Source organism: Aulonocara sp. 'chitande type north' Nkhata Bay, linkage group LG5 (genome assembly GCF_057382095.1).
Source record: "Aulonocara sp. 'chitande type north' Nkhata Bay isolate Kocher_YH1m ecotype deep benthic linkage group LG5, A_spYH_male_GT1.1, whole genome shotgun sequence".
NCBI classification, from domain to species: Eukaryota; Metazoa; Chordata; class Actinopteri; order Cichliformes; family Cichlidae; genus Aulonocara; species Aulonocara sp. 'chitande type north' Nkhata Bay.
In genome coordinates this window covers 45,521,203-45,665,381 of record NC_141348.1, presented here as the reverse complement: position 1 = coordinate 45,665,381, position 144,179 = coordinate 45,521,203, and the positions used below count along the sequence as shown (strand labels likewise).

The 144,179-nt window shown below is 38.6% G+C and overlaps 2 protein-coding genes across 4 annotated transcripts; one reads left to right on the top strand and one right to left on the bottom strand.

The window, feature by feature from the left end:
* The first annotated feature begins 27,481 nt into the window (after positions 1 to 27,481).
* On the top strand, positions 27,482 to 112,995 carry tox2 (TOX high mobility group box family member 2). Of its 3 annotated transcripts, none has more exons than XM_086293829.1 (10): positions 27,482 to 28,018; positions 55,740 to 55,832; positions 71,613 to 71,672; positions 86,225 to 86,512; positions 99,468 to 99,734; positions 101,049 to 101,279; positions 106,694 to 106,774; positions 109,657 to 110,067; positions 110,150 to 110,298; positions 110,974 to 112,995. In XM_086293829.1, exons 1-10 carry the CDS (start codon positions 27,926 to 27,928, stop codon positions 111,014 to 111,016), a joined length of 1,716 nt encoding a protein of 571 aa, XP_086149955.1. In that variant the 5' UTR covers positions 27,482 to 27,925; the 3' UTR covers positions 111,017 to 112,995. The 3 variants fall into 3 exon arrangements, with proteins under 3 accessions (XP_086149955.1, XP_086149958.1, XP_086149957.1); XM_086293831.1 differs by lacking the exon at positions 27,482 to 28,018 and adding an exon at positions 28,423 to 28,449; XM_086293832.1 differs by lacking the exon at positions 99,468 to 99,734.
* Positions 112,996 to 125,624: 12,629 nt separating this feature from the next.
* LOC147331481 (alpha-1-syntrophin-like) lies at positions 125,625 to 130,918 on the bottom strand. The gene is made up of 6 exons (XM_086293828.1): positions 130,683 to 130,918; positions 130,216 to 130,405; positions 129,987 to 130,117; positions 129,400 to 129,596; positions 127,980 to 128,167; positions 125,625 to 127,591 (listed from the first exon to the last, which is right to left on the bottom strand). Exons 1-6 carry the CDS (start codon positions 130,859 to 130,861, stop codon positions 127,499 to 127,501), a joined length of 978 nt encoding a protein of 325 aa, XP_086149954.1. The 5' UTR covers positions 130,862 to 130,918; the 3' UTR covers positions 125,625 to 127,498.
* Positions 130,919 to 144,179: the final 13,261 nt, after the last annotated feature.

Below are 144,179 nucleotides of genomic sequence, written 5' to 3'. Positions count from 1 at the left end.
AACTGAAATGAAACAGCAATATGGAAACTGAAGTGAACACTTTGAATAATTCAAATTTACTAATGTCATTAACTAACAACCTCTGTTTAACAAGCATGACTGGTTGCTCTGGTTCTGTATATATATTTCTGAACTTTATCTTGTCTTTGTTGGGATTTTTGATCCGTTTGCCAAATTTATTAGCAGTACATCATCCCAGATCACAAGACAGCACTTTACCAAATCTGAAGACTAAACTCAGGTGCAGGACATGGAATAAAATGTGCGCTTGAACTGAGTCAAATAATTCAAATAAAGATTTAAAAGAGATGTTTTAAAGTGATGGTATTATTTTTGTTGTATTGACTCTGCTCTGTAAAATAACATTTTAAGGCTAACAGTCCAAAATGTGAAATGAACTTTGGATTCAAACTATCATTAGATTGTTGTATTATACCGGGCTGACCTTTATTAAAGTGCCAATTAATGTGACATTGTCTGTGGGCTGCAATAACTCCTCTGTTCTAGAAACAAAGAAGAAGGAAGACAGGAATTATTGGATTGCTAATAATATTTTCAAATTATATCTAGAGCTATATGAGCTTAAGTTAAGTCGCTATAGTTACATTAAAACCCAATCTTCTCTGACACTCCATTTCCAGCCCAGCGGACATGAGAAAAAAAGCATTACAATACTGGCGGAAAACAAAATACCAAATTGAACCACAGCTAGTTCCACTACTGTGTGCCTGACCTTTAGAGCAAAATGAGACAAGTTAGTGTCACGGGAAAAAAGACTGCTGATTAACACGGCTATTCCCCTGTTCCTGACGTCACTACAAATCAGCATTACCTGGCCACTGGTATTTGTGGTCGAAGCGTAAATCGGGCGTCAGGAACAACCAGATTCAGAAAGACAGCAGGAGGGAGAGTGGTTGCCTTTCATATTTGTGGGAGTCTTTTTTACTTGAAATTAAAATCTGGGGCACAGTAAAGATCACGCTCTTTAAGTTCAGTGATAAAATCTTTGTGAAGTGTGTGTGAACTTATTGTGCTTTGTTTTTTCTTCTCCTGCTTGCTGGCAATTGACATGTGCAGACCACAATGAAAAGCGTTCCTTCTTAAGATGTTGGCCATAAAGTAACAACACATTTTTGTGTTTGTTTTTTTAACTAAGATGTCTCTTATTAGCCAGTAGTGCAAGTATATGAATGAGAACTGTCAGTGTATTGCCAGTTAGTTTTAATTTTATGTCTGGACAAACCCCTAGAAAGACCTGATCATAATGAACATTGTAATTGTCCTAGAATGGTCTCTAGAACCTCCAATATAATGTGATCTCTGGTCACGACTGCTGACAATACTGATCAGATAAATTGAGCTTCATAAAGTTGATAGAGAACATATTCCTGTTCAAAAAAAAAAATCCATAGATTCTGCATTTGAAGTTTGAAGTGCACACTTTGTGGTTCACAGAAGCTGTGCATTTCTGAATTCTTTGCCATCTGTGTAAATGTGATACCTCTCCTTAGTACAATGAACTGGAAATGGAAGCTGTGTTTCATATAATCCCCAAATCCATCCAACTCTCACATCCTATCATGCAAATTTGGTGCAGTTTGAAGAGAATCCGGTCTCCCAACCATATGCCTGAGCTGCGTAAAAGATACAACAATTTATTATGCATGCATTGCACCAGGCTTATGGTAATAAGGTATTAAATTAGTGCTGGACATTATTGCTCTTCTACATCACTTGTGCTCAAAAGACTTTCATATAAGTCATAAAATACAGAGAAAGGAGGAGATTGAAAATCAGATTTCTGTACAATCAATACTTGGTTTGAATATGATTTGATCATCTAGATAAAATTTGCTGAAGGCTCCCAATTAGATAGTTGTCCACATATGCCAGTGTTTATTTTTTTTACGCAGTGATTTAGAAAAAACAAACCCAAAAATTTGCAGAAATGAGTCAGGAATGTAAGGAGTACTATATACTTTTTTCCATTCAGAGAATAAACTGTACGTGCACTAAACATATTTCATGCTTCTATAACATTAACTGAAGAAAGGCAAGACCAAATGACAGATAGTTGACCTGTTCAGGGTGTTCCCCTGCCCAAAGTCAGCTGGGATGGGCTCCAGCTTGCATTAGCTGCAACAACCTCATACAGTACTACAACGGAAATAAATAACGGAAACACATAAGGCCGCTCCCTCGCTAATGATGATTGAACAGAATATTAACTTCATTATGTTAAGCATCAGTAAAAACGAACAGATGCATATTAAAACACACAACAATCTTTGCCTTGAATAGTAATTAATGCCTGGATGTGTACTGATATAAAAAGTACAGTATAACGTAATAAAATATGAACAGAAAACCACCTTCATGACAGCTTCATGATGTCTGAAGAATGCTCACCCTCTTACTCTGAAACTGTGCTGATATGCTAATAATTGTGTTTTTCACTTTATCCGAAAATTTGAGTGAACTTTAAACAGCATTATTAACTTCATCTTTGAATGAGCTTGATGGGGCAAATTGCTTCACACTTAAAATTAGGAGAAGTCAGTTCTTTCTGTGCTCTTGTGGAAGGGAAGCTTCAAGGTATAGATTTACTGTAACTTGCAAAACCTTTGCAGATGCAATATGTTTAAACATATAGCATTGCACACACACGTTTTCCGTTACATACTGTAAATCTGCAAGCCAAATATCATCAAAACCTGTCAGTGTGGGAAAATATTTCCTCTGCCATATAGTAGAAAAGTGGCAAAAAAAAAACCTGTTGATATATTTGGGTTTAAGCCACCAAACATCCACAATACTGAAACTGTTATACCGTGTTTACTGAAGTGTGATTTTTCTAAGTTTCACAATTCGCCTCTAACTCTCAGTTTTTCATTGGGCTTGCTTATTGGGGTGTTTCCCCTGGAACAAAGCAACAAGCTCGTAACTCTTAAATCAGAGAGAGAGAAAGAATTGGGGGGGGGGGGGGGGGGGGGGGGTGTTTAGAAAGAAAAACATACACGAGATTAAAAAGCATTTTTTGAGCTACATCGAAAATATAGTCGCAAACCTTGATCTGCAACAGAGTGATATGGTGCTGTGATCAGCCCTGAACAACTATTTATACATGCGTGCCTGCAGATTTTTTTACAGGCCAAGGTGTTGCTCGATGTGAAGCCACTCTGTGTTATTTTATTGCATCAGTGTGCAAAATGTGAGGAAACACCCACACGCTCCTCACTGCCCATAACGTACCTGCTTGTTTTCTCATCAGCATAAACAACTGCCCTGCAGCTGTCATTTCCCATGGTTTACATAGCATGTGAAGTACTGTCACACAATGCTGTTATTACATATGCCATATACCATTATAAATGCTGCCACAGCTAAATCGCCATTAGTTGCTGGTGCTGCAACTGTTGGTACTGTTGTTGATTCTTTTATTGCAAATTTCTTTTCTTTTTTCTTTTCTTTTTCTAATGCATCATCTTCAGGCCATAAATCTTATACAGGATTACTGTGTATAAGTCGCTTGTATGGTCTTGACTCATCAATCAGAGTGGGAATGTTTGTGTTACAACTGCCACTTTGTATGACGGATGAAGATGGGTGTTTTCCAACAGTACAATAGCTTTGGTAAGAGACGGAGGTTGTCTGTGTGTGCATGTTTGAGCGAGCACAGCGTAAGCAGTGACATTCATTATTTCATCTGCAGCTAAGAGTGATTGAACACGCTACTTATTAACTGTCTTTTTCTCCTAATCCCATTGTGTTCTGCTAGATTAAATTTGAACACTAATAAACGTTTTTTATGACTAATTAATGTTTCGCACCTTGCCAAGAATCATCTTCTTCCTCTACTAATTCTAATTGGTCCAATTAATCATGCAAAAGGTAATTAGCATAGTTTGATGTGCAGTAAAGCCACTCCAGAGCCCATGGGGAGATTCGAAGAGCTTTTGTTTCTTGATACAAACAGAAAATTAGTCAAGGGTGGTATTCGCTTGATGCTGAAGCACAATGCAATACAACAATAATGAGTGTGTTTTATTGTGATGGTCTTCATGGGACTGACAGCCATATTCATACCAAAGGCAGATGTGTTTGAAAGTGAATGAAGACCACTGGCTGTGGCTGAGAGATCTATGCAATATGTTGAAGATTTATATTACGAAAGGACATTCTTAACACAGAGACGCATTAAAGAACACAGCTTATTTATGTATATGCAGATTTTTCAAAGGTCTCCTACTGTAGTATTCAATATAACAGACAAGTGGTGATCTAGCGTAGATATTCTTTCTAAATTCATAATGCTGTTCACTTAAAACCCTTTTCTGTGTTAGGAATTTCAGAACTGACTAACCTTTAGAAGATTTTAGAGATTTACTTTTATTATAAAGTACTGTGACAATATTATTTGCAGTAAAATGTTATGGGATGTTTTCATCTTTCTAAAAGCCTAAAAGTTTTTATAAATGAAGTGCACTTGACTGAAGTTGGGGGAAAAAAAGATCTGTGGTGCAGCAGATACTGTCATAGTGAGAGAAATTTTGGAATAATGCTACTAAAGAAACAACTTCCAAATGTGTCAACCTAACACCAAAACTCCAAACTCAAATCTGGAACCTAGTACCACTGCCAAACTGACTGACATTTTGTATACATAACAAATGTGCAAACTGGAACTGAAAGTGGTTCTTCACAGTGAAGCTTTTAAAAAAAAAAACACTTCAAAAAAGTGTCTGGGAGAATTTTAGTGATGTGAAAAATAAAGTTTTCACAGGGTTCTATGCAATTCTTGTAAAAAAACTAAGTACACACTTACTGCTTCCACAGGAATTAAAAGAGTATGTAGCAGCCAGATGCTGCTAATTGAAAACACAGGATTAAATGATCATCAGTATAGTGTGAGCGCCTCTATAAAAGCAAATGTTTTGGCACTTTGTTGGTCAGGAGTATTCAGGAGTGTATTAGCACAGTCTTCCTGGGAGTGAACATCACATCAAATGCACCCTAAGTTCAGGCCATGCATTGCCCAAAGAAATTGCAAAACATCTAAGGCCTACATCTCAGACTCCACAGGCCTCAGTTAGCATGTTAAAGGTCAAAGTTAGGAAGTTAGAAAAAAAGACTAAATGGGTATGGATTGTTTTTAAGGATTGCCAGGAGAAAACCTCTTTGCTTAAAAATAAACATGGCAGCATTGCGGTCTGCAACACTAAATCTGAACAAACTACAACACATCTGGAACAATGTCCTTTAGACAGAAAAGACCACAGCTGAGATGTTTGGAGGTAATTCACAGTGCCCCGTTTGATAAAAAACAAATCCAGCATATCAGATAAAAAAAACACCTCACAGCAACACAGACGTGGATTGGTGTTGATTGTGGTTCATTTTGCAGCCACATTGCAGTGAGTTGACCATAAACTTCTCTGTATACCAAAGTATTCTATAGTCAGATGTCAGGCCATCTGTCCGACGGCTAAAGTTTAGCTGAAATTGTTTTGTGCAACAACAACCAGATCTACAACAGAATAAAAAAGTATCAAGGTGTTGCAATGAAACAAAGCTCAGACCCTAACCAAACTGAAATGCTGTGGGGGGACCTTTAAAAAGCTCTGTATAAATGAATGATTGCAAAATTCAATGAACCAAAGTAACACTGTGTAGCAGAATGGACTAAAATCTTCCACAAAGAAATGGGACAGGTAAAGTCATACAAAAAATTATTACTTAAAGTTATCATAGCTAAAGATGCTACAGGCTAAAGAATCATGGGGTTGGTACTTAGGTTGCAAAGAGTCCAGTATATAAATATTGGTTAATAAAGAGGGAAGAAAGGGTGCAGTATATTATCTAAAATCTGAAATTTCTTTAAACAGCAAAACTCCCCCATAAACAAAGCATACAATTAAAAGTACAACTGATAAAAATAAACATTCTACAAACAGGTATGCATTCATGTAAATACATCCAGATGTGTATTGAAACATGTTGCATATGAAAATTAAATACATATAAAGAAACTCAATAACAGTCACAAAAATAACACCATCACAGAATTGCTTATAGTGGTCTCTGAACAGGGTATAAACATGGTGACCTACATTTTGAAAGGTCAGTTCAATGAAATCAAAGTTGTCGATGGCGTATGCCTATTTGCTTTTTGCATCTAGAACAAAGACAAAGTATTCATTCAAAGTAAGCAAAATCCTCAGGAATTAAAGAATTAACAAACCAAATGTTGGAGAAAGATATCTAGTAAATAATAAATCATGATAAATAACTTGGGAACAAGTTAATAATGAGTCGCTGTTAAATCAGAACAAAACTCATCAGGTTGACCTCCTTAATGTCCATAAATCTCCTTCTGCCCAATAGAAGACGCAATTAGCACCAACCAAAATCTAATTAGTTACTACTTACTTTGTCTCCTTAGGTTAATGGGTGCTTTATTCTGATGTGAATTCAAGAATCTCATTATTTCCGTAAGTTCACCATTTCCTTTTTGGGTATACTAAAAAAAATCAGGCCACTAGTCCACGTGTCATGTGACTAGTTACTGTAGTGGTGTACATAAATCAGATCCTGAGATAAAAGGGACTGCATGATGATGTTTTGGGTTTTTCTGATATGTCAGCCGCATGGCTTCGGGTAATTCTGAGAAATCAGTTCATCCTACAGTTCATCCTACAGCAATAAAAACAAAGTGAGAAATCATAAGCTGTACTTTACCTGCTATGATTTATTCATTTAAGTGCAGATTTGGTTTATAATAAGCCCCACTTAAAAAAAAAGAGACTGTTGCAGAAATCTAAAACCCTGTCACCTTCTTTGAAGCTTTCGATTCCCTTTTTGACATATGGCCAGTGAGACAGAAAACGTGGAGGTTTTAGCAAAGCAACCACATCTATTAAAAAGATCCACAGGAAGACCAAGACTTCTGTTGGTTCATTAACTTGAGTGGCTTTGTTGTGGTTGCATAATTATATTTTATAGGAGTATAAGAAGCATATCAACATGCTGAGACAACATTTATTTTAGAGCGATAACCTTCTTGACAACATCTGGATTCAATTTGGCCTTGGTTAATGGGCGCCCTTTCAAACTTTAGTAGGACTCAGCTGATGGTTTGATGACAACTTATTTTGTCAAGTCTTTTACTTGAGACACATATGCTTATGTAATGAAGTTCTTCACTATCACTCATTACCCAGGCATCAAGCTCGTAGCAGATATTTGTGAGTTCGAATCAAAAGCTTCATTCTTTATTTTTTCTTTATTGCAGAATCTACAGTTCAGTCGCTGCATAAATCGTATCATCTTCCTTATCATCTGCGCCAAAAAAAGAAAAAAGGAGCAAAAGTGTCAGCGAAAATAGCCAGGCTTATAATATCACTCTATAAGCTGAGGCTGATTATGATAGTGAAATTGGCAGTAGAGCGTGGCATATCCCTCCGGTGGTTTTCCAACTCCAACTCATTTCACGGGCCATCTCTGGGTCCCGATCTCTGGGACTGGGTTCACTTGGCTCTGGCCTCTGTGCTACCGATGTCTTGATTGCTGTTTCATAGACTTTCACGTGTCAGTGCAGCAGTGCCGAAAGGGACCTGTGAGAAGGAAGTGATGCAACCACAAAGATATGTAAGAGCGGCTTGAAAACACTAACACTGTGGTTCGCTGACCTCAAAGGAAGGAAAGAAACAAAGAGATAGAGAGAAAGGCAGAAACACGAGAGCAACTGTTTAATAGGTGGTCAGAGGGTCTAAATGTCAAGTGGTGACAGTTTAGAGCATGAATGTCAAACTAGCATTGAATATATCTTTGCACGTACGTAGTTTCGTTTCTCATGCATCTGTCACATAACAGTTTACACAATGCTCTACTTCCAGAGGATAAAGGGTTTTTTGTGTGTCTTTTTTAATGATTACAAACAAGATGAAGCTTTAATCAGATTAATGGCAGCTTAAAAATTCGAACCTAAACAGTGACAATCTAATTGCTGCTGCCAAAATGTTTGATTTTAAGTAAATTAGATGAGTGGCTAAAAAAACAGTCTTGTTTAATGGCGCTTTATCTGTAAGTCAGGGCCATTAGCAGCCCTAGTTTGAGTTGCCTTGGGCTCTGTAATTAACTCCGCTCAAGCGCAGCTAAACATTTTTGACATTTTTCCTAGTCCAAAATTAACTGTCACAGCAGAGGGAGAAAGTAACCATCTTGTCACATTGAGTTTATCTGAGGATTGTGGAACATTGTCCTCTTCTGTTTCCAACACTCTCTCTGTGCCTTTCTCCCCTCATGTCTCATTCACGTTTTCTCTCCTGCAACCTGGATCTTATTTCAGTATTGTTTCTTGATCAATGAGATGATGGAAAGTGTGACTGCACCTAATGTTTCTGAATGTTTGGGTGACACCATCCTCAGGTTACATTACACTGCTAATTATGAGGCAAAATGCATTCTTCTTACTTGAATATTTGCAAGACAGTTCTGGAGCTCATTTAGATGATGTTACATGACACAAATAAAAAAAAATTTATGGAAACGTTCTATAAACCTATAAACCGTTATATCTATAAACCACCACTAACTGGCTTTATATTGCCACGCGCACTCACACCCACACAAACACACACATGTGCGGTACAGAGGTTGTGTGGAGCAGCAGATCCACCTGATTGGTTTAGCTTAGAAACAGAGAAATGAGAGGGCTGATGCGAATGGAAAGGCCCAAAGTACCGTAAACATGTACCATGCAGTGTGTTAACTCCCAAGCCATCAAGGAACCGCCTGGTTTCCAGTAAATAATTATTTTTGTGTCGCCACAATGTGTTAGTGTTTCATCTACAGTTTATCATAAACAAGGCATTACTGTGGTGTAGTGAAGGTAATCCCACACACATAAAGTTCCGTAACATTTTGTTTATTTTAATTAACTAAGAAAAAAATAGGTAAGCACTTAATCTTATGCTTTACGCTTTAAAAAGAAGAAAACGGAAAAGATAAATATGAAAAAATATATATTTGTAGATATGAAGAACTTTGTAAATGTAAGTCTAATGTAAGCTATCAGAGAAAACATAAAATGTATTTTATTTTTAAATATGAGGCTTGCCTAAACTACCCTACCAATAAGTAAATAAATAAAATATATACTAGCCATTAATCAGTTGTCTTGTACTTTGTTCATTTAAATGCTCAAATTTAAATATTGGCCGTAAACTTTGCCACAAAAAAAGGTGTCATCAAATTTCGCGTCAAGCAGACGGTGAAATGAAAGTATCTATTCAAATAGCACGGTCGCATAAGTGGGTTTTCAGATTATTCAGGAGCTTTATGCTGATGGTCGAGCTAATCTCAGACATCACCCACACATCTTACTCATTTTTTCACATTATTTTTCACTCAGATTTCTGCTAAGTTTCACTTATTAAGAAGCCAAAGTTTTTCACCGTTCCAAAGTCTGAGATGAGTAGATGGGCGTTTAGGAAAGCCACACCGTAATGTCTGACTAGTCCAAATGAAATACCACCAAGGAAAGTCACAAGTCAATATGGTGCAAATTCCCCCTGATGAACACACATTAAACCAATCGCTACGCGTTAGCATTTCAGTCATCCTCAGACCATTACCGGAGCTGTAATTATACCACATATTCCATATATTACTTTGAATGAAAGAATGCCAATTACAGATCTTTCACTCTGTCTTTCAATGTGCTGCCTGATGCCTCCATAAAAGTCTGTGATTAAATTACTCAGGGGGAAAGCACTTACATTTTATATGACAACCCCTGACGCATCGCTCGGCTACAAATTCCCCAACCAGTAGCAAATCTTCTAAGAGGCTGTGATTGTGGACAGGTTGGTCCAGATGACTGAGAGAGACAGACAGACAAGTCCTTCCAGCTTTGCTCTTCATGCTATTATTCTCTGTCAGTTTCTATTGATGTTACACGCCATACATTTTAGAACATATGACAGGAACATTAGTAGGAGGATCACTTCATTTTTTGACCTGCCTTCACATCCTGCATTGTGTTTTTTCTTAGCTGTCAAAATGTTTAGAATGTCCGTACAGCGCTACATGTATGCCAGTGAAGCAGGAGTGCTAGCTCTGAATGTACTAGGGGCTCTCCAGACAAAATCATATCTAAACAGGGTTATTCAAAATCCTTTGTCTGAAGTTGTTTTAGTTTTACAAGTGTTGATACCCACCACCAACAGCCCTTCTTTCAATTCAAATACAGTCAAAGGCTTAAAATAAATATACAGTAAATACGTACTCCCACATGTTTCACTGGGGCTGAAAATTCCCTCATCTGAGACGATGACTGCAGTAGACTGTAGATGTTTGCTGCACTGATGAACAGTGGACATGCAATGTGAGAAAACCTGGTTCAAAGCAGACAAACAGCAGTGTGAGAACTTTAAATAAGACTTATTCATTATTCAATGTAAAGGCTTTTTTTAAGGTGTGAATAGAGTAGCTTCAGATTCACTTGTAGCTATTTCACAATGAAGAAATTTAGAAATTGTTCAAGTCACGGTGGAATGTGAAATGTGAGTTCTGGGAAGAAATGGGCAAGAGACAAACACAAAGGCCCTTCTGACGAGGAAGGAAACCTTAACTTGTCAATCACAGCACTTCTCTGTCATTAGCTGTTTAATCCTCTGCTGAAAGCTGGTAGGTGCTGGATCTATACACAGCCACGAGGTTAAAGGTGAGGTGAATGACACCCCTCCCACTGGAAGATCTTTTTCCATCACTGTTGCATAGTTGGCTGAAAGGTAAGAACTATAATCATTCATTGTTTTTTCACAAAACCAGACGTCTGTGATTTTAATATCAAAGCTGTAGCTCTGAGTGAGACAGTGATGCAGATAAAAGTGATACTGAGGGAAAATACAAAATGCCAGTTTTCAACTTTTGCAGATGGTATAAAATGGCTTTGACTGAGAGCAGATCCCTTACGCCTTACTAGCCATCCAGAAAAACAACAACAACAACAAAAAAGAGAAAAAAACATTCATTTTTAAGTGTATCTCTTTGCATTGCTGTGCCTGGCTGGAAAAGACAGAGACTGTTGAATCAATTTGCCATTATATGTGTGGGTATAAACAAATCATAATGAAATGAGCACAGTAAAGACAATACACTTGTATTGAACAAAAATACATTTGAGCTTATATAAGCCTCATCATCTCCATGACAACGACTTTGCTGGTAACAGGGAAGTGTATTATTTGTGTATAACCAGAGCAACATCTTCCAATCGAATTAAGCTGCACCTGTGCGCATTATAGATGGAAATAAAAGGCTGAAAGCATAGTTACAGTGAGCTTGTTGCTGACTAGATATGAGCATTAGACTTTAATTTGCTGTAATCACTATATATTTTTGTCTTATAGATGAGAGAAAAGATTCATTATTGTATAGTGATACAAGCTTACCTATCTGATTAACAAACAGTGTGTTATTTAACAATACGTAATGAAAAAAATCTTTCATATTTAAAATGCAACTGACTGTACTTACTTATCCTGTGCGATCCATTTGGCACATTTAAGTTCCTTTGTTTGGATATGTCAGTGAAATCCGAGGAAGCTTTCTTCTCGGTGTGCAATTTGAAATGCCAGATGAACCAAGTAAAAAATGCTCTCACACCTCGTCATACTGTGCCACAAATGTGAGCGGGTACATACATAAACAAAACACTGGACTTGTGGAAAAAGTATCAGAGCTGAAATAGAGCATACAGAGAATCATATCACAACCATTAGTAACACTTTAGATGTGGTAAAAAAGGGGCTTCTGGTTGCTCTGACTTTTAACAAGGTTTGCCAAAAGCATTTTCTAGGTGGCTAGCAGCTCGGTGGCAATAAATATTTATTCTTCAATGTGTTATTATTATATTTATTTATTTGACATACATTTAGGATGTTTCCTTATTTGACAACTAGTTTAAGTAGAATAAAGAAAAGTTTGAGAGGAAATCATACAGGATTATCTCCATAGTTACCATAAATGAGCTCCAACTTAGCACTATGTTTACTATGTTCAGATTTTGGACAAATCTATTAATCGTACTTTGTACTTCGTGTATCCAGTAATTCTTACAGATGTCCAGTTCACTACTGAGCCACAACAATGAACATGTACTGTATGTCATTCTGGGAGAATGTATTACTGATTCATGAGCCCCTTGTAAAGTTTAAAACAATACTCTGGTGTAGAAAGTGTTAAAATAGGATGTGTAGGTACAGACCTGTACTCTCAGCTAAAATATTAATGTAATTAGAGCTGAAGGCATTTTAAACATATCTGTGTTTTTTCTTTCAACAAAGACAAAATACTAAATGTTTACATACTTGCAACAAACATCTTTGTCTTATTTCAACAACAAGACTATAACAAGCACTGTGTCCTCTAATGTGTGCCTTTCTATTATGTGCCCTTTTCCTGTTTTGTATATACTCCTCTTGTCTGTTATTTATTCCAGCCGTCCTACTATTTAGATTTTTATTCCATGCACAGTTGGTGCAGAGCACCTGCAATTTTGTCGTACATGAATAATAACAATAAAATGCTATTCTATTCTAACATTGCAACAGTTATTGTTATAATTGCCATTTTCTGGAAGCAAACCAACCAGAAGTTGGTTTAAGGTCTATTGAAATAACCACATTTCTTTTGAAATAATGTCCTTACATGTCTTCTAGGCAGCCAATCACAGTGAGGAAGCATTTCTTTCGCCTCTGTGTATTTAAAGCATATGTCTGGTTTATCTTTATAATAACAGTTTAACTTTGCAGGACTTATGTTCACATTCATCAGTTAAAGTGTGCTATTCTAACCTGTGTATTCACTGGTGGCACAAGCTCGTTTGCAATGAGCTTTTAATGGAGACTTCCAATTTCAGTTTCCAAATCTGTATTTCAAGTATTTTCCTTATAATATAAACTTTTTAGTGAATGGGAAGTAAACAGATACAATTGTAATATAAATCCCTTAATTCCCAGTCCTTTGTCATTATCATCATATCAGATCATATTTTTTGTGCTCTGGTAATTGAATTATGTGGTTTTATATATAAAAACAATTGTATCTATTCATGTAAAATTTATACCTCGGTTCATCCGAAGACTTGATGACATCAGACTTTGAATCATACAGATCTCAAATCTTGCAAAAGGTATGAATATAGCATTAGTTTTTCCAAGAGCAAAAGATGTCTGTTTCATTTGAATCTTTTCAGTAAGTGAATTTGGACATTTTAACTCTCCTGCATTAAAGTACAATGTTTTCTCAACGATCACATCACCCTAACTTCTTCCCTACACAGCCTTTGTGGCCATAACTATAACTGTGGCTATCATTTCCTGTTTTGTGCTGGTCACTTCTTTGGGAACTATGAAATATAGGGAAACGCATAACATAAAAGACAACAGCTACAGTCAGAGAGTCCTACAATCGCTTTCAGTGTAAGGTAAAGAATCTTAAATCACATCCCAGAAAGTTGATTCTGTTTATTTGTATATAATGTTTTCAGTGGGAGAAACATTACATACAGTGCACCAGGAGTGCAAGTTGTAGAAGTTTCTCCCCAAACTTTTCTCGAACTGAAAACATCCAGATAGTTTCAGTAGGAAAAAAACCATAGAACTCTTTGTGATGAGTGATACAATGTTTCTCCCACTGAAAATGTTCCATACAGATAAACAGAATCTAGGATTTCTTTGCTTGTATGCCTGAGCATGCATCAAGACAGCATGTACACATTATAAAGGATAATACTATTATAGATATTGTACTTTGGTAATGTATAGATACATAGTTTTTGGAATAAACCTGTGATGAAGATGCATCTATAGTTATATATTATGACACAGCTTACACTGTAGAATATAGGATTACAGTTATGTGATCTTATGCAGAATAGATTCTGCACCTCTTTTCATTTAAATATGCCTAATCAATTTTCCCAGTTAGTAACAGGAAAAGTATGTTTCAATTTTTCTAAACCTTCCATTTTATTGCACATAATAATATCCATTGATTGCATGCACAGCCAAACGGGGTGTGTTTATTTTATTGTTATGTCAAGCTAGAACCGGTGTCAGACATTAGAAATGGGAAGAAACCCTCTGATCTTTGTAAATCTGACACGGGTGAATGCAATTTGTTTTGTTTGTCTTGTTGACAAAATGAAGTGCCCTAATACAGTTTACATTATAGCGCATAGGTTTAGTGTGTTTGTGGAGTGCGTATAGCATGTAGTGTATTAATCCAAATAGAAATGAGTTCTCATTGAGTTATTAGATGAGCTATTAGAAAACATGACCTTGGAATGTTATTCACACGGCTGCATCTGTCTTCAGTATAACTGCCATGTTCGTCATATGTGAAGCGCGATATACAAATTATCACATGCTGCAATGATTAACTGACAGTACTTAAACAGTTGTTTGGAATAATTAAGATGTATTGGTAAATGGTAGAGGAGGCGGGGGGTTTTTTTGCCTTTAACAGGAGGAAAAACTATCAATTCATGATCTAAGAGGGAAGGAGCTGGATACATCGAGGTGCGTGGCTGATGCGGTAACATAGCCAAGCAAGATAAAAGCAAAACCCTGTAATGCACCGTGACACAAGGTTCACATCAGTGCAGAGAAAAGAAATGGTAAAAATGTTCGTCTGATAAAAAAGCCATGTTTTCTGTCAAATATTAATGACTCGGTGAAAGGTTTTGCTCATAACAGCCACTATTCTGAATTTGTAAGCGGGCACGGTTACACACCATAGTGATAAATAACTTCTTCCAGCTCTTAAAACCACACCCCTTTCTCCTTTAGTAGATGGGTACAACACACAGCCAATCTGTCTGCGTCTCGCATAAACTTAACAGAAACATTGTGTGCACGTGTGCCTGTGCATGTGCGTGCTCTGTTTGTGCAGCTTTGACTTATTTTTCACTTTTCCCTTTAACTTCCTGTGAGTCATCAGCAGTGGGGGAAATACTTTACAGCTGTACCTTTATTTTTTTATGTGAAAACACAGCTTAATGCACACGGAGAACAAAAGCAGGAATCTGGTACAATGTTTTGCTTCACTTGTAAATTCCTGTGCACCTACTTAATTTGCTTTGCTATTCAATGGTAAAGTGCAGTTGTAGAGCTGTTACATAACCTTGCTTATTTAAGTATGTCATGAGCCTAGAGTGGCTTATGTAACTTTACAAGATGGTATAAATCTGTAGATCCTCTCCTCTTTTCACTTATCTAAAATTCAAGATACATCTTTTGTGCAGATGGAAATTGCTCTCAGAGAATCTGTGAGAAAGTATACTTGATTATGCTGCATGAGATTAGCTTTTCTAAAGTGATGGTGTCTCCACATTTAAGCTTATGTACTGCAGGTAGAAATGTTGCCTGTCGCAAGTAAGATGCAGAAAGAAATAAAGACATTCTTTATTTCAGATGTTCATAATTAATGTTTCCAAGTCACCACAAAAGGAATAAAAAGTCCTTTGATGACTTAAGAGCTTGATGGCTGTTTCATTTGTCACTCACAGAACTACAGGAAGCAATTAAATGTCTGCAGAATGTCAAATATTAATTTGAAAAACGCTTCCAAAAAAGCACCATTGAAATAAACTGCGGTACTTCACTAAGGCTGCCTGCGAATGCTTCGGTGGTTGAAATTATGTTTTGATTTTACATAACCAAAAGAAATTGACTTAGATACATGAAACTAAAAGTATGGTGGAAGGGGGATTTACCTCTCCCAGCACAGTCTGTGAGGTGAAATCTTTTTATCTCTCAGTTGCTTTTACAGACAGCACTGTTAATTATAGGTGAAAGTTTTTGACAGCTGTACATTTGTGGTCAGAGCCTGACTGCGGATAGAAGAAAAATGGCAGCACAACTCCTCACAGTTTCAGCTTTAGTCCTAAATGATGAATTTAGGGTGGTGATAATATTGGTGAGAAACGGCCGCATAACTGAACTTGAAAAGAGAAGGGGGAGAGAAAGCAATGAGTAAATGCCTCCCGTGTAGGTGTTTCAGATCAGTGTGAGGCTGTGTCTACTTCGATAAAATGAAACAGTGAAAAATTAGATTCTTTTCCTTGTCGACTTAAGGTGGATATTCTTTTTGTGGCCTGTAGTGACATATCTGTTTTGCCCCTGACTATTTTTCATTTTGTTGTTTTTTTTAGCAAAGTAAAGAAAAGAATATGTGAATGGATAACTACTAGAAGGTGTGGTTAACCAAGGTTAATGCCATGGTTATAGCTCTAAAAAATGAGCGACTGAACTGGAAAAACCATTCACAGCAACCTCTTGGTTGTAATTCAGAAGATGCGATAATGGGAATTTCTGTGGCCAACCCATTTCAAAAGAACTATTGAAATGTGTCAGTGTTGCTACAAAACCACTGCTGCTATCTAAATACAGTCCCAAATAAACAGTACACGCTACGTCCAGAGGAACAGTAAAAATGTAAAAAACGTAATATTTTGTAAGTTGCAAAAAATTGCATCAACAAAAAATATAATATTAGTTGAATTAAAATCCTACAAACCCAGTAAAATGAAAACTTGCAAGAGTCAATATTATAAATGGAGGGGGAGGGGGGGGGGGGGGACCCTTAAATTTACTGTGTTATTAGTAGATTTTTTTTTTTTTTTTGCTGTTTGCATCTCAATGCCTTAAAAAATCTTAAAATGTATTGACCTCAAATGTGAAATGTGCATAAAATAGTGTGTGTCATCTTATCCCATCATATCAAGTTGTAGGTACCAAAATACAAAATATGTTAGAAGCGTGCTAGGAAGCTGTACCCCAGCACCTTATACATCATAACAATATGAGGAAATGAATGTGCCAGCAACAAGTCCATTTTTATGTTATTGTTGGTTTTCTCTACCCCTAGGTACAATAAAATAAAATAACAATGCAACTGTAAATTGCCATGTTTTAAATTAAAGCAGTCATTGAAATTTCTGTACAAGCAGCAACTTTACCCTTTACAATATGCACTCTATAAGGTGTGCTAGCAGAGCTTATGTCTTTAGCTTTATGTACAAAATACTCATTTTAAATGCTATAAGATGGCTTTTTGGTTATGTTTGCCAGTTTGTAGGATGGCTCTTAAGTGTGAACAGCGTGCTATATAGGAAGTTAATGTTAACAGCAGTAACACTTGTTGCACTGATGGCATTTCTCGTTCCTCCTTCTATACGGCGATAAATAGTTTTCTTGCACTTCTAACTGAATATTTTTTCACATTCTATGTCTTAATTTTTTTCCTCATATTTCAGCCTCCCACCCCTGTTCCTCTCTAGCTGTCAGATCAAGCTACAGTCTGGGACGTTTTAAAATCTTTTTGTATCAGCCTTGCTTGGCTTGCTGCCTGACCCACAGGTCGACTAGCCACCAGGAAAACTCCAAGCTCTCCAGATGGCCAATCCGTTTATGAAAGCAAGTTACCAAGCCCTTCCGAACATCAGTGAATGCTGCAATTTCAAATCATATTTCTTAGGTTTAATATTCTGAACATTGGAAACTCAAAATATGCTACATGCAAGCTTCAGTACTGATGGCATTTTAATCAATCCATCTGTGCCTACCACTGTTCATCCTTAACACTTTTCATGAAATAATAAAAAAAAGATGAGACAAACAAAAGAGATATATTCAAGAAAGGCCTTTATGTCAAGGACAAGAGATACTGTTAAGCAGGAGGTCACAGGAGTCCTTTGCTTTCTCTAGTCTTCTGATTGTTATAATGGAAATTATGAAACCATCACCACACAGCTCCAGTCCGTCAGCATCTAGTCCACATAACCAGTACCATCCTATTGTAAAGATGTAAGATGAATGCAGCTTTCTTATTGTTTTTACATTGTTATATGTTGTATTTTCATTCTTTGTATTGTGAAGCATTTTGTGATTTTTGTCTGTGAAAAGTGCTACATAAATAATTTTACTTACTAACTTACTTCTTTTGCTCAAATTCAGACCAAACTAGTCCTCACTATCCTCACTTTATCACTGTAATATGCTATATTTACACTGTCTTTTGTTTCAGATTTTTATCACATTGTTACATGACCAGCACCAACAAACCTCCCACAAAATGTAAATAATGGAAACCCAACATAAACACCATGGTTTTTAAGAACAGTGTAGACATGATGAGCTATACCATAGAAGCTACAATTTACAATGGCCCAGTATTTGAGGGTTGTTTATAGCACCATCATAACTTCTCCAGTAAACTTTGCTTTGTGACTCTTACAGTCTTTGACAAGGCAACAGCAATAAGTAACTTAGAAATGCTTGGAATTTATGGGTCATTTGGACTGATGCTAACATGTTATTTGTGGATTAGCTGCAGATTTGACATGTGATCTTCAAAAATTGGGACGCAGCTCAAGAGTTTCTGAGGAGAAACTGAAGTTCTTCAATTTCATTTGGAGCAAAGGCTTTTACTATGGATGTTTAATGTCGTAGTACACGATGTTATTCTTTAATGAAAACCATTTGGTAGTTTTTCTGTTTTCTGCTATCACTGTCATTAATTCATAACATTATGACTTTCTCAGTGGTAATATTTGTGTGAGAGAAGAAAACTGTTTGGCATGCCCAATCTCAGAATGAAGTAGATGGATAATCAAAGAAAAATAAAAATAAAAAACAAAAGCGCTCACTTGGTGATTCGAATGAAGGGACTTGGAGTATGTCAAAAAGAGCATCTAATTTTTCAAAACAATTCCTCTGTTTTCAAACATGTAAATGCTTTAATATGAAAAATGGATTTGGATTAGATTTGTGGATTTGAAAGAAACGTTGCCTTTTACTAATGCGAAACCTCAATAAAATGAATTACTATGTTTTTAAGTTCAAATGTAATTTAAAAGCAATATAATATAAAAAAAATAATAATACCCAAGTAAAACTCAGTCCCAAGCTGACAGGCATTCTTTTCTGTGAGAGAAAGAAATAAATATAAATTCTTTGTGATTATAGTCAATGTGTTGATTTACATTTAAAGATCTAGAATTTACGTTAATACTAGATGATGTGTTAACATAGCTACAGATGTCTGGCTCTCATCAAACTTATTGTACAGTAATTTATTCTGAGTGAAAAGCAGCTGCTTGCATAAAGGGAAATAATTTTGTTTTGTTTGGTGACTACATGCATTCAGCGATGAGCAGAGTGATTGGCAGCTAAATAGCTGACTCCGTTTTCAGAAGGACATTTGAATTATAAAACTGAGCCTTAATTACACTGAACAGAATTCAATTGTACAGTTGTTATTGAGGAGTTTGTATTATTTAGTTTAAGGGGGGGAAAATACCGCAAATTATATTAAATTGCAATTTTTGTGATTCAGGAAGTCGAGCAGATGTAACAGAAGCTTGCATGATTAATAGGATTATAAAAATGCAACTGCAGAGCAGCATGCCTCATGTTCAACAACAGCGGAAGGACTGCTGAACTATGTATCTTTGCTTTCCTCTTGCTTCAACACCCTTAACATTCAAATGACCTCTGAAGGCAGCTCGGGGATTTGCCTGATAGATATTACAGTATTTTGTCTGTGTCTGCTATGTGCTAGACTTAACTTCCACCCTCCCCCAACCGTGGAAGCTGACCTTTCATATTTAATATACCATGTTGGGTAAAGGTCAGTACTGTTTTGGCTTCTCTCCACTGGTTTTGTTGTGTGATTGGAAATGCCTGTAGAGTCTTCGATATATAAATATTTTCATGTTGGTGTCAAAAACATGCAAAGGGCAAGTAATCATGGTATATTTTCATTCAGAGAGTTTTGAGATTCATACCTCAGCTTACACCTGAGCCTACAGAGCTATCATGTTATGAGTCTGTCCTCACATTAATTTCCATTACTTCTGTTCAGCCATGATCAGCTTTGTGTTCCCGTGGCCTCGGGTCGTGGGCATGGAAGGCTGGAAATTACTGTAAGGCTTTATGTATCATGTGTCAAAAATAAATACTGTTACTGGGGAAAACATCACCTATTCGAAGCACTAAATTATCAAGATATGAAAGTATATTTTCCTTCTTTACTTTAGATTTCATGTCAGTGACTTGTTTTTTTAAATTTTTTTTATCAGTCTTCACTTTCAATGAAAAGGCAGTGGATTTCTTACATTTGATTTTGCAATCATATAGAGTGCCTGCTGCTGCCCAGCTGGATGACAGGTGCAGAAACCTAAACAGCCTCTTTGAAAACTGAATACCTCGCTAAAAACACGTACATTATTTCATTACAAGGGGAGCTTATAGTATGGGGTAAGACACGACTATTTTTTTATCCCTCTACGTTCAGATTGAAACAACTTTGACCTTCAACATATTTTACTCATCTACTGGAATTTTACACTTTGTTTCATCACTCCGACTTTCATTCTGTCATCATCTCTCTTTGTGGTGGTTCTGTTTTAAGACTTGGGAATGTAAAAGGCTCCAGTTAAGCTTCAAATGCCCCCTGTCCCCCACCACAACCCCCCTCTTCTCAATGAGATGGAAACATTAATCAATTAGGTTGGCCCTTAAAGGATCTGAAGGAGATGAAGCTCTCCTCTCTCTGAAAATGAAATGCCACAGACTTTTAAATCCAGTCAAAGGGCATTTTCCCCAATCTTGCTCTCTTCTTGTTCCCCCCTCCCTTTCATTCCCCACTCCCTGTTTCATTCATCTTCCCTCCCATCCCCCTCTCATTTCTCATGTGCAACATAAGTAGAAGGTCGGGGAATGAGAGGATGATGAAGAAGAGGGTTTATTCAGAAGTGGAATGGGAGGATGAGGGGATGATTGAGCTGTAAAAACATGATTAAAAGTAATTTTTTGCAATTGTGCACAGATGTTTGGAGGAATCGTTTCCATTTTCTTGCATCAAAACAGAAAGAATTGCATGCACATTTCCTCACCTTATTTCAAAGCTAAATTTTAATTCTAGTAACAGTTTGACATTTTAAAATTCATTTCTTTTGGAAAAATACAACCAAATCACAATGCACCAGTTATATGTCAGACTTGAGAGTGGTGTATCAAATGATAATCTAATAAACTGCCATAGATATCCACATAAATAGTCAATATTGTACGTGGTTGCTTTGCATCTGGTAGAAATTCAACAGCAGCTAATTACTAGTATGAAAAAGGGTCACGCAGAGGGTGGAGCAAACTGCATGAATGGCAGTTGTTTCAATGGATGATTGTCCAAAGGAACAAGAGACAACATAGTCCCATTATTGAATGTCAGTGGCTAGAAAAGGTTAGCAAAGGTTCACCATTGAGCAGCCCTTTGTGCTGCGTATAATTGTTGTTATTCTGGAACTGACATACATAATAGTTTATTTGCACACTTTAATTCGCTTGAGCTCTGGCACAAAGTGTTTCTGAATTGGAAAAGTTTTTATGTGCTGCAGAAACACAGTCGGACAGGGAAGGAAATGAAAAGTACTGGTGGTCAAAACAACGTGCACATATGTTCTGAAGCAAAAATCTATTCCTTTGTAACATTGTGGTCAGTGTTTCAATTTTACACAACACGAAACTACTTGCTGTGTCTAGGAAGTCTAGCTGTAACCGTGCATCTGAGCAATAATGGTGCCTTGTTACCCAAAATGTCATGCCACCAAATCCTGTCATGTCATCATTTCCATTGTTTGTCTTGTTTCCTACTTGTCTGGATTTGCGTTGTCTTCTGTGTAAGATCAGAGTAGAACAGTTTTGAAGAGAAACAGGAATTCATTTTCGGTATATGGTTGAGTTAGAACAACCAAACTTACTGACCTAAAGGGTTTTTTATTTAGGTAGCTTGACTTTAGTGGAAATATGAAAGCAGAAAATTAAGTACCTCAGTACCAGTCTGATGTAGCTTAAATTGACATAAAGTGAAATTTATTGCATGAGAGGCAATGTCAAAGGCAAAGTCATTCATAAAGTCATTCATAAAGGCATTTACAAAGCATTTTCACAAGCTGCTCTATAACAAAGTGCTTCGCAGAACACAAATGACACAAATCAAAGCAAAGGTGAGTCTTTTTAGCATAATCAGTTTCCATGGGTTTGACTTTTTTTTCCTCCCCACACAAATATGCTGCTTCTGTGTAATAACTGCGAAAAACAGTGTTCTGTGTAGATTCAGGTCATTAATGAGTCATCTCTCTGCCTAATGGACCAACTGAACTCTTTCCTGTTTACCATTACTTTGCTGTTTGCTGTACTCTGGACAACCTTATATGGAATTGCTAACAGTGGACCAAGGCAATGTTGTTGCAATATTCACAAGGGTGCTAAATTAAATCAGGGAGGTAAGCAGCAACATTTAGGACTGCAAATTTTGGTTAAAAGCAATGTAAGTGGATGCAATGGGAAAAAAAATCATAAAATAACCTTGCTCTGCTCAGATGACAGCAAAGATAACACTTGACCTACAGAGGTCCTCGTGGTAATTCCTGAAACCAAAGCACTGGCCTCTGTTTTACAGAAGAATAAGCATTAATATTTTGCATAAAATGACCAACAGCAAAAGTCTTGTGGTGTCTGATGAAACTCCACCTTGACAGCTTCACTTCCCATAACTAGTGGGGAACTGAAGCTCTTATTATAGTGACATTAAATAACACTTGCATAACTCTGCTTATTTGTTACAGATGAAAGAGTAGGCTAATGTGTGTTCTCTTGTGTAGGAGGAGGAGAAGGCCACTTAAGAAATGGTGAATTTAATGTACGGTACAACCTCCGGAGGTACAGTGTCTAGAGGATTTTTTTGTTACAAACCAGGCATTTTTCATCTTATTCACTGATCTCCATCCATTATCGTTAGTTTGGGTTTCATTTTGATGCATTAGGAGCCATGTAGTTTGAAAAAAGGTTTATTATTCAAAGTAATTATCATCTTTGGGTTGAAAAGAGCTTGTGTAAAACACACTACAGTCCACACTGAAACAAAAGCACTAATCACTGAATGGGTTGGTGACACACTGAACTTTAGCACTGGAGAGTTTGTTTCCTGTTTTAAATTGTTTGTCAGCAATGGAAAATGTTTCTTTAAATGGTAAAAAGCAATGCGTCGATAACATTGTTACTCAAGGAAAATACCATTCCACTGGTTTATATACAGTTGATGTTGAGTAACACACATCCAGCAGATGAGAGAAAATGAACTTCAAAGTCAGCTGTGGTGAAACTGTAGCAAATGTTATCTGTCACTTATCTACGTCACTGTCTAACAAACGGGCACATTTTTGCCTAGAGACTAGTTTGGCATACCCTCAAACAGAGAATGAATGAACAGCTGCCTGCACTAAGTCCAGATAAGGCCAGCTGACTTGTTGTGGTTTTATTCCCCATTCTGTTAGCGAGAGGGTGAAAAGAGGTGATGCAGCAATGTACAGTATGAGAAGGTTTTTTTGGAAATTAAAGCATTTAAATTTCATCAAGTAGATTCTGAAAAGAGAAATTAGGGGCCTGCAAATACTTAAACAGTAAGAACGATGACCGAGGTACCCTAACCTTAACAAGGTGATTATTTTAACCCAAACCATTTCCTTTTGAGTGGTCTTGTGATTAAACCAGTCTATTTTTACATTGTAAATAAGTAAGGTATGTTTTTTGTTGTTGTTGTTTTCAGCAGTGACTTCTTTAATAGGCTTGAATGGTTTATGTGTAACATATTTCCCGTTGCTGCTAAGCTGCTATAAATGCAAATAACCTAGCATATAGTCATTTAGGTTGCAGTCACTGGATAATGCCAATAAATAGCAAAATTATGCATCCTTGTTAGAACATTTCTCACTGACACACTGTCAAATTCTCCCTGTAGTTACAGAATCTAGCAAATTGACTCACATTTGGAACTGATGAATCACCTTTTGTTTCTGTACTTTGTTGTCTTTGTCTTTTTGCTTTCTCTCATACTGACAGTCTTAGAATTCTAACCAGGTCATTTAAAATTCAGTCACTGTCTTTGCCGTTTGAATTTGCAACTGATCTTTAAACATCATCAAAGAATATAGGTGAATTGTTATTGGAAACCCCCACTTTTGATCACATTTTTTTTTGTAAGAATCCGCTTAGAACATGTCAGTCCAAAGTCAACAAATAACCCTGAAAAGCTGATGATGGTAAACATGTGCTGCATCAACATAACTGATAATTTGTTTTTTTAGAGGTTTAATATTGCACAAGGTAGAAAGTTGCTACTTTTTGTGATATTTTAGTAAGTCACAGTTAATTTTGAGTCCACTTTTTGTGTTCTTTAGGGAACCTTGTGATATATGTGAGTTAAACATTTACTTAAAAAACAGCAAAGCAGCAATTGTTGATAATCAGTGCACATTTCTATCTGGAAGAAAAATTAAAAGCTCACTTAAATGGAAGCGGAAGAAAGTGTTTTCGTCTTTGTCTTCTGCCTCTTATCAGTAAGTGCTTTATTTTTAAGTGAAATTGTACGTCAATTACCGAAAAACGAATGTTTTCTCTCCAAAGTTGATTGCTTGCGTTTAGCACGAAGCACTGCAAACATCAGTGAGGTCTTTTACTGCTTTATTTAAAAAGGAAAATTATTGAGGTCTTAAAGTCATTTTCATCTAAATGTTATATTTCTGCATTGAAAAGTTAGTTATCAATTTATGAAAAGTAAAATGACTACAGCTCAGATAAAGTTATTAAACCAGCGCTCCTGACATCATCGAAGTACAAGCAAGGTTATAACCCTTAATGGAAACTAATGTTTTATTTTTTCCTCTCATTTCCTGATGCTAGCAGGAGCTCTTACCGTGGCAATAAAAATGTTTGTGCCACTATTGTGCTGAATGGATGAATAGAGGGTAAGCTGGATGACACGATTTGCATTTTACACTGGAAAGTTTTTGTCCTTGAATGTTAAAGTTTTCCTGACTATGCCTCAGTTGTGTGTCATCTCCCTTTTATTTACATGTTACACCATTCTCTGTGCCCCTCCACCACACATTAATTTCTCCTCATCTCGATTTTTACCGGCATCCTTCGCTTGCACTTTTTTCCACTTACCCGATTTCTTCCACTACTTATTTTTTTAATCACCCATTTTCCTAATATATGGCATGAGTCCTTCACTGTTCTGTTTCACGTAAGGCTGTAATGCAAAAAAACTACACGCATTCTTTCCCAATGAAGGCATGAGTCCTCATGTGCCAGATAACCCTGTGTACTGTATCCTCTGCTGTAAAAGCAAGCGACTGAGCGAACGAGTAACGGTGAGAGAGAAAGTGAGAGACAGGCAGAGAGGAATCCAACACAGAGGTACAGAATTGGAAGAAATCAGTATCCTTGTGACAGTTAACCTTATGAGATTGGAGTCAGGACAGCCTGAGCTGGCAGCTGATGGCAGACTGCAACAGCAAGCCCATGGTGCAACCCATCTGTGCCTGGTATTAACGCAGGCTCAAACCCCAGGGCCAGAGCCACCATGCCGTGTGTTAGCAACATGGACATGGGCAGAGTCCTGAGGGGGCCAAAAAGTCACCCACTGGGATAACAATGGCAGCTTGGTTAACATAAACACACTCTCAAAGTGAGAGAAAAAATACACACTTTGCGCAAGAACGCAAGAATAAATTGCACATAGCCATAAGACTGAGCACACAACACCACTTCATCCCATTTGTAAAAATACACATTTGGCTGGGAGCAAGGTTATTTTTTCTTATCTGTACCTCGCTAAAGCTATGGTTGTTCTGTGTGTGCATCATGCTGTGTTGACTGCTGTGTGACCATGTTTTCTATTTGTCCAGCTGTGTGTGAATGTGATTATGTGTGTGAATTCAAGGGTCAAAATTAGAGCAACAATTTATATCGCCATAGTGAGAAAATCAGGTCAGGTGGAGGGGAAAACATTTATCCCTACACAATGCAACAGATGCCTGACACCAGTAAAATACCTTAAAGTGGCTAAAAATGTTAGGTTTTGCTGTGTCAGAGAATGATTTTAGCACTCTATCTCTGCATAGCCATGACTCCATAGTTAGCCAGCTACTATAGTTAGCTAAGGCATCAAAAACCAACTCACAGATTTCTGAATGATCTACATTCCACTGTAACACAACCTAAATACTGTCAAACTTTCAACAGCATTATTAAATTACAAAAACCAACACACCAGATAACCCTGGCATATTAAATGATCAGAAAACACAACAAGTGTCAAGATACAATAGTTTTCCAAGTCTCGATGATACCCAATGTCTTATGACCTCTATCAAATTTTGTCCCATAAAATGATTAATTTTACTGTTTGGTGGCTTATAAAGACAACAACAACAAAAAAACCAACATATTGTCCCATTTCCCAGCTAAGGTTTCCAATCCAGTAGATGGAAGCCTTTAAGCATTTATTTATTTTGCACCTTCAGACTATACAAAATCAGGTGAGAACTGTTTTCCCCTCAGCAAAGTTGGGACTTCTAGTCTTCTATTATCTGATGTGCCACATTAGTGGTGATCTGGTTTCTTCACAGAAGGGAGATTTGTGACATCATATGTGAGGTCAAGTATTTTCCCATTACCTAGCAATAGGTAGATGATAAATGAGACCACAATATGAGACCACTGACCATCCACATGGCTTCTGTGGTCCACTGAGATAAAACTCCCGAGTTTGAAATTGGACGGATGAACAGTTGTGAAATGCGAAGAAGATACACAGAGATACAGAGATTCCTTTATTTATAAGTGAGATGTATTCCACTGGCTGCCGACTCACTGAAATGCATCAAAATACATAACAATATTTTTTATTTATATGACAAAACTGCTGTAAACAACATTTAAATAATGAAGTGAAGTGAAAAAGTTAATGAGATTCACCGTGAACTTTATGGTCCAAATTATGGCAGCATTAGGCTGCACATCATACCAAGTACGTCATTTAAATTCAGGGTCATATCAGGAATCTCAAAGCATAAATTCATGTTTTCATGAAAATATAACATAAAGCTTTAAATTCCTATTGAATTGAATGCATTTGTATTTTCTGTGTCTGTCAGATATAGTGTTATTACACTAAAATTAATTAAATAGTAAAGATTAGATGTTTAGCCATTTTTTAAAAGATGAACAGAGCCTGTGTAAGAGCTGATTTGATCATTTCAATGAGATTTCACAAAAAAACTAAACATTTCTACAGCTCTTTGAATCAGCCAAATGCCCACACCCCAGTGTTAAATCAACTTGTGATGCTCTCACGACCACGCAGAGAGGCTGTCGTTGGCCCACTATCTGAGGGTCACTTAAACTCACTAATAAAGACTTATTCTTCACTATACCTCGTCAATCCTCCCAGCCCCACTGACCCTCTTCTCGCCTGTCCTCCTCTGACCGGTAGAGGTCGCAGCCTAGCAGTTGCTGAGTGGACGGGAACGCATGGATGGATCAGAGCGCTCCCACATGACAAAGCTACAGCGCGTCTGGAAACGAGGAACGGAGAGCGGGCGTTTTGGGAGAAACCGTAGACAAGATCATTTCTTCACCTGCAGCACGCCCGGCTTGTTTCGCTGTCAAACAACTACACTGTTTAGCTTCCTAGTTTCAGAGATTACTGAGGCGGGCATCTGTCTTTTCTTTCCCCCCTCTTTCCAAGTGAACTTTATAGGGATGTTATATATGAGAGCATCAGCGTGCAGTTAGGGCCGAAGTAACTGTAGGACGGATATAAAGACTGAACATCTTCTCGTACTACTTTTTTGTTCGGTTTGATACACAAAAGAAAAAAAAGAGAGGGAGAGAGACGTGTGTGAGTGAGTGTGTGTGAGTGTGTGTGTGTGCAGGAGAGAGAGAAGTCGCACAGGTTTTTTTTTTGGGAGCTACGTTTTCATGCCGTCAGTCTTGCGGACTCTGAGATGGACGTCAGATTTTATCCAGCTCCCCCTTCAAGCGTGGGTTCATGTACGCTACCGACTGACTCCGGTTTGGACTATTACCATTCCAACAAGGTAAACGTTTACGGTTACTTTAGTCGGTCAGATGTGCAGCCATAAGTTTCATGATGTATATTGAATACGCATGGTGGCAGACGGGTCGTATTTTTTCAGGCACGCTGTTTGAAGACCTCTAGTGACAAGTGCTGCACTTTTGGTTCCCTCGGGATCAGTGAGTGACAGGCTGCATTTCCCCGTCAACTTCGTTGTATTTCTTTAATGTATTTGGACTCATAAACTTTGCTAAAAAGGACACCTGCTTTGAGATCGTGCACGTGAGGTGGCGTTTAATTTCAAATCGCTTGTGTGTTAGTGTGAATAAACTGGGGCTGCGTTGTGCTGTGGATGTCCTGTGAGCAGAGTTGGAGCGCACCACTTTATCTGGCGCACCGGAGGAGCTGGTGATTGCTTTCAACAACCAAAACTGACAAATGGACAAAATGAACGTGTGCATTTTTTTCTTGTCTTCTAATATATATAGACCGCCAGAATGTTTTCTATATGATCTAAATGCTTCAGAATTAACTGCGGAAATACACTTTCCAGCTACTTTACAGGGCCAGTGCACTATTATTCCGAAATACAATTATCAGCATTGCGTTGAAATATGAGAGCATGCTATGCGTATTGGTTAAGACTATACTTCTACATGTTGCAGCGTGATTTGGCATTTTCGTCTGTTTTATTTTGCATTATTGCTCGGTAAGATACTTTCCATTAGTACTAATCACTACTATATTTTGGCATGCTTGGTTATCAACACCTGTATGGACAAAAATTCAACCACATCATTGTGCGCATAATAACTTTTTAGAAATGATTATTCGCCTTTGCCTTTAAAAGAAGCCTTCCGTGTTTGGTTAAAGTTTGATTATTATATTAGCTTTTGTGTTTACATTAACACTGATAAGAAGTGCTGGAAAAATTAACTGCGTTGTACGCACGATTCAGTAGTAAAAGAAGCGTTTATTGAACAACTTGAAGTGCTAACACCTGTCGTGGATTATCTATCTCTGAAAACAGGCTCTTTGAAAGAAAGGAAAGAAAAGGCTGCATCTGCAGTAGTGCGTTTTGGATTTTCCAATTCCTTCTTGAATTATGTGGTTATTGATATCCTGTTGATGTTGGGCCTACAGTAAAGAGAGAAGCTTTTTACTCTTGCACTCTGTCCATGGTGGACACCATTGCAGATTCTTTTCCTTGCAGAAAAATGTTTGGCATCTACAAGTGAGAAATGTACATACAGACCTACTTAATAGTCCAAGGTTACAAGTTGCAAGTAATGAGCCAAGTTTCTTTTACTGCGGTGGTCAAGGTAAAACTTGTGTAAACATTTACCAGTAACTATTGAGCAGAACTAGAAGAAGGCAGTATACCCCCAGCCATTCACATTGGTTTGCTTGCCTTAGCACCTGGAAGAAAGCCAGCAGGCAGTTAGCTTTTGCTGATGACAAAGTGAAACATTATAGCTCAGTACAATATTTGAATTGTTAATCTATCCTGTTCATGCACACAGTCACCTGTATGTATACATGTCCAACACATGCGGTTAGCTGCCTGTGGACACACTCTTCTACACCAACACTCACATACTTGGAGAGAGATTTGAATCACAATACGCGAATGGTTTACAAGGATTGCAGTTATTCCTCAACTCCTGACTCACTGGGACATCAACATCAGTCTTTAAAATCCAAATGAAGTGTTCATAGTTATAGCTCGATTTTGTTTTACACGTTAATTTAGTCTATCACTAGAAGCAGAATTCAGATAGAAGTACTTTTGTAATCTTTTTGTGATTTTGAAAAAGTTGTATAATTGTGTGTGTGTGCGGTTAGCTAAACACATACACTGTAGGCAGACAGAGTAGCTGCAGATGTGCTATCTACTGAAGATCACAGTAGGACCTTGTTGTTTCTGACTGAGGCTGCGTCCCAGCTCTTGTAGTATTAACACAATGAACTGTATTGGTTATCATGATTCAGCAAGCGTAGAGGCTGTTGGCCCGGTAAGGAGCAGGTTTGAGTTTCAAGGACAGAATCATATAACATTGTCATTACTAAAGTAACAGCTGTGACCATGATGTAAAGCGACACATTATCTGCACTGTACTCCTGCTTCTACACGTAACTGTTGAATAATGATACAGGATCTTTATAAGACATTTTTGGCAATAGTTCATCTTACTGGCGCCTTGAATTCACAAGTATGGAGTTGACCTGCTGGAGTGGCTCAGTATTAGAAGCACCGCAGCTGTTTAATGCCACTTCAATCAGCAAGTGAGGAAGCTGATTTCTTTTTTTCTTAAAGTCAGATTCACAAGACAGTTAGTCATTGCTGTTGATATTTTTTTTTTTTAATTTTTCCATGGTAAATTGCAAACATAATTCTAAGCAATGTTAAGAGCTGCATGTTTTCAAATAGGCACAAAACTCCCAAACGTGGCCTCCTGAAGACATTCACACCGATATATATATATATATATACAGCTTGTTTGACAATCACTCGTGTAATTATGCATTACAGTACAGTATTAAATACACCAACCAGGAAGTGCACATAATACAAAGTGGGACAGTTCACATATAAAAAAGTGTATGGCTTCCTGTTCTAGTGGTGTAAAGTCAAATCTATTTCTGAGGGTGACTGTTAAGCTTTGTGTGAATGACTGTAAATTGTGTGCACACACAATGATCAGATCTCTACTCTATTTTTCTACTTTTTTTTTAGAAATCAGAAGCAGAGGAAGGAAAGATTGTTAATGTAATGCTTTTATTCAGGGACAGGTTGTTAAAACAGATGCAATAAAACATTCTTGCAGCACAGATTGCCTTCAGGAAGGTTACAGTGCTCAGTTTTTGTTAAAATATGTTACATGAGCTAACTTCCAGGAACCTCATCATAGGTGTTTTCATTATTTGGCCTTTTCTTCTGTGTTATAAATGGGATGGGCAGAATACAGTGTAGTCAGTATATATAGCTAGCACTGCAACCTAAATACTGTAGTCACTGTGTTAAATCAACACCTCTTTAAAACAACTGTAAGAACTAAAACTGAGCACTGTAATCTGAAGGTAGGATTTATTGCATGACTGATGACTACATTAATGCTAACAAACTGACAAGAGAATGTAAGCATCACCCAAATATTTAATCAGAAGGTTATGCTTTAGTTTTGTTTTTCAGTCAAGTTCACGCTCAAAAACCAAAAGGATAAAGATATTCTTTAAAACCGTTATGATGATTCTCTGCAATTCATTGTAAAAACAACCTGTGCGCCCGTATTTCAGAACAATGCAAAGAACAACACATGAGAAAAGCATCGATTTGTGTTTTGTTAAGAACCCCACGGCTCTGTTGCTCTTCTCAACTCCATCCAACTTGCATTGTCCTGCACTTGCACAATCACTGTGAGTCATCTTTACTTTTCGCCCAAGATTTCTCCTAATCTTTTTGAAGCCTCTCTGTATCTTTCCTCGCTGAGTGGGAGGCTTGTTTGTTCAGCGTACACTCAGCTGTGTATACCAGCGCTGAAGGCCACTTCTTCGCAAATGCCTGTTTTAGTGGGAGACTATTTGTCAAATGCATTATGACTTGTGCATACCCCGAGGCAGAATCACTCCGGTGAAATGAAGTTGGATAGATTACTGTAGATGTTCCACTTTCCCCTCATCCCTTTTCCCTCTAACAACACAGTGCCCAAGAGGGAGCCTCTCGTGTAATTATACTGTAGTTATACTGTAGGTTTATAATTCGATGGTTTGCAGATGTTACTCTTTACATAGTTGCAGTCTGTTCCAACTCACTATCAGTTATTTAGAGATTTTATTTAGGGCTAAATGCGTGCACGTGTGCGTATATTTGCATGCGTGCAAAGTGCAAATCTAATTGCTAAAACACTTTGAGGTGAGCTGTATGTATGAAACAGGTTTTAAGGTATACCTCATTTATACATTTATCTTATGTTTAATCTTATGCCCTATTTTACATCACTACACGAATACACATTACCATTAGCTGACATTCATCCACTCGAAAAGCAATGAGGCCAGCTTTTGCAGAGCACGTACCACCCCTTTTTAAGTGGTTCGTTCCATTTCCAGTGCTATCCAAATCACTGTATTAGTCACAGGATACTTCAAAGTATGGACAGGCAAAAATATTTTCCATTTGAATTCTCAGAATGTGATTTTTTTCCCCCTCTTGAAAACATGACAGTAATAGAAACAGAAATAAGAAGAGTTATTTCAGCAGTACCTCATTCTGTACACAGAGCGAAGTTAATTACATGGAGGCAAGCATTCTTGGGTCGACAGCATGGACTTGGGGTTTTTCATTGTGCCCATTCATAACATTCTGCTGACTGGCCAGTCCGAGTTGCAATATCCCAACTATTCTCACTGGGAAAATGTTAACCCATGCATGGCTCGCATGCACACCAGAGGGAAAAATGCAGTCTGTGTTGCTGGAACTACAAGTGGCGAGTTTGCTGTTATAATGCAGTTACTGGCAGTCGGCACATGGAATTAAGGCTATGTTTTGGATTTAAAAATCACTAAACTGTCTTTATTGTAAAGTTCTCTTGTTTTATTTTTTAATTTTTTATTTTTTGGTCTAACCACTTCCTGGCTGTATTCATAATGAAGTCTTTCTGTCTCCCCACATCCCCACCCCCACCCCCCTCGCTGTGTCTAACTTCTTCTCTCATTTACCTTCCCAGCAGCAATGTCAAAAGGTTATGGAGGGAAGCTGGATCGCCTGGGGCTGATTGTGTCTTTGAGTTAATCATAAGTAGCTACAGTGTTATTCTCTGGAGCAGTGGGGCTTAGATTGTGTTGTGTGCATGGACTGTTACAGTAGGAGTGTGATGGTTTTGTTTTGAAACACAATAAAGCGAAATAGAGGTACGACTGCATTTTTCATCTGAGTTAAATCCAAAAGTGTGTTACACGCAGAACCCAAGCTTCCTCGTTTGGCTTCATGTCTGTTTAGCTATGTTTCTATGTTACAGTATAGTTGCATCACAAGAAAAAGCCCCAATCTCGCCACATCAGTGATACTGTAGTTTCTATTCTATAGCTGTATCTGCCTTGGATTTCATGGGGTATTTTAAGGACAGCTATTGTCTGTACAGAGAGCAAATAAGGGGATACAGCTATCCATTACAGGGATTTACCACGATGGACTCGAGTTTAACCTACAAGATAGAGAAGTCAACCAGACTCACAGCACTCCAGTGCTCTGTACTTTATAATCTAGACCAGACATGACTCAGAGCTACTAGAGGTGTTAAGAGGGTCATAAGTCATGTATGGCTGAAAATAGATTCTATAGTTTATCCTGCCTCGTTATCTACTTAATCACCGAGGTCCATAGAAACAGGCTATTTATGTTGATGATTGATTATATTACCAAGAATTGAATCATGACAGTGTATTTTTTAAACTCCTCCCAATATACTTTAGAGATATACTATTGCATTTCGAGTAATTTCTGCGCTGTTATCAGCCTGTAATCTATCATTCAGTAAGTTTATCAGCAGACTGCTTTTAGAGTGAGGCTGATATTAAGTTTTCAGCCTGGGTGACGTGCATGACAAGCTGTAAGTTACTGCGAAACACAGCCGCATCATAAGGTGTCAGAGTAATTTCAATCTTGACGTTGATTACGAAGTGAATCGGCCGAGCCCCGGTTCAACTCATGCCCCTCATTAAATCACATTAACCCTAATTATCGTCACAGCCCCTTGAAACCAAAATACAACAGTCAGGCTTGACTCTTGGCTCCTCAGCTGGCTGTTGGGTGTGTGCATCATGCACTTGTGACTTGTGTAAAGTCAAGTCCAGTGTGGCAAGGCATTTTAAACTGTCTTCACCTCAGGAGGCCACTGGTTTCTCAGTAGCAATTGCCTTGACTGGCTGTCTCTCCCCCCCTATCACCTCCCTCCTGCAGCCCAGTTTCCTTGTGCTGCTTTATATTCACTTCTTGATTGGTTGGGGGATGGGTGGTGGAATAGCATTTGAGAGGTTAGCTGGTTAGTGAAGGGAGGGGGGAAGAAGGTTGGTGTGTGCATAAAGAAAGAGAAGGGTCTGTAGGTGGAGGGAAACTGGAGAGAGATTTTTAGGGGTACTTTATTTTTCAGCTCGCCATTGAGTCTGTAATGTCATTCAACGATGTGGAAACCAAAATGAGCCTTGCCACCAGATGTGTTCCAGTCCAGATAGCGACTTGAAAGACAGACGTTTATTGTTTTAGTGCATTTGGTGTGGTTCAAACCCAAACTGCATGAAATGCTGATTGATGGATTTCACTAAAGAATGTCTGTGCGTGTGTGTGTGAGAGGGAAGCAAAAAGAGGGAGAAAGATCTCCTTTATCTGATTTATTTAACTATTTCTGTGCCCTGTTCTTTGCTCACTGTGCTGACGGGAAGGGAAAGCTGACAGTATTTCAGTGTGCTACAGTAGCATTTCAGAGCAGATTCATCTGCTTTCCATCAGCACTGCAGAAAAAGAAATACAACCCTTGATTCATTCTTTGTTGAACTTGAAGGCTCATTCTTTAAGTCGAGTTGCACTTTTATGTCTGTTGAGTGAGGTCTCTGTATTTCTGTAGACAAAACAAATGTAACATGCTTCAGCAGAGATAAGTATGGCAAACATAGTAGTGAGTGTCATAAAAGCTGTTGCGTAGAAGGCTTTTTATTATAAAAATGAGCCATTAGTAACTTTTGATCTCTTGCTGTGCAAATGTATGTTTTTGGTTCGCCAATAGCAACAGCCAAACTTGTTGCTGACATTTAGCAGCATCCACATGCATGTGGTTTAGACTTCAGGTCAGGAAGTGCGTAGTTCAGTTTTTCGTTGCTACAGTTTTAGAATCCCAACTGTGAATAGCATGTTCCTAATTATCATACAATAAAATTTGGGTTGTTCCCATTGTTTTATGATTAAGGAATCAGCATGCCAACATGGATGCAACAAAGACAAAACATTTTCATTGTGCTGAAATTCTACAATTCCCCCAGCAAGAAAGCTGATCTTCATTAGGATAATTGCTTCATAAACAAATAGACCACAAAGTGATTATTCTAGATGCTGGAGATTATGAGCACAGTTATTGGACTTGGCAGATTTGTGTAAAGCAGGCTTTGGTACATAAATTAGCGTAACCATTGTACGAGAAAACCATATCAACATTTCAAATAAGCACAGACGGATCTCATCATCTCTCACTTTCACACTCGCCACTCTCCAAACGTCTTAGAGTTCATCCACTAATTTGTTTTTCATTTCATCTCTATAGGAATGTTGTGTTATAGCATATGTTTTGGTACTGTCGTGACTTTTTTGCCAGTAAAGGCTGTAGCTGAAATGGTGGAAGACTAAGGCTGATGGGCAGGAAATGAAACACCAAGGAGAAGAAAGAGTAAAAGGAGAATGGGTAAGAGCGATTTGGGGGATCTTGAGAGGTCAGAGCGTGCAAATTATGACAGAACAGGTCTAGATGTGGTGTTTCTAACATCCTTAGTTTAGTCTGTTAAGGCTCCAAATCGCTATTTAATGGAATGATTCGATTTTTTTTCTTGCTTTTTTGTTAGATGGTAAATTATCACTGTTGACTCAGTGCTGGTTGTAATAAAGATTTGTTGTGTTAATGGAGACAGGAACAGGAAAGTCAGGAAGAATGTACTTGTTAGAGTTGGCCAATGATTTATTCGTTGGCGTTATAGTCCTCCTTTCTCCTTCTGATGGGTGTTTCTTTAGAAAAGGTCAGCAAGAATGGCATGATCCAACAGATTCCATAGGCTAAATGTATAAAAACACTTATAAACAGAGTGTCAAAGAATGCAGCTGTCGGGTTCGCAAGCCTGGGCAAACACGAACAGTTGTCTTAGCTTCCTGAGGCATGTCCTGTGCAAACAGAACTAGAGACGGCTGGTTCAGGTCCACACTCAAAGACCACAGGACCACTGAGAGACACTCAAAGACATACACTCTCTTGCAAGTAGACGTTCTTGCATGCAGTCACATCACACAAATAAACACAAGTGCAAATGTGAGCTCATAGACCACAGAAATGTGTTGTTATGTAGCAACATTTCAAGCCACAGATCACTGTAACTGATACTATGAGCAGCTTAGCATTAGCAGCTGATGTGCGATCACTGTTATTATATTAAAATGATTTGTAGTAAAATGTATCCAAAAGACAGTCTTTTAAATTTGTTTTTAAAAACCTTTGACTTGTCAGTAAATCATTACTGAGTCACTTATGGGTTGCACCGGAAGTTAGTCAGCTGGTTAGACCACCAGCGATTGGTCGTCCACCATGTGCCATTTGTTTCTGTGCCTCCCTGAGCCAAGTGTGTGTGAGATTCCCCTCCCTATCACTACAAACCCACAGTGCCCCCAAGGCCTCTTTTTGCCTCTGTCTTGTAAACCACCTCTGGCACTGTTGGGCTTTGTTCATAATGTTTTCATTGTAGTATTGCCTCACTTTCCAGGAATTATATTCTCTGTGTGTTGATAGCCTGACTTTGCTACCCAATCATTTTCAGTGACAATTTTATGTAGTAAAAACACTTAATCTTACACAGGAGCCACCCTGTAGTAAAATGCAGATGCAAATGCATTTCTCAAGTAGTGCCAAGTCTTATTTGGCATTGCTTATACACTTGCTTTTAATATATGTACTATATAATAGATTAAATAAATAGATAACAGATTTACATTTATGAAAGTTTTTTAACCTTAGCTTATTTTTGATCTACAGTAGCTGTTTATGTCTGAGTACTCTGATGTGTTGGTGCAGCTGAGACTGAGTGTGTTCACAGTGCAAACGCGGCATTGCTGGCACTCCTGGTTTCACTTAATCTTTGACACAAAGGCACTTGCTTGTGGCTGGGATCTCAGACAGATTTAGTGACAGAGAAAGCGAGCTAAGGAGAGAGAGACCTCTGGTTAAGTGAGCGTAGATATCATTAAAAAAAAATTGCTTAAATTACTTTATATTTATTATTTGAGTATCTCCATTCACAGCAAATGGAAAATATGTTTCTATTTGTTATTTATGTAATTCTTGAAGATTGCTGGCAATTATTTGACAAACTAAGGAAAACATAGCATAGCAGGTCTGATACCATGCCAGGTACTTTGGTCACCTCAGGACCTTTTTCTCAGTTGTAGAGTACACAGACATCCGCAGATACCGCCAGTGTGATGATTTATTTGCCTGCCATTTTGTAATTACCCAGGGGGTAGAATAGAAAACATCTCTGAGATTATAGTTTCTCTAAGCATTCAAAAAAATAAAAAAAACATGATAATAATAAAAAAATAATTCCCAAGAGACTTTAAATAATTTGCCAGTAAGCTCTTTTAAGGCATCTTTTGATGTTTAATCAAGGGCTGAAACATTAATTGGAAATGTTTTCAGCATCGCTGCAGTGATGAAAATAAAAAACAAAAACTATCTGAAACATTTTTAAAAGAAAAAAATATCTGAATCCAAATTGTCTTGTTATCTCGAGTTGTATTTGTAATTACTGTTGTTGTGTTGGTTTTTTTGTTGTTTAACTTTACCTCTTGGCACCGTAGGCTGTTGTTTACAAAGACTTGCATCCTTAGATGCAGAATTATTGCATTCTGATAAGTAATTAATGAAAAAAGAGTCTTTTTGAATCTGGCTGGAGGAATTTATCCAAAATGGAAATAGCCACCTCCCATCGTACTTTCCCCAGGATATGCTGACACCATTCATGGGTTAATCACCGTATTTTTGGCAGGAGGAAGGTATCAGTTCTTTTAGGTATACACCATCTAGTGTTCTTTTAATTGACTTCAGGAGAAACTGTATCAAGACGTGCTGATGAAGTTACAAATTGGCTAAAGCGTCTCGTTCTGAGCGCCAGATCTCCTTGTTCCTTTTGGTTTGGTTTGTTGTACTTTCTGCTGCTCAGCATAATGACGAGGGTGGAAGAGTGGAAGATTTCAATTACTCCAAGAAAGTCAAGGAGGCTGTTGAAGTTTGAAAAATACAACATGAGCTGGTTGCTCTGTGGAGATTGTGCCCATTTGGAATGTAATTAAATTGGTTTGGCTGCTTGCCAGTGAAAAAATACATTTCTTTTTTTTTTCTCTTTGCAAATGAAAATGTATAGAGTGTTTTGCTGAAAAATACCTGGAGGGAACAGTAAGCTGTTGAATATTTGTAATACAGCTTGCATTGTGCAGTTGAAATGAGTTTTGAGATGAGTTATCCGTTGTGGTTTCCCCTTTGACATTTCAAAGGTATGCAGCTTTTGAACCATGGATTTACTGTAATCTATTTTTTTCTATTATTGATGTGTGGTTGAGTTATAAAGTGTAGATTGGCTTCTCTGCCATTTCACTAGCTTTGCCATATCAGAAACCACAAGGCCACTGAGCAGCAGCAGACTTTGTAATAATGTTATATACATGGTGACATGTGAAGCAGAGTTGTTGGTCCCAGTCAACACAGGACACTGTGCAAAACTGGTGTTTACTTTACACAAACACTCCTAGTAGGCTTCACAAAGTAATCAGTCTGTGGTGAAAGAGATATTTCCGAATTGCATAATTTGAACATGATAAGCACATAAATATGCTGTGAAATTGAGGAACTGCAATTTTTGGCAAATATAATAAACCATAAATGTCATGGTAGCAAATGTTCTCACATAATTTACCGCCCCAGTTTACACTAGACATTACTCCGTTTCTGAAAAACAAGTTTTTAGGTTTTAATAATTTGAATCTTTAACGAGTAACTGAGTGAAAAAGAGAAACTGTGATAACCGTGTTATCATTTCTTCTCCTTTAGTTACGAAGAGCAAAAGCAATTGACATTTGAGATTGTTTTAGCACTCACGGTGTGCAACATGATCTTCCACCTCTTCAAATGACCGCAAAAGCAGCATAAACCTCAAAGATAAAAATAAAAAGATTATTGGTACGTGCACTGTTAACTTTCAAGAGGAAAAGAGAGAGAGGAAGGGAGGGAGGGTCAGAGTGAAGAACCACAAGGAGAGTGTGAGCTGTTAGGTTTGTTAGGTTGTTGTGTGTTTGTTGTGGAGTATTATAAAAATCCAGCCGCTTCTGATCCACTGTTCCCTGATCTGCAAATGGATCGAGCTGCCCAGCGGAGCCATTCTTACAAAATCAGCCTGACATGGCGTTATAATAGCTTTTTCTTGTACGTGTTCTGTCAAATCAACTTAGCTTCTTTGGGTGCTATTTTAGTGGTCACAGAGTCGATTTTTTTTGTCTGTGTTGCAGCTTATCCCCAGAGAGCCCATGGAAATATACTCATATGTCCAATGCCATAATGCCATCGTTTTAGCACTATGACACTTTTGGAAAGTGTACTTTGAAACCAGATCTGTGAAGCGAGGCAGAGAGGTGCTGAGCTGATGAGCTAATTAGTGGGGTCTACCACTGTTGTGCTAATGGCTCTTGCTCATGCATGTGTGTATGTGCTCAGGCTGTTTTTTTAAGGCTTAATCCAGCATGCACACGACAAAGCCTGCTAAGTGAATCAAACGGCTGGGTATCAGTGGAAACAAGGCTCCTCAATGGAACTGCAAAGATAGAGCAAACGGGCACAGATATGCCAATACACCTTTAGGGCATTGACTCTTTGCCATAATGCTTTCATATGCCTCTGAATGCAAAGGCTTTTTGTTGTTGTTGTCTTAGATACATTTCTGGGAAAACATGTATTTGTGTGTGTGTGTGTGTGTATTTGAGAAAATCTGGACTCAGGAACATACTGTAAAGCTATAAAAAGTAGGTTTCTACTGTTGCAGCCCTGCGATTGTGCAATCAACTACAAAACAAACACGTTCTAGAGAGAAGAAGCGATTGAAAGATAAATCTTTATCTGGCAGGCAGAGAAAAAAAGAGCTTGTTGAGCAATTTTGTAAACTTACACTGAATAAAAATAATAAAATAAGTGGACCTGGACAGCACATTGTCACTGTTCCATATAAACATGCGAGCAAGATGAGGCAGTTCCTTTTCCCAAGCATGCACGTGCTGACATGACACCAGCTCTCACTTTCATTTGTGCTTATGCACCTGCTGACACTCACTGTTATTTTCATTATAGTCGTTGTTCTACATGTTCTTACCACAGTGTGATTGCACACTAGGCAACATGTTTCTAAAACTATATAGAAAAGTACTTGTCAAGACAGCTCAGAGTGAGAATTTCTGGGGATTTGTATGCTTTTCAAACACTAAAATTCACTTTGTTAAAAGGAAAAGCTGCAGGTAAAGTTGTTATTTATGTTACTGCATTGTTCAATACTCAAAGCTGGACAATGGATTGGAGACCACACAGCATCTGTAGCTATAAATACATTTGTTTTATATAACTAAAAGGAAACTAAAGATAGCCCTAGCAAAACAAAACCAACAGAGGCCAGGAAGGCTGACTGCCACCAAGTAATGTCGTGCAGTTCAACTGAGTGAACTCCACCCACCACCTTGCTTAAGCAATTGCACAATCAACAGATAACAAACGGCTAATATTTTTGATGACTGAGTAGTAGTTAGATTGCTGGATTTATCCTCTCAAATCTGAGGTTTTGGTGATTTTCTTAGTTATCTCACTGTTTTAGTTTCCCAAAACCAAAAGTAAAAGTACAAATGAGCATTTTAATATAAAACAATAAATCAATAACAAAGTTAATTAAGTGTAATGTTGTATTGTTGATATGGTTATATAATATTGGTGCATTTAATATAATCTTTTATAAATAAAATCCCTCTTGCAAAGGTTTCTAACTGAATGAAAAAGACAACTGAATTGCACTGGAAGCAGGATGAGAACCACATGCAAAAAATTCACAAACTATCCAGTAATCTGTCAGAAACACTATATTCAAGCCTGCTTGTGTGCTGTTTGCATTTAGATGATCCCCCCATTCCTGACATCCTTTCATAATTAAATGAAATTTTCCGTAGTCCTTCAGCTTTATTTAGTGTATTTGGCAACTACAGTCATTAAGCTGCACAAACATACCAAAGCAACAAAGCAACACGAAGAGTAAGCAGGTCTCATGTATGGCATAGAGGCGACAAATAAGCTAATTGGGGATTAACGGTTAATGACTGAACGAGGGAAGACAAGTGCCGAACCCCGTTTTGTGCCAAAGTCTGCAGTGATGTTTTTTTTCTTCCTGGCTCTGTTCACCTCACCTGCCATGCTTTTGTTCCTATTCCTCTGCATTATCATCCTCTCAGTCCCACTTAGCCGGATTTCTTTTCTCTCCACTCTCTCATTTTGGTCTCTCTCTGTCTCTCTCGAGCTGATTCTCATCCTGTATTAGTTGCAAATGCAGAACTAAGTAGCTGTGACAACATTCTCAGATGCTCCAGCTGTCACAGATTTATTGAGTTATTAAAGTAATGTACTGTGATTAAAAATGCTAATTTTCCCTGAATCGTATGCCAGCTTACATATTTTTTTTCAATAGCTGATTTAATTACATGGAAAATGAAACAAGGGTTGATGATTCAATCTTTGCAGCCAATTGCCTCGCCATACAAAAATGAATTACCTCATGATACAGAATTATTGTTTGAGCTACAAAAAGTGAAATGACAGTGGAATTGTATAAATAATCAGAGCTTTTTTGGCGTTGCGTTGTGCAAGCTGTGGCGAGCAAATGCTCATATTATGCTCATATTTGAACCATCAAATATATTAGGTTAGTTAGCATTTTGCTTATACAGTATATAATCTCAGCAATCTTACCTCAGGCCACAATATGAAAGCAAAGCTTTGAAATGAGTAAAAAAACCTGATCCATTAAAATCCTTATCTCAATGCTCAAGTGCGCTCAGAGCATGTAGGATAGTTCTGGTTTTTATATTTAAAGCATGGATTTTAAATAACGAGAGAAAAAAGTTTCTCCGACCAATATTGTTTGAATTGTGTCCTCGTCTATTCGGAATAATTTCCTTTCCCCTGGGGGATTTGTTCAGAGTGCTTTCCTTGGCTCATTTTGGCCTCTCATTATGCATTCATGTATTCGTTTATATAATGCGGCACGCTGCAGCTTCATTGGACAAATCTCAGTTGTTTTGGACACCATTGTGTATGATACACGAATAGTAACATTTCTTTTTAACTGGGTGTTCTTTAGTTTTACTTCCCACAGTCTATTTCTCCTGCTTAAGTGATTTTGCAAATTATGCAAGACCTCTTTTAAACATCACCAGATTGAATCAGCTACTGAAAAAGTAATTTTCATTTAAATAATGAGATAGAACTTCTCCCTTGATCGCTTGATCTTTGCAGAAAACTTTTGCTGAGCAGCGGATCACACTGTGCCCTTATTCCAGTCTTGTAAAATCTTTGCAAGATGGGCCAAACAGCATCATACATTTTTTTTGAATCGCTTCCAAATTTTCAGGGTTCCGTAACAGATTGAATAGTACCTACTGTATAGGTGAGCTTGTCAAATATCCATGATCATGTCACATATCTTTTCCACTCTGGAAAGGATTGGGTTGTATATGGAGTTCAGTGGAGTGAGTGGCTCCAGCCCTCCAGATGTCCTAGACATAACAGAAGCTTGTCAGCTCTGTAGCTGGGCTCTAAATGGGTCACTCTCCTTGATATCACACAGCTACTTCACAATGACCCCACTGTTCGCCTGATATTACAGCACACCAGGTGGCTCACTACGAAAGTCATGGCTAGACAAATATGGACTGCATATGCTTGTAAAAAAAATCCTAATATCTGACTGCTGATTTCAGAATTAAGGTATGAACATGACCTTTATTCTTGCACCAACTTCAGATGATAGAAACCTCTATGCATGTTTCGTTTCATTTCCCCTCTTCCAGCATTGTGTGCATGGCTGTATATAAGATGACATACAGGGAGCTCTGCAGAGCAGAGGAGGCAGTAACTAAACTGAGGGTGAAAGGGAGAGGGTTGGGTGCATGGCAGTTCAGTGATTTCTGATTTATGGTTTGATTACAGTCTTTCCATCCTGCTGAAGACTGGCTGTATTTGCCTGCATCACGTGAACTTTTTCCTCACATGGCCTAGTCATGCAGCAAGCTCTGGCTCATTCTGCTTCTTGTCAAAATGAAACATACATATGCACGTATAGACTTACATCTGTGGGATGGCATTAAGCCACACACAGACGCACACGCACGCACATTCACACACAATGATGGCGAGATAAAATGGAGAATTGCTCTTTTAGTCAGCTGAGCAGTCTTCTCTCCTGCAGCCTGGCAACCATTCAATACAATTTATCTCTTACTGGGATATAATATTGGTATTCACAAATGCAGCCAGTAAAGGGACAAAAAACAAGCAGTACAATAAGACGGTGTGATTTGAGCACAGGTGTCCACCGTCTTGGATTCATGATATCCCACTCAACTGAATGAAAATCAGCATATTTATTGCTGCAGATATGAATGAGGAGCCAAACTCTCTTCATCTAGAATGTCAGCGCCACTGTTTGCAAGAAGAGTAGCCTTGAAAATCAGACAATGGGCCTTTTTTTCACCTGTAGCTGGCTGGATATTCTTTACTGAGAGCTGCATTCCATTAATAGTAGTGATCAGACCTTGGTGAGAAAGAAACACAGTAGCTAAGTGTTCTCCCTTTATGTGCCATTAGTGTTTTTAACCAGCATCGATCCACCTGCATTTCCACTATGTTGGTGTATGAATAGGATGAAAGCTCCTGTGAAAGAGCCAGCCACTGATATCATGTCTCCCCGGGCATTCATTAAACTGCCATTCATTCTTGTATTTTAGGCCTCTTACTTTGAATTCTCTTCCACTTCGCATTTTGTTCCATGGGCTGAAGTAGACCGTTTGACTTCATCTTGTCACGGTTATGAAACACTTCAATAAAGTGGGGAGCCAGTATAAAATCTGTCTTGATTTATAGCTTTGGCAGGACAGTTTGATCTGTCAAAATGTAGCATTGTCGTAGTGAAAGGTTAATAGCTGATCAGAGTTTCAATAAATAAGTTCTTTCGATAAAAGAGTCAGGAGAATGTGGAAATTTGCTGTGCACTTTTATGTTATTGCAAAGAACAGATAGTCTCACCTTATCTGGTCTGTAGGGGTTTTTTTCTGTCTTATTGTAGGGTCTATACTTTACAGTATAAAGTGCCTTGAGGCAACTATTGTTGGGATTTGGCACTAAAATCGAATTGAACTGAACTGAATTGAATCGAGAGACAACAGTTTGACTTTATTTATCAAAAGTCTAAAGCACCAAAGCTCCTGTGCGTTCACCTTGGTATGCTACAGACAGCCTGACAGCAGAGTGGAACTGATTGTCTCTGGCAGCACTCAGAAAGATGTGAAATTAACACCTACTTAAAACAGGAAAAAAAAGACCTATCAGAATGATGGTTGAGCGTGCAGCAGCTCTGGCTTCAGCAGGTACATTTGAATATGAACATCCCTGAATGAAAGGTTATGACCCATAAAGAGGGGGAACGATTTGAGCGAAGCGTGCTGAGGGGAGAAATGTCAGAGTGAGAATGGCAGGAAATATGTTAGTGACAAGGAAAAAGCTGCCCCTGGTATTCTAGAGCCCCAATGAGTAAAAATAGGGCATTGGGCAAGAAGGCAGGAAACCAGCAGAGCGAGGCCTCTAGTTGGAATTTCTTCTGGGGAGGAGAGATAAGAGACTTAACTCCCTCCTGTCTGGGCTGGCTGACTTTAACATGCGACATTTGATCACTGATTACTTATGTAGAGATGGACAGAGGAAGAAGAGATTGAAGAATTGAATAAATGATTTGAGCACTGAGAGTGCTGTGAGCACTGTTTCGGTGCGCTTTCTGATGACTTGTCAGTTATTGAGCATTGACATGACATTTTAATTAGGTCAAGACTCGTGATGGAAACCAAAGACCACGCTCACACTTTCATGAGAGCTCTCTCACGCAAATGCACATTTATGTGTGCATATATACTTCACACACTCTCCTGCGCTCATAAACACACTTTGAGGTAATGGCTGAGGGGTGGAAAGTACCCTGTGTGAGAGTCTTGGGTTCCTCAGGTTGGAGAGTGGAAGTTAGACAATAAACAGTGGCCTTATCGTGCTTCGGGCAGAGCTTCCAACCTGATAGTTCCACATATGACTTCCAGCTATTAGAAACAAATATGACCTCTATACCACTTGTCTCAGCCCACTCACTCCCATGAATAAGCAATTATTTTAGGACCCTCGGTGGTAACTTTGTCTCAGCGTTGAGATTTTAGACTGCCGCGTGCATTAGCCTCGGCCCTGTGCTTCTTCACTGTCACTTTACCACACTGATCAGGCTGTTTTATTAGATTTCCCTGTAGTTACGTGACATCACTGACACAAGATTTATTAGGGTTTTTTACAAATCAAATTTCCAGGCCTAGTGGAATGTGAGATTGATGGCCCAGAAAAGGCGAGACAACAAGGTCATTATCATATCATTGATTACAGTAATTTGTACATGGTGTGGCAGTTGTTCATCTGATAGGGCGTTCACTGACAGCTACACAGTTGACAATGTGGCCACTTCTTATAAACTGTGGGTGGTTCAGGAGTTCCTGATCTCGTGCAGAAAGAAAAAAAGTCAGAACGTGGCAGGCATCTACGCAGAAACTAATTATAGTGTACAACAGCTCAACACTTAACATCAACAATGGAGGTCGTCTACATTTATTATTTGCTTTCGACTGTTTTATTCCTGTTCTGAGAGCAAAGAAACATAATTCTGGATAGAAGTGATCAACCTTGCATTGCTTATTTCCTCATGAAGTGTGTCTATTGAATTTGTATCTGTGAGGAGAAAAGACAAATACATTTATCGAGCGTTTGATTTTCTCCCAGCCAACTGCTTTGAGACTCTTATTTTAGCTACTGATTTAAAAAAAATTGAAATACTCATTGAGGATATTAATTCCCTTTGAAGAGATGCGGCCGGAAATCCCGACCTTTAAGATGGTGGGAAAACAGAAGAATAGTCGCTCTGTTTGAAACACGGCGTGGCATAATTAGAGTTTAAAGACACAAGTGGTTTCATGTAAAAGAGAAAATGTGTTACATATGCGCCCTTATGTGTCCTTGTTGTGTCCAGTTACTGTCATATTGAGGACACAGCCTTCCTCCCAGCATGACTGCAGTGTGAGACAATAACCTAAATACCTGGCGGATTTCAGACTTTCATTCTTTCTCTTTTTCTTTACTTCACTCTATCTTTGTGATCCCTTTTTATTCTCCCCCCACCTCCATCTCTCTCTCCTTCTCTCTCGCTGTCTGTCTCGCTCTTCCTCCTTTTTTTTATGCACCCGCTTACCCACACTCCCTCATGGTCACTCTCTTAAGTGATTGCTACATTTCATCTCATGGTAAATCGGCCATCAGCCCAGTGAGCTATCATTATGCAAATGATGGGCAATTCAATTTCAGCTGGTCGGAGGGGGAATTTCTAATTAGGGTGAGGCACAGCACTCAAGATAGAGAGAAAGATGTAAAAGCAGAGGGAGACAGTAAGGTGGAGAGGTGCTGTAAATGGATCTCATAGGTAAAGTGAGAGGTAGAAGAGAAAACCTAGAAATGAAGGAGCATCCATCCACAAAATTAACGTCTGCATTGCACATATAATCTTTAGTCAGCTATTAGTTGCTAGCATCTTTCTCCTCCTATTGTTTTTCCCCTTTCTTTGATCATTTCTCACCAGTTAATTTTAAAGTACTGGCTTATCAGGTTAGAACATGTTTTCACTGTGGGATCCTCTCCAAACCTCATAATTTAAAAAACATGATCTCTTAAATTTAGTTTAATCGCACTGATACTAAACTTTTTACGATTTCACATGGCGAAAGGGGGAGGACAGTTAGTGCAAACTATAAATACTTATATTGACTGACTCATTTGCCACTTAGGTCATTGTAGTTGTCTCATACCTCATTTGTAGTCACACTTACAAAGCATTTAAGAGGTTTTTATACTCTAAAATATGAATCATGTTCCCTTCCCTGATACATTACAAGAATTTCTTCTCGTTGTGTGAAGTCAGGTTTCAAGTTCTGTCAGTGTGTGGTGTCGCCTCATGTGACTGATGCAGACACTCATTCAGTTGAGAGTGGGGGCGGGAGTGGGGGCAACCCTGCACTGCAATTAACAGATGTGAACTCTGTCTGTAACATCACATTCAGACTATCAGTAGATGTGACAGTTTACTCAAATGCTTCACATGCAGACTGTTGGTTGACGTTACAACAAATGTATGTTTCCTAATCGACTAAAATGCAGGCTTTTGGTAGAGATTGCAATTTTCCAGTGTAGTAGTTCTGAAAGCAAAACACAAAACAAAGCCTTGACAACTCTTCCGAAGCAAGTTCAGACTGAATACTATATTTCATTTAAATGCGAACTGGATGAGACAAACAGTTGTCAAGAAAAGCACAGAAAACACAAAAAGATGTACAGAGATTCTTTGATGCATTAGTGAGTAATATGACTTAGGTATCTCCAGACTTAACGTGATGACGACAATTAATGTATCTGCAGCATCTGCAACTTCGTTTGTTACATTTGACGAATAATGTTTCTTGATGTTGTGCTGCTGTCAGAGTGGACTGGTATTGTGCAGCGGATTTATTTTGATGGAGTGTCTCTTTTCTTCCTATTGTTGTAATGAAGCATTGGGCTTGTCTGTTTTTGTTATTTATTCAGCAGCCCAGAGGGACAGCATGTTTCCTGCAGGGAGAAGAAGAGAGAGAGGAAGAAACAGCTGGTCAAACTTTTTCATCACGATTAATTGAATGTGCTCAATTTACCTGCGTATGAGAGATGTTTGCATTCTTTAGTAGTTTGTGTTTGTGTGTTAGAGCTAAGCAAACTGTCACTTCTGATTTGATAAATCTGTCGGATCAGTTTCTGTTTTTGCGCGTCAACATATATCTGAACATGTGTAGGTGTGTGCATGTGTTGGTTATGACACACACGCTCGCGCACACAGACGCACACAGACGCACACACACAGAACAGAGGATTCAGCTGAGATCAGCAGCTCACCCCGGGCTGTCAAATATTCTGTCAGCACAGCCCAAGAATCACAATTGGACTCTTTGGGAGGCATTAATTCAAAGCACCGTAACAATGCTCTCTGAAACCAAATCAACTGCCTGTAGTCAGCATATCAACTCCCAACTAACTCTCTCTCTGTATCTCTCTATCTCCATCTCCCTCTCTTCTGGCTTCCGTTGCACTAACTTTCCCAGCTCTGTCTTTACAGCAATGCCTGTTTTACCCCCAACCCTGCCCCAGTCGTTCTAAGATGTGTGATTGAACTTCTAAATATGTTTTGGAAACCGAGTTTCCTACCACAGATATTGTACTGTAACTACCTCTTGAGCTCAGACCATGTGAAAATGATGTTTCTAGACAAGAATGAGCAAAAATAAACCAAAACACTAATTAATTAAAAACTCTGTGTCTTAAGCTTTCTATCATTTCGAGCAGTGCTCCGCACTGAGGTCATGGTTTGGAATAAACACATGTCGTTGTTGCTTTAGCCAGGTCAGTTACCACTCAACAAGGGCTTACTATGTTTACATACATGAGAACAAAGTATGATGCAAATAAAAGACTGCAAGGTCTGACTACAGTAGTATTAACTACGAATGCTTTTAGTGTTTGAAGGGTGAAAAGGACAGTTAGAGTAAGTAGAATTTAAAGTGTTTTTTGCATAAAATCCCAAAATATTCCTTTTAAAATTATATTATGCAAGTCACCCTACATTTGAGAAGCTGGAACTTTGAGATTTTCTTTAAAAGAAACAGGTTTAAGAATTGTTTAAAGATTTTTTGAGCCAGTGCCACAGAGTTCAGTATTTATAGCCATAACTAACATAATATAGTTGGAAAATTATTGTGGGTTACACGTATTTCTTACAGTCTAATTGTTTAATCATATCAGCACTACCTTTCATGACTTATTACAGCTATTGTAACAACACGCAGTATGTTTATAGTGCCAGTGCTGACAGCTCAGTATTGTTAATGGAAACTTTTTACAGTATATCACAGTTTTTGCCTTTGAGTTTAGTGACCTATAAAGCCTGAGATTCGGGAGTATTTGCTCTCCTCAGCAATCCTAATTTATTAAAGAATCATTCTGCCCAGTGTCTGTTTGTACTAAAGTAATCCAACCTTTGCATGTTTCATTTGTAGAAAAAAAAAGAAATGACAAAATCCCTGTTTTTGTATTAGCTAAAGCTTCTCCCAGCCATCTGTTTTCTGCCTGTAACACACTAGTTGTGTCCAGTGCACAGCAGAGGTGCTGGTTCTGCTTGTCATCTGTTGGTTGTAACTTGTATCGTTGTAACACTGTGTTTTTTTGTCCTCAGGAAACAGCCTTATAAAGATGAAGGGTTTTGAAAATAATCAAAAACAGAGGATAAAGGAAAATGAAAAGTTCCTTTTCTTCTCTCTGAATCAGAGAGGGCAAGGGCTCTGACTGCACTTTATTAATGCACTCCATCTCGCTCACTTCTGTGTCAGGCATAATACAAAGGGCAGGTGTGTGCGTGTGTGTGCGCACGTGTGTGTGTGTGTGTGCGATACCGTGAGAGACAAAATGACGGTCGAGAGAGTGAGCTAATTTTTCTATCATTAAGACTTATTGCAGTAGTTATCCTTTGCAAAGGGTGTAGTGTTATAACGTTCCTTGTGGCATCTTTGTAATTGCCTTTGATGTAAATGATATATATATATATATATATATATATATATATATATATATATATATATATATATATATATATATATATATATATATATATATATATATATATATATATATGTGTGTGTGTGTGTAGTTTAATGATGGCTTGTCCTGTGCATTCATTTTTACTGTAAAAGCCTGATTACCTTCACTTTAATTTTGAATGTAAGCTTTTTAGATGATCCTTAACAAAAAGAAAACCCCAAAAAACAATTCTTGATCTCTGACTGAAGACTAAATTCTAAAACTTTTATTTCTGCTGTGTGAAGAGTTAACTATGGCTTTAATCCACTCTGTAATCCTGTCAGTGGACTGTATGCAGTATCTAAGCTTGGGTACAATTTTAGATGCCTCTGTTGTATCTCCTATCTCACTTGAAAACATGCAGCCAAGCTCTACATTGTTGTTTCAGTAGATACAGAATCTACTTTCTGTCACGGCCCTCTATGCCTTAAGGTAGACACAAGAAGTCAGGAAAGCATGAGAAATGCGAACAGAAAAAACAATACAAGAAAGAAACACAGTGTCATAAAAGTTTGAGAGAAGAGGGAAAAGCCAAATGCATAACCACAACTTTCGCAATTAGTTATAGTTCTCGCAACATTTTCAACTGTTCACCGGGTGAAACAGCGTGGCTGCAGTCACTCTGATTAAGGCCCAGGTTGGATTACAGTGAATTACCACGTTATTGAGAAACCGTGTGATTTCTGTCACCAGCAGCAGACGGCATCTTGGCTTGAGCGTAGCTAGAAAACAGATACAAACATTACCTCCTCATTGTCACTTTGCGCTAAACTTTTTCCGTGTTTAAAATCAGGAGCGTGCAGTTGCAAATTAACACGCCATGTTAATTTCGTAAAATGCTTGCAAACTGACTTGAAAATCAATGAAAGGAACATGGAGAGCTAAACGAATATACAGATTAATAGAGACTGGAGAGATACACACACACAAACACACACGCACACACACTACTACCCGTAAATTATGATCTGTGTTGACTAGTGGAACAAAAACTATTGGAGAAACGTAAACACAAGATGAGGCAACAAGACAAGACAAAGGGTGGAGGCAAAGTGAGGGGTGTAGGAGATCGGAAAGTACAAAGCTATACTATCTATACTTGGCTTTTACTGGAAAGTACAAAGCAAGTATAGATATAATATGAAGGAAAAACTGTGTTAATTTTACTTATAATAATTATTTGGTCGAATTGTTATAATGGCATTTCTTCCCAGTGCAGCCTTAATCATACAAACTGACATGTTTACAGTAGGAATGAACATGTAGTCGCTGGAAAAGCTGCGGTCAGCTATAAACAGCCACAGCTTAAATGCTGCCGTTGGCTGGATATTCCCAATGGTGTGATCAGTAGTTTGAGAGGCAGTGCTGGCCTGAGGCAAGTAGCCCCTGGCTTCATGTCCTGGTTATGGTCGAGCTGTTTAAGCTTTAGTTGACATTAAAACATAAATGTCTTTCTGAGCGCAGTTCTTGGAAAGATATAACAGTACTTAAATACAGCTAAATGGAGTTCAGTGTTTACTGAAATATCTAAACCAAATTTATATTACACGTTTATTAAATTTGAAACGGCTTTAAACACAAGAAACATATTAATGCATTTTCTTTCAGCACATCATTATTATTATTATTATTTTTGATATAGTTTTGTACACCCTTCTCTTTGAAATAAACAGCACTTACATGTCAGTGTTTTCAAGGTCTGCAGGCTGGAACTCACAGATGGTAGCAGAGAGACTGTGGATAAATTAACATCAAAAGATGTCAGTTAATCCTTTTCAAGTTCCCTGCAAAGAAAACTTAGTTACATAAAGTTGAGGAGTGGAAAAAAAAATCAAAGCAAGCTGTAATAATATTCTAGTAGGATTACAGAACATACAACCCCTCCAAATATAGATGTACTTTCAGCTTTTCCTTAAAAATGTAACACAAACACTAGTAAGTGTTAGAATCACAGATCACAAACAAATGAGAAAAACCTGTAACATCTGTCCTCAAAGTTATATCACATACTGTGAAAAGTGTATGAAAGAAAATGATTCATCACAATGCAATATGCAAACTGATGTTGTATCCTGCAGCTGGTTTTCTCTCAGACTCTTAAAAAAACCACTGAAAAAGTGATTCATACTCTGTTACTGAGTGTTAGACCACCACATCTATAAATCCGACTGATATTATGTTTATGCAACACAGCTGACAAGTTTTTAGTAGAGCATAAGAAATAGCCATTTTAAGGGTGTAAAGACTGATTGACTGTTTTGAATGAGTGTAATGTTTTGTATTATTGATCTTCTGATGTCAGTGTGCACCCATTGTTGAGTGCTTACTATACAAAGTGCTGTGTACAAGATATATCAGTAGAGAATGTGTGTACAGGCATGACAGTGTGTGTGTGTCTGTATGTGTGTGTGTGTGCACACATACATTGCAAGTATTTTAAACCATAGACGAGTGATAGTGTTTCCTCATAAGCCTGTCTCGGCCTTGCATTCCTCTCATTGGTAGAGTCTGGTGTGTGCCGGCTTTCAACTAATCTGGGAAGAATGTCGGTTTCAGATGCACATGTGTTCCATTAAGTCCAGATCTGCGTAAATAATATAACATGCAACAGCTAGCATTACAGGTAACCATACCCCCACAGCTGCTCCTTCGGCTTTACAGTCCCCCAGTGGTGCAGCCTATAAAAAGGGAAGGCCAGTGTTGATTTCTAATGAGAAAATCTATTGCAGTGCTCACTGTGTTTTAAACAAGCTAATATCGCTTTGCAAAAAAAGAGAGATTATTTGGCAGTTCAAAAATATGACTCGAGAAATTAAATTGTATTGGATAAAAATTGGATACCTCTATATTAGATAAGAAAACTTGGAAAATGTGCATTGATGGTGCATTAATATATGTTAAATGGTACGCTGACAGATATTTGAATTACTCACCTTGACATGCATCAGAATAAAACAAATCTTTATGTAAATCAAAATGAAGACATGAATGTTTGTTGCATGGCTGGAGTCTTGCAACCATGCATGCTTCCCAAGTTATTAATGATTCTATATGCAGACCACTGCCATTAGACCTTTGTGTTTATTGTCAGCCTGCTCTGCTTGTAGTGATTGGCTTGGCCCTGCCAAGTGGCAGGCCAGTGTTTGCTTGTGCTGTCTGCCTGGGGAAACCCCTTTTGTCCCCAAACAGACACTGTATATAATACAAAGTTCAGAGGATGCCAGCGTCTTCCTGGTGTGGTGCAGCGTCTTCCTGTGGCAAATAAACAAAGTTAGTTAGAAGTTCCGAGTCATTTATTTAGTTATGTATTCATTTATGTTCCTTTTACTTTTTCGGCAAAGATTACAATAGCATGAACAAACAAGTGAATCTTGCCTGCTCTATTTTGGTCAGCAGTAGAGAGTGGGTGGGCAGGATTTAAAAAAAAAAAATAGAGAGAGAGAATAAGAGGTTAGATTCAACCCGAGGTCAAGTAGACATGGTACGGCATCTGGTTTGGCAAAAAATATCACAGAAACCCAAACCTGACCAAAAAAGTCAAAGAGAGAAGTGAGAGCCTCTGAAGTGAGTAGAAAACAAAAGAAAGGTGTCAGAGAACAAGTGTAAAGAACAATGCTTCTTGCACTTGCAAACTGTTGTGAGCCAGCAAGGAAATGTGAGGAGTTTGGCTTTTGCTGTTCTGGGTGCCAGCACTCCTAATGAGTCTGTCAGGGCCAGTTAGCACAGCCAGGCCTGCTTGTGTCCCCTCCAGGCCATAGACAGCTGTTATTAGCCCCGTAATGGCATGCCACAGGGCCAGATTAGCCTGGCACAGTGGAGAAATATCAAACATTCACTTACTGTGGCTCCTTCGCTGGCTAAAGAAGCTGTTTGGCAAGGAATTCATTTAGCTGTGATGCTGGCAAGCTACCTAACAAGCCCCAAAAGAAAAAAGGTCTTCAGTGAGAGATGGAGTTAGTGTACAGTAGCTCCTCTGGAAGAAAATGTTTTAGTTCAAGCAGATCGGGTCAGATTTCTGATCCCTATTAAGAAACACGAGTCACATCTCACATGGAATCATGCTTTTGCTTTATGATTAAGTAGACATGGTTTGCTGTTTTCTTTTTGCCCGGTGATGATTGGCAAAACAGCACATTCTTATCTTTACTAATGCTGTATCATCATTATGCAAACCTCATCGACAAGATGGCCACTGCTGTCTATTCATCTGTTTTTACCTTTCATAATGAGCACAGGAAATCAAAACCTTACACAGCAAGTACTCTCACTCTGCCTTGGGGGATAGTGTGCACTATGCACTGTCTGTGATCAGCCCACAACATCTGATCAGCATACTGGTAACAGTTACTGATCTATAAAGTACGCATCTTACATAGTATACTGTAAATCATACTCTTGTTTCGAGTCTGCTGTTTTCTGCATATGAATATGCAAGCTTTTGCATATCTGGCTTTGCAGCTTGCATCTCATGGCAATCACTCTGCATTTAGATCCATAAACACAATATACTAAAGTGTGTTTAGGGTGTTTTCCAATAAGAGCTGGGGCCGAGTGACTATTTTACACCTATATGTGTTTTCCTGTCTATAAGCTCTTACACATGTTTTCCTTGAAGTAAAAGGCCAGCTGTGGTTAGTTCATGCCATTTAAAAAAAATATTGTTAAGCACTGCATGTCTCACTGCAAAACACTCTCAGGCTAATGCCCTTGAATGTATTTATGTCTTTCTGGGTGTTCTACATATGCACCCTGTCTGCGTGTTAAAGGAAGAAGAAAAGTGATCTGAGGGAAAGATAATGTGATATTTATTAATTACTGCATTGTGTGTTTTCTTTCAACAATTTGCATCATATCCTCATTAGCAGACCATATGGATTGAGTGTGGCAAAGTCATTATGTACTATACAAAGCAAGCAGCTGCTGTAGTTATTTCCAAATATAAAACTATGTCTTGTCCTCTTGTTTATGAGGGGGCAGTTTTCTACATCACTGATGGCAGCTTTTATTTTCACAACAGGCAGAATACAAAGCTAAAAGCGGGTCGAGAGAGAAAAAATAGACGTAGCCCACTTTATCAATGAACACGCACAAAACACGCGTTCTCACTATTCTAAAAATCAGATGACTGAAACAACACAAAACCTATTGAACACATGTTACTGAAGAGTGATGCTAATGTGCAAACAACAGAATATCGAGAGAATAACAGATACGCAGTGCTGTGCGTACTAGCTGAGAGTGAAGTGAGGAGATTGATAAAGACAAAGAGATTAAGAGCATTAGATTTGAAGTAAATCCTGTGAGGTACCCATGCTGTGGCTGTGGGCCACAGTGTGAACCCCACTGAGCTACACTCTCTCTTTCCCTGGCAGAGATCACTTTGTGCGAATCATTAGCTTCCCAAGTACTGAGGGCTTTTCCGCAACTCTCGTAGGTGCGTCTGAAATCCACACGGGGCAGTACGGGGAGGAGCTGGCAGGCTTAAGACCCAGTACCTACACTCCGATTATCAGTTGTGTAATGTACAAAAAGATGGAGCCAGTAGTAAACCAGTGCATAGGAACACTGGCTACCAAACACAACAGCTTAGCACCATTAGTGCTGCTCCATGAGCCAATTTTATCCAGTTATTATGTGTAATACATCACCATGAAGTGATGTGATTAACTTGGCAGCCAATGTGCAGGTTTGCGACTTGGTAGAAATTTATGGAACTAACACTGGTAAACAAAAGGAGAACCATCAAAAAAACGTGTTTATTGACTGAATGATCTCTGTACTTTGGCTGAGACAGTAAAAGTAGAGAAACTTTGAAACTAAATTACTTTAAAGTTAATTTTATTAAAATGTGTATATTTTCATTACCGTTTAAAAAAAAAAGTACTGAATGTCTTTCTGTTTCTCTCCCCCCTCCAGAGCAGATACGGTGCTCCAGATCGAGGTGTAAGGCTCTACAGTTCCCTGCCCATGCGCCCAAACCCTGACGGCAAGAGACTGCCCTCTACTGGGGTAAGACTCCTCTCTCCCAGCCTCCCCTCCACCCACACACCCAATGGTCTCACCCACACCTATATGTCACTTTTAAACCATAGAGCAAGCCTCTGAACTTCCCTTAGTTGCACAACAAGAGTACCTAGACATCAGATGAGAAAGACGTATCGAGTTTTTGCCGAGTCCTACAAGTATTGATAATATAAAAGAATCTGCATGAAAATAACTGAAATATGCAGTCAGCAATGTCTGGACTGAAATCACTTCCAGGAAACAACTTAACCGAACAATTAACAATTCCTCACACTTTATTCCTAACATAAACCTCTTCCTCATTCTTTGACTATGCGTTGCACCCTCCACCCCTGACTAATACCAAGCCTATAATTTTTCCCACACTCACTCTAATAGTGATAGTAAGAGTCTCCTATCCCCACCCCATTATTGACCAAAAAATAGCACCCATCCGGCATGGTGGTTGGTGTGGTATTTCTTTGGTAGCTTCTCAAAGTAGCGTAGGTTGTGCAAATGATCGGTCAACCAATCGACTCCTACTGCATTTGTTTTGACACAGAACGAAAGCCAAGTTGTGCCTTTCTGGAAATAATACTTCTACCTGTTTCACGTGAAAAAGAATAATCTGATTATGTATGAAAATTAAACATTTTTCCCTTTTTCTTTATATTTTGCTGTGTTTGGACATCAAAGTCTCATTCTTTCTGTTATTTTATTATACAAATGTTCATGGGCATGGTTGGGAAAACAAAACAAAAAAAAAAGATTACGTTTATTGAAGTTAAGTGATGGAACACCTCCAGTACTTTGACTTTGACAAAGTGCTGGAACAGTCAGTCTACTTTGTTTGTGAAACCATTCTTTCATTTTTTTAATAAAACATCTTTTTGCGGAAATCATAATTAGAATCTAGCTTGCCTTGCTTTAATGCATTTATGTAACAAAGGAGAGAAAATGAAAGAACAATAGAGCAAAAAGAGAGAATTTAATTTCATATGTCTCCCTTTTTCATGTTTCACTCCATGCAAGTGCTTTTTGAATTATCTCTTCACTGCTCCAGGGCTCAATGGGAGGAAAAGTGAGGGAGTGAGGGAGAGGAAGAGAAGAGACAGGCAGACAAAGCGAAAGCTGTGTAATATTGTTGGTGCGCACCTTTTTTAATTACAACAGAGATTGTATTGATGTCTCAGGCCACATGTCCTAAATCATTTATCAAGGGGGAGAGTGCTAACAAAGCATTTCTAAGAAACCCATCCTCTCCCAGGGCCCAGAATCATATGTTATCTAAAGTGAATATTGTTAATGCTTTTCAGTGGAGAGACCCACTTACAAATCATGGGAATGAGTTCCTTGTCAGGACATCCGTGAGGTGGTAAAGATATATATCCACCTTCATCTAATCCGCTGTTGTGCAAATTAAATTGCACCTAAATCTCGATGTGGAAGCTGTTTGTAAAATAAAGACGCTCAAAGTTATGGATAAATGTTCAGCAGTGGAAAGAAGATTTGTATGTTGTCTAGTTGTTGTGTTCAGATTACACGTGTGCAAATTAGAATAGAACAAAAAAAAACAACGCAAAAACCACAACACACATATACACACAGACATTATAAAAAGAGAAAATGTGTGCTATTTTTCTCCCCAACTCTCTCTTTCTTACTCACCTTTGGTTTTGTATGTCATTTCCTTTTGTCTGTTATTACCTGGGTACAGCGTCAGTACAGTAGCATACTGTAGCTACAGGCTGCATGGAGAGGAGGAGAATATAAACCACTTAACATGCAGGAGGAAACCAGACGTTTTTCCATTGCACTTATCAGGTGCTGCGGTGAGAGCAAGTGTAAAGGTGTAGTAGGTCCCTGCCCCCCCTCACCCCAGCTCCTTCCTCCCCTCTTACTTCCCTTGCACACCCCTTTTATTTTCCCCTGATCTTTATCTCTGTCCCCCACCACACCACCACTCACCACCCTCAGTTCAGTTAAAAGTGGGCTTGGCACTTCCTCCCCCCCCCCCCCCCCCCCCCCCACCCAAAAAGAGAAAGAAAAAGCATACACACACACACACACACACACACACACACACACACACACATTCCTTACCACCACCACCACTTCTTTTCTCTCTGTCAAACTAACCTCCAACTCCTGCTCTTCACCTCTATGTTTCCTGTCAAGGTGCACTGCCCACCCCCCTCCCCTCCCTCCAACCACCAACTCTGCCCCCGCAACCTTTTCTTTTTCTTTTTAATTCTTTCAACATCTATTACAGCTCTAAGTGCGTATGGTTCATTTTTATAAAAGTGTTCAGTGTAGAGGGCGGGATCTGCGTTGCTCTGCGGTAATCTTCTCATACCCAGATGTAGATGTGAAATATAGACGCGAGCTTTTGTTGTATTAGTTGACTTAAATGGAATCTCACTAGTAAAACAAAATAAAACTGTATTGAAGTATTCTCAAATTTATACATAATCATCTGAAAATTTGATGAACATAGGCATCTAATCTAAACTCACTCAAGTCAACTAGGTTTGGGGATCTACGCCAGAGATTGATCCTGTTTTCTCCCTGGTGGCTGCTGAGCACCCATACTATAGCGAACAATGATTAAAAAAGCTATTGAGTGTCAAGTTGTGACATTGAACTGGCTGAAAACACTTTATCGAGTTCTAAGCCACCCTTCATTTCTTTATAATTTGCTATGAAACCCTGAAATAGGTGTAGAAATGTACCAGCATACATGGAAATACAGTAGACATACATACAGCAAGCACAGTACATGAGGGAAAAACAGAGCTTGAAGTATATTTGGTATGACTACTTCTGCTCTTCAACACAATCTGAACTCTCTTAGGCAAGCTTTCTTTTAATTTTTAAAGGAATAGTTCTCCAGTCTTCTTGAAGGACATTCGAAGCTCTTCTTTGGATGTTGGCTGTCATTTATTCCATTCTCTGACGTACTGCTTCAGTTAACTTGAGGTCTGGCATCTGGGAAGGCCAACCTATAACTGATACTGTTTCATTGTGTGCTTTTATATCCAGGTATGCCTTTACTGCACTGGCAGTGTGTTTGGGATTGTTGTCATACTTATAAAAAAGTCGTTGCCAATCAGACACTTTCCACATGGTGCTGCATGATGGATCAAAATCTGATGTTACGGTTCTACGTTCATAATTCCATCAGTGTGAGCCACTGTGGCTAAAGCACTAAGTAATGTTACAGATTCAGAGAGGAATGTGGTCCTTTTGATTTTGTTCTGAAGCCATGATTATGGAAGCTGATGTATGGATGTGATAGAGAAAGAGTGATGGTATTTACAGTCTTACAATATGCTGTAGGACTCAGTTGCTTACAGTGCAACTTACTGTTGCATAGCTTAGCTAACAATGCAGTGACGTGGATGCCGATGTTACATTCTTAGTTTTAGGGAAATGTGTTAAGATCGTAGGTGCTGATGTTATCCTACTGTCCATCTTGCAAGTTGTACTTGATGTGTAGTGAAAATGCTGTTTTCTAGATTTTTGATGTTCATGTGTAAATGAAAATACAAGTTTGAATATCTATATTTCTCACTGAAATGTTGCATATCAGCGAGGTTAAAAAAAAATCCATTATACGTATTTTCTTCATCAAAAGACATTCGTGAATCTAATTCTTTTGAGTACACCCATGCATACTAGCTTTCAGGCTTCTATTGCGCTGCGTTTGTTGGCACATTGCTGTGAATCTTGGCGCATTGCCACCACGTATAGATTACTGGGATTGTGTGAAACCATTGGCGGGAATGTGTATTGCATCAGCCGTATGCTTGTGGATGGGCTTGCATGTGTTTATGTGCACACATAAGAACTGATAAAAGGAGAACCCACTCACACAAATGTTCCTGCTATAGTGCCAATTGCAGTAACTTAAATTTGTGCAAATCAACTTATTCAACATTGTTTGAAAATGTTATAGATTTAAATACATGCCTTATATTTCTTGTACAACTGTTTGAATGGAACAAACTTTTGTGGGCCTGACCCATTGGCACATCACTCAAGCTTAAGAGGTAACCTTACGTATGCTGAATGCATGATTGATCTAATTTAGCTCCAGTTCAAGTTTTATTTTCTATAATGGAACTAGAGTAATTGCATTTACTGAGAATGATACAATGAAATAATTAAAAATTGAGTGTTTAAAGTCATGCACAACGACTCTCAAATATGCTTCAGTGGAGGGTTGTTTAGCTCAGGTTGAATTAACATCAGTGTATCCTTTGCAGGGAGTCACACTGTTTGAGCTATCGTGTAGATGTTGTTATTGTTGTTGTTGTTTTAGCGCCTCTGCCTTGACAGTGATACATAGGGTGAAGGTTCAGAATCTGCTGCAACGCAAAGATGACAGGTTCGTTTCAGGACTCAGGACTTTGTTTTTTCACCACATCCCCCTTTCTCTCGCTCCCTCTCTCCTGCTCTCTTCCTTGCTTTGTGTCTCTCTGTGTCTTTTTCCAAGCTGATTTGGAGCCTTGCATAGTCAATTATGTAGAGAGTGAGAGAAGGAGTGGGGGCTCCAGCTTCCATATTTTGGTGTGTTATTAATATTGCATGAGCACTATTCTGTAGCGAATATCTAAGAGACTGCCTATTAAGGCAGCAGCAGGAGAAGAATGTGACAGACGTACGCACACACACACACATATATGCACACACTGTACATACACAGACCGAAAGCCAGAGAGCAAGGGTGAATCAGTCAGGATCAGGCACAGGTTGTTATAATTAGTGTTTTCCTGATTTATTACGCTGGGATAATAAGAGTGACTCATTTTCCTGTTTAATAAGTCATGTTTGTTTATCTTGACATGGCTCGCATCACACTGTACAGTCAGTGTGTTTGATGTTAGTGAGAACTGAGTAATGTTCCACTGTAATTGTGCTTTGAATTGAATATTTTAACTAACCAACTGAATAAACAAACAAAACAGATGCAAAATAAGTGCCTGTTGTAAAACGTTTCCAAGATAATTGTTATATTGCCTATTGCAAAGCAGAAGTGGTCTGATGACAGGCTATTTATTTCCTGCTGCTGGGCGGGTATCAATGATGCACGGAGTAAGTGTCAACACTGACAGGCTGAGAAGATCCCTGGTGATGACTGAGAGGCTCAGCGTGGATACTTATTGCTTTTTGGGTGCTAAATGGCAGTGACACTGTGTGGTCTGTGAGAGACTTCTCATTTCATGCCACCAGAGACTGAAAAGTTAGGTAATATCATTTAATATGAGCACATTTAAACACAAATACAATATTTAGGAATTAGATCTAGTATTGACTTCTCAGGATCTATGATGTCACCTTCACTTGTCCAAAGCTAATAAAGATAGGTAAAAGATAAGCCGGAAATCTTTGGAAATTTGAGAAAACATGTAAAGTGTAATGCAACAGAACATAATGTATAGTCATACAAAATATTTGATTTCCCCCCTCACAGATATATTTCTTCCAAAAAAGTAAGATTATGTTATTAAATGTATGGCAGTCTGCAGAGACAGCAGTTCAATTAGTTCACTCGTCATTAAAGTATATTTTTTTGTGTATCAGAAATACTTTGCAAAGCTTAATATTGCTTTAAATTCATTATCCATGTTAATTGTTTCATCTGTATTTGCCAAATCAGGTAGGCTACCATCAATCTCAATATCAAAAATAATAATTATCAAACTCATGGGACATGCAGACGTGCCACTCCTTCATAGCTTTTTCCTCTTGCAGTAGCAATGCAAGGTGCCCAGAAAGCCCGGCCCGGAGTCAACAAAGCCAGTTAGTCTAGTCTACAAACATCACGCTGGGCTTAATGTCGAACAAGTGCTTGGTGACCTTAGAGCACCAGCTGGAGTTTAAAGAAGTCTTTAAAAGGCCGATTCTCCACAGTAATATCATCGCCCATGCCTCAAAGAGTCAGGATTAAGGCCCACTTTGCCCCACGAAAATGTAACAAATGTGTGAAAACATCACAGCCGAAGCCAATGTGGGGAGAACGATGTAGAGAGTGGCAGCGGAGTTGGTGGTAGGGGGCTTACGAACGATACAAGAGGCAGAAAAGAAGGGAGAAAGTAAGGGAAACTCAACATCTTAACACTCGCCAATCCGCCTCCATGCCAGAGATATCAATGTAGTTGGCTTTCTCTGAAATTCAAATGGCAAGAGGAAAAAAAGTAGATGAAAAAGGGGGAAAAAAAGAAACCTCTGGCTTTGGAAAGGGGAGGGGAGGGGGTGCTGAGAAAAAGACCTGTCATCTATGTATTAGTGCTCTGTAAATATTACATGAGCTCCACATTCACTCAGTTGTTTGGCATTACTTCCACTGGATGGGTATATTATTTTAGAAACCATGCCTTGTTTATGGAGAGGCATGACCTACTTCCAGACACTCCTCTCTTTCTCTCTCTTTGGTATTTTTTCTTCCCTTTCCTTCTTTCTCTCATTCCTTTTACCTCTCTCTCTCTCTTTCTCGCTCTCTCTTATTCACTTTCAATCTGCGAAATCTCAACTGGTTGTCCCTGCTGAACAATTACAAGGCAGAGAGACCCAAATGGAGATGTTTGTAGAAAACAACATGTGTATAATTAAGGTTTAATGAGCTCTTGTCAGGGTGGAATGTGCAATTAGATTGGTAATAGAAAATTCAGCCTAAATGCTAGTGGCAGAGGCTGGATGTGGAGTCAGCATGGCAGTGAATGAAAGAACAGTGAATTATTTTGAGCCCTATTGACAGAAGTAGATGGTACTGGATGCTGCATTTAGATTTAAATACATGGTGAGTTCCCAAATGCACAAAAACGTTGTGTTTTTTTCTCCCGATGGTGCTATATTGTGTGTGTTCTGTTTTTTTTTTTTTTTTAATTACTGGGATCCGGCACACCGGATTGTTTTTTTGTTTTTTGTTTTTTAAAATTCTTTAACAGCTACACTGTGCAGAATAAAGCAAGACAATAAACAGAATTTTAATTGAGAAAGTAATAAATGTGCTTGTGCATGATGTATAAAAGGGCAAGTAGGTTTCAATCAAAATATCTCTATTTCTTAACAAAAAGGCAGATTTGATATTTTGTCACAGTATACCAAGCAGTAAATTTTAATTGATTAGTTGATCATTAATTTATGTCTTCATCGGTTTTGATGTTCCACATTTAATAAAATCAGAGTTTTTAAATGTAAGGTATTCACAACAGGTCAAACATTCACGTTCAACTATTTTTAAGTTGCCAAATTCTAATAGTGTAAATAGTATCACATCTTTCATGTACAGGCTTTGTAGAAATCTAGGATTTACTTTGAAATGTGTCGTGATACGGTTATTGAAAACATTACCTTTCAGATGAATGTAACAATAAAGCACCGGTTACTACAGATGGACCACATTAAAATCACTGCCTAACATTTCTTTCTAGGTCTATGCTTTTTCTGCTACACAGGATCACTATTTTATGGGCAAACATTTCTCCATGTTTAAATAAGGCAGTTGTGAGTAAAAGCAGGTATCTTTTTGCTCTCTTCCTCTTTTCTGACAGCCTTTCTCTTGACTTAGTGGAATTGTGGCTTGTTGGTCTGGTGGAGAAGATCCATGCACACACAAAAAAATTGTGTTTGGCTCTTTCTGAATTACTTGACTAGTCCCTGAAAGAGAGGGTCCTTTGTTGGCTTCCTCCGGGACTGCCCTTGAAAGGCTCCTATTGTGTGGTAAACACTATGATATAATGCAAGTGGATTTAATAGATTTAATGGAACAAGCAGATGTGGTTTTCAAGTCTTCATGTGATGAGTAGCTGTCTGTTTCAGGTGATCAGAACCACACCTGAAAGAAATGAAATAATATACGAACGATGTGGCATTCTAAAATCATGCAAAGCTCTGACTCTGTGTTAAATACTCGTGTGGAGACAAAAATCAACACAATTGATTTGTGCATGATTTAAGTGCGATTTGATATCTCATTTGCTATATTTCACTTGATCTTCCATATTGTTGTGTTGTAAGTCAAGGTTAGGCAGAGTGGGGGCTGTTGAATGTCAGCGACGTGTTAGCTTTGTTTTCATTGTGTTAACAGGAGCACAATGGTACGATTGTCTGGCCATCTGAAACCATACACCTACCCAGAGCTTTCGGGGGTCAGAGGTGGGGGAGATGTGTGTGCCTTTAGTCCAGTGAACCATGCATTTTGAAAAAGCCAGAAACAGAAGAGTAATCCATCCAGCAAACCATCAAAAACATTCTGCTTCACTGTCCTGCACAGATACCAGATTTGCTCATCGTGAAAAATGTTCTCATCTTCCAGATACAAATTATGCCCCCCCCCATGTTGCTTTCTAATCAGTTATGCATTATTTTAAGATGTCATTTGAAAAGTGGCATGCTTCTTGAAGCCCCTCAACGTGATGGACAAGATCATAAAGCTGAGCAATAAACCTGAGATAAATGTTATATCTTAACACTGATAGAGGCAATTAAGTCCATCATAAGAGAGAGAGAGAGGGAACACTCTCCTCAGGAGACTCATTCACTTGCATGGTTTAACATGATCCCCAGCTAAATGCCTTATTTTATTTCTCCTCTCAGCTCACAGCTTACAGTCGAGCACAAATTGAGCTGATTTTTTTTTTCTTCTTCGCAGAATTTGGTTGTTCTGTCTGGTCTGCCCTTTTCTGTCTACCATCATGTCTCTCTCTCTGCCGCTCCCTTTGGCTCTCTCCTCCCCACTTCAATGTATTTGTCATGGTAATGTAAAAAATCTCAGCTGCTTCAATTCATTTCGTGCTCTTTCAGTCGAGAAAGAAGGGCAATTCTGTTTCTCCTCACTAGTTTCTGTGTTAAGGCTCTCAGGTAATGAAGACCACATTTCATCTGCATGCAGTTATATGACTGGGCGTGGCTGAGCAGGTCTGTTATGGGAAAATAAATATTATGAAAGGGCTAACTTCGTTATCTTTATCACACTGGGATCAATGTGTGTGTGATGGAACAGGAGACAGTTCACAAACACAAAGGCCAGTATGCAGAATGCATACATCCAGCTCTTAAAACATAATGCACCCACGCTCATGTCGTATGTGTGTGCGAACATACAAACCAGAGAAGCCCATATATGTAGCAGCAGAGATATCTACACGTGAACACATGCAGTGCAATACTGCTTTATATCACACCATCCCACTTATTTTCTGCACTTTGGTTATGTCTGTATGCCTGTGTGTCTGTGTGTGTGTGTGTGTGTGTGTGTGTGTGTGTGTGTGTGTGTGTGTGTGTGTGTGTGTGTGTGTGTGTGTGTGTGTGTGTGTGTGTGTGTGCGCGTTAATGTTTGTGTGTCTGTTTGCGTGTATATGTGCCTGCCAGTGAGTCATTGAATGCTCTAATGACCACAGTCCTGACACAGGTATTTTGACTGCTGCCTCTTTCCATCGGCACATTGACTGACATGCGATTAGTTACGCTGGTGTGGAAAACTAGGAAGGCTCATGCTGTAACCCTGAAAAAGATTGGGAGGAGGGTAAAGTCCTCTTCTCCACATCTCTGCTGTTTCATCTTTCTGTGAATTTAAAACATCTCTGGCTGCATTTAAGGGTTGTTATTTTGTACTCAGTACATACAGGAAAGCACGGCTGGGCTCACAGTAACCTTATGAGAAAACCATCGAGATCAATACAGGTTAGCAGGACAGTAGGAAAGAACGTTGTGTAGTTATATAGTAATAGTAGTTGGGATTTGCTATAAAACTGATCTCAAAATGCTTAGTGAGTTGACCATGTACCGATTGAACTTAAGGAATCCATTTAAATAAATGGATAAAAAAAGCCCTGAGTCCAACATATTGAGGCTGTACAAATTTTAATTTTGGGTTAAAGAGAGCTTTCATATCTAAGCAGTACTCAGCACTGGCGAATGCTTTTCAGCATAGTCCGACCAGTATTTTGGCAGCCCAGTGTTATTGCCCACTGTCAGCTATTTGCCAGTTATTGGTATCAGCTTTTTAAACACCTGATAAATGAAAAATAAATGTCTGTAAAGAACAGACAGGAGAAACACCCCTCATCTGTGTTACAAGTGTTGATATTGCCTAGAGGAACACTCTACAACTTTCATATTGACAACAAGTGTTTGGAACGCCACAAACACAACAACCACCTGATCAAAGCAGAGTCTGGGACAGTGTAAATGAATAAATAGATAACCACACATGACAAATGAGGTGCAAAACTGTTTCTGACATAAAGGACATAAATATCAGCCTATGTATCACATTTTTAAATCACCAAGTATCGGTATGAATATAGGTCTTAAAATCAGCCCTATATCTGTCGAGCTCTGTCGAGTTCTTATTTGTTCATTACTGATTTGATTTAGTTGAATTTTAGCATAAAACTTGTTGACCCTTTTTTAAGTTCTGTAAACATTAAAAATAATGTTTGTGACATAACCGTTGGGTACAAATGGTATGACAATGCAGTTGTTTTTGGACAGTGATTGTGGTGAAAAATACAAATATTTATTCTTGTCTATGAATTAGAATAATCTCAGTTCATACTCCTCCATCTGCTTCCCAGTGCTACATGAAAACGTGATGTTTTACTTCCATCCTCAATATAATCTATGCTTATCTAAACAAAAAACAGAAATATTTAAAGTACATTAATACAGATTTATATATCTACTATAAAATATAAAATTACTTGCTATGTATAAACCTGAAATATGACAGAGAACTGATACTGTGAAAGTTCATTATCCATTTGCATTCATTTCATCGAACATAACAAATAAAGGCAAATATGATTTATTCCTTACAGAAGATTACTGTATCTACTATCCATTAAAAAACAAATCCAGTGTTATTTAAAAGTTTAAAAAAATCCTAAATGTCATTTATCCCATATAAAAATATTATTCAATGAATGGATGAAACTAGATTAAACTAAAGGTGTGAATCCATGTTTGAAGGCTTTGCAAAACTCAGTTTCTGATGTGCTGCGTTTCAGTCAACTGTTCTATAACCTCTGCAACTGTGGTGCACTTCCTGCATCAAACTGACATTGGTTTGGCTTTACGCAAACACAAAGTTATTTATAGCATCTCTCCCACTTTATTTTCTCCCTCCCATTCTCTCCCTCACTCTCTATTTGCATTTCTGCTATGCAAACAAGAAACTGGTGTCAGCTGCATCAGTTCTACAGGCCTAACTTGTCCCTTTTCTTTCTCAAGCCTCAATCTTTTTCAAAAATTTTCTCCTCTTCTGTCTCCCTGTAGCTTTCTACCTCTCCCACCTTCACCCTGTTTTTCCTCCTCCCTTCAACCTCTCTCTCTCTGTCTGTGTTTTCCTTTGCTCAATTGTTTTGCTGTAGATTTGACCGCTATGATTAATGACCTCGAAGCCACAGGAAAGCAAACACAGAGAGACACGACATGCATGCTGTTCTCTTACAAACCTCCCTTTTTCCTCATATATCCGCTACTTCTATGTTCACACATTATGACTTCTAGGGAAAACATCTTCGAATTAAGAGTCAGATTATACAAAGTCAAGATTTGGTATACTTTTCAACTTATTTTTCCTTTATTTTCATCCCTTATTTCCTGATTACTTTAGTAGATTAAATGTTTGCCAAAGGCCTTTATTATAATGAATTACGTGTTTTTTAGCATCATCTACTCTAAGGTCAGAGCCCTTGTCTGTCTTCTCTCTGTTTGAAATGAGGAAATTAATCTCAGTGGTCAGTTAAAGGTCTTGGAGGCTAGCAGTCAGAGGTCAGTGGTTAGAGATAAGCATCAAATTAGGCCTTCAGAGTCTTGGTCAAGTACACTTCAGCTAGGTGCTTGGCTGAACGAAGCTCATTCAGAAAGATTAGAATTGAGTTTGGCCTTTAATAACACAAAAGAAAAGGTATGCAAGTGCAGCTGGTTAGCTTAGCGCAGCATAAAGACCAGACACAGTCTCATCTAAAAAAATAATTGCTGCTAAAACTTCTTGTCCTTACTTCTTTCTAAACAAATAAAATGTAATGAGATAATGTGTTAACTGGTAGGTTTTCTAACCCTTTTTTAAAGGTCTTTACTCAGATGAGCTGGTTCCTCAGCCAAGTGAATCTAATTGCCTGTTTTTTAAATTATTGTCATCAATTTGGTGTCGAGACAGGAGAATGGTATTGGTGGTTTCATCTATGTCTAGGCAAGAAAGGGGAGTAATTTCGTTTCACAAAAGGTAAAATCATTCCTTTTGACGTACTCCAGATTAGAGTGAGAGCATTAAATAAAAATCAGCACAGCATGACAACCGAGGTTTGTAAAAACTGTGTGTACAGTACACTCACCAGTTGTTAACCTCACAGTACCAGGAAATGATTATTTTTACCTTTTCCTCTGATTTTAGATGGTGTTTATTATTTTAACAGCTCTGCCCTTGGAGACTCCTCCCATTGTGTAGCAAGAGCACAGTTGCAGACCTCAGTTTGCTCCTTTGACATTTGATATAATTGTTTTGCACTTACCCTGTTTTGCTCATTGAGATCTGGTTTGCAGTTGTGAAAATAAACTATTCTAAGACACCTTGACATCTAGCACAATGTGAGTAGGACAGCATGTAAAATCATTCTCCAAGAGCAAGAACGTGATTGTATTTTCATTGCAGAATACAATGATTGTTCCTTCTGCAAACTAATAGTGCTATCAGGCAGAAATTATTGCACTAGAAGTAACAGTTCCATCAGAGGCTGAATGATAACATGGAAATGGAACTGGGGCTTCGAATTGAATAATGTTGCAAGGAATTGCCTTTGTACTTTGGTTTGTTTGCTGCCCTCAATGTGTTATGTATGAAGATGGAAATAAATGTTAATGAAAACTGTGCTGGAGTTGAATCTGAGTATAACTTAAATGGAAATATTGGAATGTTAAGGGAAAAAAATCCCAGAATTGATAAAAAAGAATAAGTGATTTGCATAAATTGGTCCCTGCAACACTTTGCATGTGGTGAAAAATTGCTACAATAAGACCCGGGTCCATTTTCAGTCACCATGCCAGAGCTTGAGAAACACCCTCCCACTCTGACTCACTGTAGGCACAAACCAGTCACGTTATTTGACCTTACAGTAGCAACAGTAATTCATCTCGGCCACTACTAGCTGTCTTGAGGTGTGTTTTGTTTTCTCATAAATGGTTGGTGCCAAATAGTGTCAGACAGAGAGGGAGGGAAGGCCTCTGGGAGAGTGTGAGCGAGCGTGCGTGTGTGTGAATGTGTGCGCATGTTTATATGCCCGTGTCTTTCGAGCTGCGGCCTCTGGCTGTGACCCCAGTGTTAATCACTGTACAGCCAGAACAACCACAGGCTTCTGTCGCCACTACTGCAGCTACAGCCCTTCTCCTCTCCTCCTTTATGTCAGTGTCATTCATGCTCCCTGTGCTTTTTTTTAAATGTATCTCTCTAACCCCCCCCCCAAATACCTACAGTATGTTCCCTACTTGGCCTCCTACTTGCACAAGATCGCTATCCCCTTCCCCATTAGCTCCAGGATACACCCTTGTCGTTCTCATCGCCTCTCCATAACCTCAAACTGTCACCTTTTCTCTAGCCTATGCCTCCCCTTTAGGCTTCTTTAGCTTGGTATTTCTGAGCTATGAAATCGCTGGGCTGTCCTGTCCTGATTTAACTAGCAAAGTGCAGAACAAGCTAAAGGCTGTTCTCTTTGTGTGTATCACTAAATAGGTGGCAGGGTTGGTAAAAATGTTGGCTTGGGATGTTTTTTGTCATGTTTTTCATGTTGTTTTTGGTTATTAGTGTATTACGTGACAGGCTGGTGTCATATCATAATTTGATAAATTTGATAATGTTTTGCTTTACATTTATGATTTTTTTATTTGCAAATATAACAAGCAATATAAACAAAGACGATCAGCAACTTGTGGGTCTGAAAAACTTGCAAGTATGCAGAAGTGCCAAAAAGTGTACTTCTTAAAATGTCCACTTGAGGCTGGTTCCCAAAGCAGGTCAGTCCCCACAGACTGAAACTGTGAAACTGGTTAAATAACAAGTTTAACGGCAGAGAACGTAGGTGACCTTGTTTGTGATGTCGGTGACTTTTAGACAGCTTTTAATGCAATGATCTGAATTTTTCCGACAGTGTGGTTAGTTGTGCAAACAGACTATATAAGTTTTGTTCCACATTCTCTTTTTGTATTTATATTAATTTGAATTAAGGGTGTGGTGGTTAACACTATCACCTGTTATCAAGTAAGTCCTGGGTTTGAATCCCCTGGCCGGCTGGGGCCTTTCTAGGTGAAGTTTACATGTTCTCCCACAGTCCAAAGACACGGATGTTAGATTCATTGGTGATTCTACATTGGACTTAGGTGTAAACGGTTGTTTGTGTCTCTGTTTTAGCAGTGCAGTAGATTGGCGACCTGTCAAGGTTGCACGCTGCCTCTTGCCCCATGACAGCTGGGGTAGGTTCCAGCCTAACTGCCAGTCTGAATTAGATAAGCAGAATATGGATGGATGGACTTGCAATTAATTAGCAGACCTGTGCATCTCACACATATATTCTAATGATGCAGCTTGGGTAGCACTCGAGTCTCTTGTCCTGACGTAGTGAATTCTGGTTCTAAAAAGCACATAGATGGCAGCGATCATAGTGCTAAAGCTGAAGCTTCAAAGTGGGGCTAAAAAACAATTGGTAATTTCATGGTATCTACATCTTTTTGTTTTTTAAATGTAATTCCATGTGAAAAACTTGTCTCATCTTAACAGAGTGATCTTAACAGAAATATTTTTTAATGCTTGTCTTTGTTAACATTTAAACTAGAAACTCCTGTACTTGTTCAAGCAGACGTTCTAGCACAGTAGATCAGTTTCTTGATTAATACTACGTAATAGCTGACTTACAAAGGTTATTTACTGCCATCAGTGCTGCCTTTGATTAACCTTTCATGCTTACAAATCAGCACCTACAGAGCCTCAGAGGCTTGCAAAACAATATACTAATAATGGCAGTACTAGCAGGCTAATGTTGAGAAAGACATAGATGACTGATGTTGCACTAAATGCAAATGTTAATTTAACACAAATCAACATTTGTTAATTTGCATTAAATACATGCAGTAGTTGACGATGGCAATGTCATTAAGTAAAAAAATAATCTAATGATGGTGGTGGAGCAAAACTCCCCAGAGGGACAATCCCCGAATATTAGATATTTGTACTTTATTTTATGAAAATATGTCCCATACATGTTAAACTATTTAAAAGTGGTGGACTCACTGACCAACCAACAGACCGTTTCATTCTAGAGCGATTGGAAAGAAAATGAAAAAAACCTTTTCTTTAGTAGATATGAATGTGCAAGATTGACTGACTGAACCAACTGGGTAGTCAACTAACTAGACATCGGTGGCTGCAGTTGCGATTATTACTCTGTTGTGCCTTTGTTGCTTCATGACACACGGAGAATAATGGCAGTTAGGTGTGCATAACACTTACAAACACACACTCAGGCTGTAGGCAAGCTAAGAGGAAGAGTGTGAGTTACACAAGCTTTGACAGGGCCTAATTATACAAGTCTCTAATGAACTGTAATTACTGACATTCACTGGAGCATCGAGGTCTATTGCAGTCATTAGGCTGCAGTGTTACACTCTTTCTGTATCGGCACTGACTGACAGAATTTCTTTTTTTTTTATCCCTTTTGTGATCTGTTGGCCTCTGCCTCACTGTTTTCTCATCTCTCTCTCTCTCTCACTCCCTGTGTCTCTGCACTACAGTTTGATGGTGACAACATGTACATGAACGAAAACAATCACGAGTTCCTCGCACCAAACCAGGTGAGTCCAAATTTCTAATAATGGAAGACCTTAAATAGTCTTGAAGCCATTTTTCTTTCACTGTTGTCAAGTCTTGTTGAAATGTACAATAAGTCGCTGTTACTGAAAGGAACCACACACTTATGTGACATAAGCTGAAAGCAAGTGGACTAAAGATATTTTATTCTTTTTTAGACTCACAGATATGCCACACAGAACATGCTATATTCCATATGTTGCATGCAAACAAATAAAATGATGTTACAATCATTCAAAGAGCAATTAACAGTAAAATTGGTAATGTAGTAATAAATGCAACATTTTTACATATGTACTTGACAATGAAATTTATGGACTACTTAATCTGCTTATTCAAATGCCTCTTTTAAAATTAAGCACTGTAAGCACATTTTTTAAAGAACTATATTCTTGAAATATAAGACATGATGTTTATTAAATATACGATTGGTTACGTCATAATATAAAACATAAAACATGTGTTCTTGTCTTTTATAAGTTGAAGCTGAACACTGCTGCTACGTTTATAGTGCAGTAGGCACTGGGTTAGCAATTCATCACAGTACTAACCTATCATGATTAGATTTCTGCTAAGTACACAGAAACCAGAGAAGCTAAACCAGTGAAACTATGCAAATTTCCCATAAAAAGAGCGTTGACCTTACTGTAAAGTGACAGTCGTCATACAATTTTACTTCCCTATATTCCTGATATTCAGTCATTCTCTTTGCACACAATTTTGGCAAAAGCCGACATAAAGAAATGTTTTGGCTTCATTACAAAGAATTTATTAAGTTAGAATGGGCGAGTCACTGCTCTTCTATAGCACATGGCAACCCTGCCAGATACACTGTAGCACAGCTGGTCATGAACAACTCGGAGACCATATGGTTGTGTTTGGACTGGGGGATTTGTGGAGTTTGGGAATAAGCCCATCTGACATACACAGGGGAGCGGGGAATTTGTCCCTGTCAATTGCAATTATTAAAACCAACCCGTAGGCTACAGTAGTTCTGTGTTTCAGTTGCATTTGCTTTTTTGCTAAATTTCTTAATGCTCTGGTTTGTTAAGGTTTGGCTTATGGCCCAGAGTAGGACACAGAGCTGCTTGTGTTGTCTTTTCTACACATGTAAAGTTAATTCAGAAGGCTCAGACTATTAGGACTGCCACAAAGTCATTTTAAGTGGGACAGCGCTGTTATTTGACAGATTTGTCATGCAGATACTTCACTTTCTAAAAAACTGCTAACCACTACTTTTATCAGTTAATTTCATATAGCACATGTGGCTTTACTGTAGTGCTGATTGACTGATTAGACATCAGCACCAGTTACTGATGGGAGGGCGAAGCATTGCGGTTTGTTAGAGAAGACAAGAGTGAGCGGCAGATAGGTAGAAAACAGGGAAGCAGGAGACAAAGAGACAGAGGGAAATAGCGTGAAAGATGGTGATAGGATGAGAGACGATTTTGCTTTGCTCTGTGTTATACTTTGTTTACTCAAGATCCCCTCACATTTGACATGTGCCTTGCTCTATTCTCCGCTTCACCAAGTTTAGCCTCTCGTTCCCTCTGACAGCTAGAATCAGGGAGGCCTAAGGGGTGGACACACACTCTGACAACAAAACATAGAGATGGGAAAATCCAAAAATCACTGATCTGCACCTCTTTAGCTGTGCTACATTTTTTATCCAAGCAGATTTTTAAATAGTGCGATCGCGCTGGAAAAAAGTCACTGTAAATAAAGGTTGAGGGCACCTTTGTTGAGACGGTTCACTGAACTTTGTCAATTTGAATAATCGTCACTAACCCATTCTACTTACTCTTACATTACACCGTCTTCGTGGTCAGCACACACAAAATGTAACCTCACTCGTTTTATGCATTAACTTTTCAATTAATTATTTCGTTGTAATGTTCTCAAACTACCACTCGGTAGCTCATTTTCATCATGCATTTCACATCAACGACATCATAAGCACTAATAAAGGGATTTTTTATATCCATGCATGCTTTCCGTTTCAGTGTTTAATCACTAAATTTGGAACAAAGCCGCAGTTTGATTGACATTATCAAAGCATGTTTTGATAAAGTGCAATCATTTCTTGCACTAATGCGACACGAAAAATACGATTCTATACCTGCTAGTATATGCTTCGTGTTCCTCAGAAGCAACTGCATTAACGCTCGTGCTGTTTGCAAGTGTTTAGGTAAAACAAGACTTATCCTTTATTAATTAGTGTTATTCTTACAGAACAGTTGGGTGCGGTATACAGCAGCGTGCTCTGCTATTCTCAGTATGTTCTATCTCGAACTTAAACTAATCATACTGCCTAAAGCTGACTTTTCTGTGGTTGCTGCTTTATTATCTCCCTCAACTTATCTTTCACCCATTTTCTCTGACTCCCCCTCTTTTGCTCTTTTGCTCACTGTTTCTCTTTTTCAGTCTCTACCCCCGTTGCATTTAAATGCATTTGGGTCAGCAGTTCTGCCTCGAAACTCTGTGAAGAGTGTATTTTTCAGTGCTCGGCTTTCTCTCACTTCGGTTTCACCATGTAATTGCTCTATTTAACGTGGCTTACCTATATGAATTAATTTTCTATATGTCTTGCACATTCATATAGGTCATTCACAGGGTGCTGGTGAGTAAATCTGGCAACGCAACCTTATCAGACTGTTCAGTGCTTAGATGGGTACGTTCTAGTGATGAGTCACAAGGAAATGGGGTCAGTGCCATTGTCATATCGATGTTCCCATGAGCATCGCTGTCTGACCCTCCTTAGTTCTCTGTAGAGTTTCTTTTCCCCCCAAGCAGAGTGACAAAGTGTTAGTGATTCAATGACAAGGTCATGGACCCTGGTCTTAGCATCAACAAGCTCTTTGTCTGCCCCTGTGGCCACTGGCCATTGTCCTGGCATCATTGTAGAAAAGAGTAACCAACGAGAAGAAGCTCTGGTATTTCCTAGTGTTGTCACAGTTTGAACTGAGAAAATCTCCACAGTGGCAAGGATTAGAGCACCTCCTAAGTAGAGAGGCTTTTGTATCATAAAGGTCTTAGTAGACCAGATCACCTGAGGTAAGATTCCTCTCGCTATAACTAAACAGAGCAGTGCGAAGCGACACGATCAAAGATAATGCACTGTGAGAGATTCCTTCTCATAGCTCCACAGCAAAGTGAAAGAAACAGTATATACTTCATCAGCACTTTACCTTGACAATGTTTTCTTTTGATGTCTTTCTCCCTGACTTATGAATTAATTTAGCAGAACTGCTGTTTGAGAGAAATATGTCACAGAAAAGAGAACACGAGGAGGAAATGGAAGGGGGAGGGGTGGAGATGGAGAAACTGCACAGGGGAATAATTCGGCTAATGGAGTGACTGTTTGGATATTCAGCAGAAGTAGGAATGGAGATTATGATCTCGCAATTAGCGTAACAAGGTTTTATTGATTGGCTGCTGCTGTAGCGTCTTTACTGCCAAGACTCTGCATGTGGCTTTAACATGCACAGTGTGTGTAGCCCAGCCAGTCACACTAGTTCTACTACTACACCACTACCAGAGCAGAATCTAGCTCGGTGTTACCATCGAGCCACGGCCATTTCCTGATCATCAAAGCTGAAATATTATGGATTGTCGAGTTGAAAGGGTCTGTTTGAATGCCTGATGATAAAGTGGACTACATTTGCATTTTCCGCTCACTTTTAAGTTAATGCACTGCCCTCCTTCCCCTTTGAGTGAAAAGCAGGTATAAAAAGGCAGCTTCTGATAGCGAGCAATTTGAAAGTTTGTCTGCCTGTTTTACATGCTCGGAGTTCGAATGATGTTTTCATGGTAAGTTTGATGCAATTTCTCATCTCACTTACTATTTTGTAGCTCATTGCTGGCAAGGATTATGGAAGTCCCATGGGTGTTGTAATTGTAATTAGAGAGGTGACTGCCAACAGCAGATCTGTTAGACATGTTAGACACGGAGAACTAGACAAAGATCGATGGAAATATTTTTATTTTTGTTTGGTTGGGGGTTTTTTTAGGACAGTCAGCAGCTGTGAACATCATTATGTTTATTAAACAAGTTGTCAGATTAAACTCATAATGGGGCTTTTGTGTGATTTTTTTTTCATCTCGTGTTTAATGAGAGATTTATTGGCATAAGAGCTCTTGTTAACAGATCTGAACAGATATGCCTGTCACATATTCTGGTGCTTAAACTTGCAGGAACTCCCCCCTTATGAATATGATTAAGTCCTTCTCTAAAGCTCCCTTGTGTCTCTCATCTTCCACCATATGTTTCTGATGAGCCATTGTAGAACATGATCCCATAGTCTTTTATGTCCAACCTTTGACAAATCTATCACCTCTTCCCTCTATGCTCTGAATTAAAGGCCCATTCCACCTTTCCAGTTTAGATGAATAATTCTCTTGTTTGGCAGCAGCCCAAAGCCCAGCCAGCATGTCTGGAATCTTGGTGGAGCCTGATTGGTCCGGTTCAGTCGTGTGTGACTGACAGGAAGCCCGCTGATTGGGGGAGACCGTATCTTTGGATCGTTGCACTGATTAAAGCCTCTCGGCAGCATTTTGTACACTCCCGCCGTTCGGGGTCCCCGCACTAGCGCCCTGGCACTGCTGGTCTGAATTACAGCTTGGTCGCATTAGTCTGATTTACAGCTTCCTCCTGCTGTTTAGATTGGAGTTGGGTACCAGAATGGCAGGCTCCTCCTCTACTACACTTCCACCTGCCCCCTCCTCTTCCTATTGATTCCCCTACTTTGTGCTTTACCCTCTACGCATCACCCCAATATCTCTAACCCTTTTTCTGCTGCCTCTTTTATCCCACCTCACCTGGTTTACTTTCCTTTTGACTCTCAATCCTCTACTAGTTCTTCTAGGTCACCCTTTTCTTCTTCCCCGATCCCTCAATTTTGCTTTTTTTTTTGCCTTCATTCCACTTCCCAATAAACTGTCCTCATACTCCATGTACACCCTTGTACTTGTCCTTCTTTTCAAATGTCCCTCTAACCTCTGACAACATCCCTTTACCTTTCCTACCCAGCAGATCTCCCTCTCGCTCTTTCTCCCTTTCGCTCCCTCACTGCATCTTTTGTGAAAATGAAAACAAAGAGCAGCCTGCCAAAATATTTCTATAGCCATTCGCTGACGAAGCAGGGAGCGGAGACAAAGCAAAAAGATGTGCAGGCATATTTGTCGCGGCAGCAGAAAGATGGAAAGCTCTGTCCCCGTGGCCTTTTTACAGTCATTTGGAAACTCCCCACCTCTCTCTCCTCTCTCTCTTGCCCTGTTTAAAAGCCCTCTATTTGAAATACTCATCTGACATGGCATTATATATAAATGCACAGCTGTGTATTTGTATAAGGGCCTCGCTCTGCTAAGCTGTCCGTCCCCATGTTGCCCTAGGTGATCAGATGAAACTAATGCGATTCAACTTTAATGTGTTTCTGCAGGCCTTTCACCCAACTGGATAAAACAATAAGGAACAAACACCCACTCTTGCTAGGGTATAATAGAAATTGGGAAATGCAGTGTCTAGTCAGCCTTTTCATAACTGTTTTTTATTTGTATTTATTCATTTATTTTTAATTTTTTTAGTAAAGTTTCCCATGAATTGGTTTTTCCTCACGGCTGTGAAAAAAGGTTATGGGTTATTATAGAGGAAAATGTACCATTCAGCCACAATTCATTAGCAAAATACCTGGTTAATTATTGATGCAATATCTTCAAGGTATGAAAAAAGCCCAGACTTGCTATCGATCTATGTTGACTTATTTCCTGTGCTTAGAGAAAATAGAAATGAGGTGGTACAATTTCTCTTATTAAACTAGTTAAACAGCGCACAGCAAAAATGTTGGTACAAAGCCTAAGGCAAAAAGGCTTTTATAGTTTTATATTAAATGTATTTGTGAGTTGGTTTTATCCCTCTATGTAGTGCTGTAGGGTGGGGTTATAGGAAACACAGTGGGCAAGAGCAGAACACAGACCGCAAAAGCCAGCACACAATCTAACCCTCTCTGTAAAAATGTACAGCGGATTGACTGGACAACAAGACACAGGTGGGAGCACTGCACTGGGGCCATAATTAACCACCCCACACTCACTGTTCTCAATGAGGGAAATTACAAAGGAAGGAAGATAAAGACAGGAAGTAAATACAAAAACATGCACTAAGACAGGTTAACAAAGAAAGCACCAAGACATGGATGAGATAGAGGAAGGAGAAAACAGGGAAACACTGAGATACTGGACACGAAAGAACATTAGAAGAAAATTAGAAACTCTGGAAAGAGAGACACATTCAAATATGAACTGATTACTCGACAAAAAACCCTAGATCCCTTTGGTTATCGCAAATACTCCCATACACAATGACTAATATGCAGAGAAACTAACAGAGGAAAGTTGGACTGGGCGTGTTAGGTATTGTAGACAAATATTCAAATCATTATTTTTTTTTAACTCATGGTAGTCCCAGAAGTTAAGTACAAATAAAAATATACATTTATTTGACAGTTTAACTGTTACTTTAATTACATGCATTTCACTACACCCGTAGCCGCCGACAGCTATGGTCAAGCTCTGACTGTTGTATATAAACAACTTAGCTGTAAAACTGTGGCTCTATTCATAACTTTATTCATAAATAATTAAGCTACTGTTATTGCGCTTTATGCATGAATGTTGGATTTAGTTTACTTTATGACTCTGCAGACATTTAATGAACTCCTGCAAAGATCTGTGAGCAACTAATATCATTTTAGCTCCTGTTAATACTTCGTCACATCAGAATATAGAACCAAACACCTGACAGGACTAAACATAACCTATGTTTTGTCTTGTGCAATGTTTATGGAACAGTATGTGCCGTGATCTAGCAATAGGCTTGATGTTCAAATTCTGTCCTGCAAGCATTTTCAACTTGAGTGTTTTTCATAAGGGAGGAGCTTTGATGCTTCCCTTGATTTTGTTGCAAGATTTGTTTAGTCAGCATGATAGCAGTAGACTGATAGTGAAAGCATGTGGCATGTAATGAGAACTGGAAACACTGTACTAATCTGGGTTAGCACTGAACCAAACATACTTAAAAGAGTAACTTCTATATCTGAATTTGTTGCCAACTTATGACCAAGAATTAGTATTCACATTAGCATCTCGTTGGGGTTGCACACATTAACAGTACAGCTTGCTAAGAGTGACTATGCTAATATCCTGAGGTTTAATTAATATAAATAAACTGGCATAAAGCTTGTGATAGCTGCTTGAGCTGATATCCCTGTGTTGATGTTGTTTTTGGATCAACATACTTAATGTTGGTCAAGGTTCAATATTGCACGTGACCAGTTCTGAGTGGAGATCAGCAGTTTTTTTGTGTTTTTTCATGTCACAAAACTATGACATCATATGGTAGCAATGTGATTGGTAACTTGTAGTGCTGAACCTGGACCAACATTAGTTATTAATGATCCAGGGACAACACTAACACAGGTATAGGCACCATGTTAATTTAGTGCACACAGCAGCTCGCAATTATTAGATAAGCCTGAATGTTTGCTCTTAGTGTATTTTGTCATGTAATTGGCAAAATTGTTGCTTGATGGCATATTAATGGATTAAAAGCCTGTAGTTATCAGAGTATACTTCAGAGTCAAGATACATGAAACTATCATCAGAGACATTGAATACAGTAGAATCCTGAATTGAAACCTATGGGAGAGTTTGTTAATAGCAGAGGTGGTGGTAGAAGTATAACTGAGGGTGGGAAAAGAAGCTTTTTAAGAGTTTACTTTGGGGTAAAGTTGGCCATTGGATTTTTTAAAATTCAGTTTTATTACCTGGCAACCACTAAAATTAAAGTAAATTAGGATAATGCTTCAAAAAAGAATAAGCACCCAGAGGCGTTTCAAGATGGCTGCCCAGTGGCAAGATTTAACGGCAGTTGGTGTAAAATAAATGACTTGAGGCTGTGTTAGAGAAACTCTAGGAGCTCACCAAAATCAGGTAGCTGCCTTCTGGATCGACTGACTGACCGGCACGCAGCCTAGTTAAGGCTAGCATGTTCTTGTGTACATGTAACTCCTTTTGTGGACACTTTGGTGATACATGAAGTATGACTTGCAGAGCAGAACTCTAGTGAGAGACAGGAAGGTTCATTGACCCTGGAGAGCTGTCTCCTCCACTCTCCTCCATTCACAACCAGCCTCTTATTAACAATGGCACCAGGAGTACGACGGTCCAGATGTTATTCTCCTGCTCCCACCAGCTGTGCCAGCCTCCAATACACAGCCTCATTGACTCTGAACCAGCGAGGCAAGACACTTAAGAACACACTGACACCGGACTCACACAGAGTGTGCAATCTCTTACAGTAGGTTTTTGTTTTGAAAAGGGGGATTCCTAAGAAATGTTCACAAAAGCATTTAAGAGCTGAAATGACACACACATGGACACACAAATGCCATATGCACTCTCACCCACCACATGCTCTTTACACCCCCTTCTCCTGGTGTAGAGTTAGCAGCAGAGTTATTTGTGGGTGACAAGATCCTAACAATTCTGAGAATAATGCACATTTGTTTGGATGACTGCGCCATCAGCACTCCCTTTGTTATTTTGAACATTGTTAGAGTCAGTTTGTAAGGATCCATCAACGCTTTATTCTGCTGGGGGGTTTTTTTTTTGTCCACTTGTTCCTATAACAATAATTAGTTTTGTCATTCAGCCACAGTAGCACTATTGTCCACCTCCTAATAATGATTTTTGACAGCGGGCACAGAAAAGTAGATAACTGAAGAGTCATTAAAAATTAAAAAACAGTTGACTGGCTGCTGTTTTGGGCCTTGTCGAGTCTCTCTGCTTCTTTGACGTAGTCGTAACTCAGCAATACCTGTGGCTGTTGTTAAGTGTTGTTGAACAGGCGGTGGTGTGCCAAAGAGAAAAGCTGAAAAGGCTCGGGTGTTTACGAGACATGGCTGCTCCCAACATGAAGCGACAGAGGGACTCTGGAAATAATACTGTATGTGTGTCAGTATAACATTGTAATTCTAAATTCACACTGTCACACAATAAGTTTGCTTGGGATTCTAATTTGAAAAGTGGGATTCATCTCTTTCCCCATGCAGCTTGATTTTCTGCTTCTTCCTCTCCGGTTCATCCTTTCTCCTCTCACTCTCTCCAGCCCTCTTCTCCACCCACACACACCAGTATCAACATCAGCATCACTCTAGATGACTATTGGGAAACCTGAGCTATCTTGTGCAACCATGGTTTACTTTTTCCAGCTGCACATACTGGGGATCACAGTTTTCACTGTATGGCATCTGCATGTCATTACCACAACAGGGTCCTGAACTCTTTCTGTGTTTCCAACAGCAAATACAGATATTTTCAAAATAAATATCAGCAAACAACTCAATTTGACACTAACACTTTTCTATTTTATCATGTTTGACAGCTATTTAAGAAAGATTTTATTGTTGTGTGTCAATTGAAAGTTCAGCAGCAATTATGTGGTTCTTATAGTTGACAGTGCTTCTCCATTAGTTATCTCTTTTGCCAATATTAAGTGTTTTTTGATAGTGAAGAAGAAATAGAGACAGCAAGAGCAAGGAAGGTCAGTAGCACATTTTTATTGGATCAAATTAATATGGAACAACCCCCCAAAAAAATATTAGCCTCAGAGGGCAGTTAGTTACTCGGCACTTCCATCCGTTTGCAGGATAAAAAGAAAGCATATGAGAAACAGAAAGAAACAGAGGTACAAGGGAGATTGTGTTTGTTATTTGATAAAGCCTCCCTTATAACCTCAGCATGTTGTGCAATAGCGCTGGCTCTCCTTCAACTCCGCGGCGTGCCACTTCAAATTAGTCGCTTGTGGAGAGGGTCTGCCCCATCTTTGCAAAATGCATTAGTACACCACTCAGAGCCTCATACAGCCTAGGGTTAAACACAAATTATATCATTTCTGTCATCCAATCAAATCAGAGCGACCTCTTGACCTGCGAGATGAGTCAAATGCATAATGAAATATGACATGACACAAAAGCTCTGATTCTAATCTGTTCTGACACGCGATCAGATGAGGATGACCTCCTGACCTTGACTGACAAGTGAGACGGGCACTTGGAACAGGATATATGAAGGAAGAAAAAGGGAAACTTAAAAGGAAAGGGGAGAAACACGTGCAATTAGAAAGGCTGGTTTGAGTCAGTGGTAGGTTAGTTAGTAATCAGCTCAGGGTCTGGGGTGAATAGGGCCATCTGCATCTTTTGACTTTAGACAGTTGGTGCTCACCTTAATTATTCTCTCCATATTTTCCTTTCTTCCCATTTGTTTCTCCGTGGGGTTTATGTCTTTGAAAGGGTTTATTTCCTCTCTCCTCACCCTCCTGTGCCACTCATTCACTGAACACATCCCAAGTACAGCATCTCAGTCCCCAGAGTTCCTGTTATGATTTCTGAACAGTAAAATACTGACAGATAAATAAAGCAGCTGGGCTGTTTTAGAGGGAGATGAGATGACAGAGGGATGGATAGGAAGGGGGCTGATCGGGGTCTAAGGAACGTGGAATAGGGCCAGAACTATTGGGGCTTCACAAGGGACAGAGCTGAATGGGCAAGCCAAGAGAGGAAGAGGAAAGTGAAGGTGTAGGGTGGCTGTAACTGGATCTCCTGCCCATTTCCATTCCCACTCTTGTAAGATATAGTAGCAGAGGAACAGCTATGGCTTTAATTAAGCCTGAGTTGAAGGAAAGAGATGGATAGATTAAAGAAGACGCTATGAGAAACAAGAAAGGGTATCAACAACAGCAAGCCAAGAGTTCACAGCTCTTAGATTATGTGTTTGAAAATAACTGATCTCTGTTGTCAGACAAGCATTATTTGCCTTTGCTGTATTACATTAAAACAAGAGCTTTGTGTACACTAGTAAACAGGATCATTTTTGAATATACAGTATAAGCCTCCTTTTGCGAGAGCAGTGACAGAGGGAATAAAAAAGTTGATGCTCTTAAATTCATCCCAAAGATAAATCCACTGTTTTCTTCATAAACCGGACTGCATGGAGTGAGAGATAACAAGGCCTTACTTGGCTTGCAGAGTGCTGCACGGTGAATTTTGGGAAGGTGTCAGAACGAAGAGTGCCAGAGGTGATGGAAGCAGTGATGTATGGGTATTTCAAGCATAAATCACTGCTTTGACAAAGCTCTTCAATAAGCAGATAAGTCCATATTAGCGGCGAGACAGATATGTCATCGTCTGTCTCTGAGCCGTCGGTCCCACCCTCTTTGCGAAACAGACGTTGACTTGGGAGGACACCGGACTCTTTCGTCAATGTGGAACGCAAGGATCCGGTCTGAAAACACAGCACTTACTGTGTCACTTGATGTCATGCTAGTGGAGATATTCCCAGTCTGTGGCCCACCTGTCAAAATAATGTTTGCGTCATGAAATTCCTTTGATTTCAAGACGAAGCTAAAAAAAGCAAATATTGTGAATACAGCTGAAAATAATGTTTAATGTCATTATTATCTTGTCATTATGTGTCAGATTTAAAATGCTAAAAAACAAAGAATATTTAGAGTTGTCACTGAAAGAGGACAATTAGTTAGTTATCAAAATAAACAGTAGTTTATTATCTGTCAGTTGCTGCTTAATAGCCTGATAATTTTATGCCAGAGCAACATTATGCCAGGAGGTCCAACATTATGCTATGTAATGTTGAAAAAGTAGCTTTTAACCCAACATATGAATTGCAATTGACAGATGAGAATTTTAAAATGGATGTGCAATTTAATATTAAATGGGCAATGTCCCAAATCCTGATTTCTACAGGCATCATAACAATAATCTAATAAGTACAAGAATATAGAGATAATGAGCCATTAGCCACAGTCAATATCATCTCCAGAAGGCCTTGAATACTCAGGCAGTGTTACAGAGGGAGGGAGAGATCTGTGCCAAATAAAAGACAAGCTGGAAAGCTCCCCAATCAATGTTATTTTCTCTCTCAGTCCCAGACCAACTGTCTATTCATCTGTTTCTTTCAAATGAAAGGTGTGCTGGTATGTAACACTTACAGTCGAGAGATCTGTCTCTTAATTAAAATGTTACAGATTGCATTCGCTCGCACTGAAGACAACATACTGTGTATTGGAAATAATGTTCCCTATAGTGTACCGCATTGATCAGATGAGGAAAATAAAGCATGGTGAAAAACAGAGTGTTGAAAATAGAATCTGCTGCTTTTTGAAGGAGAACAGCCCCGACTATTGAAAGTAAACCAATGATGAGTACCTCAGAGGAAAAAAGGGAAAAAAACAGGGGCTGCATGTTTGAAAAGCTACTTCCATACTAGGACACATGCTGGTCTATACGATCCATCATATACATTGCCTTGGTTTGGATTTTACTTTCAAAGAAGAAAAGAGTATACATTAGCCACAGTGTACATGTGGATCTGTACATGCAATCTCATTCTGAATAGAGGCATATGAATAATTTATCTTGCCACAATCCAACTGGGAATGTCCTTGGTATTTACATTTTATCATCAAGGGCACTGGATGAGCCTTCATAGCAATCCAACACATGACACATCTTCTGTCCTTGTCCCTCTGCACAATCAAAGGCAATAGATGTGACCAGAAAAGTGTTTCTGTAGCTTGGATGTAGATTAATTTACTGAGAAAACAAAAGATTGATAAACACGCTACATGATGACTAAGCATGGTGGTCTTTAGATTACATAGTCTACTACAGTCAGAGTGAAGCACATGGTGGCTCAGAGGGACTCGCACAGGGACTCACTTCACACAATAGCTCCAATGTTTACAACAGACAATTTAGTTTCCTTCCAACAATTATGAGGGAAATTGAATCTCAGGAAATGTTCGTTTTCTTGTCCATTAGACCAAACAATAACACTATCCCCAAAGGTTTACAAAAACATCTGTCTTCAAAGGACAGTCCAGAAAATTAATATCAACTTGCTTGCAGGCTATGTCAGGACAAAGTAAATCAAATTGAGGCAATCGTTTACTAAATGTTACGCCAAATGAAAAGAAAGAGAGAAAAAAGAAAGAGGATTAATTCTAAGTGTCTCTCTATACTCTTGATTCAACAGTGAAAACCTCCTGTTTTTGCCATTACGCTTAAGATGTGTGCTTTAGACTTTTCTTATTTCTTCTTATTGACATTCTTATTGTTGCAAAATTAAATTTATCTCATGTGGCTTTGCGCTCGTTGCTGCACGTGGGATTTAAATAGAAAAACTGTCTTGGGTTTTTTCATTCCAAGGATGTAAAATGCTTATTCATACTACTTTATCTGTAATTGATGTGCTCAAAAATTACAAAATAGGCCATTGCACTTACCTTGATACTAAAACAGGGTTGAGAGAAAAACAAGAAAAAAAGCGCCCCGTATCCTTTCTTCTTCCTTCCATCTCCACATGCCCCTTATTTTCTAAAAGTATCTGTTTGAGAGATAAATGACCGCTCTGCTGCCGAGGATGACAGCCTACACAAAGATGATATTGAATTGATTTCAGAAATGTTGCAGAACTGACTGTTTGATGTATACTGCTAGACATGAATCATAAAAATTCTATTAAAAAACCCTTGAATGGCTGACACCAGAATATTATTTGTGATGATTAATTTGACTCAGTCATTACAATGGGAGTCAAGTTGGATCGTCTCAGACAAAATTGCTTTTCATTCCCCGTTGAATTTCCCTGCTATTTTTCTTTTCTTCTTGCTCTGTGCAGAACCCTGATCTGATTGGACTTACTGTGTTAGAGAGACAGCACGCGAATAGAGACTGTTGGTCTGCTATATTACTGATCGCTGAGCATTGTTTTGTTTTTTGTTCCAAAATGAGTCGTTTAACATTTGAAGGAAAATTATACCTAATGTAGTAAAATGACAGATCAGAAGAACCTTTGTGGAATTTCTAGCTTGACAAAATAAAATAACACATTACAGTTAATGCTTGTAATCATAATGTTTAGCATATGCAAGTACACACACACACACATATATATTCTTTTCATGTAACTTCTGGAAAAAATGTCCTTCTGTTTGTTGGAAATGAATGCAATCTACTCAAAAACAGAATTTTTTTCTTTAGTTCCCTGTTTGGGAACCATTAGATTTATTTGTAAATTTTGCAATAGTATGGTTTTCTCTAAAATGTGAGTAGAGAATTGTAGTTGACTTGCCCATACCCTGTAGTTACAGAGACACGTATGTCCAACCTTGCATAGAGCAATTTATCTTGCAACGCACCTGCTTTGTGACATTAATGATTTAGCTGCAAGTTTACGTTTATGGAAGTGTTTGCTGGGCGGGGCATTCACCACTCCTGACAGCTCAAGTAGCCATTTCCACTTTGCATTGTCTACTGTAGAAAAACTATAAAACACTGTATATTTCTACATTTGCAGCCTGTGTGTAATAGTCACAGGGACTTAAAATGGATTGATTTTCAGTTTCTGCTCAATGAAAACAGTGTATTTCACTTTATTTCTTTTTCTGTCTGTCCCACCACAGAGCTACACAGGTCAGACAGGTGGCAGTGGGGGAGGAGGAGGAGGTGGCGGCACTTCAAGTGGAAATGGAGCCGGGGACGAAGACTATGAGATCCCACCTATCACTCCACCTAACCACCCCGAACCTCCTCTTCTTCACCTGATGGAGCACGAGTCTACAGGCTACCTCGGTCACTCGTTGTCACACAATGGGCTCATCAACCCGTATTCCTACCCAGAGCTGCCCACACTTATGATGTCGAACATGCTGGGACAGGACAGTCACCTCGTATCCAGCCAAATGCCCTCGGTGAGTAGCGCACATTTAATCACAGTAAGAAAAATATTTAATACTTGGGAGTGATGAGTGTTGGTCTTAATCTTAAACTTAACTTGTTCTGGCTCATGCCTAAAAGAAGAAATGCAAATTATGAAGTAAGCAATGTCAACACATAGGATGAAATGATGATGGAGCAAACTTTTTTTGTCATTTTAAAGCATTTTGTGTATTTTAAGCATGAAAAATAATTTCAATATCTTAGCCTTGTACCAAGGGAAAATGTCGTTTTCAAGGCACAGTAAATGGGGCTAAGTAGGGAACTGAATGATTGTTCAGCAGTTGCCATGTCAGCTCTAATGCATGGAGAAAAGGATTGTGGGTAAATCCATCAGCATCATATCTGCCTCGACAGCAGGCATCGGTCAATCTGTCAGGCCTTCAAACATGAATACGTGCTGATTACTCCCTCAGCTCCACACAGAACTGCTCCTCTACAAATTAGCATCTCCAAACCATAATTGCATTCATGAGAACTGTTGGAAATAGAGCAGGTTACTATCACAACAAATGAGCTCTGCAAAGCTTATGCATCAAACATATGAGTAGACTGCATTAAGCAAATAATCTGTTTAGCAGTTTAGCAGTATACCATGCACAGCGCCCTAAATGTGTAATATAGCTTGAATTTGAAACTTTGAAGTTCAAATTAATGTATATATTAATAAAGATAAAAAAGTCCCATATATATGGAAAAGATGGCTGATGTTTTGATTGTAGGTCCCAAAGAAAGAACAGAAATGGTTAATAGTGTTAACGTACGATTTTTTTGTGTAACAGACGATGACTGGAAAGCCAGTAACTTTAAACATTCATAGCTTTATTGATACTGACTTGTATTATAAAACAATGCAGAAATAGTAACGCATACAGCTGTGCTGTTCTAGAAAAGGAGATGTTTTCTTCTTGTTCTTTCAGGGTATCATCAAGTACAAACATCAGCAGTGTGTTTTGTCTCTGGCCATGTCTCAGTATCTTTTAGTTATTCTACACAATAAAGATATATGTTATACATATGAATATCAAGGTCAGGCATATTGTGTAACGTTCGTGATAAACAGAAGACAAGCAGCAATCAAAATATTTCCCAGTAAAGATCTAAACATTCTTTGCATTATATATACTTTAATGCTGGAATACTCCCACAAGGTATTGGATTCATATGTCATTTATCTTCATATTCATTTCACATTTTGGTCATGACCTTTACTGCGGAGACATTGGTTGATTGGCCAGTCTTTCCCTCTGCAGTCAGGATATTTGTTACTGCTACAGAGGGCCACACTCTGTGGTTTTAATAGATTGAATACAGCAGGCTGGGTGATAAAAATGCATGAGATTTTAAATGTTCAACTCACACATGATGAACTTGTGTTTAAAGCACATGTAATGCAGCTCCTGGTAACCGCTAGGGAATCTGATAGCACTGGTAGATAAAATGATGCTTTTGGTTCTGAAAACAGATGAAAATTATTTTGAGCACATTTTGTAAATGTTCTATGTTACATGAATTTAATTCAAATTTTGTGTGCTTTAACACATAAGCACACTAATCAGGAAACAGGTTAAGAGATATTACACCACAGTTAAAATGATCTGTGATCTTTTGCCTTTTGCAAGTAAACTCCCAAATCTTGCTACTTCTGACTTTTTATAAAAGAGCTCTTGAATACATTTGGGGATCTTTTCAGAGCTCTGCTTCAACTTCACTTCAAAAAAGCAGCATATAAAGTGAACTCTGAATTTTTTTAATCAAATAGTCAGGCTGGCAAAACTACCAAACCGTAGCAGAGGTTCATTTGTGCTGAGAACGGAGTGTCTATTAAATTGGTGCCTCACCTTGACACAGTCTGTTGAGCAGAGTAATTAAGCAAACTCTGCAGTTCAAACATGAGTTGCTATCATTATGAATATCTCACTTGACATGGGTAGATAAATAATACAGGTTCATTCGAATTTTAATCTATTTTTGGTAGCTAAAAAACACAATGTACAGTGCAGCTGTGTCTGCTCGCTTTAAACAACGTGTGTGTGTCCAAGTGTGTCTGTGCGTTTTTGTGTCTTTACTATAAACAATATATCTGCTGTTGAAATGGATCCACTACATCTGGAGGTCAGGCCTTATATTCAATCTTGAGCACATTGAAAAAAAAAATCCATTAGGGTTCATCTTTCCTGCATCAGCCATTCTATTGTGGTGCTGCAGTGAGATCTGTTTTCATCAGGCAGATTCAATACGTGAGCTGGGCAATGAAAAGAGTGCAATAGAGTTGAATGAAGAAAGGAGGGGTGAGGATAGAGTGAGAGAGAGAGAGATGGAGAGAGGGAGAAAGAGAGAGCAGGGCATTGTGGGGAGGAACGCTAGAAGAAAAAAGTAACTCTTATTCAAAATGAGCGTATACGTCCAGTTTTTGTACCGCCTGGATTTCATTATTAGATATTTTAAAGATAATTCAGTTGAGTGAAATGGGGTTATTCTGTCTCAACAAAAGGCTGAGAGCCTCTGGTTTTTAAATTTGTGCCTGTGTGATTCAAGTATGAGGACATTTGAAAGTACTCCAATGCAGGTGCAACAATATAAACATGAAATAAATAGGGCAATTATATAACAAAAAGGATTTAGACTCAAGCAGCATCGCAGCAACAGATGATCATAGCTGTTGAAGAGAATAGAGAGGGTGTGTTTTGTTTGTTGTGAAAGGGTGAACTGCGGGGCTAAAGAGTGTTTAAATCAGGCAGATTTAACTGTGGCCATGGATCTTAAAAATTTATAAAAAATGATTGATTGCACATATGCCAAAGCATGAATAATACAGAACAAGACTGAAGGTTTATTGCATTTTCTTTATTGACAATAAATTGCATTAAAATACACAAATTAAGGGTGTGTGTATCTAACGCTTGGTGCTTTTAGGATTTCATTTTTCTTTCCTCCTGTTAAAGACGCAAATCTTTGAAAATATGTAACAAACGTCAAGCTTAATTTATTTGGAAAGTACATTTATGAAACAGCTGGGCACTGTAGTCTTTAGTAAATATCAAAACATGACAAAATAGTTGATTTAGAGGTTAATTTGTTGGACAAGCAGCCAGTTAATACGCATTTGCCTGCTAGAGATTACTTGTGATTACTTAAAAAAAAAAACTTTCTCAGTTATTCCCATTATTTTTATTCATTTATTCATTTTAGCATTTTTGGCTGGCTTGGTGGAAGCGTGTTACGTTTTGGGGCCCAGAACTGACCATAAATGGATGAGACCAGTGAGTACTAAGCTATCAGCTAACATTAGCAAGGTAGTTATTAAGCTAGCTCTAGCATGCAGACCAGAGCTAGGTGGTCTGTGTGCAAACATTAAAACATTAAAATGAGCACAGATTCTTGGATGGGCTGTATGGGCAGTGTTCAAAGCTAGCTGTCAATCAGGGCGGACACACCCCGACTTTTGATCTATGTCAGTATCCAAAGAAATAAGGTATAAAGCAACTTTTTTTTTTTTTAATTTAACAGGCTGTAAACATGGTTTTAAATGCAGTTAAGTGGTCATTAGAGGAACTTAAATCTTTGTCAGTTCAGAGTTTTTCCATCTCCAGAGGTTAAAAGACTGCAAATACAAAGAATATGTTAGTGTGCTCATAACCTTAGAGTTTGCCTATGCAGACAGCATTTAGTTGATTGATCACTCACTTCTAATCTCTGTATTAATTTGATAAAAGTAACAAGGGTATTTATTCATTTTCTCCACTTTGCTGCCTCTCAAAACCCTCTAAAGCAAAACTGATTGCACTTTCCTGATTTTGTAAGGAGGCCATTTTCAATTCAATTTTTTTTCTTTTTCTTTCCTTTCTCTTTTGGATGATGGTTATTGTGTCTGAAGCTCCTCCTGGTCAAACCTGATATCTTTCAAAGAGCTCTTTTCTCAATGTTTTGATGCACTTGGCAGCCCCCCCATTCCCTCCCAGCCCCCCACCTCACCACTTTCCCTCGTTCTCTCTCCCCTCTCTCCCTGTCTCTGGTGCTCTCTCTGTTAATGCCCCCACTGCCATAGCATCTACAAGTTCCAAAACACATTAGACATTTAATAGCCTTGCTCAGGTTGCATTGATCCTATCAATACAGCCCAGAATGATACACATCTCTGTTGCTGCTGATTTCTGGCCTCATTTTTTTCTGTTACATCTCTCTTTACACTAAACTATACATATATTTTATATCCACCTTTTGCCTGTGCTGTGACCACTGCATCTGCAATATGTTTAAACAGGACAGCTTCATATTCAATTATGATATATTTATAATGGTCCCCAGTTGCCAGCAACTGGAATAAATTATCCTTTTTTTCATGTTCCTCAATTGTGCATGCAGTATTAGCCATCATCAAACTGGCTCAAGTGTGATGTTTTGAATATGTAACAGATGATGAATGTATAATCAGCCAGGAGATGTTATGCATAACAGCTAAGTATTAGCTGAGAGATCTATATGCACGAGCAGCCTTAGTTTCATCAAACATCCAGGTATTATCTCCCCCCCTTTTTTTTCTTTTCTCAGAATACACGATGTGAATCTGCTTGAATGAGGGTCAGTTTATTTGTAATGAGGGCTGTGGCGCTCTAAAGATCTGCCTGCTGCATTCATATTCAAATTCCATCCTCTAATTTCTTTTGTTACAAAATTTCAATGTAAGATTTTCCTCACAAGCTCTTTATCTTCATTTGTTGAGGTTAATTATCAAGTATTAATCCCATCTTGATTGTCACGTTAAGTTGGTTGGAAGCTTGCTCTTTTTCTTTCTTTCTTTTTTCTCACGAGGTATTAAGTGCTCCTGGCAGGTGCTCGCGCTCCAAGCCTGCGTGAAAGAAATATGAGCTGCAATGTCAACTGAACTTGTCACAGACAAGCTGGGATGAATTAATGATAAGAGAGCAGAGGTGTGTTTTAATGTTTTCTCTCTCTGATGGAGGGTCTCAGCAAACGTATTATCGCATACTGTACACCTGCTGGTTTTTGTATAAACATGAAACAGAAAAAAAGTGGATTAGAGATATGGCGATGCATTTATAGAGAAAATCATGGTCCGCATTTTAAGTTTAAAGAATAAAAACTATATCAACCAGCCTTCTGAGAAAGATTATAGTTAAATGTGTTTACACTTTTTCCATATGGACTTTAAAATTGTCTCGTGTGTTTTTTTTCCGACGTGCCTTTAAAGACTTTCGGCTCTCTGGGGCTTTGCTCGATTCTATACTTTTTATTCAGATGAAGAAAACCTATTTCTCCTTTGAAAGACCTTCATTTTAAGTCATTTTTTAAAGGGATTAGAGCGTCTGCAGAAAATGATGGAACGTCTGTCGCTTTTCACCACAGTTCAACAAGCTCAGTGATAGAATGGGACTTGTATTAGTTATTCCAATGTTGATTCAGGCACAGATAATTTTGAATGATCAATGCCACGAGTGGAACAAAAATCACTTGCTTGTTTGATGGCCCCTTGAAGTCTACAGGAAAAGGGAGGGCTGTTCTTTCAACTGCTTCCCCCCCCCCCCCCCCCCCCCCCACACACACACACTTTTTTGTGATTATTTATTTTCAAATTGTCCCTTAGGCTAATGTTCCATTTTGGCATTTCACACCGCCCTCTCCCATAAATGAACCATCACAGCCATAAATCACTGGACAAACAGAGACTTGTGCAAACCCTGAAAGGTTCAAAGATTTATGTAACACATTCATGTTTTCCACTTCCTCATTTTAGTACTCCACGGGTAAAGCCTAGCTAATAAAAGGTCCTATTAATATTTCCTGTTGCTTAGCAACGGCAGGCAGCAAGTAATAGCATTCTGTGGAAAAATAGATGACCGATAAGGAAAAATTCAATTCTTTTCTCATCTCTTGGGAGAAAGTGCCTTATTTCTCTGGCAATGTGATATGAAACTGTAGTTGTATATTAAGAAATATCCTAAAAGAAATATAGGTTATTTTCCAATTTCACCGTTTTAGAGGGATTTTTGTTGCAGCCCAGAATGGCAGCTCATCTTTTTTCTCTACCCCGATGATGTCAATTAACCTGCCAGATTAAGCTAAGAGGAGGATAAGATTTGACTTCATTTCTGTCTTTTTAATGAAAAATTCTAAAGGGATGGTGTCAAATAACACAGTCACTGGACTTTAAAAAGATCAGCTATGTGGGACAAATTGCATTTCATTTATATTGCATATGTAATTTAAACTTGTTTTGCACGAACACAGACCAGCTTCTGTTAAGTGCCATGTAAAACCTGTTCTAATAATACTTATCACCCTGATCACAGGTAACAGAAGAAGATCGTTGCAGTGGCAATTTTCAATTTAGATAATTCATCACATCATATTTCAAAAACATCAGAGTGAAATATGTGTTATCGCACACATGTTGTTGTCATTGTCCTCCTCTTATAGATTTGATAAACCACAGCGTTCAAGCAAAGAACAGAAGCTAAAGAGACAAACGCAGATTCAGCTGCAGCACATATCTAGTGTTATGAAGCAGATCCAAAGATAAGGGATTTCATATTACACTTAGCCACGCGCCCCTGCTGAGATTTATCATGCCATGAAATCATGCCCATATTGCACTATGCCCTATCTCAACAATCCATCAGCCCATTCTGCTTTCACCACCAGGAATATTCAGCTGTGGCGGCAGTGGAGAACTATCCCATGTCATCTCATGCTCGGACGCCTCCTCTGCTGTGTCACCGGCCACTAGTTCAACGCAATACTGCCACTCTTTCTGTTAATGTCTATAAGTGTGGCTTCATTCCCAGTGATTACAGTGCTGTAGCAAGCTAGTTGCTCTTGTGTTTGCCTTCCTTTCTAATACCAGACATGTATTCTGAGCTGTTCTTAAGCAAGAGACACCTTCCTCCTATTGTGCAATCACTATAAAAAAAGAAGTTTTGTAATCTGTTGCCATAATGTTTAAAACTTGAGGATGAGGTGAAGATCAGACATGTGTGAAAGTCTCTGGGCAAGAGGATTTTGCACACATCTATAACCTTGGCCTGACCTAGACTTGCATGATGCACACAGCACAATATTTTTCTTTAAGAATTGCATGGTTTTTGTTGTTTCTGTGTTCATTATTTCTGCATGCTGAATTTTTTTGTTGTGCAAGTATGGGCGCACCCACACACATGCACACAAAGTGCATTTGACACGGCAGTCAGGAGTCTCATTAGTGGGAGCAGAGGAGCCTTGCCTTCTGCTGTCAAGAGTGTGTGTCCCTACCGCTCCTCACAACCATCTCCTGCATGTCATGTCAGGCAAGGCTCTGATTCTCTGACGCCGTGCTTTGTGAGGTGAGCTCAGAGACACGCCCGGGCTGAGAGAGAGCTAGGAAAGGAGAAAAAGGGACTGTGAGAAAGAACAAGAGAGACAGAATATTTAAAGAAAAAAAAACATAAGGAACTAGAAAGAGAACTGGAGGGGAGGAAAGAGGCAGAGACGCAGAGAGAAAAAGAGGAGAGAAAGAAGCAAAGGAGGTTCTAACATTAGCAGTAATGAGGAACATGGAGGCTGGTGCCGAGGGGGACATCATGACATTACTATCTGCAAATCAACCACTGCCTTTTTGCTGCTACTGATTCACCCTGAGAGATGTTCACGGTGCTACTGTACTTTTCAAAGCAACAGTCAGCCACCAGTGAAAATGCTTCAAGGTGAACTTTAATTACATCATTATTATTAATATCCTTGTTTACTTTTTTATTACTTTAATTCTCATTTTTGTGCGTTTAAAAGTCCTTCCTGCATTTTATGTGTTGGTATAGACTGTTTTTGGCTTTGGGATTTATAGTGGCAAATTCCATTTCAACACTGCGGCTACTTTAGGCATTCTTTGAGTAAACTGCTTTTTCTCTCTCATAAAGTACGTGCTAAAACTTGTAATTATTCCCTTATACTGCTGGTTTGTGAGGTATTGCTGTTTTTCTGCCAGATTAATTACAGGATCACAGTTCAGCACGGGAGGTGCAAGAGCAAGTGTTTGATATTTTTCCTTTTGACTAGCATGTAATTGGAACGATTGAAAGTGACCTTAAAGTGTCTTGTTTTGGCAACACGGTGCCGTTGCCAAGCTAATAAATAAAATGAAGTTTTAATAGTGTGTTAGTAAATACAGTTGGCTGGTACTGTACCTTAAACAGGGCATCACACATTACATTAAATCAAAGCCACGTTGCCTTATGGCATAATATAGATAATAAAATGTAGTCTTGACAACTTTCAAAACAATTTCTTACAACAACACTGATTCCCCTTCTAAAACATCCTGGCATCTATTGCCCATCATGCCTCTGTACTTAGCATCTGTCTGGTGTCACAAGACGGCAGATACAGCATTTTGCCTCTGCCTTTATAGTTAAGTAGAGTATGATTCATGAATCCACTCTCTTCTTCTCAGCTTGTGTAAATGACCCTCTTGGGTATATATAAGCTTGATAAACCAAAGACATGGATGAAGGGAGAGAGACAGAGGGATGGAGTGAGGAGGAGGTGGGAGGGGCGGGAGGCTCGACGGCTCTTTGAGGAACAGAGTTGTTAGCGCTTTGCCCTCGGGGTGAATGAGAAGTAGCTTTGAGGGCTGAGAGACCCAGGGTTGGCTCCCCCACCTAAAGGCGTGTTTACCACCTTGTTGCGCGGCGGCTGTGCTTTTGAAGGATCATTCTTGAACGCGCCTCTAATTAAAGCTGTCATGGCTGGGTGCCTGCAGGGATAATGTTCTATTATTATAGTCATTTGTTTCAATTAAACGCTGGCTGATTTTACAATAGCAGCCGTGAACCTGTGTGAGTGAGCCATCACTCTAAACAAGATGGCTCCAGTCAAGCAGGGAGTGAGGAAAGACAAGTCTCGGGACTCACACGGGCATCGATCAGTGAATATCGAAACAGGGCGGGGCGGGAGTGAGAAAGAATTTGAAACCTAAATTGGACAGATATCGTGTAGCATTGAGAAAACAAAATGCCCCATCGTTTAATTAACTTTTGGTTTTCATTTACAATTTGAAGCTAGTCAACTAAAAGTGAATTGACTCCAGCTCTACACAAAGTACTTAATTAAAAACTGACAGATTTATTTTAGATGGCGCTAACAAGTTAAAACATGACAATTTATTGATCCTATAGCATCCACAGATGGGTTTATTATGAAGCTACAGTAATAAAGCCTGCATAGCAATCAACAAGCTTATTTAAATGATGAAACAGATGCCACTCTGGTATAATCATCAAAAGGACAGAGCAAGGTTAGCTGTTTTACTCGCCTCTGGTGCGCATCTCTCCTCTTTCTCCTTGTAGCTGTGTATAGGACTCTCTTCTCCCCTTCTCTCATCTCTGTGCTGGTGGTCAAATCCCCTTAGCTAAATCAAATGGTGCAGGCAATTGGAGCAGCCGTGAAACCATTTCAAAGGTAAGGTCAGCAGGAGCAGGGGAACAATGGCTTTGTGATATTCCATCTCGCACACAATGTGCTACACATAATTGGAAAGCCTTTGTTATTTGACTCCCATTTGACTATGATGTACAAGATGTGAATACAAACACGACAGGCGTAACGATGGCAGAGGAACACGTTCACACAGAGTTTCCTGGCTTTACATCACAGTTTAGGTCTGCCTGGCTGCTCGTCACCAAAAAGTAATACCTAACTGTCCCCTCGCTAACTTTGCTAACTTTGATTTTACTACTTAGGTCGTGTGGCTTTTTTCTCTTATAGTTTCTGTACTTTTTCTCATGTTTTCTCTTTTTAGCTTTACCGTGGCGTATTTCCTTGGTGTTGTACAGAAAACAGCTACATTTCTGAAGGTTAAGCACAGATACAGCAATACCCAGCAGAGAGCAGGAATCCAACACTGTAAAAGTATTAAAAAAAACATTCAAAATTTTAGATGAGTTATCAGATTTACTCACTCAAAATGATAACATGATTTTTATGTTGTGTCACAGATTATAAAGCCAGTGCTCTTAATGTCAAGACTCCATGGAAAGTCAGTATGTGTTACATGCTAACTGCAAAGAGTACTGACCAACTAAATCCTGTTACTCACTGTGCACTCCCACCTCTTTCTAGCCTCTTGGATGATACCAATAAGAATTAGCATACAGTACCTATGGCAACCAGCAACCTTTGTCAGATTCTTTCATAATATTTATACAGCCGTCTGCCACTAGCTTTATTTAGCTCTAGCTTGATGGCGCTATGTGATAACTTCTTGGTCTTTCTGTCTCACACAGGTGAAAGCCAAACTAAACGCACTCTGAGACAATTTCAAACAGGATGTTGAAATTACAATTAAATTATCACAGTGGGGGTGTCTTGAGTAATGAGTTCAGGATCTGTTATATCTGGTTTTAGTAACTATAAGAAGATAAGTCAGTCTTTCATACTTTGGAATGGGACAATTTCATCCTTATATAGAACATCTTGTGTTATTATCTTCACAAAGAGTGGAATAGTTTTGGTGTTTCTGTGCTTCCTGATGACTTGCTGCTTCATTAGCTTGAACGGAACATGCAGCTTTAATGAAAATGGGGTTCATGAAATATGAGAGCAAACATAAATAAATACCCATTAAGTAAACAAATAGCAAGTAGAGTCAGTGTTTTTTGCATTTTTTTATTTTTTTTGTTTGTTGGTTTGTTCTTATCTATAGTAACGGAAGAAACATTGCAACTAACTTTACTATCCCTAGTAAGCAATGCATGCGTGTCTGTAAATCCTGTTTATTTATTTATCTATTGTCTCTACTGTTGTGGGGCTGGCCAAATATTCACGACGCTGTGGCGTCTTCCCCCTGTGAACTCCGCTGCTCTGCATGTCTCCTTCTTGTTTACATTAAACATGGTGTGACTCAGATTAAAGGGTGACAATTTTGCCTGGAGGCTGTTGCTATGGAAATGCATCTGCTATAGCTATGATAGGCCATTCATGTTTGATTAATTGGTTTTTCAGTGCTTCTTGGTTTGTGAGGACCCTTAAAGAGCAAGTCCATGGAAAATGGAAAATTAATGGATTTCTGTTTCCTTCGTTTTACTCCATTTTCCTTCCTCCTTCCTTTTTTTGTCTGACTACTTATTTTGCTGGAGCTATTTCCTCATGTTTTAAGAAGTGTAGTGATGGTGTTTTGAATTATGATTGGAAGTTGGAGATTGTCATGGATGGGGGAGGTTTGAGCTTGGTTATTTGAAATGCAAAACGAATGTCTTTGTTCACTGCTGGCTTTTGTGAGCAGCTGCTGAGGCAAACACAGAATCTAATGTCGTGTGAATATTACGAGTTTTCAAAGCAGGCCAGAGCTGCTCACAACATTACTTTGTTGTGCATTTTTATTCTACCAATCTACTGGGACCAATTATGATTAGAGTGCTGAGCCTTCATCTCTGAACCTCTACTCGTGTTTATCAAGACCTCATATGCTCGAGCCCTTTAAATTTGATCTTTTTAGCACTGCACTAATGTGTAATGTATTATTTAACTCATAAATGTTTAAAAGAGCTAACAAATGCTAGTTCATCACTTTCTGATCTGTAAATTCCCAAACATTCCCATTTATGCCAGCATTAAAAGCATCCTTTGGTCTGTGTTCATGTTCTGTTCTGATGAATCTTGAAATAAAGCTTTTGATGTCGTTGCTGTTGATGATCTTATTAGATGGCTAAGAACAGAACTTTATGAGCCTGATTCTGTAACCACTAAAGTATATTTTCCTGGGACATTCCCAGCAGTTTACAACTGTTTTTTCTGCTTGTGCTTATAGAAGTGTTGGCAATACATTTTCTTTTCCTTTTTACAACACAATGACCATAACATCTCAGTTCATTCATACCACTGACTCGGTGATTGCTTGACCAGGTGCTGAGACATCTGGCTTTTCAAATACTAAGAAAAAAAATTTCAGAAGCAGTAAATGAGGAAATCTTAACCTCAATACTACACAGGCTACTGTGTCCAAGGGGCCTGCACTCGGTGCCTGTAGCAGTCAATAGGAACCTTAATTGTACTTTCAGCTGTAATTGAAATCTGATTTCACTGATAAGCCTGTGTGTTATATGGATGAATGGTTAAACAGTGCAAAATTGCTTTGGGATACAGTTCACTGAGTGGCTTTTACATGCAAAAAGCTTGGATGCAGTTAAAAAAAGGTGCTAACTTGTAAAGTTGATTTTCTCCTTATTAAATTATAACATGCACTCTGTGTGTGGCCAGCTGTGTAGCAGAACATACTACAGACATATAATCACTAACACACACATTTATTTGGAGTCTCTACCTGTGTGTGTCTGACACAGGTAGTGTGCAGCTGATTTTAGAGCAGTGTTGCTGATTTTGTTTGCTGTGGCTGTAAACAACTGTGGCTGTAAATTTCCAGGCTTCAGATCAGTCAGGGATGTCAAAGACAGTACATTTTAGTTTTTCGTATCGGAGTAGTTAACAGTAGAAGTCGTTAGCATTTAGAGAACAAGCATGCCCCTTGATTTAATCTTGCATTTAGTTGTTTTGATTAGTTTTAGTTTAGATGTTTCACTTATTATGCATCTAATTTTCAGTTCAGACCCTCCACAAACCTCAGTGTTGAAGTCAATTTCAGATCAAGTAATCTGGCTAAAAAGCTGCAATTTTGTGAGACAGTGAAGAAAGAAAACCTCTCAGCCTGAGATTATCTGTGAGACCTCTTTTTTCTTCCAAAAGACAACTCCCTCTAGCAATCCCAACGTTTTGCGCATAGTTCATTGTATTATATTTATATTTTATCCAACACATACAGTATACACAATTTCTCCAATTAGAACATGTCATCTCCACTTCGAAACATTTGCATATTTGGCTAATTGGCAGTCAGGAGTTTTAAATAGAGAAGATAGTAAAGCTGGTGTTCTTCTCTCACCCCAGATGCAGGAGATGGCTTTGCACCACCACCAACAACAACACCATCACCAGCATCCTGATGGCGCTCATTATGACCCCGCCCGTAACCACACCCTGATAAACAACTCACCTCCGATACTGCCCAACCCCATGAGTGCACTATCCCAGCTAAACCCACAGGTCAGCCGGAGTGCAGTGCCTCATGGTTCCCCCTCACCTCCCGGAAGTAAATCGGCCACACCCTCACCTTCAAGCTCCAATCAGGAAGAGGAGACTGATCCTCATTTGAAGGTACTGGTGTGGCTTCTCTGGCATGTAGTAGTGGCGATAAAGGCTTGGCAGTGCTTGTACCAGGTTGTTAACATGTAATCCGCAGTGTTGTTTAAGAGGAACGCAGGAATAGGCATGCTTGAGCTTGGGTTATTTGGCTGCCTCGAAAACTTGAACATTGCTGGAGTTGGAGCTATGTCTATTTTTTTCCTTTCATGCTTTGAAAAAAGAAACTTTTTGAGATATTTACTTTTAATCTCTTCAAAAAGTTCAAAATCTATGCCCTAATAGCAAAAGGAAATTCTGTTTTCCATGTTACTTTAGTGAATAGCTGTCATTCTAATCTAGGTTTGCTGCTTATTGTTAGACACACAGGAGCTGATATTAAACCCTTTTTAAATTTCTATAATGAATGAAGATGTGAGACATGTTTTAATTGGCGCTTTTTTTCAACAACAACATGATCTGTTGCCAGTCCTCCCCAACTTTGTCACTGCCTTACCATGTTCTCAGTTACAGTCTGGTTCCAAAGCAACCACTCCTTCATTTAAATCACTCATTCATTTAAATAAGAAGAGAAGGATAGTTGTTTACATTCATTTGGTTTATGTAAATCTGTAAAACTGCTTTTATAAATTGCCCACCAACCAATGTCTCTGTGGATTTGCTTCGTTTCTGTCAGGGGAATGTGAATGAGTGTATAATTGAATCTGCCACTTCCACAGTGTTTCAGATTCATCTGTGTATTTAGCTGCCAGCTCACAGTGATACAGTATAACAAGAAGGGGCTCCTTTAGTTTAAAAAATATATATTTCCCAGCCTATGCATCTCTGCTGTGCTGTGTGAATAAAAATGATTACCATCTCTCCTATCAGTAAGTAATTCCATTTGCTCTCTCCAATTCATTCTGAGACCACATCAAAGCCAGAGCAGATACAGCAGGCGATTTAAAATTCCTTTCACCCCTAGCATGAAAATTCAGAATTTATGACTTGCTGAACAACTGCAAAATAAAGATTTGAAAAGGTTTGATACATTCAAATAACAGATGTTATTTTTGACAAAGTAAGGCAGGGAGAAAAACTGCTGTCAACCAGAGTCTGTGTGTGTAAATTGTTACTGTCGGTGAATCATTGCTGCAATATCCAAACACTGGGTATTGAACACAGAAAAGAAATTAAGGATTTAATGAAGCTTACATGTTTCACCTGGGCACAGCGCTATAAGCATTCATCAGCAATGCAATTATTCATTCCGAGTCGAATTAGTAGACTCACTTTCAGTGTCAATAAGCTGTTTTGTTTTTTTGTTTTGTGCCACTGATGGTCTTCCAGATCACGGGTGAGAAGCGACCGTCTTCGGAGATGATGAAGCCCAAGCCCAAACCCCAAAAAAAGAAGAAGAAGAAGGATCCAAACGAGCCTACAAAGCCTGTGTCGGCCTACGCCTTGTTCTTCAGAGACACTCAGGCAGCCATTAAAGGACAGAATCCCAATGCCACTTTTGGAGACGTATCCAAAATAGTAGCCTCCATGTGGGATGGTCTGGGAGAGGAGCAAAAACAGGTAGGCTTCGTTTAATATTCATGTATATACACTATGAGTTCTGGAAAGAGCTTTTTTTGTTGTTTATCAAACATCTAAAAAAAAATACCTCACAAAAGTTATAAATTCACTCCATAAAAACTGAAACAGTTTTGACCTTGCGGCAGTTGTGACTACCCGATGGCAAGAGGTTAATATCATTTAAGTAGGAGAAGGAGCATAAAAATGTAGCTTGCAAATGAAAAGCGTTTAAAGACAAAAGAGAGAAAAAGAAATAAGCTGGGATGCATTACTATCACCTTTTAGGATGATGCCAGCGTGGTAAAATTGTGAAAAAAGAAAAAGCATAACAAAGAAAAACAGATGCCTATTTACACATTGAGCAGCTTGCGTCTGCCTACCTAACAATTACAAGTTCAGTATTCACTCACCTTCTAGATCTGCTTTTGGGTTCCAACAATTGTTGATGGACATACTGAGTTTTATTTAGCTGGTGATAATTTTCCTTGGCTTCGCCATTATAATGAGCAACCCGTTTTTTTGAAAGTTGAATAATGCATCAGTAAAAACTTGTAATTCTGATTCTAAAATTAAAGAACTACCTGCCACTCTGAGTGATTGCAGCTTGCATGAGAGTGAAGCAAATAAAAAATTTTATGCTTTTATTTTATAAAGTGAATTTTCTTGCACTCGGACTTGTAAAGATTTTAACCACCAGCAGTGCAGCTATATTTACCTGAACTGAATGGTCAATTGGATTTTATTATAACCCAACCTGTGCATATGAAACTGCATTAACACGTACTGCAGTTTAGAGGTTTCCTGTCCAGCACATTTTCTCTATTTCATTTTCCACATTCCAGTCCAACAGGCAAAGTCAAAGGTTTTTTTTTTTGTCTGTGTGTTTGTGGTAACAAATGATGGTGTGAAATGAATGAAAAACGAGACAGTCTGATGATCATGCGCAGACTCATATTTTTAGAATATCCAGTCAGGGCGCAGCCTATTGGGTGTCAAATAAAAGCACCTGTCTCCATGACAAAGTGCAGCCCATTCCCCCCAGCCCCAGCCACCATCTACCAGACCCTATCTAGCATGTGTGTTTTTCTCCCACCAAACCTACTTCATACGCTGGACTTTGGAGGCCGTCTGTCCCTTTTATTTGCAGTTAATTTTTGCCGCCTTCACCAGGGCTCTTCACCATGAATCTTCATTTCGCTGCTGACACCCTTGAATGTGAATTCCTCATTTCCTGTCCTTTTATTTATATCTGTTGCCTGGTGATTTGATCATGCTGGGAATACAAGATTAGCAATTGCCTTGTCCTTGGTTTTGCCTCAAGGACATCTTCTCCTGAAATGTTATTGTTTGTGCTGCTTAACCCCTCGTGTCCCGGTTTCTTATTCACCTTAGATTTTGCACTGCAGATGCAACTCTCTTTCTTTCTGTCTCTGTATGTCTGTCTTCATCTCATGCTTTATGCATTTGTCCTTCACAGCTCTACCTGGGAGCACAGACAAAACTAATAATATGGCAATTCCATCATTAAAATCCAGCCATTTAGCATGCCATTTCACAGTTAATTTTTTGATTTGTTTGTGCATTCATGTGTTTAATCAAACATGTCACCTCGCAAGACACATAATTAACTTGAGGTAATGATGTCATTATGGAATAAAATATAGTAGCCTGTCTGGGCAATAACACAGTGAGTGCTCTAATTATTCTCACTGACTAGCACTGTCATTTATTCCAGGCCAGCAAATGGATAAACTTGATAACCGTGTATTTACAGAGTACAACCAATTCAGCTAGTGCACATTAATCCTCATTAAAGTCATTAAAATTTCTGTCCTGGTCTTTCATAATGAAATAAATTCATGAAAGGACATTATAGCGTACTGCATTCACATCTGCTGGTTGGTAATATAATAGTAAAATGCATTCACAATGCGCTCGTATCCTAAACATTTTCGGTAACATTTGATCCCCTTTGAAAAAAAATGAATAAATGTGACATAAATTTGAGCTTGGTAGTCATTTTCGTTATTTGAATAAATAAAAAACACACTGGTCACATACAAAAGTAAGTGAACCCCTACATGTATTGTACCTTCTGAGGAATAAACTAGATTTTATGCCAATGTCCTGTTTTTGGGTTTTCTGTTTTTACAGGATGCCATAATACCAAGAGCTAAAGAGCTCCTTCAAACTGATTTAAATTGGTCTCCAAATTATTTGAAATAAGTAATTTCACTGCAGGGACGGTTGTCTTCAACTAGGGTAGATTACAAACAACTGCCACTTTCTCCAAAAACTGTTTGATGCCAAACACGTCCAAGAACCCTCAAATTTCATTACAGAATCTACGGTCAAAATGCATTTTTGCATCCAAGGAGACCAGAAGAATGCGCATTTTGAGTCCTGCTGTCCTAAAACAAACATTAAAGCAAAACTAGAGTTAATGAGTGAGCAAAAAGGTAAAGACAAAAATGTGTTCTAGAGAAATGACCAGTTGATATGCTCGGTGGAAGCCAAACACAGTGTTACAGGAGAAGAAAATTATTACAACTGCTACACCTCTAGCTTAGTCTGAGAGCTAGCTTGCTGCCTCAGGGACTGGGCAGCCTGCAGTATTTGCTAATGAAAAAAATAGAATTGTGCATCATATCCAGGACTGTTTGAAGATAATGGGACGCCTTCTATCCAAAAGTTAAAGGCAAACTATAAGTAATGACTTAAAAAGTAGAAATGAAAGGTTTTGGTATGACCTGGTCAAACCGTAGATCTGAATCCTGCATTTACAGTATCTGTAGAGATTTTATTAAAGAGAGTCAAATGTTTGCTTGTACAAAGTGTCAAAAGGCCTAAAAAATCCAAGACATGTACTTACTTAATTGTTGGCTGTCATGTCCTGGCTGTCTCTTCCGGACCCACGAGGTGTGCTCTCTCATGTCACAGTCAGACCCTCTGGAGCCATGCAGGACCTCCAGAATGTAAACACAACCCTTCCCCTACACACAGCTTTGTTTTAACTAGATCACAGCCCCTGTTTCCAATTACCTATAGCGCTCGTCAAACACACAGTGCAGCAAAATTCACATAAGTGCACTGAAGGCAGCGTTTTTTATTGCTGTAGTTTATTGAAGAAACGATCAAAAGTTTCATTGTTGTGATTTATGTTCCTTCTGTGATTCTTTTTGTTACGCTTCAGTGTGCATTTTTCCCACTTTGCTTGTGTTGTTGTGGATTCTCCAGTGCCGCCCTTAGGTTTGGCAGAACAAAGTCTTGTTTTTTGTTTTTAAATTCATGTTTATGTTCATATTTTCTTTTTTTATTAAGCTGTTTTCATAGTTTGCACACTATACAGCGCTTTTTAATTCCCAAAGGCCTTTGCTTTATAGTGCAAGATCAATGCATTATTTGGGCTGTGCTATCCCTCAAGGTGACTACATGTTAAAGCTGCCCTAGAAACACAAAAGAACACTTTTCTTGTTTTTGTTATTTAAGATTAAGATCAGTTTTCAGTTTTTACTGCAATGGGGGGGAACAGTGATAATGGATTTGGGGAGGAGGGAGGAGAAACCTTAGTATTATTTAATTGAGTCTGTAGATTTGTACCAGGGAGAAAGGGAGGAAAGAAAAGAACACTGTGAGTTTGAAAAGATGGCATGTTTAGATAATAAACTCCTTCTCTGTGTTAAGTTTAAAAATCTGTCATGCAATATTCAACTATTTTAGTCCATTTTCTGCATCTTTGTCTAGTATTCAAACACTGTTGTGCTTTTTTTTCTTTGGTTTTAATGTGCCTCTGCCTATTTCTCCTCCATTTTGCTTCCCGTTTGCTTCCTCTCCTCCTACTTCTCCTCTTACCAATCGTCGGGTCTTTCAGTCGTAGAGTAATCACTCTCTTCAGTGTCAGCAGGGTGCAGAGTTATTGTCTCCTGTAATTAACTGGTTATCAAACAAGAACATTTCATTAAGGTACAATTAGGGGCTAATTCAGCCGGGACACCTCTGTGTCAGGATTACGATAGAGGCATATGCTCTCTCCTTGCAGCTTTGTTATTTTTTATTCATACTGACCTGCAGCCTTTGACGGCTTCAATTGCTAATGAATCCGCCCACTTTGGAATAATTAGACATCCTTAGGCATGGTAATTTATTTAAAAGTATCCGTCGTTGCGCAAATCATTAGCTGTGTTAAATTAATTTGAAATTAAAGCTGCTGGGAGTAGTTTGGGTTATTAAAGAAGCAACCGTGGGTCTGTCAGTCTATAAGAGGTGATGGGTAAGCCCATTTTTATTTTTTTATTTTTTATTTTTTCAATGAATTTCCTCATGGGCATCATTATTAATTTGATTGATTTTTTTTGCTTGTTTTTATTTTTAAAGTCTGGATGAGTGCTTAATTCATCCATTCTTGTTCCAAAGTGTCTATCACAGAAGGAAAACAATTATGATATTGTAAATAAGGATGAATGAGTGGATAAACATCAGCTGTTTGAGCATGAGATTGTATCCGCCGTCATCCCGGTTTGTTTGCTGTTCTTTGTGTATGTCTGTTTGTTTATCGACTGTACGTGTTAGCGGCTGCCAGCCTATGCGCATTTGGCAAGGCATGAATGCTTAATGGTTATCGTACCCCACCTCTTTGAAGGAAATGACCCCGTCCACAGAGCCACAGACAGTCTCCTCGCTGAGGATCAGTAATTACCCGATGCATTTACTCACACACAAACGTACATTCTCCTTTATATGAAAACGTTCCCGAGATGAGCTGAGATCTGAGTCTTCCTTATCGATTTAAGGATGGACTTTTTGCAACTTGCTTTTCCTGCATCACAAAGGCACTGGCAGCCATAAAGAGCCTGTGAGTGACATGTGATGACATTAATTCGAATTCCCTGTCTTAACGCATCATTTGAGGTTCATTCAGAAGGCTTGAGATTGCTCCTTTGCTAATGCTGTTTTGAATTCTTTTATTTATTTTTTTTCCCCCTCGTCTGAATGATTTGCTGGGACATCAGCTCTGATTAAGAGATGAGCAACAGCCTTAATAGAGGAAGAGACAGAAAAGCAGTACACAAAATGACAAACAGCATCTCGCTCCTCATTTAACTCAGCAGAATTTCTAACTATTTTCACGCTATTGTGCACAAGCTTTATGCACATTTCATTCTGGATATTCTGAAGAAAAAGAACTACTTTCAGATACGCAAACATCATGCAGATGGTCAAATCTCCCTGACCTGATAACTGGGAAGTGAATGCATTTGATATGCTTTTCATCAAGGAGTACACCGCCGGGTCACGCAATCACACCATGACTCCCAAAATCTCATTCACATCAGTCAGTGTGGACCACAGGGTCATTTTAGCCTTTCACATCACCTTGTAATCAATCGTTGTTGTTGTTGTGTTTGTTCCTGCAGAGCTACAAGAGGAAAACAGAGGCTGCTAAGAAGGAGTACCTGAAAGCCCTGGCCGCCTACAGAGCCAGTCTGGTTTCCAAGGTAACAGCAGGGGTCACGTCTTTGATATACATGGGTCAGCGGCGATATAAGGGATGATAAATTAGACAGAATTCCTTTCACTTTTGTTCCATGGAAAGGGTCCACAAGCTGCACTGAGCTATGTTTGTGCATATATATGTGTGTGTATGTGTAAGAGAGAGAAGGAGCCTGTGTGTGTGCTCACAGGAGAACAGTGAAAATTAGGCCTCAAACACACCCGATTTGGAAGCTGGGGAGAAATGGAAAGTAATAGTACATGCGTGTGTGTTTGCGTGCGTGTGTACGCTCATCGCTGTGCATGTGCAAAAGTAGAAGTGGACATTACCTGTCATTTGCTATCCTCTTGGTGTTTCTGTCCTCCCTGATGCGCCACTAATGTGTTGCCTGAGGTTTGCGCACAACTACCGCTCTCTCTTTGATGCAGGTTACTACAGTTTAGCTCAGCACATTAACATATTTCTATCAATGCTTGTGTAAAAAACAAAACAATTCCTAATTATTTTCTTAAAAAAGCTGCTAGACTACTCCTCATTGGTTTGTCTGTACTACAGTCGTGATGGTACAGGGATATCAGTCTTTAGGTGTTCAGCATTTCATTTCTCCCTTTCTGCATTGTGTTTTTTTTAAATACAACTCTAAATTGCATTAGCATATACCGAGCCCCTCCTCTTTTCCCTCCCTCCTCCTGTCTCCACTAAGCACAGCGCCTCACTTCCTCTCATGCTCATGGGCCGAAAACAAGCACCTTGATTAAGGCATGAATAGTTAATTCATCAGCCTCTTCACTGTGGCATACTTTCAGCTAAAAAGACTATTCTCATCTCTTGTCTTTGCTGCAATTAGACATTCATGTCATTGCTCCTATACAGGGGCTTGATTGATACTATATGCTGGTAGATTGCCAGTCAAAAATCTGACTCACTAAAATAAGCCTGCAGACCCTCCTTCACTCATTCAGGATCAGCCAATCTGAATGCAGAGCTGAATCTCATGATTCACCACGACTCTCTTTCTTTAAATTACCAATGAAGGGGTCTTTTCAGAGTGAATCGGGGTGGGTGGAATTGGAGGTAATTGGAGCTTCATTTGAAAGATTCACTTCTTAAGCGTGCACCTGTTGCCTTTTTGTTTTGTGACTCATGTTAGTTTGTTTGTGAGGAGAAAAGACAAACTAAAGTTTCATAGCTACCCACTATATGCCATGTCATTTCTCTCATGTTTGTTTCAATCCAAAAAACTCCACACTGAAAATTTAAAAAGTTTACATTTTAAAAAGGTGCACTTTATATTAAATATTGTATTCGTTTCAGTATTTGCAAACCATCTTTCAACTTAAATATTGTTTATTGTAAATCCTTCTGCTGCAATACACAACTTTAAATGTCTGCAAGTCTCAAGTTGACACAGATCAAATCTATTATCTCACTCTTTTCCTCTCCCCTCACTTCATTTTTTTTAGCATTTCATTTTCCACTTGACCCTGCGAATGTGGCTGTCTCTCTTCTTTATCCATCCATTCATTCCCGTTCCATTGATTATTTCAGGGATTCAGTTGGATGGATGGAAGCCATAAAAAAGTAGCAAACCACCACATATAACTCCAACCAGTCCGACAGTTAATGAGAAATACTGGATGCATTTCATAGATAGACATACACTTTCCTCCACGAAAAAAAAGGGAGACAGAACAGTCTGCAGAGCAGATGTGTGTGTACTGCATGTGAGTGCAGTGGAGGTGGGCGGGGCTGGGTGATTTAATACATTAAAAACAGAAAGAATGAAGAATGGGATTGTTTATGAAACAAACACTAAGCTAAACTGGAAAAGTGTGAATAACTAAGTATGCCCCATGATTCAGTAGCTTCTAAAACCACCTTTAGCAGAAATAACTTGAATGTTATCATTTTCTGTAAGTATTAATCAGTCTGTCACATTGTTAAGGAAAGAATTCAGCCCATTATTTTTTACAACCGTCATTTTATTGATGTTTTGTGGGGTTTTGTTTATGCACAGTTCTCTTACGGTGCTTACAAACATTTCAATCAGGTTGAGGTTGAGGTTGCTGCTTTGCTTGGGATCATTGTCCTGTTGCATGACAGTTTTGGCCAAGCTTTAGCTGTCAGGCAGATGGCCTCACATCTGACTCTAGAATAGCTAGCTCACTGACTGCAAGGTGCCCAGGTCCTGTGGCTGCAAAACAAACCAAAACCATCACCCCTACACCACTGTGCTTGACAGTTGGTGTGAGGTGTGTTTCTGATCGGCTGTTTTTGGGTTTTGAAAACCAAACATCTCTGCTTTGGTCTTGTCTGTCCCAAGGACATTGTTCCAGAAGTTGTGGTTTGTTCAGGTGCAACTTTGCAAACCTAAGCATTGCAGCCATGTTCTTATTAGAGAGAAAGTACTTTCTCCTGGAAACCCTTCCATACCAGCCATACTTGTTTAGTCTTGTTCTAATTAAACTGCCATAAACTTGAACATTTAGCACGCTGAAGCCTGTAGACTCTGAGAAGTATCTCTTGCATTGCATGGTTTGACCTTGGGGTATATTTGATGGGATGTCCACTTCTGGGATGACTGGCAGCTGTCTTGAATAGTGTGAATAATCTTTCTCACTGTACAGTGCTTTTATACATCTTTTATAGACTTGCTGATGATGATTAATCAAGTGTAGCACTTACTGTCTTTATTCCTATGGAAATAGTAGGGGTGTTATTTGCAATATACAGCTTGTGCATTTTGCTTATTACTGGTAAACTCGAGGTTCAGTGTCTTCCCCAGGAATATATACTGGATTCTATGTTGTACTGCAATAAGCCATAAGAGTTAACACATTGTTACATGGAGTGTAACTATTGTTCTTGATTTTCTCTCTCTTTAAGACATATAATGACCCCGTGGAGACAAAAAGTGCCCAGACAAGTCAGGCTTCTCCACATATGATGCCAGGCAACCCGCCGCTGTACAGTGTGCCACCTCCTCCCCAGCCGACATCGCCATACCTGGGGCCTGGGGCCTTCCCACTTACTGACCTGCAGAGCTATGCAGGACACGCCCCTCGCCACACTCTGTCGCAGACACTCAGCCAATCGCAGATGCTGCCCAGCATTAGTGCCTCTCCCCCTTCCTCCTTCCAGATCAGCCCACCACTTCACCCCCACCAGCAGCTCTCCCTGCACCAGAGCTCACTCCTCAACCAGCCTATCCGCATGCAGCAGGTCCAGTCCCAGTCAATCATCTCTCACCAGATGGGGCTTCAGGCCTCTCTTCACTCCCCACCTCCAGGGCAGCAGGTATAGTGACAAACTAAGACACGTCTGCTGCTAGGAGATTATAATTTAAGATGTGTGCCTAATTTTAATGTACTCCCTATAGGGTTTTTCCCACCTCCAGTCAGAGTACCAGAAGAGCATTGGGGGTTCCCAGTCTCCAGGAGCTCCTGGCCCTGGTCCAGGCCCTGGAGTGGCTCAGACCCATGATTGGGACAATGAATACTGCAATCGGGAGTGTGGCAACCACTGCAGGTCAGTGGGAATTCTTCACATCATATTGTGTTAAATAAATGTGGAACACAGACAAACTAATTACATTTAATGGTAAAAAGCCTCAATTAAAGAATGGAATTTGACACCATATTTACCTCATAATTTAGGTTGCATTTGCCCTTAGACCAGAATTCCTGCAGAAATAAGTTATAGTATAGTTATAGCTAAGGCAGCAGATGTCTCTTCCACTGCTTTTGCAAAGTAAGTGTTGAAAATTGTCAGCTCTGTTCCATTGAGACGGGGGTGACAGCTGTAGAGGTAATGGTGAGATAATAGAGCTTGTCATGTGTTTGTCAGACAGCAGTAAAAAGAAGAGAAAAAAAAACAAGTTCCATACACAAGTTTTCACTCTTATTATACTAAATGATTTGGCAAACTGCGCAGCCCTGCAGCACTGGAAGATATCGTAAGTCAATAGTGCTGTTCATGCTCAATTACAGTGCAATTTTTATTTCATTAAGAGGGTTTGTTTTGAGAAACAAACTAAGAAAAATTAAATGATCACCACCAGAGAACGATCATGCAATCAAGGAAAAATGCACCTCTGATTTCCCTCTTCCTTTCTATTTTGTAGAGTTGTAGAGTGTGACTCATAATCTAAACTGTGCCTTTGTTTTTGATTTTCCGTTTTTCTGTTTATTTGTTTTTTTCCAGTGGCAACATGATAGGCAGGGACAAGCCACTCTACCTCACCTGAAACTGAAGATGATACTCTGTCGACAAAAACGACACAGAGGAGTCTACTCTCATCCCCTATTCCACTCCCCCACTCCTCCCCCAACCCTCCCATTCTTCTTCTTCTTCTTCTTCTGACGTGCACACTTACATGCAGTGTACACTTGACATACAAACACACACACGCACATGCAAGCACACACATGCCGCTTCACACACACAATCACACACGTCACCACCTTTTTTTGTCAGTGTAATTTTTATTTTTCTCAGTTTCTAGAACTTGTGAACAGAGTTTGATGACTACTGTCTGTACCACTTAATGTATTAGCAGTCCTCTTGCTGTTGAAATTTGCCAAGCACTTATAAAGCCTCCCCCCACGCCCTACCCACCCGACCCTCTCCCACCTTCTGAGTTGTGTGTCTCTGCCCCCTCTCTGATACAGGCCGGGCTGCAGAGCACTTCTCTCGTGTGTCACCATAAAGTCCCCTCAGGGACCCCATCCAGCTTTAATTAGAACGAGAAGAAAGAAAAATACTCCTTTCCTTTAATCGCTTTATTTTCCATTTGTTTTTTTCCTTTCTTTGTTGTTATTGATGCTGTTTTATTTATTTCTGGCTTGCAAAGCCGTTCCTCTTTTTTTGCCAGTAAGCGATGGGCCCTGTTCTATAGAGAAATATTAACATTTAGTAGGTTCTAGCAGGCCTTGATGTTATCGTAGCTTTGCTTAAGGGCCTGCAAATTAATACAAAAGTCTGGGTGGGGAAGAGAAACAAAACAAAAAGAATCTTTTTTAATATTAAAGACCTGTTGAGGTCTATGAGCTGTCACAGTGTGATTGTAAATATCACTTTTATGGGATCAAATTGGGAATTGGAAGTCCAGATAGATTTGTTTCTTCTTTAATATTACCTGTAAGTCATTGTGTGTGCGTGTGTGCGCGTGTGCGTGTGTGTGTGTGTGTGGGGGGGTGGGTTTGTGGGCGCATGCATGCCTGGACGTTAGAATGTACCACATTCATGACGTGTGCGGCTGAGTATGTATGTGCGTACATGCACGGACACATGTGTGCAGGAGTGTCTCAGCGTTCGGGCGTCGAGTCTTTCTCGTGAATTTTAACAGCCTTGTGCAGCTGGATTTCAGAGGAGTATTTCACACTCTCATTCTTGCATTAAATCTGTGCTCACTGGTGTGTTTTTTTCCAATAAAGTTCAATCTAAAACTGAATACACAATATGTGTCCTGCAGATCATTAAATGGAAAGAGCCAGGTGAGAGACAGAGAGCAAAGAGATAGAAAAAGAGAAAGAAGCGCTGTGAAATAAAATGAGATGTAATGTTGCAGGTGAAAAAAAATTGCCTCAAAATGCCTGCTCCACCCTTCTGTTATGTTGTCTGACCATAATGTCAGTTTTGTGTCCTTCTACAATGAGAAGTGAAGTAATGAAATATGTGAATGGAGCCATCACAGCCACATTACGGTGACTTTTATAACTTTCCAGTTGGTGTTTGGTTGTGTTGATCTCATCTTTTTTTAAACTTTTGTGTGATTAACAGAAATGCATTTTGCTGACAAGACATCTCATTTTTATCTCTTTAAGTGTAGCATCATTTCAGTTTTAGTTGCTGCAAAACTATAACTTTTTAAGTTGTGTACAAAAAACCCTGCCAATTGTAGTTATTTTATTTGTAAAGCCAGTAATGATAAATATTTTAAATGGTTATCAGCATATTGTTTTCTGCTAGTTGCCCATCAGCCATTTGACAGGTTCTTATTTATAAAATAAAGTAGATCACCTTTGCTTCTTATGATGGAGGTATATTTTTATTCTTATTTTATTGTTTCTTTTCTTTGGTTTGATGACCACAACAATGATTATTTCTTTATTTTTTACATTTTGGGTGCTGCTCTTTTCTTTTCTTGCCAGCAGCATCGGTTTGTGTCACAATGCTTCTTTTATTTCAAACCTGCATAATAAAGACTAAAAAGTTTAAAAGTGATCACGCCTGCTCTTTTCCCTGCGGACTTAATGTCTCTCTTTTTGTTTTGTTCCTTCTCTAATTAGATGATCACACCTTTTGTGAAGACGTGGTAATAGTTATTTTAAAAAAATCACAAACACCCCCAACTTTCTGTACTGTACACTGCATTTGCACCAAGGAAGGTCACATATTTGTATCCTAAATTTACATTCAACTCAGGGCTCCAATGGCATCAACTAATTAACCATGGATACAGTGTGCACCAGCCAGCATTGATATTGCCAGTAAACTATTTTAACAAACAAGAGAGCAGATGCGAGAAGACGTTTGCTTGTGAAAGTAGTGCATCGTAGGCGTCTAGTGTGAGATAAAGAGAACAGAGGAATGCAATGTGCATACAAACTCAGGCAACCGTCCAAGTGCTGATTGCACACAAGTCTTCTTAGAGACTTTATGAGAAAGGGGAAGAAAGATTGAAATGGAACTGTCATGATCCCTTCATTCAATGTTTTATTCATGTTATGTCTGCCTGCCGTCTCTTCTTCAGTAGTATTGAATTGGCAAATAGATCATTATTGGACAATTGGAAAACCTGCCACTTTGTGATATGACACACATTATATGAAAATCACAGTCATACATTCTTAATGTAGTGTCAGATAAAAGAGGTTTTGGGTGAAGACACACAGACTTGCCTCTGTGCCTTTTGTGTGCATGCAGTCTTGTGCTCGTATGAATATCTTCTTATGGAAGCGTGTTTCTTCTTTTTTATGTTTGGGTGTTGCCTCTCTAGCTGTAGGTATATTTGTGCATACAAAAGTGGTGTGGTAACAATAGGCTGTTTCTGCTCTACTGTGAATTCAGTCTGTGCTTGCAATCACTGTCTGAAGTAATACCGTAGTAAATACTTCTAGAAGACCATATCAATTTGACACTTCCATCAGCTCCTTTAATCCCATCCCTCATCCCAAAGTCAAAGTCATGAGGCCAACAGAGAATGAAAGGCAACAATTTATGGTGGAGGATGCCATTGAGAAGAGGTGAGTGCAGCAGTCTTGTTGGTTTCCATTGATTTGAAAAGACCACTGCTGCAACTAAATGGATGATATGAGTAACAGCAGGCAGGATGACAAAGACGGGGTCAGTGTGGTATCCATCTAGTAGACGGTGATGAGAAACTTTTAAAAGTTTATCTTTAATGTGTCGTCCAAAAGGTTAAAACTACCACAAAAGTATCTTTGCATGCAAAAATGCAAAGACAGACAATATGGACAGATGTGTGCAGTGTCCTCAAATATTTTATGATCCAAATAACCCAGTGTTTTTTAGTGCTAGAAACACACCGTACATGCATTAACTTTTGTTTTCTTTATTTATATTACAAAAAAGCCTGGACTGCAAGTTGAGAATAGCCAGCGATGGAAAATTTTCATCACCAACACACTTGTAAATTTCCCCTGTTAGGTTTAAAATTCTTCTATATTTGCTCATTACCAGTGTACTTTAAATGAGGGGGAGGGGTGAAGCTGATTCCATGATACTGGCTTCCCTCTGTCCTTTGAGTTTAGCTTGATACAGGTGAGAAGGTCAGTACTATGGTTAAACAAAACGCTTACATGCAACTGAACTCCAAACACACCAACCCTCAGAGACCAGCCACTGCAGCATATAGACAAAATGTTTCAGTTGCAACTTTGGTGCTGCGGTAAGAGAAACAAACAGCAGGAAATGTGGGTGGTTTTAACAAGAAATGAGTTTCGCTTTGTGTTGAGAATCAGTTAAGGTTTCTTTTTTATGCTGACTGTACTGCACAAAATGTGTTGGTTAATCTACAAAACAGAAGATTTCCTGCATAATTCGCGAATAACAATTTAACATGAAATCTTCTAATTATTCTGCTTTTCTTTACAAAAAAAGAGCTAAAGTGCTTTTTCTAAGTAATCAAACACTAAAAATTTGCCAAAAACACCCCCAAAACAAACGTGTATAGATAGCTCTTTTTGAGTTGGTTCACCTAAGTATCAGCTTCATGCTGTTGCACAAAACACTAAAGCAAACATGGGGCTACAACATATATCAGAAAGGTGAGGCACAAAGCATACTTGCGGTTTCACACCTGTAGACATTTACGTAATCCAGCATATATGCTATGTCAGTTTTAGCAACCCTTCGGTAGGTCTTGTGGTGACCGAATTTTATCCGTTTCCTGTCTTTTTTTTTTGCGCAATATTACAAACAAATGTTTCAACGGGTTGCATATATCTGTTCAATAATGAGGAGTTCATTTTTTAAAAAATCTAAAATTCCCCTCAGACTCATTGTGATACATCAGGTGAGGAAGAGTTTCTCACTATGATTGGATTAACTCAAATTTAAATGTATCAATATCAATTTAGCAACGTTGCCTCACACCTTGTAAGTGGGTTTCATGACATTATATGGCAAAAACTACACAGTTATTACTGTTACTGCATCATAGCCAAGCTAAATATTTGCAGTAATCTGTTGAAAATTTGTTTTATGATGCTGCCACTTGCTAATGAATAAAAATCAACTCCAATAATTAATAAACACCCCATGTCTTTTCCGAAGTAATTAGCCATTTAACATCAATTTGTCTAATATGTCAACTAACTAATGAAACAATGGAAGATTTAGTACCTTGGAAGGCAGATATTTCTGTCTGGTATGTATAACACTAAAACAGATCTAAATAATTATCTTTAATTTTCAAATGTAAGACACTAGACTTTTTGCTTTCTATTTCACAATGCAACATGGATACTTAAAAGGCATGCTTGTTGATCTGCTCACTGTATCAACAGGGAGCAGATCACTGTTGATACATTTGTCCACTGCTTGTTTCACAATCTAAGAGTGACCAAAAACTTAGTTGTTGCAGGTCTGGTTCACTGTCACAGTGTAATTCATTTCAGACAATGCATATTTCCTACACATTATTCTATTAAACTGCAACGAAAAAGGGATGTACAAAAGCTCATACTGCACTTTCGATTTTTGTGTATATGTGAACATTGTGGTTTAGAGTGTTAAGTCAGTAGTGTCCAGATGACACCCTTTTTGATAGGTAGCACAGTTCCTGTCCCCCAGTCCCACCCACTCATTTGGCTGTGGGACAAGAACCCTCATCTCTGTAAAAAACCCGCAGTTCTCACTGACTAAGAGGTAAAATAATAAAGTTTCACATTTCTTCATCTCAGCATTTCTTAAGTCTTGACTTGAAGTGGAGATGAGTCAGATCATGAACCGCACACATAACTATTTTCTCATCACCACTGCTGTCGTCTGTGAAAGTCAAGTCCCTTTATGCCCTGGATCACCTCAGACTGGAGCCACAGAAAGACGACCAAACATACGCAGTCATTTTAGATGTTTGTTAAACACTGCAGCTGCTCTATTTGAGCAATATCGCCCACACGTGCTCCACCTTAGATCCTCTAATAACTGCATGCTGGAGAGAGTGTCAGAAAGAAACGGTTGTGTTATTGTAATAAGGTTCCTGTCCAGATGTTTGGGATTAAAGGCTTGTTATGAAAATACAATATAGTTACTTAGGAAGATAGGTATTCGGGTCTGTCATGCACATGGCATGTAACACTGTTAAAATAAGTCTGATGATGGGATTGGGAAAGGATTCAACTCTATATAGTGCAACATCTTGGCATGTTTTATAATAGACAGTCCTAGCATTTGGTTGGTATAAAAGGAGTTATGTTCTTAAAATCAGCACCATAGCAACCAATCTGTGGAACATGCTTTGCCAATATACAGTAAACATAGCATCACTATACATTAGAGTGATTTACTTATCTTACCATTGCTGTGATACACTCGCAAGAAACACTGCTCATTTCAAACGTGTAATTATCAAATGCAACATATGGGAAAAATAAAGATCCTGCAAAATGGAACAAGGTTGTCCAGCCCACCATATTCAATATACTGCATGTAATATTTTGACAGAGTTTACCACTGATTTTATTGGCTGAGCATTGGCTAATGTAGTGTATTGTGTTTCATATTATCGTTACTCTGAAGCTGCCGTCAAACGATGAAGGTCAGACAGATGTGTTACATTACACCCACAGTTATATGAATAATTTCTTTAGTTTGTTCTGTTGACCCATTTAATCGGATAAATCTGACTGAATTCAAGATGAAATAGCTACATGGTTAGTATGCAATGACTAGTATTTCTGGTAATCTACTGAGGAGTATGAAGTAAGCTAGTTAAAAATATAGACATAAATACTTTTATATTATCTAAAGTCTAAATGTATAATTTGACTATGAAAAATAACAAGAACATAATATTGTTGTTCAGGGAACATCAGCAACCACTATGACATTCTCATACTGAAATTTGATGTTCAAACCAATTAAATCGTAGTTAGTATGATTAAACATACTATGTCTTTTCCCAAGCTGTTCTGCAGGCTGCAGACATGCTTCTTCATTAAACGTTTATGTGATTTCTTTTATTACACTTTTGAATAAATTTAATGATAGGATATTTCTTTTGGCCACTCTTTTTCCCCCACTTCACTGATAACAACAGACTTCAAACACAATGCGACTGCAGAAAAATAACTTTTTACAGCTTGCTTCTTTGTGCAGAGAAAATTGAGCATTTATTCAATGCTTTTATCACGAAGTATATGTATAATTTTACCAAGTAACTGTCAGTGCAGATGAGGGCGGTGTGCAATTCGTGGCTCATAATGGCAAATATTTCCCAGAATCTCTTTTTTAAAAATTATGGGGAATTTTTTTTCCTTTTTAATTTTTGTCCATTTTTTCGTCAGCATGCCTAAGACATCAGCTCAGATCTCTCTGATCTTTTATAAATCTGAGCTTCTTTTGCAACGATAGCCACAGTTAAATGCTAGATGATGCACTATTATGCTGGAAGATGTCTTTACTGCCTTTTTTCTTTGCAGTACATTCTCCAGTGTAAAGAACATTGACCTTTATAGCTCACTTTAATCAGTGTGTCACACTCAGTATCTCGGGTGATTGACCTGATGTCTGTGAGAATTTTGTTCACCAAACAAATCACTGGAAACAATTGGAAAGAAACATCAAATCAAAAAAGTTTTAAGGTTTTTGCACTATCAACTAAGAGGTGGGATGAATATCTCTTTGCATCTTTTGATCTCTGAAAACTGTCATATTTTTGTCAGTTCCTGAGCAAAAGAAATCAATTTAGAATGCTGTTTGGTTCAAAGGAAATTAAAGGGAGGACAAATTGGATTGCCTTGTTGTCTTATTGTTATCACTGTGAACTCCATTGTGTCTCAAGCATGGCATGTCATGCTCAGGTAGTTTTCCTCTTTTACCAATTACAGTTTTTGTGTACCTGCAAAATCCAGAATGCTTTGTGGATGATTGCAATTTTCATATTTCAAATCCAATATGCCGCTCTATCTTTAAACCCTCTCACTTTCTATTTATGTCTGTGTGACAAACTTGTTTTTTTTTCTTCCCAAGGGACATTTATTTTTGTCAGGTGCATCTGCATTCATTAGAATCAAATACACAAGAATGTTTTTCTTCTTTTTCTTTAGTTTCATCCCTTACTGCATCTCTTCCAAGTAATGATACTTTCTATCAGTCTAAAGTGTTTTCAATCAGTCTCCCTGGTTTTTAAGAAATTGACTTAAAAGGCTTGGAGCAGGTGAAAAATGTGGATTGAATTCTAACTTGGGATTCAATTCAAAAAATCATCCTGAGCTCAATCACTCACTGAGAGCTACAGGGAAAAATTCAGATTAGGGCCACCATCTAACGTTGTGACTTTTACTAATAAATATTTGTTTTCTGCAAAAATAATTGAACCTTTATTACATTTGATGTGTGCAGAATCTCTGTGTCAGACGTTTAAGACAATGTGTTGCAGTGGTTCGCACTGTTGTCTCACAGCAAAAAGGGTTCTTTGTTTCAAACCTATCTGGAGACTGTCTGTGTGATGTAGATGAGCAGTTTAAAGTACAAAGAATAATGCACTATATAAAACACTATATGCATGTATATTTAATGCCGCTTGTAGCAGTATTTAGAGGAGCCAGTATGACTACAGAAGTGCTATATATTCTGTTCCACATTAATTAATAGCATCTTGGGCTTTTGGAGCCTGTTCAGAAAAACAAATGTTGGCTTACTGAAAAATATCAAAACAGGGTTAGACAGGACAAGTGAACCATTTTCTCTTTGAAACTAAGTTTAAAGCTTTTGGCTGAAGTGAAACAAGTCGTGATTCATCCTCTGGAAACAATGAATGTCCGTATAAGATTTTATCTAAAAGAAAGTGCATCCTCTACATGTTGGGAAATTCCAGCAATCCTTTCAGCCACTAAAATGTGTAAAAGATGAAAACAAAGGGGAACCGTGACAAAGCTAATATCATAGATCAAGAACGATAAGAAAGTTGTTTTAGGGTAGATCTGTGAGAACTTGCAGTTATTTTATAATAATAAACTGTCTATGAATTTTTCAGTAGCAACAGTAAAATAAAACTTTAATGGCAACCAAAGAGCTCAGACTATTTTACTTCACAGTACTGTAAAGTGTTGTACAATAAGACACTGTTGTTCCCGAGTACAACAGCCCCACTGTAAAATTACAGTTCAGTGCTGTACATCTAGCTGATAGGACTTTACTGTTTTTAACAGTGCAACTTCTAACAGAATATGATTATTTTTAAGAAATAGATCAACTTTACCCATTGCCTACAGAAATGGATTGTTTTCGATTCCTTCTGTAATAGCCCTCTAATGATTTAGCTATAAAAAGAAATGTGCTAGTGTGAAAACAACACAGAACCTACCTCACCAATCTAGCCTACTTTAATCTGAACAAATTCATATTAGGAACACTGCGATGTAATCATTCATTAGTAACTTTAATTGCATTTGTTAAGCATGAGCCAGTAATTACTTAAATCCTGTTTTCTTCTCACACCCACATACATGCAGCTTGTGGCCTCTCCTTTCTCTGCTCATCAGCCTCGGATAACAAACACAGGAGAACACTTTGGAAAAGGCACTTTTTAATACATTTCTTTTGAAAAATGGATTATCAAATTAATGGAAACTGCTCAATAACTGCTGCAGTGAGGAATGCTTCCCACCTAATTGAATTAGGGTTTTCATTTCTGTGATTTCTGTGTTTGTTTTTGGCAGCTGCCATCTGTTTGCCTGGGACCAGCTCTATTAATAAGCTATTCAGATTGAGATGGGGCTTTATTCCAGCAACTGTTTCTCACCTCCTCTCTCTCCTTCTCTCTCTCTCCCTGCCTTTCCCTTTTTCTCACTTCCTTGCTCACTCAAATGATTGTCATGGAAATCATCAGAGGTGCCAAACCACAGACAAAAGAAAGAGCTTTAACATACACCTGAGCCAAAAAGAACAGAACTGTATTCTAATTGCGATGGGAACAATTAAGACTGTGCATATTTATTGACAGGGGACTTCACACAGGAGCATATGCTCATGAATACCAAAAAAAAAATGGAATGAAAAGAAGGCAGGATGGGGTGGGGTGGTGGGGTAGGGGGACTGGTGTGTTTATATGATGATGATACTATATGTTTAAATGGTTAAAATGCCCACAAGCAAAATATCTGTCTGTCATTTCCTTTGCAGCTATTACACACTCACATAGAATATTTTACTTTAACACTTTTCTGAAAGAAATATGGTCCCTTCCCACTTTGCAATTTTTAAAAAAGTACTTAAAGTGCTTGACATCAAGCAATATTAACTCCCACTTTCTTCCTCTCCCTCTCTTTCTTCTTCTCTTCTCCACCTCTCCTGTTGACAGCTACAGTCTCCCTTTCAATGTTCCAAGAACAAGGAAGTCCAATCTGAGCTTTGCTCAGTATTCTGATCACACACCTCTCTCCTCCAGTAAAACAAGTCTACTTTAAAATTCATAACTACATTTGGAAAGAATAAAAGGGTGCCCTGATGGAATATTTCCAAGGAGCTTACTTGAGCGAAAATACAATTCGCTTTGGCATATTTAATAACTCTAACCTGGTCTTTAAGACATACAGTAGTAATAACAGTTTCTTTAAAAAAAAAATAAGGTAACTGAAAAAAGAAATTCAGCCTATACCTTAGCATGAAATGACTACCTATAATTCCTGCCTCTAGGAGCCCGGTGAGAGAATAATAGGGGGGGGGGGGGGGGGGGGGGGGGGGGGAGAGAGAGAAAAAAAAGGAAGGGGAAATAAAGGAGACAGGAGATAGTGAGAAGCTCGTCAAAGTTGGAAAGAGTCAGCTTTCCCTTTAATTCTGTTTTTTTCTCTCTTCTGCCCAGGAGGCAGTTTGAATTGAATCAAACAACCTAGATTGATTAAGCTTGGATGAATGACTTTCCAATGACACAGGATTCGGCGTTAGCCTCACCCCATCCCTCTGTACATATTTGACATGGTTATTGAGGAGTTGATGTAAAAGTGATTGCATGGTTGCTTCTTTTTGGATTCTGTGCAACGTTGACATGTTCGAGCTATGCTAAATGTTGTTGCCGTTGTTCAGTTCCTTGAAAGTCGCATTTGATTCCCGTTGAACCCTGCTTTGATTCGAATGCCTTTCAGGAAGAAAAGCACAATGAACGAGTATGAGAAAATAGATAACATGCTCTTCCAATTGGAATATGAATTGCTCTGCTTGAGCCTAAGTATTAATCTCTTGTCCTCTTTCTACTCTGTAGTCCTTTTGTGTTTGTGGGAAGGGAAGAGTGGGGAGGGGGGCACAGTATTGAATATTGTGGGATGTCCTGTTCTGAATTTGGTCAGGACCAATCAAAGCTTGAGTGCTCTCTCTCTCTCTTTCCACACAGAACATGAGTACTCTCTTTGTGATTCTTCTGTGTGGAGACACAGAGACCCCTACTGCCTCTGAAAGGTACACTGACACTGGATTTGTCTCTCATTCCTTAGTATTCCACTGCCACCTGCCTGCTACGAGTGTAATGCCAGTATGAGGATCACAAGCCTGTAATACTGAAAAACTTGCACTTGAGCATATGTGTTAAACATTTACAAAACTCAATGGCATCGCTCTTTGGTAGTTACAAAAACCCCCACCAAAATACATGAAAACACCTGCACAGTTAATACAAGTGTATATATATTCGCTCATCCATCTTCCTCTCATCCAGATCAGGTTTGCAGAGTCTCTCTCTCTTTCTTTCTTCTCATACATAAACTCTGTGACCTTTTATGTGAGATAACTGTAAACACAATGCCAGTAAAGTTTACTATACATTCTATTCTATACTGTTCCTGACACATTTGCATAATACAAATGTAAGGACATAAGCACATTTTTTTTGTTTGATGTAAAGTACTGTAAAGACGGGATGCACTGAGTAAAAAGCATACTCTTTTTGTCTGAATTAACTCACATTCAAACTCACATTTACACATATGCAATTACTGTACACTGGAACAGCTATTTTGGGTCCTCAGTCCTGAAACGACAATGACAAAAGGATATTATTAAATATATCCCTGAGCTTGAGGCTGGGCACAGACCCAGATTGTCCATTTGGCATCATTATTAAACTTTATTGCCCAACTAGTGATCTTTATAAAAATGAGCCTTTATAAAAAAAAAAAAAATTGCAATCACTGCTAAATGTAATATTTAGACCACTGGTGCAGCTACTTGGACTGAATAAGTCAATCATCAGTATAATCTCTCTTACTATCACTGCTGTCATCGGTGTCATTCTGAAAATTATGAATGATTGAATTATCACACAGTTCATCTACAACTTTTCATCAAGGTGTTGGATAAAGATCAAAAGATAAGTGTGATATGAATGAAAATAATCACAAGTTAAGTACAATAGGTACACTGTAGGAATGTAAATGACTGAATGACTAAATGTGGCTTGTAGTCTACAGCATTTTGAGTTTGCAATAAGAATATAGAAAGTACCATCTAAATATAAGCCCGTAACATGAACGTGGAACACATTAGAAAACATCAACCCTGACAGCTGATTGGGAATGACACACAGGAAGGATGAGGATGCAATCACAGGTGAAAATAATAAACAACAGGTGAAAGCAATCAGGGACACAGGGCAGGAAGATAAGAAGTGAAAACAAACTGCTTCAATCACCAAAAGAAATCTAAAAAAACACACAAGATTTGAGGGACAAGGGAACATATAGGGACCAGTGCATGAACACAGAAATGAGGCACAACAAGGATGGAACAGAAGTTCCACCAAAATAAAAAAGACTAAAAATACTTAATTTAAAAAAAGAAAACTAAACTAAAAACTGTACAAAATAAACAAAGAAAGACTCAAATACACGAATGAAGAATCCATATCTTCAACAGAAGATGGAAACCAAAAACCAAACCAGGGAGATGACACATAATGCCTTTGAATAAAAAAAAATCCAGTGTAATAGCATCTTATTCAGCGTTGCATAATGTGTACTTTACCAGATATTTCAACATATTACAACCTATCCAACCTATCCAAAATAAAAAAGTTAAATATATTTTAAATAAATAACACTTTATTTGAAATTGTAGCACAAAAAACTTGTCCTAAACGTTCCAACTCTTTAGTAGAAGATGGCGATCAAATCAATTTTTGTGTTTTATTTACCATGCAACATTTTTTTTTATATAATCACAGTTATAATAATTTTTATTTCATTTATTTTCCAAAGTCATGATCTGCCTCTTCTTTCTGTCTTTGGGGTTAGTGTACACATTCATACAAGCACCCTGATGCCAAAGCAGATAGGAAGCTAATTTAGAGATTTCTTCTTGTATGTCATTTCTGCCTTTCCAGACTTCATCGGGGGGAAAAAAGGTATGACATGAGTGTGTTTATCTAGTACAACATGTTCTTTTAGCTTCTCGTGCTACTCAAATTGTAATTCCCAACAATTTTTCTAATTTCTAAGCGTCCTTACATTTGTATTGATCAAAATATATTCACAGAACTCGATCCTCCTCTTCAGCAGCATCTGAGAGCCTGACTGACAATTTTAACAGCAGCAACCATAATGGAAGAGGTGAACAGAGCTCTCTGCCGTTGCCATGGTAACGTCTAAACAAGAGGGGTGAGCGCTGAAAGGGGAGGAAGGGAGAAGATATGATCAAATGTGAACACTCTATTGTGATTTAATATACAACTCCCAGTTTGTTATTACTAGAGTCTGCCATTTCTATGTGCTGTTCCGAAACACTCAGATTCAAAGCTGTGTTTAAAAGGCCATATGCACACACACACACACACACACGCACGCACACATTAACAGACTGACAGTTTGTCTACTAAAAACAGCATCTGGGCCTCACTGATAACGCTCCTTAATGACAGTAAAAATACAGGAGAGTGGACTGTTTGCTTGCTCTTCTTATAATGGCTAGCAGCAGGCCTAACTGTCTCCATCACACACCCTGCTGACTTAAGTATCTCATCATCATCATCTTTGCTCTTCCCATTCTACAGATCTGTCTGGACTTAATAAAACTGTCAGACCACCAACTGGGACTGTTAAATAAAGACAGCACAAGGCTAGATCCGCTGTCTGAATCTGCTCGGTGGAACGGCTCGTTAAAGACCATGAGATATAAAACACGCAGCTGAATATATCAAGTGATTTGGGGCTGACTAAAAGGAGTCTGGCTTAAGAGGGATTTAGAGAGATGATGTGGGTCACAATGTAGACACATTAACTTCACATGGTTGTTTTGGCCATCAACTAACTTATTTACACATCCAGCCAAGCCATTAAGAGTCAAGCTGCTGGATACTTGATGGACATGAGGCCAGTATTTACAGTACTTTAGCTCAGTTTCCTCTGCGTTGTCCTCTTCTCCAAAAAGCATATAAAGCCACATTTTATATGCTTTTTGATTTGCTTTACTTGCTAAGCTTCTGTCAATAGTCCTGTCTACAAATTTGAATACAATAAAAAAAACAAAAAAACAAAAATAGTGGTATTACCTAAAACAAATGTTCTCCTGGAAAGGCTGAAAAGAGTTAAGAATTTGTCGTAAGCTGAAAAATGAAATTCACATTAAAGTATCCTTAACTGCACTTGCTTGAACGTCTGCTTGAGGCTTGCTCAACATGCCGGATAGAGCCCATACTTCAATTTTAAAGAGACATGCTAATTACATGTCTTTACACGTTAATGAAACATGTTTACACTCCAAAAAATATTATTATCATATTAGGTTCCACCATCAGATTCACCGCTTGTTGTGCCATCTTGGGGGTTTTTTTGCAACCAAGAAATTGCTCATCTCAAAGTCTATGGGTTAAACTTACCTATGGTAATATACATCTTTAGTGGGCAGGGCCACTTTGACACTTGCAAAAAAAGACAGCCACCACAGATGGTGGCTGTTTGCTAGGATTAGCTTCTGCTAATTTTGAATCAGTGGTGTGCTATTTGGTCCCCGGCCAGTATAAAGAAACGTGTGCTCTAATTGATGAATCTATGTATTTATTAATGTATGGATAATTAGTACAGCTTTAACCAAGTTTACATAATAAATGTAGATAATATTTCTTTTGTTTTTAGAGAATTATAATAGTAGTAATAGTATAATAATCAAGCACAAGCAAGGTAAACAATAAAAGTTAAAGTTTATTACATGTTTATATACAAACAACCCTGCAAGGCACACATTTGTTTAAATAAGAATATACAATACATTTTATTCTTGAAAGCAAACAATTTTAGTTGTGTACATATATATATATGTATATATATATATGTTAATAGAAGTCTGTTTAGTGTTCAAAGAAGAAAGAAGGCCCCAAATTGCAGATGTCCAGTCAGCACAGATAACAACACAAAAGTGACCAACATAACAGTTCCATATACTTTCTTAGGTTCTTAAACAAAAAAATACAAAAACATTGAAAAGACCGTGGTAAAACTTTCCAAGCCTGCACTTGCCCTCTGTATTAAGAATATAGTACTTAACAAAGACATTAACTCATAAAGTAAGAGTTAAACTCCATATCCATAGAGAAGTATAGTTAAGCTGGCTGTATGTCATCTATAAATGATAATGAAAACCTTTGTCAGTGCTGTGAAACACAGGAAAATTTTTTTTATTAGATTGTTTATGTTACTGACAAAAAAGACTGATTAAGGCCATTGATACTTAAGACACACTGCTTAGCAAATTTATTACACGACCTGTCATAAAAACAAGAAAACACAAATATCTGTCAAAAATGTGTTTAAAAATGATATTGCCAATTATTAGTCAAGAAACAAACCAAATACCTAAATCTGTGCTGGCACACTGACCCTCTCTCAGAAATTAGAAGTTTATCAAGCATAACGTTCAACCACTAAGATTTTTGTTTTTCTGTTGAGAAATCCAAGTAAATAACTGTGATTTGGCATGTTAATCAAAAATAATAATGCGCTTTTGCACTTTTTCAACTTTTTTATGAATAGTAACTTTGAAAATTCATGAATAACACATATGATATTGTAGCATTATAAATATTTTGATTAGAGAACTTATTGGTGGATTAACCATTACGGAAGCATAAAACACGATTTTGGTAAATATCAAAACTGTTAATTCAGGGAAACTGTGGCATAAACCTTACATCAGGTGATGGTCTAATAAAATTGTTAAGCACTGCAGGTTTGTATTTGGTATGAATATTTTGTGGTTTAAACACAAAAAAATAGCATTTTTAAATATATGGTTTTACTTTTTGTAGAAAAAGGTGAAATGAAAGTTGTATTTCAGCTAGACTGAAAAATCTATTTTACTTTTCTTTTGGAGGTCGTCTTAAAACGCATGAAAAATTTCAGGGTATTGGCAAGAATCCACATGAACAGCATATCATAATAGCTCCATTCTGTACATTGTTCAGTACAGACTATTGATTATGTAGCGATCAGCCGTGACATCCTGTCACTCCATTCGAGCTGCCTTTATGAAAATGTTTGTCCAACATCAATCAGGACTTTTGTGAAATAACTTTTGTTATTCACAACAAAATGATTTTGTTCACAGCACATAAAGCAAAGATTGAAAGATGAAAAGATTCTCAAGACAAAGGCCCATCTTGACTTATGAAATAAAGATAAACAATGTGATGACAAAAAACTAATGTCTGGGGCTTTAAGCTTAGAAACATTAAGATACAGGCAGTCGTACTCGTACAGTTTGTCATCACAAAGTGTCATGACATACTGTGACAGATTTGACAGATGCAAGCTCCCTTAAGTGGCTACTGACTTGCACCAACGTTTTACCTTACAAATACAAGTTCAACAAACAACCATCGTTGCATTGCTGCAGTTCATTCCATAGAAGGATCAGGAGATGCCTGACCAAAGATGATTTTTAGAGGCTTAGGAAGGCTTGTCAGCATTATTCCCAAGCCTCCCATCGTCTGGAGTTTCAGAGTTCCCAGGCTGTACCATAAATTTTATTGAATATTCCTATTGTGACGTTCCGGCCTTTATCATGCCAAGAGACCAAGTCGCTTGACCTTAGCAGACAGGAAAGAGTGGATTATGAAGACTAAGGTCTTAGGGCAACAATGCAGGTCCAGTTGCTGTAAGAAGATACAGATATGTAAAAAAGAAACATGATTAAATGAAGGAAATCCATATCATTTTGCTTTTTTTAAACATTTCTATAAATGCATAACAAGCAGGTCAACCCATCTGAATCGGAATTATCTGAATAACTTACAGAGTGAAATATGATTTGTAACTGTCTGAGAGGGAGCATGTAATGTTTTTTTTCTTAAATGTCAAAGAGATGGCTAACACACAAGCTTAGGTAGAAATCAAATTTAGTCAAGTTCACCATCTGTCTAACAAGTGAGCACTCAGCACTCAGAGTAATGGTGCTAATGATTTTACTGATGCATTATTGCCCTGAAATGTCACATATTTCACTTCAAGTCAAAATTGAACAGAAAACAGGGGAAAACTTACTATCTCAGCCTCGGGACCTCCAAAATCAAGGAACATCATCCGAACGCCGTCGTCTGAGGACATTCTGAGGCGCTCAAAAGGCTGCTGGAGGAGAACATTCTTCCTGACACCCATTTCTTCGGTGAACAGTGTGAAACCGTCATCGATGTGAACTCCCAGCATGCACTCTTTCCCATTCCAACTGCAGACTGCCAAAGCAGAAAAAGCAGTGCTTATGTGGCGTAAAGGTCAAGTAATGATTTATTTGTGATTTCATTAGTAGTATCATTCAGTATTGATACAGGGCTACAGAATGCACTTTACTAAATGTGACACTGAAAAGACAGAGATGCAGTTTAAATAGTTTTTGCTGTAAGAAAACAAAATTGTTCCAAATTTTAGTTTAGTAAAAGAAAGTTAGAATTAGTTTCACATATTGGAATTAAAAGAACCATTTTTAGTTTATACTGGAAAGTTTTTGCATCATTTTATTCCACCAGCAGAGGGCAATGTGAAACCTTTACTACACAGCAAGGTTTTACACCGCATGGCACTTGTCTCAGAAAGTAGGACTACTCTGAGCAGTAAATCCAGCTGTAAAGCTGTAGGGGGTTTTACTCAGTCTAGATGTAAGCAAAGAGCTAAGACTTTATATACTACAATACATACGACAAAATGCTTTGTCTTCCCTCAAGCTCCTTATAAAAATCCATTGCAAGAAAGTTTGGTTTCTAAAAACCCAAATCTTTTATTAAAATGAAACCAGAAGAATTGTGCAAAGATTAGGGACGTTCTACAAAGGGGTACAGCGTGCAGATCACTGTGTAAAGAACAATAAATCGCACTAATCCTGCTTTGTGAGACGAGCCTCTGTTTTAAACTGGAATGTTTGTGTGTGTCTGTTGAACAGAACCAAGTCTTAAGCCCAAGCAGGAATTGTTTGGTTGAAATAGATTTGAGGTATATTTATAGACATGATTCAAATGTCTGAATCAGTCCCTGAAAAAAAGTCATGTTGTACTCCTAGTTGGATAGTATTTTGACTTTCAGAAGGCTCCATTTTTATTCCTCTTCAGCTTCCACCTCTAACAAAACCTTGTTTATTTCTGAAAATCGGTTCGGATACGGAAATGTTACCTGCCATTACAGGTAAATTCTTCTTAAAATATTGTTTAGTTCAGGTTAACAATGATTACAAACCAGTGTTTCTGATAGTAATGGGGGGGGGGACCCAAAACCAAAAAACTCTTACCCTAACTTACAGCATACAGACGCTGCTAACTGAATTACATAATTCATGTGTACTCTAGTATAGAACTGACATCACCATTTGGTATTTAACATGTAGTGGGCTTTTCTCTTAATACATCTGAATTTCAGATTTATTCGTAAAAGAACTGTAAATGAACCAAAAACTGAAGAATCTTTTCTATCTCTGTACCCGTGGTGACCTCCTTGGTAAGCTCAGCAGCATTGTGGCAACCCTCCACCAGCAGATGAGTCCAGGTCGAGAGCTCCTTAGCAGAATCCACCCTAAAAACATGTGTCTCCACGCCTTGCTTTGTGCCTGAACGTAGGCCAAATGACAGCTCAGAATCCAAGACTGGAGAGCTTTTTCCTGGACCAGAGTGGACCAGTCTGAGAAAGGAGGGTGTGGGGTAGGTGAAAGAGTGGGGAAAAAAAGTGTATGAGAAAGATGATAATGAAGACTTATAGAAAATAATGTGGCCATAAGAGCAAATGATGTTGCAGACAAACTGCTACAGGGCTACAGAGGAGAGAAAAAACAGAGGAAAAACCCATGACTCATAGGTTCTGTTTCCACATGAATATGATGTTATTTGGCAAAACGTCCAACAGTCCAGCTATGGAAAGAGTGAGCATGTGTTCTCTGGGCTAAATCAAGCCAGAGGAAGGCCTGAGCCGAACAGCTTCTGAGACTCCATCGTTATGTGAATGCGTTGATATAAGAAAGAGAGCGAAAGCACAAGTGTCATGTTATGTAGCGTGTGCTGTAAGGGTGGAAACCTGGTGGTGATGAGCGGGTGGCTCTTTGTCGGATTGTTGAGGCTCTCTTTGCTTTCAGGACACGAGGGATACAAGAGCAGGTCCTTGTCAGTCAGCACAGCCAGTACGGGTTTCTCTGGACCCTGAGATACCTGCGCACGTTGAAATTTCTATCAAAACTTCAGAAATATTTTAAACTTTCTATTAGGCTGCAGATCAGTTTAACCATTGCTCCCCCCCCCCCCAATACCTGCTCTGTAATCCAGCCCAGATGTTTGACTTCCATGCCAGGCTGCATGCTCCTCATCTCCTCCTTCACTCGTGGTAAAAGGCTGGCAGCACCAGCCTGGATGGCATTGTACCAGGATTGGGCCATGGCAGGGTCTTTTGCCCTCAGGAACACAGAGTTCTTTTTGTTGGATGAAATCACCTCAAAATACCTGGCAAATGAGATGACAGAAAAAGAGAATGATGCCAGAAGAAAAACATAAAAGAGGTGGGAAAAAGCTGTTAGAGGAATTAAAAAGACATGGCAAAGTGACTAAAGCTTAAGGGTGAGGAGGAAGTTTCAGATTTTAACAAAGAGAATGTGAAAAAGACACACGAAGAAGTCCCTTTTACAAAGCCATATCATTTTCATGTGTCAGATATTTTTTATCCAAATGCATAAACTGTATGAAATATTACATAAATCGCTGAAGCTTTAACATGTAATACCTGTTTTCTGTGTCTGGAGGGCACTGTTTTCGTGACACCTGGCACATCTTCAGCGGGATGCTCCGGGGCTCCTTCACCTCAGCAGGGGAGAGCTCAGTGCCCCTTTGAGGTGTGGAAGGGGGAGAATCCCACGGGAGACCTGCTCCAGGGGACCCAGAGCTTTTAAAGAAGGCAGACATCTCCTTGATGTACTTCACTGAAGCAGAGTGGGAGGGTGTGGGAGATAAGAGAAAAGGCAGAAGAAGTAAAAGAGGACAGAGAAGAGAAAGAGAGAAAAAATGTAAAAATGAAGCCTCCAGGTTTGGAGATGAGTTGAAAGCTGTAACACTTAAGAACTGCTTCAAAGTGGTGCAGAAATCAACGCACAGTACAAAGAGCTCTATGTCACAAAAGTTCTCCCATACAGAGCCTATGATGTTTATGTTGCATTTCTGTTGTAGGTAGTTGATTCTGGCATGTCTTTAGCAGCCACTGGTGCCATAGAGAAGATGTAATCTGACACTCATATCTCACTCGTGTGTCACATGTCATTCTGGTGCTCCAGCACAAGGATTATCAGTAGTGACCGTTATGGCGTCTCTGTTTGTGCTACTAACAGTGGCATTCTTAGTGCCAATATCAGTTTACCTGTTATTTCCTCAAAAGCTTGTTAAGCCCTGGAAAAACCTAGGTGCACTTGAAAAAGTCATGTATTTATAAGCTTGCCAAGGTCCAAAATGTGGGACTATTTAGAAAAACGCAACAGAAAATAAAGATGAAAAACAGAAAACAAAATATACATTCCATCCATCTCAGGGTCATGAAGGACCAGAGCCTATTGAAGGTGAGATATACTCTGGACAGGTCGTCATCACAGGGCCGACACATATACACAGAAAACCATTTACAAGTAACCTCACATTCACACCTGCAGCCAGCTTTTTAGCAACAGATGTCTTTGGATTCTACCCAGAGAGCTGTCCACTGCTCTACCCTCTCTAACAACAATAATAACAACAGTAAAAATAATTTGAAAGTTCAGTAAATGGAAGAGTCTATAAGTGCACCATGACACACTGGTGTGAATATACATGTGTGTCTTTGTGTATCTAAGTGTGTGTTTTCAAGATGACTATCTTTTTGTGGTTTGAAGGACCACATGGAGGTGAAACATCATGAAACATGATGACATCACCGAACTATCAGTGTGACCGAGGATTCAACAGCAGTATCCAACAGCTTACTTTGATGAATATGGCTTTTGATATATATAGATCAGTAACCCCGACCCATTAACAGTTAGGACTGGCTAAACTGATTGTGAAGCACTCTGTTACTGGTCATATGGTTGAGTTTCCAAACCACAATGTTTGAGGAAAGAGTAAAGCACAGCAAGAAATACAATGGTAAACTACTGATCAAAGTCTAGCTAAGAAACCCTGTCAACTGATGGATGTAAAGGCACAGGAAATCCTTGTAAATAACAAAGATATTCTCAGGGATCAAGAAAAACAGAGACATGAGTTAGACGGAGAAGCTTATGCAGCGCATAAAACTTGAAAATCTATTAAAGGTTTATTGATGCGACATTGTTTGAAAGAGAGACGTCTCCCCGGGCCAGGAGCGCTCCAAGGTTGACTACAGATGTGTCAACCTGTACTACTTCTACTGAAGTCTGGACTCTTGGGGACAGGGGAAGAAAACAGGTAGGCTTTCACAGTGTTGAAAGCTGATTAGCATTCATCTGACCATATGTGCTGGGAATGCAGTTCTGTTCATTGCACTGGAAGGCCAGTTTTCTTCTTCCGACAAGCCATCACAATTCTGACACCATATGTTGTGGAGTTCTTTCTTGCAAATGCCTAAGAAGTTAGAAAAACACGGCCCGAGGTGCTTCGTCATAAGGACTTCCAGTTCTGTATGGTGCATGACTGACACAATAGTGTCAGGACTTTCACATTAATACAACGGGAGGTTAAGAAGTGCAAAAACACACATCCATCCATCTATCCACCCATGTTCAGAAGTGTGCTAAAAACATATTTATGAGATCTTTATGCTGTCCCGTAAGTTAAAGACAGATTTGTCTCCTAATAGCCAATGTCAGTGTCAGAGGTACATCTGAGGGGGAAGTTCCCAGTTTAAATTTGAAGAAAGAAGCTGTGGCTCATGGTCAGCATCTTAAACCCAAGGCTATGGGGGTGCCCATAATTTTTGGTGGATATAATTAAGTGTTATGAAATTGTTACTGTATCTTATTCTGTACACATATCTTTTTAAACACAGTTTTACCACTCACACACCCAAGCTCAGATACCTAAACACACCACCACAGATGGAGTCCTCTGCTGCAGTCCAAAAGGCTGTGTATGGCTTTAACAGCAGTAGCCACTGCTGGAGTAAAAATAGCCCAGAGGACGTGGCAAAGCAGTAGGTTTAAGGCAAAGCTTTGGTTTCACATGGGAAGTGTGAAGTGCTCTGTACAAGAGGCATGTAGCCAGAGGGCAAGCAGAAGAGTCATAGCACAGGACAGCAGGAACGAGAGAGGAGGCTTTTACTTTTCCCAAAATAGAGATCCTGCCAGATACACACAGCCTTCCACTTATTTAGCTTCCAAGCATCAACTCTCTAACAGTGCACGTTTTATTTGCCAATTTAGGGAATGTTTACAAATTTTCACTCTTATGGAAAATTGCTACATTGCTACAACTGTGTGCTTTTAAAGTAACTGCAAGTATCCAAACGTGAGTAGTGTGCAGAATATTGTCAAACTGTCACATAGTACGAAGCAAGAAACCTGCATGAGCAACATTTATGTAAAACATGACTAAGGTTCTTTTTCAGACGTGCTGCTATGAGCATTTAGGGATTACAGTGCATGTGTGAAGAAGTCTTAAGATGCTCCAGCAAAGGGCATGACCTAAATTCTGAATAATTCTCGGAATAATTTTCTCTGCACCTCTTTGTTTGCAAACTAATTTTCCATACTTTTCAAAAGTAGTGTGGATCAATAGTAATGTTTTGGATCTAAAACCTGTCTGCGATGTTTCCCTTTTCTCTCTCTACAGAGATGAAGTCAATTCCTTTGAAATTTTGTTAAAGATTTGCTGCAAAAATCTTAAAAGATTAAGATTGAGGAGTACAAATTTTCTCTCAGCAGTCTGCATGGAGAGTTTCCTTGAATACACATTTGTGACTCAGACACAAAATTTACACAAAAACGTTTTCACACACTTGCACCTGGGTACACATGTAGTAGCGAGTTTTTTTAATACTTAATAGTGCCATTCTTTGTAAACCTCAGAGATAGTTGTGTAAGAAAATCTCAGTAGTTCAACCGGCTACTTCAGCAAATGCATTTTATGGAACTCACACAACATTTTTTGGTTTACGGGTTGGTTACAACCAGTGTTTTTTCACTTCCTATTTTACCTTAAAATCTCTCATAGCTATTCCTGTCTGTTTTTAGCATCGCCTGTGTTTTATTATCCCATCATTTCTCCTATCTTAGCTCTCCAGACTTCATCCAAACACCTACTGCTCTGAAGTCAGCAAAGTATGCTGACTTCAGAGATTAATAAATGTAAAAATTGCCTATACTTAGTATTTTTCAGCAGAATTTTATATTGCCTTGCAATGTAACATAATTACTGAATCTTCGAGCCTCATAAGTGTGTAGCTTTTAAGAAGGGTTTCAAACTTATTACAAAAACAAAGAACCACCAAGTGACAAAAATATTCCATATACAGAGCGGGTAGTAATTTCCTCCCAAACTCATGTAAACTGGTTAAAAGAGTGTTTGCCTGCTTCAGCAGACCATTTGAACTGATGTGAAATGTGAGCTGTCAATAAGCGACCACAACAACAGAAAACATTTCCATGCTAAGAAAGCTGCTAAAGTTTTTCAACCCTGATTTTATATACTTACTGGCTTTTTTAATTCAAATTTGGCAATGTGGTTGATAGCGCCCATTTCTATCGTGTGACAAACTCAGAGCACATATCTAATACTGCTTTACATGGACTACATGGTCTGTGGATGTCAGTATAGTGCAGCCAAATGACACTTCAGTGACATCTGTCTAATAAGAAGGCCTCAGTTACACAAAAAGCACAATTTCAATAACAACAGATTCTTCAAAAACACTTTAAGAGAATATAAGGAGAGCGAACATAGTCGTGGCTAGAGGTGCTAATATCTAGCACATAAACATATTTCTATTCTCGGTGGGCATTACTCTTTATTATGTAAGGGTGAGATTATGTCTCTGGTGCTGCACAAACTGCACAGCAGAATAGGTTGGGAGAAAGCAGCAACTATAGAGATGTTTACTTCTGTAAAGAGGCTTTTATAATCTCCCCAAATAACAATCTCGATGTGATAGCTTTTAAACATAGTGCCGTATTAAAAAGAGAGGTGAGACGATAAGAAAGATGGAGAACTGAAAGGGGTGTAAAATGGAACGAACAGCATAGAAAAGAGAAAGGCAGCAGGAAAAATGAAGATTGGGAGCAAGAAAAAAGAGAATATGAACGAGCGAGACAGGCAATACAGGGAGAGTGAATATACAGCTTAGCTCAGCCAGAAATGTTGCCATGAATACCAGTGGCGGCTCATTCAATACAGGGCTAAAATTAGCTGAGATGGCACTGTTATTACTTTAGCTTATCTGGCAGCCAGTGAAACTACTTTTGTAGTGTGTGCGTGTCTGTGTGAGAGAGAGTTATGTGTGGGAGTAAGTGTGCGCATGTGAGGAGGTTCTTTGCTTCTTCTGCAGGATCTGCCACTAAGCTTTTCATGGTAAACTCGTCACTTTTACATTGAACCTAACAACTCCTAGCCAGACACTTTCAGTCAGCTGAGTTCCAGCACAGTTTGCTTAACCGTAACTTGGACATTACAAACTGCCAAATAACACTTTAACTTGTTCGAACTCTAAACAGCCAGACCTCATTATTATGCTGATTACCTAATATACACAGAAACCATCACATATATCATTATCCCATCACTGCTAATGCTTGTCTGAAGCCATCCATACCCAGGAGGAGCATATCAGCAGGCCAGCAGCTTAAGAAGTTAGGCATGAGCTGACATGTTTTCAGACTTGGCACTTATAAACTGAAACTGGACCAAACAATACACTAAAGCTAAATACCAGCCCTTCGTCCGCTTGCCACTGGTTACTGTGGGAGCAGCTGGAATGTGACTGGGGAGTTGCTGACCTCAGAAGCATGTTGTTGCCTCTGTAAACTATGTCAAGCAAAGAATGTCCCAATGTTACACCTCAGGGGAACAATGTTATGGGTGAAAACAACGTCATAAATTACTGTATAAAAAAGTGAAACATGTTCAGTACATAGAGGTCAATTGAGGCAAAACAAAAAAAAGAAGAAGAAAAAAACAGGTTTGCAATAATCAATTATACAAAAATGTGGAGTTCATGTTTCGCAAAATGTAAGATGTGGACTATTCAAGAGACGATGAAAGTGGACATCAAACAAATGAAAGATTTAGCAAAAACTCAAGACTGCAAAAAGGAAAATGTTACAGATACATTATGAGCTCATTTCGGTCCATTTCATGTTCTGTCACTATGTAATGGTTTCATTCTGTGTTCAAACATCACCTTTTCATGTGTGAAGTTTGCTTTTATTTCCCAATGGAAAAGAAAACACGTTTGTTTTTTTTCAGCACTTCTCTTAAACTTGTAAACAGCAAGATTCTGGGCTGGACTAATGCTAAACAGTCACCACTGCTGCAGAGACAGAACAACTGATTGATTGACCACTATTGATAATCAGGCTGAATGGCTTGTGACTAAATTTCATCATAGAACACAGGTATGGTTAAAAGTCAGATATGTTATGTTATATATATATATACATATATTTCTTTCAAACTTTCAGTAGACGTATTGAAGTTTGGTTGACATTTTACACACAAACATTGTTCTGTGCTTGTAAATAAAGGCTTAATCTAACAAATACGTCAATGGTGATGTTCATGCTTGGTATGTGAAACTTTGTTTTTTAATAGGTTTATAGGTTTGTTTTGTTGTTTTTGAATTTAACCACAACACAGAACTGAATAAGTGAAAGAAGATGGATGGATGGATGTATGGATGGTCTACAGGGACAGGGAAGCTAAAAAAGACAGGAGCTAAAATGTCTAGTTTCACAAGGGAATGCTTTAAGACAACTGCAAATTATGCAATTGCAGAAGTGATTGTGCTGGAAGTGAGCACAATAGGAACTCCTTTAAAATAAATACTCGTTACTAATCAAAATCAGTCTAAAAAAAGTTAATGATCAGGATTAGGCTTCGATTTACCAAAACCACAAGTGGGGTTTGTGAACATTTTGAGGCGTATGGTCGACATACAAGGAAGAGGAAAAACACTCTCGTCAGAGCCTTTTCTTATTGATCCCTAATTTTGTGGGCTGTTAAATGCCAGCTTTACTGTATGTGTCCCTATTCTATCACTGATTAATGTGCATCTCCTTCTGGTCAATTACCTGGGTCTATATGATTTAGATAGGTCTGTCATTCCTATAGCCCATTTCATTAAAATCATGGATACATGCCAACTTTGGGAGGTGTTAGGTATGACATAAGTGAGAGAGAGAGAGCGAGAGAGAAAGCAGAACACAGTGAAACTTTTAAATGAACTCACATGCTGCCAAAGAGATTTGATTACTTTGCATAGTGTGTCAGGAGAGTTAATTATCCTAATTCAACAAAGTGAAAGTGGAGGAAACTTGAACTGGATCTGGCAGAACACAAGAACAGAGTAGAAGGGATGCTTGGTGGCAAATGTTCACTATTCTTTTGCTTATGATTGCTGCCTAAAAGGCAAAAGACTCATCGATTTATAAAGTATACACAAACTATTTTTCCACCTCAAATGTGCAATTTTAGCTTCCAACGATTACAAAAACACATTTATTGAGAATAATATAAGTAAATATCGCCCACTCCATCCCCAGCATGGCTAAGGGGCACAATGCTGTGAGACAGTTCAGTGGAATTTAAACCTGTAGTGAAGTAAGAGACTGACACAAAGAGTGGGCCACCAATTTAACAGGGGCCTAGAATCGGGGCAGAGGGTTCAGAGAGGGCTTGTTAAGTAAACTTGATGACACTGAGGGAGAAAGGGCCTGTTGGAGATTTGTGATTTAATAAAGCTATGTTATTTAACTGGTTAATCCATTCCCTTGCTGAGTGTAAGCACAATGTCCTTACGGGCCAGCAGCTCTGAAGGAAAAAGGACCCAAGCTTTGTGTCCACAGCGTTAGAGGTTTCATGGCAGGGTTACTCACAGAGATTCAGAACAATCCACATAACACCACACATTACCACAGAACTACACTACTACTGATGTCTGATCGCATCCAGTCTGTTAGACTCCTCAGCCATTTCTAACACTCGCTGCAAGAGAGAAATATAATAATGGACAGTGGCAGCAAGTTTGCAGCACTGAGAAGGGTCGTTTATATTTATTTGCATTTTATAAAGCAGTCTTAGCGGAGTCATCTTAGCGATGCTGAATTAGCATTTATATTTCTGTACTAAAATTCTTTGTCACTTTTACAATACATAACTACTAAGAACAGAAGCAGGACGAAAGAAAAGTTATTGTGACATCACATTATCATATTTAATGCATGTGCCACGTAAGCATTTAAAGATTTGGGGGACTAGATAGGTGCAATTTATTCTTCAGAAAGTGCCAAATAATAATCAACAGCAAACCCACCTTCTCGTGTCCTAGTAAGATCTAACAGCTGTGTATTAGCCAGGTTAAAAGGAAAGGAATCATGATCACAGTAATAATTATACTGGCATAAGAAACCAGTCTGTTTGCTGAATACAGACCTTAAGAACACATCAGTGTTACAAACTATATACATTCATAGAAAACACACACACACACACACTCAGTTCTGACACTATTTGGGTGATTATAGCTTCAATTCCAAAGATTCACTTTGAGCAAAGATGCACCAATCAACAAACCAGGGACTGAAATCAGCCAATTTTCAGTTTTCTCGTGGGTGTACAGCAACTCGCTTTCAGTTAATTATTTGTAGTTCTTTCCACTACCACAGCACTTTACTTTCAGTTGTTTCAGTGAGAGAATCCTGCAATTTACTGCAATACTGTTAAGTTTAATAATTTATTTTTTTTATGAAAGTAATAGTCTGCATTGAACAAAGGTTGCCCACATATGCTGTCAGTTGTACCCCTTAGAAAGAGAACTGGAATTATCAGAAATCTTTATCTTCATCTATCTTTATCAATATAGAACCATAAATTATTCTCCAGTTAGGAGAGAAGTAGTTTTAGGGACACACGTTCCAGATGAAGGAACAAAACTGAACATTCCAAACAACGGGACCATCCTGCATCTGCTGCCACCCACCAGATGAATACATTACCTCAGACACAGAAATACAGACGATCGCTTTGCTGACTGGACTGACACAGCTCAGCCACGACCACCTGAGAATTTGCAGTCGGGACGTGTTAATTAAGAAAATCTCACCTGCCTCCCTCACTACCTTTCTAGCATGTCCTAAAAAACACACAGGTCAATCTCTGGATCAGGGAAAGGGAAAAGAATCATGTGTGAGTGCTAACTCATGTGAAAGTACAGTCTATTTACAGATTATATCATGTGTGAATAGATAAGAGGGCTAAGACATATGCTGCTTCAGTAACAGAATCTCAACTTGTACAGAAACTTTTTCAGACAAGGAATGAATAATCTTAGCCAGCAGCATGCTGTGTCCCAATGAGAAGCTTAAAACTTTACTCTCCACAGTCATTATGTTCCATAAATCACTCGCCTAACCCTACTTAAATCAATACAGTAAGATAGAGCAAGAATATATATCTCTGCTGGCCTTGCTTAAAAAGACTATATGGTATGTATCTCCCTTTGAGGGGCTATATTCACACATGTCCTTGAAGAGCTTGATTTGTAGATATGAAATATGATTTTAGCCCTCAAAGCAAAATGTAGCTCAGTCTGGTCCTCATTATTCTTCTAAAAGCGACTGAGCTCTTCATTTTGTAGCCAAAGAAGTGACTACTTACAAAACCAGAGCTAGAGTGGCTATTACATACTCTTTAACAGGAACCCAGTTAAAGGTCAACAAAAAATCTTCTACGTAGCGTGCCGTATAAATGCTCTCAGTTTGATCAGTTGTGGCCCTGCTGTTTGTAAAGCACCAGTTGTGGCATTTATTGATTTCCATACAGGCAGGAAATCGCAGAAGGAAAGACTCTAGTTGAAAATACACAATGTTATTGTGAATGCTAGTACAAGAACCAATCATATATTGGATTTTTATCATTGAGCCAAATACACAATATATTGCATGCTTACACTAATTTTTAATTTGATAAAAAAAGTATTAGAAAAATATATGCATTTAAATTCACAGATATGGAATAAGAACCTTCATTCACTCATTAAATAAAATGAAACAGTGTTTGCAACACACAGGAATTTCTGTGTGCATGGTGTGATCTGAAGTGTTGCCAAATCATACAATACAAGCCTATGTTAAGGACCCATATTACTCCTCGGAAATGTATTGTAAGGGTTAAACTGAATAGTCACATTTCAGCAAGAGAAAATGTTTTATCTTGAGGTTATATGCACAGTACTCCAGAAACCCAGTAAAAGGTAACTGCTCAAATGAACTTAACTTAATGTGTAGCATCAGAGGGAGGGAGGAGTGAGCACAGTGGTTTGCACTTTGTTTTAATTTGCCTCTGGTGTTGGATCAGTTATGAACCAAATTGATCTGTTAACAGGAAACGTCTCATATGTCTGTTAAAACACAGCTTTTACTGACATCGTGTAAGCATGTTAATAGCTGAATGCTACAATATGTGACTGAAAAACAAACAACGATGAATGCAGTTCCACATGTGGCACAGAGTATATTCATTAACACACGGACAGCTTGAGATTACACTGTAAACAATGTTTTGCTACACACAGATACACAAGTATCTCTGTGTAAAGACACACAGGTATTACCTCAGAGATTTCAGGGTTATATTGTGAAACTGTTTGTAACAGGTTTTGCAATGCAGCTCTGCTCTGGATAAATCCCGGGCTCTGCCTGATTCTCACATTCCAGGACCTCGCTCGCTGTCCTGAACAATTTCTAAGAGAACGTTTTGCCTTTTTTTTTATCAGAAACATGTTGATTCTCCTTCAGCTTTCTTTCATTTATCTGAATTGTGACACTGTTTTCAAAGAGAAGCACAAATACATGAAACCTTGGCTTGCAATGTATTATTTCTGTTAGAACATGCCTCACATTCCCTCATCAGATTATTTTTAGCAGCTAATTTGCGCAGCTCTTGGTAGAATGCTTCTTATTATTAAAATGAAATGACTGCGTCTTTGTACTGTACATAAATTAGCGCATTGTTAGTAGATCACGCGCAGAACTCCCCTTCGAAGTCTGTCCTATTTTGATTTTTATCACTTTGAATGATGTATATTTAGTTCTTCGAACGAATTAAGAAGGATATAAACGTATTTTTGTACATTCAGGATTTTAATTTGTTGTCAGGACTTCCTCCACCTCTGCAGTCCATCTCTTGCTTCTGCCTTTTACAATCCGCAAGGTCAAATATTAACAACAATACTCAACATGTGAGGTTTACTCCATAAAATTATTATATGGATACACTTCTTCAATTGACACATATTGCACAAACCGGGAATACAAACTCGCCATATAATGTAAGGGAACTCTCCATCATAAATTTTAATATACATAGAGAGAAAGAGGCCTGAGTTGCGTGAATGTGCGAGAGCGAGACATCGGAGAGATTAAGTTTGGAGTTAGCTCTAGTTGAGAATGCTGACAAAGCATCCTTCAGCTAACACTTATCACAAACACAAATGAACCTCTTCAAATCAAGTCTCACCTCAGGCTGAAACACATTACCGTTTGTGCATATTGGATGTTCACAATCTGACAGCTTCATAGCAAGTATTAATACCCTTAGGTCTGGGGGGATGATGGAGCCACATTTATTAAATACAGTCAAATGTGCACACACTGTGTTCACTGAGTCTTCATCTTAAGAGACATAATGATTCAGATTCAAAATACAGCCTGCATGAAAGGCACAGCCTGAACAGCGTAGCAACACATGACTCAACACAAGCCGTCACTGATAGTTATCTCTTGGTCCCTGGCACATGTGATACATGTGTAGCCATTTACACAGCATCACACTGTGCAACTGGCTACACAGTGTGGCTAAAAATTAACAACTGATGGGAAATGCACAGAAGGTGCTGGCTAGCAGTTACAGTTCAGAAAAAACATGCACATCGACCGTTGTTCAGTATACTGGAAATGGTTCACAATAGCCTGCCATCAATGACGATGTTTAAATCAGGACAAATCTGCAAAGTTGACTAAATGTGTGACACCCAGGAATTTGAGTGTCTATGTTTGTGGGTGTGTGTGTGTGTTTGCAGCACTCTACTTGCACTCCCGTGGGCAGACAATCCACAGTGTGTTGACAAAGCCAACTCAAACATCACACAGCCAAGAGTCAGGGCAAGGCCACAAAAAAACATCTATAAAAGATGTTTTAAACCTACGCAGACCGAACATGTCCTATTTGGCAAAGCATCTTACTGACATATTTCAAAGAATTTAAAAGAACAAAAAGTTACCAAATGTGGGAGATTACATAATTATAAATTAGTATAATCTAGTATCTCCTCCATTTAACACTGGAGGAAAAGCTGTATGCACCACAGAAAGGTCTGTCTAAGAGAGACAGTCTCACATCCAGCTAATTTAGAATTGCCACTTAACCTTACTTGCAAGTTCTTGGGCTGCAAGCCACCTTGAAACCCTGAATCGGGTAAGTGGTTAAGAAAATATATGCAATTAAGAAACCTAATCATGCAACTTATCACAAGGTTTGAAAAGTAATTTTTTTGTACGTGTCATCAAGTTTAGCAATGCTGTACTTTTTTTCTAAACAGCCTACGAGAATAAGAAATTAAGATTTGTTTTAACCTGACGTTTCACATCTCATACAAGAAGCTTCTTCAATTCTAATTTGTTTTAACCACATCTCACTTTTGAAACTGACACACTTTTCTCTAACAGGAATAAATGGGAACAAAGTCAATAAATAATTCTAACTAACCAACCTCCCAGCAGGGATAACAGACATTAGGATGCTTTATACAACTAACAGGACATGTCCAAAACATATACCATTCCTGCTAAAATAATTTTAGACAAAGGAAAGACTGCAACTATAGAGCTTCCATAACTAAGCCTATTTAATCCCTGACTATGCGTGCACTGGGCCAGAGAACAGCTACCCTAATGAAAAAGACAGGACAGAGAGAACTGCAAGCGTCCTGAGAAATGGGCATAAGAAACTCTGTGATTCTCTGTGTCTTAAGCTCTTTGTCTCATTCCATCCCTCATTCTCCCTCTGTACACATAATCACACAAACACACAGAATCTCCAACTCTGCTGAACATCAGGTTGACATTAAGCACAAACACAAGCACAAACCTTTGAATCACACCATGACCAAAATGTACTTTTTATATGCACCTTTAAACATTGAACATTTCAGCAATTTAAGACTATACAGACAAGCACATCTTGTATAGGTAATATTATTTCTATACTCTGGTATAGAATTTTTAAAATTCTTTTCTTAGCTACTTTAGATATTTCTCCTTTGTCCAAATAAGCACAATACACTGAAGACCCCTGAGGAGAATCTGTATGCTTTTGAGGACATACTGTAAGTATGCTGTAAGAGCATTCATATTTTTCCTTATTTAAATGAGGAAATGATCACATCTCTCATCATTCTGTTTTATGGCCAAATGTATTAAATGGGGCAAAGTAGCGTAAGGTTGCAGACACACAGAAAAAATGTGCAGGTGGAAGCTGAATTCTTTATTTATAAACAAATACATAAGCATTTCATTTGAATAATGACCAACACATTCTACCAAGAAGAGTGCACACTCATCAGAAAGGAGCACCCAATGAGCAAGCAAGTAATCTGCCAAGGAAGGTGGTACAGTGTAAGCATAGGTGTTAGGCATGTGTTTCTCTCCAGAAACAGCATGGCAATCCAGATCAATGAGCAGCAGTTGAAGCAGAACTGATACGCTTTTGATGGAAAGGGAAATTCTCTTTTAGAAATTACTGGGGACTGTGTGGGGTCTTCCAGGGTAAGACAGCCATTCTCTGGATAAATATTGCAGCTCAGGTAGAGCACTGGATTTATCCTAACAATAAAGCTGCAATATTGCAAACATTTTTATCATATAAACCTGCAATCTGTGTGTGCTAAAGCTGTAGGATGTGTCAAAGAACACCAAAAATTACTGATCTTGCCCCATGCATGTGTTAATGACGGAATGATCTTTGCTGAGATTTTGCGGAACACGAAAGTGACCGACGTTCCAGAATACGGCAG

Coding starts and splice junctions, on each gene's coding strand:
- tox2 (XM_086293829.1), top strand. CDS start 27,926: ATGGACGTCAGATTTTATCCAGCTCCCCCTTCAAGCGTGGGTTCATGT. Junction 71,673..86,224: donor AGTTCCTCGCACCAAACCAG/GTGAGTCCAAAT, acceptor GTCCCACCACAG/AGCTACACAGGTCAGACAGG. Junction 99,735..101,048: donor AGACTGATCCTCATTTGAAG/GTACTGGTGTGG, acceptor ATGGTCTTCCAG/ATCACGGGTGAGAAGCGACC.
- LOC147331481 (XM_086293828.1), bottom strand. CDS start 130,861: ATGTCTGCCTTCTTTAAAAGCTCTGGGTCCCCTGGAGCAGGTCTCCCG. Junction 130,406..130,682: donor CCTCCAGACACAGAAAACAG/GTATTACATGTT, acceptor CTCATTTGCCAG/GTATTTTGAGGTGATTTCAT. Junction 127,592..127,979: donor GAGGTCCCGAGGCTGAGATA/GTAAGTTTTCCC, acceptor ATCTTCTTACAG/CAACTGGACCTGCATTGTTG.